This window comes from Rissa tridactyla, chromosome 1 (genome assembly GCF_028500815.1).
Source record: "Rissa tridactyla isolate bRisTri1 chromosome 1, bRisTri1.patW.cur.20221130, whole genome shotgun sequence".
In the NCBI taxonomy this organism is placed as follows: domain Eukaryota; kingdom Metazoa; phylum Chordata; class Aves; order Charadriiformes; family Laridae; genus Rissa; species Rissa tridactyla.
This window is the reverse complement of record NC_071466.1, coordinates 98,326,442-98,457,712: the sequence shown is the minus strand read 5'-3', so window position 1 is coordinate 98,457,712 and position 131,271 is coordinate 98,326,442. Positions and strand designations below refer to the sequence as shown.

The 131,271-nt window shown below is 40.5% G+C and overlaps 4 protein-coding genes and 1 long non-coding RNA gene across 7 annotated transcripts; 3 read left to right on the top strand and 2 right to left on the bottom strand.

Annotated features, from left to right (window-relative positions):
* Positions 1-14,372: 14,372 nt before the first annotated feature.
* On the top strand, positions 14,373-59,903 carry TRAPPC10 (trafficking protein particle complex subunit 10). 2 transcript variants are annotated; one of them, XM_054181420.1, is made up of 23 exons: positions 14,373-14,574; positions 24,301-24,382; positions 25,092-25,227; positions 26,344-26,540; positions 28,113-28,308; positions 29,435-29,546; positions 30,582-30,829; positions 32,911-33,057; positions 34,848-34,962; positions 36,155-36,231; positions 38,901-38,992; positions 40,158-40,298; positions 42,402-42,514; positions 44,725-45,239; positions 48,960-49,101; positions 50,222-50,380; positions 51,493-51,722; positions 52,547-52,647; positions 53,103-53,229; positions 54,782-54,952; positions 56,254-56,431; positions 56,829-57,023; positions 57,833-59,903. In XM_054181420.1, exons 1-23 carry the CDS (start codon positions 14,484-14,486, stop codon positions 58,069-58,071), a joined length of 3,804 nt encoding a protein of 1,267 aa, XP_054037395.1. In that variant the 5' UTR covers positions 14,373-14,483; the 3' UTR covers positions 58,072-59,903. The 2 variants fall into 2 exon arrangements, with proteins under 2 accessions (XP_054037395.1, XP_054037484.1); XM_054181509.1 differs by lacking the exons at positions 56,829-57,023; positions 57,833-59,903 and having other exon boundaries at positions 56,234-56,418.
* Positions 59,904-61,349: 1,446 nt separating this feature from the next.
* Positions 61,350-81,768, top strand: PWP2 (PWP2 small subunit processome component). The gene is made up of 21 exons (XM_054188339.1): positions 61,350-61,456; positions 61,546-61,658; positions 62,472-62,566; positions 62,951-63,050; positions 64,097-64,240; positions 64,633-64,768; positions 65,291-65,511; positions 66,739-66,882; positions 67,625-67,695; positions 68,720-68,856; positions 70,011-70,159; positions 70,556-70,703; positions 72,492-72,642; positions 72,965-73,145; positions 74,125-74,272; positions 75,421-75,529; positions 75,989-76,054; positions 76,417-76,635; positions 78,973-79,123; positions 80,189-80,263; positions 80,435-81,768. Exons 1-21 carry the CDS (start codon positions 61,439-61,441, stop codon positions 80,592-80,594), a joined length of 2,736 nt encoding a protein of 911 aa, XP_054044314.1. The 5' UTR covers positions 61,350-61,438; the 3' UTR covers positions 80,595-81,768.
* LOC128904263 (uncharacterized) lies at positions 80,040-83,370 on the bottom strand. The gene is made up of 4 exons (XR_008464455.1): positions 83,127-83,370; positions 82,618-82,706; positions 81,813-81,923; positions 80,040-80,298 (listed from the first exon to the last, which is right to left on the bottom strand). It is a non-coding gene; the product is annotated as an uncharacterized LOC128904263 (long non-coding RNA).
* A 195-nt stretch (positions 83,371-83,565) lies between these two features.
* Positions 83,566-90,352, top strand: GATD3 (glutamine amidotransferase class 1 domain containing 3). Its single transcript, XM_054188341.1, has 7 exons — positions 83,566-83,720; positions 85,901-85,953; positions 86,715-86,828; positions 87,188-87,307; positions 88,137-88,229; positions 88,557-88,713; positions 89,329-90,352. The coding sequence occupies exons 1-7, from the start codon at positions 83,607-83,609 to the stop codon at positions 89,455-89,457; spliced, it is 780 nt and encodes a 259-aa protein (XP_054044316.1). The 5' UTR covers positions 83,566-83,606; the 3' UTR covers positions 89,458-90,352.
* Positions 90,353-95,359: 5,007 nt separating this feature from the next.
* On the bottom strand, positions 95,360-130,562 carry LOC128904262 (myelin-oligodendrocyte glycoprotein-like). 2 transcript variants are annotated; one of them, XM_054188342.1, is made up of 6 exons: positions 130,402-130,562; positions 106,662-106,745; positions 106,196-106,248; positions 101,084-101,431; positions 99,852-99,887; positions 95,360-97,052 (listed from the first exon to the last, which is right to left on the bottom strand). In XM_054188342.1, the coding sequence occupies exons 2-6, from the start codon at positions 106,667-106,669 to the stop codon at positions 96,949-96,951; spliced, it is 549 nt and encodes a 182-aa protein (XP_054044317.1). In that variant the 5' UTR covers positions 106,670-106,745; positions 130,402-130,562; the 3' UTR covers positions 95,360-96,948. The 2 variants fall into 2 exon arrangements, with proteins under 2 accessions (XP_054044317.1, XP_054044318.1); XM_054188343.1 differs by lacking the exon at positions 130,402-130,562 and adding an exon at positions 109,084-109,145.
* Positions 130,563-131,271: the final 709 nt, after the last annotated feature.

The window sequence follows — 131,271 nt, the reverse complement described above, 5'->3', positions numbered from 1 at the left end:
CTGTGAGGGTGGTGAGGCACTGGAACAGGTTGCCCAGGGAAGCTGTGGATGCCCCATCCCTGGCAGTGTTCAAGGCCAGGCTGGATGGGGCTTTGAGCAGCCTGGTCTGGTGGGAGGTGTCCCTGCCCATGGCAGGGGGGTTGGAACTAGATGATCTTTAAGGTCCTTTCCAAACCAAACAATTCTGTGATACCCTGAGCTTCACAGATGTATCACCCTTGCCCATCTCCACTGAAACGCCTTCCCTTCTAGGGGTTTATTGGTCAGCTGCAATAACATCATCTATGATATCAGTGTATCATGATACATGGTGTGAGATCAATATATTGTATAATAGATAGATAGATCCCCTCTAATGCCAACATCATTATGTTCCTGCTGTGATAAAGGTATGTGCCAAAGGGGCAGGATTGCGGTGGGCTACATGGTGAGCCTGCTGGGGCTCGAGCTGTGCCGCCGGCAGTGGCATGGCTGGTGCAGGCATTCCTGCTCACCACTGGAAAGGCTAATCAGTTGCTTCCCAAGCCAGTTGCTAGAAAGCAGACCACCAAAAGCAGACACCACCTTGCCATCTGTGTGAAATGCCTCTGCAGGGGCACAGGCACGTAACTGACAGGGTATAACGGGCAGGGAGTGATTGTGAACATGGCAAACAGCACGGTTGACTGACAGGTTGTTTGTCTTTTCACTGTGACTTGTGATGTGAACTGCCTTTGTTTTTCATCTTGATGATGTAGGGCAACTTTTGCAAAAGTCAAATTCAGCAGTGGCCTAGTTGCCTCGTGGCATAGAATCACAGAATGTGTTGGGTTGGAAGGGACCTCTAAAGGTCATCTAGTCCAACCCCCCTGCAGTGAGCAGGGACATCTTCAACTAGATCAGGTTGCTTAGAGCCTCATCAAGCCTGGCCTTGAATGTCTCCAGGGATGGGCCCTCCACCATCTCTCTGGGCAACCTGTGCCAGTGTCTCACCACCCTCATTGTAAAGAACTTCTTCCTAATGTCCAATCTAAACCTACCCTGCTCTAGTTTAAAACCATTGCCTCTTGTCCTGTCACTACATGCCCTTGCAAATAGCCCCTCCCCATCTCTCCTGTAGGCCCCCTTCAGGTACTGGAAGGCCGTTATAAGGTCTCCCCGGAGCCTTCTCTTCTCCAGGCTGAACAACCCCAACTGTCTCAGCCTGTCTCCATAGGAGAGGTGCTCCAGCCCTCTCATCATCTTCGTGGCCCTCCTCTGGACCTGCTCCAACAGGTCCATGTCCTTCTTGTGCTGAGGGCTCCAGAGCTGGACACAGTACTCCAGGTGGGGTCTCATCAGAGCAGAGTAGAGGGGCAGAATCACCTCCCTGGACCTGCTGACCACGCTGCTTTTGATGCAGCCCAGGATGCGATTGGCCTTCTGGGCTGCAAGTGCACACTGTTGGCTCATGTCCAGCTTTTCATCTACATCTCTCTTATTTACTTGTCCAATGATGACACAAGCAGCTACATGCTAGTCATTGCTCCCTTTATGAAGAAAATCAGCAGAAGAGAGAAACTAGGCAGGGTTTAAGAATGTGTGTACATCTCTTACCTTAGCTGCAATGAAATACAAACTCTACAAGTATTTTCTGGAAAACACTATTTCTTGTAAGCTTCCCATTAGCCCAAAGCTCCTTGGCAAAGGCAGGGAAGCGGTACACTTTCTTTTTTTCCCCATCTTTTAATTCAGCTGTAGTGAAGTTATATATATGTGAGGGCTGGAAGCTGCATCTTTTAATTGTAGACTTCTACCATGCAGATACAGTGAAAGAAGGCTGCTGCTTCCAGTCTGTGGAGAGAAAGCTCTCATGGCAGTGCTCCGGGCTCTCCCCTGGCATTCGTGTTTCCCCCTCACTCCAGGGAAGCGTGAGCCCTTTTGTGGTGGTTTTCGGAAAGGAGGATAACGCTGCACCCTATTCCATCTGGCCAAAGCTCTCCACTTTCTAATCCAGCCAGGCAGGACTTGTGGAGCGGAATATGGTCTCTGCAGCTTGTTTGGCCATCAGACATTTCCATGGTGTGGTGACATTTAGGACGCTGAGTTTATTAGAGTGAAATCCTGTTCAGACCATGGCGGTGACTGGGGTGTGTGTAATTGTCTCCTTACAGATTTGCAGCCAGTGAAGAGCCCCGTACAGCTGCTACAGCTACTCTTACCTCCTTGTAGGCAAGAGAGGACAGAGGATGGAGAACTTCAGACCTAACAGCCACCCTCTTCTGCGCTTCGCCTCTGTACAGCAAGGCCGGGTTTGCAGGTTGCAGAAGTGGGGTCCACCGAGCTGAGCTGCTCTCCTGAGGCTTCCCAGGGGAAAATCCTTCCCATTGCGGATACTCCACACCACCTCTGCAAGTGTCATGTTTGAGCAAATGAGGCCAACTCGTTTTAGGCCCAAGTGGGCTTTCTTCCAGCTGTAAGGTGTTACTTAAAGCACAACTGCACAAAAATGAGGCATAAGGAAAATGCAATTGATGCTGAATGGGTGAACTAAGCTCTCCCTCTTTGTTAGGTTTTTTTCCCTGTTTTGCTGCTTTCTTCTTCCCATGTTACACCCAGCACATAATCATGTAATTTTCATCGTTTGCAAACCTTTATTCCAAATCTCTGGTATTTCAAAGGTCTATATTTACCTTTTTTTTCCCTTCTTTTCCTTTTTTAGAGAAATCGAAGGTTTTCAGTGCAGAGCATTTATTGGGGTTATAAAGGAGGAATCTGCCTCTTCTGCAGTACAGAAGGAAGGGGAGGCATTGCGCGCTGTCTCTGCCAGCAGGGAAGTTCAGAGCAAGTCTTGCTAACAGAACACTGAGAGAAGAGTTTGCCTGGCAAATCCCATATTTCTTATAGGATTAATTTAATGTTAATGGGTGGAAAAGACCTTATCCAACTGCTGAGAAATGCTTCTATGAAAGGGCTTTTGAATATTCTGCAGCTGTGAGGTGTGGACAAGACACAACCATGTGCTGCGGAGTGGAACCCTGTGTTTTAGGGGAGGGAAACTTGCCCAGAGCGGGGTTAGTTCCCTGTTGGATGGGAACAAACAAATAGCATCCCCACACCATCCCTGGCCCAGAACTGCAGCAAGATGGGAAACCTGCAAACTTGTTGTTTCCTGAGACTATCCACTCTTTTGCTGGCATCCGTACAAGAAGGCAGTTGGCCTAGCTAAATTAAGTACCGCACATAATGGAACATAAATTATTCCTGTTAACTCCAATGCGATAACGTGGTTAGGGAGAACAAATTGCACTGAAGCAATTTTTATTTTTTTTTTTCCCTTACTCTCAGAGGGATCTCTCAGCAAAGCAAACTCTGGAGCTAATATTAGGTCTGGGAATTTCACAGGCACTAATAGGATTAGGCACATGACTTCCTTTTCAGTCTCATGGGAGTCAAGTGTTTTAATCCCTTGGGCTTCTCCGACATTTCAGCACGGATTGAGAAGCAGCACCCAAACCGTCAGCACACCCAGATTTGCCCCTCCGGCTGTCCCCCAGGTGAGGAGAGATTTGCTAATCCACCCATCAGAAGGGTAAATGGCCTTTCCAAGGCAGAGCACTTGGTGTGCAACCAGGGATGGAGCAGTACTCACTCCCACCCAAGATTTAAAACAACAAAATGAGGAAACCTGTTCTCTGTTACCAACAACTGATGTGGCGGGAGGAGGTTCAAGCTCAGTCTTGCTCAGCTTCAGTTTGGTGCTTAGGGCAAGGTTCTCAGTGTCTTTCTGTCTTCAGGTACAGCTGCAAAGGACTAGTGAATGCTTAATATGCAGTGCTACTAGAGGACTCTGGATATAAGTAGCATCATCCATTAGAAATATTCCATAGAATCATAGAATGGTTTGGGTTGGAAAGGACCTTAAAGATCATCTAGTTCCAACCCCCCTGCCCTGGGCAGGGACACCTCCCACTAGACCAGGCTGCTCAAAGCCCCATCCAGCCTGGCCTTGAACTGTCTTATTTACTGTCTTATTATTGCGGGGGGCAGCAGCGGTCAGAACAAGAATCGATGAGAGATCTCATTGTCCTTTCTCGCCTGTCAATGATATATTTTGTTTTACAGCTGTCATAATCGGTTTACTAAGAGCACCAATGTCTAATAGGATCACACCCTGAAATAGAAATCCGTGGCGGAAAAAGCCTGTGCTGCCTGGATGTCTTTGTGATCTCAAAACTTACGGTCCTATTGTGTCTCTGGTTGCTTAGTCCTTCTCCATGAAATCACATATACACTGAAATTAAGAGGTGGCAACTGTCAGTTTAACCCTCTGTGAGGCGTACTGTTATCATGGTAATTAAAGTATCAGGCCTTTTCTTCAAAAGTGAAGGCTAGTGCTAACAGAGCGCCTTACCATTTGATGGTGGTGTAAAAAAAAAAAAAGCTCCTCCTAATGGGACTCACTCCTGTGAATGCTTCAGATACCAAAAGCCACTCTCCATCCCTAGTCCCACGCATGAAAACATCGGACATCTTCATAACTACATTCCAGTGCACCTGTAAAAGCTGTCCTCTCTCCATCCAAACTCAGGATGATGAGTTTCATGTACCTGTCGTGTCACTGCAGAATGCAGTTCTACTCATCCAGAGCAGGCGGAAAAAACAAGGACTCTAAAGTGGAGGATTCTTACCTGAATATTTACTTGTAGGCTTATCATGATGGCTTTCTGGGCCTCTTCTTCAGACTTCGTTATTCTTGTAGTACTTCTATTTTGCCATCCAGGGAGGACCTGCCTAAGGTAAGCTTGCAAGGGAATCTCATTTCTAATTAATATTGCATTTTAATTTAATAACTAATAGCTTTTGGCATGCTAATTTTGAAATGAGCTTTCCCTTGATGAATTGAGTGAAGAGTATTTAAATAATGGTGTAACTCACTTTAAGATTCCCTCCTTCCCTCTTCCCATCATTTTTTAATTATACCTTGGACGTGTGAGCTCTTCTCCAGGCTGGTGAGGTGGACAGAGAGACCTTTATTGCCTAGAAAATGGAATTAGAAATTTTATGGTCTAGCTCTTACCAACTTCACCCGTACTCTTCTGAAGCTAGTCCTAAGCAGGAGGATAGAAGAAGAGAAGTACCACCCCACAGCTACTCGGCTATGATACGTTTGTGCAAAACCCGTAATTAGCTGGTAAAGGTTTATTTTGTTAATGTTTCCTTTAACCTGTTTTCTAAAGTAACTTCTAGAAATGAGCACGCATCTATGTTTCTAATAGTGTATTGAGTGAAAACGAACTGAGTCGTGAATATATATGCTGGAGGAAAGGGTTGTCTTTTGTCCGGTGGGTACAATCCCCAGCTGAGGGTGTAGGGGTGCACGGACCGCGGTGTACAGCTGTTAAAATGACTTCAGCAACTGTGATTTGCCTCCGGAGGTGTGAATAGGGAGCTCTCTGACTGTGACGTGGGCGTTAAATAAATCCTGGTTTCCCTGAGCCTTCATGGCAGGCTGCTCGTATCTGGCAATGCACTCGCTGGCACCGCAGTCATGCTAGCGGTGATACCAAAGCTCCTGTCCTCAAGTTGTGAATGGAAACCTCCCGTGATGGTGTCTCGCCTCCCCCTTCTGCAAAGTACAGCCAGCGCTCACGTTTTTACCTCTCTGCACTTCTAACTCTTTCTCTCAGGATAGTGTAATTTTCCAGATAAATAAGAAATAAGCCCTTTTCTTAAAAGGTCTTCGGTATCAGGAGGAAGTTCCAAACCACCCTGGGGTGTGACTGCCCTGGGACTCTGCCTTGGCCTCTCTCCCACTCACAGTCTTGGCATGAATGAACCTCCTCATACAAGCCGCCTCTCTCTTGAGCGAGGATACTGGCTTTCAGTGTTCATGCAGCAATAGCCGACCATCTCTGTGGCTGCACGCTTGGAAGGGCTGGATAATATGAAAAAGGGGGCTGCTAAGGGAGCAGGTTCAGGGGTGGGTGATACAGAGAAGCAGCACCCGTGAAACGCTGGCGAGCGTGCTGGATGCTGTCGGCTTGGATATCGCCATTTAAAACCCGCTTAGTTTATTAGCCTTAGTGCCTCCCTGCTGGCCATTGAATTGTGCCTGTTTTGCAGCTCAGGTCTGGGATTGACATCCTGAAAGTACTCCAGAGCTACAGGAACTCCTGGGGTTAAAGGGCCTTCTCTGTCTGCTGGCACTTGACCTCAGTTTCTGCCCGTGCTGGCAATGTGCTGGTTGAAAAGTTGTTTGGATTTCAGCAGAGCTGTAAAAGGCTCTACGATCACTGTACTATTACTAGTTAGTTTCTAAATAAGTTTGAGTGACTTAGGAAATGGACCTAAATGACCTACTAGAGGAGAAGAAAAGGAGGCAAGTGGTGTCTCAGCTGCAAACATGACCAGGTTGGATTCCTCTGGTCTTCAGGATTAGCTTGAAGTAAGAGCTGTCATGTCTACTTTTTCCTCTTCTTTCTTTTATTTTGTTCGTGTGGTACAGGGGGAGAAAGCACCGTTGCTTGCACCATTAGACACCTAATGTTATCATCCTGATAACGATGTTCATACTTTCATATTCAAAGTTCATACTCAAAATGTCGTACTTTGAACTTGTTCTTCTTTGCCAAGGTGGATAAATGTACTTGTAACATGCTCAGCGTTCGATCTGTGAGTTCAAAAGCTGTTCTCCTCATGCCTGCACGGTGAAACTGCCTCTGATAACTCAAACGTCCTGCCTTATTGTAGCATCTTCCCTGGATGAGTAGGATTTTTGGGAGCTATTCAAAGCAAGCTGTTTGGGAGAGGCAGAAAGGCTGTCTCAAGGAGTGCTAGAGAGAGAGGCATTTCCAGGAAAGGAGGTTTCTTTGAGTCCCAGAAGATGAAGACTGATGTTGAAAACATTACGAAAATCATGTCGGAGAAATAGCATGCTACTGATCCTCCCTTCCAGGCTAGGTAGCATCTCCCCCAGCTTGCTACAGCTGCTCTGCCCTGGCTTGCTGGCCAGTTTTCCTGTAGATTTCTTCCTTAAATGATTTCTCTTCTCTTTTGTCTCCACTTCAGTCTGTTAGCTTTTCTTGAGCCTTCTTGAAGATCTTTGATCCCACATTTCAACCTTGTCCCTGTTGGTGGTCATTTAGGGGTTTCAGAGCAAGGACACATGCAGCCCTTCAGCAGTGTTGCTGTCATTTCCTCGGCATTCCCCATGTTTTCATAACTCTGGCGATGGGGGGCAGTTCACACAACGCAGCATTTTCTGCTGCAGAAACACAGGCATCTGTGGAGGGAATGAAAATACTCTTGAACAGAGATGGTATGGAAATAGGTTCCCCATACCGTTTTTGTTGCACTTAAATAAATTATTTGAGTCAATGATCCTTTCTCAATGATGTGAAATAAAAGGCCAACATTCTGATTATCATATGTAGGTAATGATTTGTGGCTGACATACTAATTAAAAAAGACAAGGCGGTTTTTAAAGTGTTCATTTCGAAAAAGAATTCACTTTACAATATTGTAAAAGGATTTCCCGAATGTCAGAATCTTAACAGTTTTCTTCTGTGTTTCTGCAGGTGGCTGTGAATTTGTGAAACGAGATAATTCAAAACAGAATTTTCTATGCAAAACTCCTTCAGTTAAAAAAAAAATCAATGGACTGCATGCAGAAATGTTCTACTGGTTATGACCCAGAGATGACAAAAAGTTTAGCATGCCTTCAGCATTCATTTTTACTTGCTTTCACACACAAATTCATTAATCATACAGTGAATCCACCGTATTTTTCTCTTGTAGTACAATAAGGTAAAAAGCCATTGCTAAGCTGATATCAAATATCAATAACTTCTGGTTTCGATGTTAGGATCACCTTAAAATCTCAAAGTCTAGGCAAAGAAATGGAAGTCCTTACAGTGTAGAGGAATGACTTCAATTAATTATTTCATAGGTCAAACACATTGTGTTTCATTTTTACAGTAGTTTGACAAACAGGAATGATCTGAAAACACATTTAAAACCAACGTCTGTTGACAGTGTCTGTCTCTTCGTGTCTGTGCCCCAGCGCTGTTCACTGCTGGGCCACAAGCTGGCGGCACTGGACTGTGCGCTTTGGTGCCAGTTTTGTGACTGCTGTCCACAGATCGAAATGAAAACATCAACTATACATCTGCTTCTCTATCTGGCTCCTCAAGCTAGTCTTCCTTTGGGATGTTTCCTTGAGTACTTGTACAAAATTTAGTTACAGCTAATAAGTAGATTTTTCAATCCCAAACACTGGACACAGTGAATTAGAAGGGCAACTGCAGGCCATCTCGATGGAAGTCACAAACTTCAATAGCCATTTCTTCCAAAATATTAATTACCAACTCTCTCGGAGGAAAAAGCAAGAAATCCCTACAAGCAAGGACTTCTGTTCTAACCTCATCATTAGAAAAAAAATCTTTAAACTTTTTCCATAGGTAGAAGTTGATGCTCATCTTGAAGAAGGAGGCTTTCTATAGAAATTCCTTTTTCTTTCCAAATCTTGCTACTGTCCAGATAATGATAAATTTGGACATTCAAATATTCATTCTGCCTACGAAGTTTCTCTTCTGTAACCATTTTCAGGTCAGACAGGATTTGAACTTTTGGTAAAATACCAGATGTGTAATCTGGTGAAATACCAGCTTTCTCCTACCATCTCACCCAGAACCCATCATCAACAGCGCCTACAAGGCTCTGTTTTAACTAGTGGTGATAACATGTCGAACACTCAGGGTAGTGTTTCCTTAATAGCTCTGGCATAATCCTACACTAAGCTGTCTCAGGGAAACCAACCCAACCTGTTAAATGACTGGTTGTTGTAAAAACAAGAAGAGTTTTAGTGCCAGCACAGTGTAACGCACTAATTTTCGTGCCTCCATTGAAAAACTGCAGGAAGACATCTTCAAGACCCTCCATACAACTGAAAGTTGGCATAATGACGATCTAAGCGATTTGGCTATTGCACTGTGTCTGGCTGGGATGGAGTTAACTTTCTTCACTGTGGCTTATATAGCACTGTGTTTTGAATTTGTGGCTAAAATGGTGTTGCTAACACACTAAAGTTTGGGCTGTTGCTGAACAGAGCTCGCACAGCGTCAGGGCCTTCTCTTTTTCCCACTCTTCTCCTCCAGTGAGTAGGCTGGGGTGGGCAAAAGACTGGGAGGGGACACAGCTGGGACAGCTGAGCCCAGTTGGCCAGAGGGCTTTTCCATACCATATAATACCATAACATCATGCTCGGCAGTAAAAACTGGGATACAGGAAGGGAGATTTTTTGCTTCTGAGGTGGGCTTCGCTGAGGACGCTGCTGGTTTTGTCTTTATCCTGATCAAAACCTGGCATAGGAATTATATTTTCCTCCTATCACGCCCTTGCCTGCTGGGGATCATTCCCCCTCCTCAACACGATTCTCTTTCTGTTTGTCATCTTTTCTTTCTGCCTCCCAAAAAAAGGGTAGTTGGATATTATCTTCAGACTCAGCAGGAAGATTTTCAAACGTAGATTTCCTCCTGTAATGGACTTTCCATCAAAACATAAGGCAACGAGGGATACAATTTGACTCCTTTCCTTCCTTTTTCCTGCTTCTTAAATATTTGGAAGAATTTCAACAACTGTTGTCCCAGTAGGGACCCAAAGACTGACATCATATTTTAGGATTTAGTGTTATAACGATGAGCCAGGGTTTAATTAACCTTCTAACCCTTTGGGAGACCTGAGACAGAGGAGCCAGTTCCTCACAAAACCACTGCTGCTTCTCTTGCAGTTATTGAGCTCATTAATCTCTCCGATATTATTCTTAGAGGACTACAGCTACATTTTATTTTGGTCAAGTTAAAGTGCTATATATTTTACAGAGATAATGAAATTCCTTGTCCTGCCTTGCAGCGAATGTCATTTAAACAAACCAGTAACAGAAGAGCCGAGGGAAAAAGAAGGAAATGGAAATTCAGGGGCAGAAAAAAGGTGTGGGATATGTTGACTTCCCCTGTTTTCCTGACACCTGTGCCATGTGGGTTTGTACTTCAAAATAGATGCAGTATGACAGAAGGGGAGAGTGAGAAATTTAACCCTTTAATTGCTTGCGTTAACTACCATACAATGTACACATATGGCACATCTGAAACCAGTTTCTTTCTGTGAAACAATCCCCACCTTTCAAGTCAGACTTCATTCCTCCTCCAGGAGGGAGAGTCCCCAAAAGCCACAGAAACTACCCATGAAACTCGCCTAACCCGAAACGAGCCATGTCACGTGATTTACGTCATAGTGATGGGATTGCCTGACGGCAGTGACTATTGGGTGTATAAATCTTTAAATCATCGATAAGAACAAATGTTACAGCAGAACAATAACAACGGCAACCGTGCAAAATTTTGACGGATTTTGAATTCTCTATGATACCTTATAAATCCTGTTGCAGAGAGCAGTTGTGAGGTGAGGGGAAAGCGACCTGGTTGCAAGATCAGAGTGCATATACAAAGTAAAAGTCAGAAGAATAAACACCAGCTATTGCTATTGAAACAATAAACGAAGTGCAGTAAAACAAAGTTAGCAGGAAGAACGGAGTCTGCATTTTCAAAAGTAACGAGTGAGTTTGTGTGTCTTGTTTTGGGAGAGAGCGAGTCCATTTTTTTCCACGGTTGTTTACCCTGCTAGCATGTTCTCATGCACCCAGAGCCCTGCTCCTGTGAACATCCACCTCAGGGAGTCAACGGGGTGAGCGACGGCCCCTGTTCAGCCAGAACACCTCCAATGCCTTCGCACAGAAGCCAAACTGTGGAGCAGGGAGGAAAGGAAGGGCTGGTGCGCACTTCTGTCCACACCAACCTGAAATTTGGATGAAGCCGAGGTGCACACCAGCTTGGAAACCAGAACGCTCTTCTTGGTCTAGTAACGTATATGCAGACTTTTCATCCATCATCATACAGATGCCTCCTAGATTAATCTGATCCTTTACCCTGCACCTCAAAGTCAAGATCCGTGCCAATGGTGACCTACCTGAGTACTGAACCTACTGCTGCAATAGCAGGGACACTGCTGATACTCAGGAGAAGCGTTTGCACAAGCTCTGTCCTGCTATAAGCCACCTCAAGTTTGGCTCCTCCTCTCTCACTGATTCATCATTTAAAGCGCAGACATAATTCTGCTATGCTAACGTCACTAGGGAAATGTTTCAGGCACCTGATACCCAGCAAACTGAAAGGGTGAAGAGAATTTGCTAACTGCTTTGCCGAAGAGGATGTTTTGTATGCATGAATGGAATTTTATCTTGCCAAGTATGTAAGGTTGAAAAATTGGAGAGAACCGTCACATCGTGATGGCCATATGATTGGGTTTTGTGGATACAAAATTAATGTTCACTTAAGACAGGTATAATTTCCAGTAGAGATAGTGTTTTAATAATTTTTTATATGAAGGAAAGAGGAAAAGGAAAATTCTAATTGCAATTCAAGTGATCCCTTTCTAACCAAAAGGAAAATTCCATCCAATCATTTCAAAATGCAAAGTAATAGCACACTGTTGTCAAACTCCGAATGCTTTAATTTTTCTGTGTACTTTGCTATAAAAGATCTGCTTTTTCCATCAGAGACCAGTCAACCAACTCATTTTCAAGTATTTTTTTTGGCAATTAAACACCTGAGAACACAGTGAAAAGTTGTTTTCTTCAGTCTTCTAAATCTTGCCTATATTAATGTGTCTGTATCTCTTTTGTCTCTCTTTTTGGTAAGGGAGAAAGAAGGTATCAGAGTAAACCACAAGTGCAGGTGAATTTGCTTCACTTGATATCAAAAGCAGCTAGCGAGGCTAGGACAGGTTTTCTTGTTTAATGGAAACAGCTATACTGCAACTACAAAAACTACAGAGACTGAACATATATGAAATTCTGTGGTGATTAAAACTTTAATCCCAATGAACTACTGACCTTAGCTGTAATCTCTGAGAAATGGGGACAAGCGCCCTGTGCTTAGGAGAGAGGAGGTTGTTGGAAGAGATTCTTGCTTATTTGACCTGGGTTTGCCTGTTTTCCTCCATGCATTGTTTAGGATGGACTATTTGACAGATGCATGAAATTAGTTGTTTTGGAGCCTACTGGAAGGAATTTATAATTTTTTGCACATGCATATAACAGTTTTTTCTTTCTGTTTCAATAAATCACATTTTTGTCATATACTTATTACTGATAAATGATATATGTGCTGTCATTTTTTAAAATACAATTGTGCCATGATACACATTGGCTCTCACAGCACACACACAAAAAAAAAAGCAATGAAAAAACGTTAGTGTCTAGCTGCTCACCTAAACCTGAAAATCAGACATGACGTTTTATCATGCTATGTAGGATTCTTAAAGTTTTGGCCTTATACAAAATTTTGCATTTGACTGTGCCGAGGAAACAAGTCTTGTTATAACTACGTGAAAGAGAAGTTCTGGGGAAATGCTGATAAAAGTATTGAAAGAATTGGAAATTATCATTAACCCCCAGAGCAAAACAACAGAGATAAAATTGGGAACATTCACCTGCCGTATGGGATGAAACACGTTACAAGGATGCTGTAATTATTTTTAGAACAAAATTATAAGCCCAGGAAATAGGGCTAGGATTTTGTTGAAAGAGAATCCTAAACAAACTGACTTCTGGAAACACTTGGACAGAATACCCAAACCACCTCAGCGCAAGATGACTGTGCAGTAAACAGTTATGATTAATACATAGATATTTATAGTCCTACCTTAGATTACATTTGGTTTTACAATGTATGCCGTGTTTTTCATTTTTTACCCATTATGGTAGGCTACTTTGAGTATGCTCTTCTATATTTTAATCTACTTCAGATAGTAAAGCCTAAATCCTCTTAGGATTCTTGATTCTGAAAAAATTGCACATGACCAACGTAAACAGCAGATTTATTAAAAACAAACAAAAAGAATCTCGATCTACAGTAAAACAAGAGCCAATTTTATGAGTACTGAAGTCTAATACAAACTAATTAGACCCAACACAAATGTAGTAGCTTGCTAGTTCTATGCATTTAAAAAGCTACAGCAAAAATCCTTAAATGTTAAAGGCCACATTCACTGTTACACTCCAACAGCTATGCAGTGCTCTGGAACTGAAAAATACTTATGGTTGTACCTCCTTTTTTGTGCTTGCATCTCTTTCTTTCACCTCCACTTACTCACCTCCCCACAACACATGCTCTGTTCTGTTCACTGTAATCCTCCCTCTGAGCTCACACTCCATACACACAAGCCCTAGCCCTTTCTTCTGCATGGTTTGCATGCTCCAAGAATGCAACTAGTGAATTACAAGGCCAGCCATCTGTCGCCTGATTCACTATGATTTGTAAAGCACATCTTCAAGATGCCCTGCAACAAAAATGCTTTAGGTATTTGGGGTCAGTGGAAAATATGATCCCTAATGCACTTACTCTCATTGAACTAGAGCCAAGCTGTAGGCCTTAACGGCCATGGGAATGACCTAGGCTCTGAAGCATGAAGCGTGTGCTACAGAGTCCTGTGACTATTTTCCTTTTTACCACCTGGGCAGAAAAGAAGAAACAGTAGCTCTCCACGCTGGTACAGGGGATTATTTGGAGGTGGTGAGTGGAAGCTTTAAATCCACTTGTGAGAACTGGCAACGCACCTGCCGCACAAAATCCAATTTCTTCTAGGCCCAGAGACACGAACACCACCCCCTCTGCCCTCGGGCGCAGGCACAGCCCTGCCATGGCACCACCTGGCAGGCCCCCTTCCCTGCCCAGCGGCCTTACAGGCCTTAGGCGGCTGCCCACGAGGTCCACCAGAGCCTTACAGAAGTCCTGGAATGCGTTTAAATAAAGATTAACGCCGGGTGTCAGCGAACCGGGCACAGCGAGGGGCTCTTTCCCACAGCCGCCTCGGCGCACCCGGCGGTGGCGGCAGCCCTCCTCCCTCCATGGGGTTCCCGCACAGCGCGGCCTACCCCTGCCCGGCCCGGGGGAGAGTACAGGCAGGCCGGGGATGGCCAGGCAACCCTCCCCTCCGGCCACCTGTACCTTTGGGCACCGCAGGCCGGCCCTAACGACTCCGCCCGCTAAGGGCTGTCCCATGCCCAGAGCGGAGACACAGGAGGTGCCTGCCTCTCCTCCTCCGCTCCGCGCAGGCGCGCCCCGTCGCCCCTTCCCCTTTATTTCACCCGTTTTCCGGCTTAACCCCTGCGCGGCCGCGCTGGGCCCGGGCGGCGTCGCCCCTGGCCGGCTGGGCTGCGGCGCTCCCCGGAAGCGGTAATGCTCCGCCGGTGATCCAGGAAGCGGATGAGCTCGCCCGCCTTCCCCTCTGGAGCGGCGCTGCGGGGACGCGGGGAAGGGGGTGGGGGGAGGCGGGAGGGGGGGGGGCGCCAGCAAGGCCCCGAGGCGGAGCGGAGCGGCCCGTCCCGGCCCAGCCCCCCCGGCGGCGGCGGCGTTTCCATGGCGCCGAGCGGGCGGGGGAGCCGGGGCTGAGGACCCCGCCCGCTCATGGACCCCGCCGCGGCGGCGGCCGCCGAGGAGGAGGGCAGGGAGAAGCCCCCGGTGATCTACACCATGGAGAACAAGCCCATCGTCACCTGTGAGTGCGCGCCGCGACGGGCGTTAATGGTCGTTGCTGGGCTGAGGGGAGCGGGGGGGGGCGGGGCAGCAATGGCCGTCCGGAGCGGTGCTGGGGGGAAGCGGGGAGGCAGGCCGGTTGTCCTGCTCCGAAGGGCGGCCCAGGGCGGGGTCCGGCGGTGGTGGAGGCCGAGGGGCCATGCGGGGCTATGCGGGGTGCTGGCTCGGCGGGGAGGGCGGGAGCGGGGCGAGGCGGAAGGAGGGCGGCCGGTTGGGAGGGGGGCGGCCCTCGGGGCTGAGGGACTGCGAGGGGCTCTGGTGGCGGGTGTTGGCTCTTTACTGGTTCCCCTTCCCCCCTTTTTAACGGCAGTGGGCAAACTTGGGTTTGTTTCTGTATGTTTATAGTAAATAACAATAGAGAATGTCACGCTTACAGGTGCTTAGGGGGAAGAGAGTCCAATATGACAATAAATCTTAAAACCCCAAACTTCTTGCCAGTGAGCTTTGTGTGGCTTTGCTCTGGGTAAGAGAAGTCACGAGAAGTAAGGTGTCCTCTGTGGCGAGGATAGATTCCCACTGACATTATAACTTAAATCTTAAACTACTGTGCTTTGGTTTCATCTCTGAGATGGTTTATTTAACAAACCGGATCATGTGGTTCCAGTGATGAATTAGTTCTTTTAGGTATCAGAGGCAGGCACCTGGGACACGTGTGGTCTGGTCCTGAGCTAAACTGTGAGCTCCTATGCTCTTACAGGTATAGAGGATTGCACCCAAAGTTCCCTTAAAACAAGCATGTGAACTACATCTATAGTACTCTTAATAAAAACATAAGATGAATGTGATGACCATAGAGAATTCTGCTAACAAAAGGTAACCAGTGGCTGTTTGTTCTTAGTCGAGAGTTATCTCTGTTGATGACATAACTAACTACACATTTGCACTTTATCAGGAAAACACCAGGAATGCTATTTCACAGGTGCGTGTTGTCAATTTGTTGAAGTAAGCATCCAGTGATGATTAAAGTCTCAGACTGATACTGGTATTTTAAAAAAATACCCAACTGTAACCTCATAACTATAATTATGGAGCTCTGTGTGTATATATGTTTTCTTCAGACTTTTATAAATGTGCTTTTTTCTTTCTTAAACTTTTTCTTTTTTTTTTTTGATGCAGTTCATAAACTGAAGTCAGTGGTATCTCTATTGAATCTTCTGTACTCACCTACTTCAAGGCTTTTGAAATCCATTTCACTTCAGGTTTAAAGTCAGAAAAATGTATTGATCAGAAACATCTGAAGGATATTGTTGCCTTCCTTGTTGGTGTTGTGCTACTGTTCAGGCTATGATGGATTGTTTTTTTTGATTTACTGGCTTTATCTTGTATTCAGAATCGGAGAGTCTCTCTGTGTGTGAGGGGGGTGGCGGTGGTGCTGATACCTGTCAGTCCTTACTGTTCCTGTGTGATTTCAGTCTGTTGAAGTACATGGAGTTTTACCTCAGGCTTGCTTTTTTGTTGGTAAATGCAGAAAAGGACTCTCTTTGTGCAAGGAAACTTTCAGAATTCCAAATGTTACATTTCATCAGACTTGAGTAAAGCCCAATTATCTGATATTGCAAAGGATATTAATTTCATATAGTGAGTGAATGTAATGCATGGTTGCAAAATGTTTTGGACTTATCACCATACAGAATGGTAGCAGCATACTTACGAAAGAGATATGAGGTGAACGTTATGTATCATTTGTAAGTCTTGCTCCTGGACTAAAGGAATCGTTTCTGGGGCTGTGGACAAGGGTGACAGTAGTATCTTTAGTGGTATGGACTAAAATGGCTTGGTCTGAGGCAACCTAGTTCAGAAAATAAGGCTAATTGAGAAAAAGTGCTCAGAGATGACCTCTCTGGTGAATGTGGTAAGGGTGACTTGCTGCCATTTTTAAACTAAAACATTAACTTTTAATGGTGAATGTGTTTTGCCTTAACTGTTTAGTTTCCTTTTTTCTCTGTTCAAAGAAGTGGAGTACTTAGAGACCATAGTATTTCAAACAAATGCATTCAACAGAAATGATTTACTTGAAGGAAAGCTCTTCTGAGCATTATATTGCTGGTGATTTATGAGGAGGTGAAGCTTGGTCTTCCAGGAAAAGGATTGTTGCCTCGGTATTGGTTTGTTGGAAGGTGCATTCAAAGCCACGATACTTGAAGCTGTTCAACAAATACAGTTTATCCTTTGTTTTGTGGTTCCGATTTCAGGCAATTGGAGTTGTCTGGGATAACTGCCTCACCTAGCAGGCCCACATGAGGAGAAAACAGACCTGCAGGGGGATGGCTAGTTTTTGATAGTATGAAGAAGAGTGAAGGTTAAGTGAAGCTGTGTCTCAGAACATAAGTATTTTCTCTTGCTACAAGATTTAGATTAATCTCTGTTAGGCAAACATTTGTATTATGAAATACTCCTGTTAACTTTTAGGATTTATTCTTAATAAGGGAGAACTGAAGAGAGAGTTTTGTTTGGAATTAAACTTATTTTCGACACTGTGCATATCAGAGATGTTTTGTAAGCAAATGTTTCTATCTACTTGAAATAAACTTGACAGGACTCTGAAAGGAATGCATCTTTGGTAAAGAGAGTTATGCTTTCAAATCTGTTTGTTGGTATTGTAACAGTAGTTATTTGCTATATCGGTACAGTCCTCAACTCGGCGCTCTATGTATGTGCTGGCCTCAGCCTATAGAATAAAAATGGCAATTTCCACATCGCTTATATATTTGATGCCAATTGTAAATGCAGTTATTGTCACTAGTCTTTTCATATTAGTACTGTAACTTAATAGTTTTGTCCTCAGGATTTGTTTGTAGATACATTAGCCTTGTATTTATGGTATTTGTATTATTGGCAAAACCCCACAGTTTTAACAGAGAGTTTAGTGTAATAGACTGCATCTAGGCAAACTGTCTAACCAAGAACTTCTAAAGGCATTTTGCCTAGGCAAACAGACAACCATATTTTTTAAGTGTGGAAAAAGTAGTATGTTCACGGAAAGATGCTGTTCCTTTATGTTTTTTTTTTCCCTTTTCTTAAGATGGCAGCATCCTGTTTAGTATTAAATCATTCTTGTCAGTTAGGACTGAGTGCCGTGATGATTCTTTTCAAAGTTAGTTTGAATCACGTTTTTATACTATCGGTTTTACTAGGTTGTAAACCCACTGGGGAGTTTCACTGTCCAGCTGTGGTTATGCTCACTCTGACACATTACTCTCAATTCCAGTCTGTAGCAATTTATCTTCATTGCTACCAGACCTGGTATGTTTACAAAGCATTTTGAGTCAGCTTCTATCTTTCTTACTGCTGTAGAAATACTATTTTTAGCATAATTAATTGTTTTTTATTTGAAGAGGGAAGTTGAGCGTTGGCATGAGGCATCTTGAACTTGGGTAGTTTCTTTGCAATGTTGACTTGACGTAATCTTTAAAACAATGCAGATTACTTTCCTAGGAAACCTAAACAATGTTGCTTCCTTCTCATGAGTCCTCTTTGAAACTTTGAGAAAGAGTTTGGAACTTTAACATAATGTTCTTGAACGTATATATCAACCGAGTGTTCTGATGAAAGAACTTGTCCTTTTGTAGCTGGTTTGCACTTGAATTTTTAGTGCTGCCTATCCATATGAAGAGGAAGCTGAATACTGAAGACAATCCTTCTAAATGAAGTAATTAATAGGTTTTTCGGAGCTTTCCTACCAAGCTGTTCTTTTGTAATTATCTTCATGCAGTTGTTGAATATTCCTTATCAGTGTGTAGTACCTGTTTATATATTGTATGTGTGCATATTTGTTATCATGGTCAATACTCTGCCTTAGTACAACGAACTTTATATATAATCTTTGGAGAGAACGGGATGTATCGCTTTTATCTGTTCCATATTCAGAATGTGCTGTGATACAGCAAGAGCAAAACCATCAGCAAAATCATTGTAGGCCCGAGAATGGAAAACGTTTGCAAATACCTACAAGAGCAGTGTAAACAGAAAAGGTTCATAAAAGTAAAGGGGGGGTGGGAAGGATGTTACATCTTTTCGGAGTGAAAATAAATGCTTGCAGTTAAGAGTATTGTTCTGGGACTGGGAGAGCTTGATTCAAAAGTTGTTCTGTTACTAATAGGTAGATGTAATAAAAAATGTGCCAACAAGAAGTGGTTTGTCGTCCAAGTGATTAGAACGATTTGCTGCTAGTGAAACCCTTTAAACAACTATATCCTATAAATGCATTTTTCCTGTTCTCAAACAGGACTCCTGTCTGCATTGTAAATCATCACTATCTTGTACTTGATCCAGTATTATTCTGTACTTAAATATCTGATTACATGTTATATAGAAGCAGCAGCATATTCTTGTTAGTGTTAACCCCTATTTTACAAATTTAGTAGTGCAGCAGTAAGTAAGGATTTAAAGCTTTACTAAAAGATTTTATTTTGCAGGCTACTGGTGCATCAGCTAAGATTTTTATATAGCAATTAAGCTGTCTTGTGTTTCAGTTTTTAGACCTCTCTTAAAAATGGATCTGGATTGAGGGGAGAGAACCTTTAAGAGAAACAAATACGAAAATCCATCAACCTTCCAAAACTTCAGGTGGATCCACTTATAATAGGCTAGTGAATTATGAAGAAAGTTTCACAGCAGAACTCTTTGTCAGTGGAAAAATAAGTGGGATCGGAAAGGTTAGCTGTGACTGATATTTGGGCATAAAAGCTAAACAAACCCACACCAAAGCTTAGTCTTGGCACTGAGCTCTTTTATAGGTATTTGAAGCCTTTTATCTCAGTTGTCTGGGTTTGTTGTTGGTATCAAAGAAAAATATTTGTCTGCTTTAGTCATCTGACCTCAGGATTTTTTATTTTACATTGCCTGTGTAGTTAGTGGGTTGGGATAACTTCCTCGAAAAAATTAACTGTGGAATATCCAGATACTGCAGTGACAAAGCCTATAAGCAGCTAAGATATTTGGAAAGTGTTAGACAAAAATAATAGATTATTGGGGATTTTGGTGATTTTTAGGCAGGCATTAAACTAAAAAATGTCAGTATTTTATGGTTCTTTTGTATCAGACAGCTGTCATGAAGAGTGCCGGTTCCTCTTGGGTGTCCTGGTAAGGTGGTCATTCTGGTTCTTGTATCATTCCTGTAGAGATTTGCAGCAGAACAAGCATCCTAGACAGGGGTAGATGGAAGGGAGGATGGTTGCCTTGACTTGATCTACCAAAATGTCAGGGAGAAAGTCAAGGATGAAAGAGTAGAGAAAAGAAAAATCTGGGACCAGTAGCATAAAATTTTAAAAATTAGTACTTTGAGTGTTCATGTTGTCTTGTGGAGATTTATTGACTGGGATACTTGGTCCCCTTTGCATTAAGGTATAACATAAACAAAGGGTGTTTTGGCATTAGGTGCCCATTTCAGTTCTTGGCTAATGCAATTTTTGGAATTTTTACCTAGGATTAGGTTTATGGTTATGAGCTGCTGTATAGAGATACAGGCTGTCCTTGAACAAAAGAGACAGATGTTCTTTACTTAGTTTACATAATGAGTTTTTACAGCCAGGTTCACAATCAAGATTCGTTTGAGTAAGTTTTGTTCCTCTTTTGCCTGACCTGGTGGTCATCTTTACATTTTGGATGTCAATTTTGTGGACGTCAAGTCTTTGAAGGTCATAGAAATGTTTTTAATTTACACTGTCTGTTTCGGTGCTTGATTTATGCTCATCGTAAAACCCTTTTAAGGTTCTGCTGCTTTATTTGCATTTGGTTTCTGGACAGATACCTGTTTGGCTTAATGTGTTAGTGAAGTGTTTAAATAAGTGTCAAAGAGCATGCCTTCTGAACTCTGTAATGTGGGGAAAAAAAGGAAACATGCTTTCTTCTTTCTTCCCTTTCTCCAGAAGTGTTTCTGTTTAGTGTGTATCATTTGAGCATTACTGCTTTCTATTATTTTGTTAGTTAAAATAAGTTTTACCACTTCACGTACAAAACCACCCTATACTTGGAGTGGCATCACTTAAAGAATTTACTGTTTTTTTTTCTGAATTTGGTGTGTGTATTTACATCCATATGGGTAATGGATTAATTCAGACGTACATGGTATAAAAGCTGAGACAGGTGCTCCGGAGGCTATGGATTAGTAATTTTTTCTGTTGTAAAAAATAATGATAATTAAAAAAAAATCAATCAAATATTTAAATAAAACAATCAAAAATATTCACTAGACTTATAATATAAATTAGAGAAGCTGTAGAATGTATTTTTAAAATGCACATAAGTATAAATTTGAAATGTATAATGATTAGATTAATATTATTTATAAATTATTTGTATTAGATAATATAATAAAACACAAGTGGTGCACTACTTACTGTGTTTTGTGTGATAAAGGATGACTCTTTAATGTTACTTCCTAGTTATCTCTATTGGGAGATTTAAGTCTTATTTAATTCTGTGAGATTCTGAAAGAGAAAAACCCTTCTCTGGAAGGCTGCAGAGTTTTAGTAATGATAGGATTCCAAAATTACTTTTCTTTCCCTTTTACACACATCCTTCCTTCTCCTTTTCGCCTGTGTCTGATCATTCTTTACACTTTGGCTAGGAGTGTCTTTCCTCCATTACTGAGCATCCTTTGAGTGAGGGCTTAGTGTTGACATCCATCCACTGAAATGAATTTGTTGTGATACAGTTGTACTTAGGCATCCAGCCACATTAATCTGGTTTTTTTTGCATTGGTTGGTTTTTTGTTTGGTTTTTTTTTTGGTTTGTTTGTTTTGTTTTTTTAACCCACAAAACAAAACCCCCAAATCAACAAACTAAAACAACCCAACCAAAACAAACACACCCTGCCTCTCCCTCCCAGCCTCCCCAAAGAACCACCAAACCAAAAACCAACTACAACAAAATCTTTGAAGCAATTCTCAGACTTTTGTGGAGGCTTTTGGGGTTTGCTCTAAGTTTGAATTCCAGGGTTACTTGTGCTTTTGCAATGTTTCATTCAAAATTCATAGAATTCAGTCAGATAAAAGCAAAAATTCCTCTAGTGATGTGGTTTGGGTTTAGTTGGGTTCTTGTGTTGTTGTTGTGTTCTGTTTTTTTTTTTTTTAATATACTTTGGAAAGTAGATCATGGATGCAGCAACTACTAATGCTTCAGAGGCAGAAGAGTCTGTTCTCCCTTTTCTCCTCATCCTAAAAGATAGTCTTGCCTTGATCATAAATATATTTTTACATGTATTTTATGCTCCCTCAAAACTAATGCAGGAGGAAAAATTAAGTGGGTTTAGAGCAAATATACCTTTCTTAAGCTGGTAACGTGATGTGGTTGTCTGGAATAGCAGGATGCTTAAACATTATAATTTAGTAGTTCCTCTGTATTCTGGAATAATCCTTTTTACTCAAGATGCTGAATTCTGAAACTTTTTTGTGGCATATATTGGATTTTTAGGTGCAGTATAGAAGGAACACTTTGTTATGCTCCAGAGGTAAAATACATAGTTTTTTCTTTCAGTGAGGAGGCTCCAAACTTTGTAGGGTATCGTTTTGACGTGGTCCTTACGCTGTTCCTAAATCACTAAGCCTTACTTCCCTTTCTAGAGGCAGTAATGAGTTGCAAATCAATAGACTGTTCTTCATGACCTCACTCATAGAGATGTAACTTTGTATAAGATAGCATTAACAATGTGACTAACACTTGCTTAGGTATTCGTTTTAGACATTCGTTTATAGTCTTAAATAAGATTATTTTTTTTTATACTACACTTAATGCAGACAGAACAGGATAAAGGTGAAGAGTGAAGTATAAAGTGCTTGTTTAGTAGGTTTCTGAAGACTTAAGGCTAAAGCACTAATAGTAGAGTGGGCTTTTTTTTGTTTGTGTGTTGTTTTTTTTTAACTATTCCAGGAAATTGTATCACTGAATAATACCTATTTTGGTCAGACGTTAGAAGATCTGGTTTTGCTTATTCTGGCACCTAATCAGACTCTTTAGTTTTTATTTTTTTTTAAATTATTATTGTGCAGTGATAGAATTATGCTAGTAGCCTGTAATCAAAATAATAGGTATGAGAAAATTGGGAAAAGGTGAGTGGACTAGAAAAAGGTTTCCAAGATAAACTAAAGCGTGCAAAGCTACTGTGGAGGTAATTCCTGGCTGTGTGCTGGGAGGTGAGATTGCATGGTGGGGCGGAGAAGAAAGGATGTCAGGTACTAGGTACTTCTCCAGCCTTAGCTGCCTGTTCCACAGGAAGGTAAGAAGAAAATCTGTTCAGGTTGGGCTGTACAATGGCAGATGATTATATAAAGGAAACAGGTGTAAAACTACCAGAAAATAGCAGAATTGCCTATAGGCCTCTTAAAATCTTAATCAGAAAATGTAGCTCTTCAGGGGCAAGAGTAAAGTCTCCATAGGAGGAAATAACATTTTTATTTTTTTTTTTTTTTTTAGAATTAAACTGCGATCTCTGGTAGAAGAGAATGCAGTCAGCCAAAGGTGAGGCAGTAAGGAGGAAGTACAGGGAAGGGATAACTCAGGGCAACATGCAGATGAGAGATTTAATAAGTGATACCATTCAACTAGTATGGGCCAACTCATTCTCCCAGATTTAGAGAGTGCACATGACGTAACAGTTTTACATCTATGATCAAATGCAGTGGCAAATATATTTTTGACCTTACTCCCCTCTCAATTGGACATCTCTGTTTGCCAGACATCAAATGCCACGTCTTCTGTTTAAGTATCATGAAAGGCTATTTGGGCATTATGCATTGGCTAGTGTGGTGGATTCGTCAGTCTGGATTCAAGCGTGTCTGACAAAGTGCCCTGTTCCAGAGTTTACCATCTTTTTGTTCAAAGATGTTGATAACCATCAGAAATTAGAATAACTTACTCTAAGCCTGTCTCTTCCTTGTCATGTCCTCCTTGTACCCAAAGGAAAAGAACAGAATTTAAGAATTGATATTCATAGGCTAGTGATAATATTTTTTTTTTTTTGTATAGTGGATCCTACATTTTGTTCCAGCTTGTATACAAGTAGCTATTCCAAAGTTGCATTTAGTGCAGTTTTTCAAAGCCCGAGTGGTTAAAGCCTAATTACAGATCTGCGTGTCAGCGTGGGGCCAGCTCCAGGGGACCTGTACCGTGTTAACAGACCTGAGGTTTCTGAAGGCAGCAAGGAATATGGCAGTGGGCACAGAGCTGCTTTGTATTAACAGCAGCCCCAGAATAACGGGAGAGAGGAATCAAACCCAGTAAAGCACAGAACTTGTGCTAATGCTAGTTTTCTCGTGGTAGGCCTAGCTACAGAAGGGATGTGAACTACCATCTAACCAGACTTCTGGTTTGTGAAAGCTAAATTCTTGAGGCTAAATTAATCTAAATACTTTGTTTAGCCAATGGCTCCGGCTAAGGAGTTGCTTGTTTAGTTTTTAGAGTTGGACCACCTATATGGATGATACTCGCTCTGGTATATGGATTATGTAGCTACCTGGAAAATTGTAATAGGAAGTTATAACAGTATATGTATTATGTGCTTTGTTAAAGTGTTGTAGCAGGTCATGAGAGCATGTGATTTTAAATAGTCAAGTTCAGTGCTAGACTCCAGTTTCCATATAGCAGATAAAATTACACCTTTTTATTGAAACAACCAACCATTAATAGTATACTTATTACTCTCTCTTCTATAATTTGCACATAATAATAGATTAATACCTTTCACTTCTAGGTGCTGGAGATCAGAATTTATTTACTTCCTTATATCCTACACTTTCTCAGCAGCTTCCTAGAGAACCCATGGAATGGAGGAGGTAAACTTACATTTTATTCTGTGATGCTATTTCAATGTGTGTTTTTAGACTTGGGAAAGTGTGTATTATTTGTGGTCTGAGAAGCTGTTATCATAAATTGAGTTGAATGTAGCAACTGAATTGAGGAAAGGAGAACTTAGATAATCAAGGTAAATGTCATTCAGGATGATCATTTGCACTTGGCTATGTTGAACTTCATAACTTCATAAAGAAAAATTATGGTAATGCTGTGTTTCTCTTTTTGGTTTTGTGGTTTGTGGGTTTGTCTTGGTGTGTGCTTTGATGTGCTTTGACAGCCATGTTCTGAAAGTGACATGCTTTCTGTTTAATGAGAATATAGGTAGAATTTATGCGGAATTAGGTGCACTTTCCTGCAAGAAGTTTGGTATGGCACACTGTTTTCTCATTGGAAAAAAATGTTGGGAATTTTCTTATTTAGAATTTTCTATTTTTAGAGGTCCTAGAGATACAGAAAATCTTTTAATGAAAGACGAAAAGCTTTTAGCTCCTGTTCTTGCGAAAAGGAGCATCTATCGCATTTCAAGTGATACCAAATTTTAGTTAACTTTATGCTAACTGCAGCAAGCATAATTTGTGACTTTCCAATACCAGAGTATTTCAGTTTATTCCTCTTCCCCAAAGTACTTGTTCATTTTTATATTCTGCTATGTATGTCTCATCTGCTAATTTGAATTTTTAAACTTTGCAGGTCTTATGGCCGTGCTCCGAAGATGATTCATCTAGAATCTAACTTTGTTCAGTTTAAAGAGGAGCTACTGCCCAAAGAGGGGAATAAGGCTCTCTTGACTTTTCCCTTTCTTCATATTTATTGGACAGAATGTTGTGTGAGTATTAGGAAAACATCATGAAAAACTGACTACTCAGATTTAAAGATGAAATCGTTTTGACTTTCTACTTGTGCTCTCTGGTATTTTTCATTTGCTTTTCATGCTTCTTTGAACAATTAATTCTGCATTACATAAGCACACATACGCAGTATTATTGGGAAAAAAAGTTAGTCAGCCTGAGTACTTTTTACCATAAACAGTATTTCTTTGTAATGTTGCTTGACACTAAGAGGACAGGCTTTTGAATAACCTAGTTTTTCCAGTACTTTGCCATGAGAAAACACAGGATCTAAGTGTGTTACTGCAGTAGCACAGCACACTTGCTTCATAATACACATATGTGGCCAGAGTATTTCAGTTATAATCTATTCATGACGTTAAATCTTAAGATATGTATTTTTTCTTTAGTTCATCTTCTGTATGTGTCAGGTATTAGTACGTGTCAGCAATCTAAACTAGGCAAGATTTGGAATGTCTTAATCCTGTTTATGTACAGTTCACTGCTTTTTGGTTGGCCTCTGTTAGGAATTAATTATCCAGTTGAAGGACAAAGGTGACATCTGATCTGTGACCAATCAAAAAATATCCAGAACAGCCTTAAGAGTTGTCTGAATTGATCTGTTTAAAACCAACCCAAAAGCCAAAAAAGTGTCAAACAACACTTCTGTGGTTTTTTTGATTTTTATGGAAATGCTTTTAAACAGATTAAGATTTGAGCAATGTTAGAAGGCACAAATATCACACTTCTGCTACTATGTGAGAATAATGTTCAGCTTTGTAATTTCAAAGATATTTTTGTTGTAAAGGTCAAGAATGTGTAAAATAAGAGTTTAAATCAAGATTTTTAAATATAATTTCAGTAATTTAAAGAATGATAACATACCAAATACTAAGATATATTTACTGTTAACCAAAATACTAGAAATCAATTAAATTCAAAGACCAAAACCTTACTATACTTTACTTCATTTGATTTCTTTCAGTGAGTGAACTTACTGGTCACTAATTTTCTTTGATGTGTCTTTCTGTTTGTCTTCTGTTGGAACAAAATTTGCCTTTTGAAATTGTTCAGAATATCTGTTTGATTTGATGATTCATCACTTCTCATCCCAGGACACGGAAGTGTACAAAACTACAGTCAAGGATGACATCACCAAGTGGCAGAACGTTCTCAAAGCTCACAACTCAGTGGACTGGCTAATTGTGGTAGTGGAGAGTGATGCCAAGAAAAAGAACAAAACAAATATCCTTCCCCGAACCTCTATAGTAGATAAAATAAGAAATGACTTCTGTAACAAACAAAGTGACAGGTAAGCGTTCTTTTACTTGCAAACATTTTAACCTTACTAGTGTGCTGATTTAAAAACTCAACCCTATGTAACAGGTTCCTTGCTCATTTAAGGACTTACCAGCATTCAAACTGATGGTAACATAACACCTATGCTTTGAAGAAGGCTGACACAAGCAATAAAGGGAGAAGTTTATTTTCAGTTCTTCCTGGATTCCTGGTGGCTTTGAAATGTGTTTCAAAAAGCTCTCAAGTATCTCCTCCTGGCTAAGAGAGGTTTAAGGAGAACAGTGTGGTGGTAATCAGTTTTTAGAACTTCAGGGTTTCTTGCTTGCTTAGGTGCCGGTGAAAATGTTAACAGAATTATAGGTAGTGGGAGTGAGATGAGAGGGGAATATGAAGCCAGTAGGGCATATTTTTTACCATTGTACGTTCTGCCTTTCACTTCATCACCTTTCTGCTATGATATAATTGACTTAAAGCCAGTTTCTTCAGATGTTTTTATTCTAAGGAAAATAATATTGAATGTAAGAAACTGGTTTTGCTTTCATTAAAGTCAGCAAAATACACAAATCTTAATTTCAGACCAACTTTAATAGATACTGTCTTCCTTATTCTGAAACATTGCGCTGAGTCTGTTATATCTACTACATTTTGTTCTTTTAACCTGAAGAGTTAACTTTAAACGGGACAATTTGCCCTGAAGAATGAGTGACAGGATGAACATTTGAAGTTGAAAAGGGTAGATGGAAGCACTCATTGTACCTTGTTGTGAGCTGACAGTGACTGGCAGGTCAGCATGTTGTAACACACTGTACGTGTGCAGCACTTTCTTTGTACCTAACCAGTGTTTGGTATATTATAGGATTATTTGGGCAAATAGTTTGAATGACCAGAGATATCGTTAGTTTTTTGGATGTTAGTAAATTGTGATAGAAAAACTGAGGAAAAAAAATGCTCTAAAAAAGACAGATTTGTCTGTGAATTAATGTGATCTGTTTGTTTATTTATTTTCTGATAGAAGCAGTGGAAGTTTTAGCATATAGGATTGAGATACTGTTAGAATATATTATGAAGGATTATTTTTAAGTGACTTAGGAAAGGCTGACTATATGTGATCTAATGGATCTTGATTTGTATCTTGCATAATCCTTGCCAGGAGTAACTATAATTGCCATTCTGCTGATTTGTATTGCTAAGCAGCCTTTTTTTTCTTGGATAGCTACGGCATTACTTATGTTTAAGTAATTGTAATAATGTATCCATTATTTGCTTAAAAAAAGTAAAGCTTTATAGTATTCATTTTGCAGAAAACGCTTAACTCTTCTCATAAACTGTATCACAGACTTAAAAATACGTGGAAAAGTTTTTTAAAAAGCCACCAAAAACCAAGCAAACAAAAAAACCCACAAAACCCCAACATACCCACCCCAAAACCACCTCAAAAAACCCACCCCAACTTTGTTTTTTTTCCTCTGATTAGTGTAGAATGAAAACATAAATTTTGTTCATTCTGAATCAGTTGGGTATTCACATCTATATGTGAATTTTATGTTTACCTCCTCAAAAATAATTTTTATCAATCTCGTTACAGATGCGTGGTACTTTCTGACCCTTTGAAAGACTCTTCCCGTTCTCAGGAATCTTGGAATGCCTTCCTGACCAAACTCAGGACATTGCTTCTCATGTCTTTTACCAAAAACTTAGGCAAGTTTGAAGATGACATGAGGACCTTGAGAGAGAAAAGAACCGAGCCAGGGTGGAGCTTCTGCGAGTATTTCATGGTCCAGGTAAGCATCTCTTTTTATTGAAGAAAGAACTCAAGTCCTAATTTTAATAATGGGTTTTTTGTTGTTGTTGTAGTTGGCTTTCAGGTACTTCTAATGTTCTGGTCATTCTTTGAGGGCTGGGGCAGGAAATATGAAGACTGGTATAAAAGCAGCATTTCTAGATTTTGTTTGCAGCAGGTTTGTGTTCCATTGTAATACAGTGCTGTTACAGAAGCGAAATCTTTTCAGGCTTGTCAAAGTTTTATAAACCTGAAGCAAACAAATTGCATCTAGAAAGTGTTTTAGTAGTTGCTCTTGAATTTTGGGTGAATGTCCCATTACTGTGCCTGCGCAAAGACACTCAAACTTGTAATTGGTATTTAACATGAAGGTTGCTGTGCTTTCTTTGTTTAGATTATTATCAGTATGTATGGATATGATTTTTAGAAAAGTGTCTATCTTGAAGTAATCCATATAGAGAATGCACTGAATTCCATTTTTTTATATTTCTAAATATGTCTTTATTTTAGCTGGTACAGAGAAAAGCAAGAAACTTCTGTTTGATAGAATGAAAGGTCTTGATTCCTTTGGAATTTTCTAGTCCTTGTACAGTTCTGTTCTCCATACCAATTCCACCTCATCTTCGTATCTCCTTTGACTTCATGTGCTAGCTCTTGCATATGATATATCTCATTTTCAGACTTTTTCTACTTACCATTTTGGCTCTCTTCTCTGTGTACAGCTGAACCTTTATTGATACTGCAATTGGTGCCTTCGCAGTGTAAACAGAGGGGGGAAAATATTACTATTATGGGAGATGAGTTTTTAGCAAATTTTTGGGGTTTTTTTGAAACTTGAACTTTCAATAGATGTATGAACAATACCTTGTAGTGAATGAGGATCGGGATATACAACAGAATTTACTGGCATAGCTGTATGACTTAATCTTCTTTTGTGAATCTCCTTGTATTAGAAAGAAATGGTGCATCTTTTACAATGCAGTTTTTCCTACATGTGTGAATACTGGAAGGGGAAGAATGTTGGAAAAAGTAGTTCCCAGAGCTCTATGTATGGATGGGGGCAGGCTGCAATACCAGACATGACTAATACCAGTTACATGTTCCTTGTATTGTTTGTGTATCAAAAGGAAGAACTGGCCTTTGTCTTTGAGATGCTGCAGCAATTTGAGGATGCGCTAGTGCAGTATGATGAACTGGATGCCTTGTTTTCTCAATACGTTGTCAACTTTGGGGCTGGTGGTAAGTGTCTTAAAATGTTAAGTGTATTAATTTTCTCAACTATGCTTCCGCTGAACAACCCAGTGCTTTGGGTACCATATGTGTGCATGGGAGAAAAAGATGGTACATTGCAGTGGAGATGCATTAGGTGGTTTGTGCTCTTCTTTTATGGTGTATGCAAACACAGTGCACATCAGTTTATTATTTAGTCTATTAAAGTTTTGGTTTTCATCTCTGAGGCTTGGAAGTAATTTTTAATGAAAACCTGCATTTTGCTCTTAATCGATGATCATTACAAACAGAGCCCTGAAACTTTATAATTACCTAAGTATGGATCTGGCTGGCATACAGTTGCTGTTTTCACAGCTCACTGCTAAGTTATTCAGTAAAGAGCTTCCTGGATACATGCATTCAGTTTTGTCTCAAATTACATGAGACATTTAGTAATCAGTACAAAACTGAATAGAAATCTGTGCTTAATCCGCACTACGGAAGATTTAACTTTCTCTTCAAGAAAAATTACCGTGCGAGAAATATCAAATAACTTTAAACTGTTTTAATGAGCTAAAGCATATGTTGTTATGTAACAGCTTTAATCAGGTATATGTTATGAATCTGGTAAAAATATAGTGCAGGAGTAATTGCAGTGAAATTTATTTGTCCTGACTGAGCCTGATGCTATACCTGAAAGTGCGGGCACATCTATCCATGATGGCTGAATAAGAAATACTTAAGTAGATAAAGCTTGTTTGTTTTGAACTTCAGGTAGGCTTCATTGCTAAGAAATACATTACAAACTGATTGCCCCCATACTAATAACAAATATGCAGTTAAGACAAAATGCCTATGGGGTTTGAATGTTCTGAAATTCAGTTATCTACGTAGCTGTGGAAGTTCTGCTGGTTTTTGTTTTGTTTTTGAAGTTAAGACATTAAGTCATTTATCCATATGGTAAACTTTAGAAAGAATATGCTATCTTGAACCTCTGGAGAGAGGAAGAAGAGACTTTGATAGAAAGCAGTGATTGATTCTTGGATATTAACTTTATTTACTTAGATGGTGCAAACTGGCTGACGTTTTTTTGCCAGCCAGTGAGGAGCTGGAATGGTTTAATTCTCCGAAAACCAATAGACATGGAGAAGAGAGAGCTAATTCAAAATCAAGAAGCTACTCTACTGGACTTGCGTAGTTACCTGTTTTCTCGCCAGTGCACGTTATTAATCTTCCTGCAGAGGCCATGGGAAGTTTCCCAGCGAGCATTGGAGCTTCTTCACAACTGTGTGCAAGAACTCAAGCTATTAGAAGTGAGTCAGTGTAATATATTCCATTATGTGAATGATTTTATCCAATGATGATCTAACAAGATTTTTGGAGTTTAGATGTCAGTGACCAGAATACAGTAAGCACTGGCTGTGAGTTATCAAAATGATGCTGTAATAACAGATTGTAACAGTGCTACAGGTGAATGTTTCATCATGAGGATGTCTTTGGAAAGAAATTTGGAGACATCACATCCAAAAACCAAACCTGTATTTAGTTAAAGTATTCTAGTCTTCACCTGGAAAGTTAACTTCTTAAGCTGGTAGGTAATTTATCTGCTTCTTTCCTGGATTTATGACCAGTCTCTTGAACTGTAGTTCCCGTCATTTAAATCTATAACAGTGTTGCATTGAAGAAAATTAGGCACGGTGGTTAATATGCTGATACACAAGCTACTAATGTGTAACAAAAAGTGATTTTTAACTAGAAATGTTATTTGCAGTAAGGCTTTTTAGTGCCTTGCAAGTTGGATGCTGCTTTGATAGCCTTTTGTGGTTCTTATTTGTGATTTCTTTTGGTGCCCAGTAATGCTGTTCTGTGTTATACATGTGTCTCTGGCTATCTCTTCCAATGACGGAAGAAAGAGATAGAAACAAGTGACAGCGCTCAAAGCTTTTTGTGGTGTTGCATGCCTCTATGCATTACCACCCCTTCCTCTATACTTCAGTTTCTGTTGGTGGTTTTTAATTCTTTAAAGAGGCTTTATCAGGGATGTTGTACACTGATCGTCCTCCATGTATGACCATGGATGTCTATTAATTGAAATACATCTTTAAGAACAGCTTAATGTGCATGAGAATATTCCTGAATTTCACCTTCTGACTCATCCATGTCCTTAATCCTGTGGGTGTCTGGTTCTCTATAGTTTTATCTGTGCTATTATAACAGTAGCTGCTAATTTTTGCCTGTCTGACACTGCGGTAGTAAGTTCTATCTGTTCATCTGCATTTAAAGGCAGAAAATCTACTTCAGATGCATTGCCAACACCTTCACGTATTCTAAAACTAACAAGTAATTCCCACAGATAGTATGTTTTGTGTATGTGTTTTGTGGTTGTTTTTTTTTCTTTTCCAAAATAAATACATTCAGCCCTCTAAATCTCTGAAGGTACTTCCTGTGGTTCCCGTTTTGCTCCCCTCCAAGTCTGTCCTGCACCCCCAATGTCTGGGGCTCTTCTCTGCATTGTCTCTTATTTCTGAAAATTCTTTCAGAATTCAGATTGTTTCAAATGCACTGTGGTTGCACGATGATCTTTCCTATCACATTAGTCAATTACCTCGTTTATTATGGGTTTCAAGACTCTTTCAGAGTCTTTCTAAAAGGAATATTTTTGCATTGTTTATGAACAGGATTTTGAGACACCATTACTGTGATTATATTCCAGATCTTTAGTTCTTGAAATGTTCTAGTATCAAACTCTCCTGTCTGTCTTTATCATGTCATGAATTATAATCCCTTCTTGTTTTCTTCCCTCCCCTCCCCTCCCCCCCCGTGTGGTTTTTTGGTTTGTTTTTTTGTTTATTTGGTTGGTTTTACCTCTATTCTTTAATTAGTTGTCCAGTGACAGATATCTTGTCCTTTGATTAACAACCTTATTGTTGTGAAGGAAAGTTAGATTAATTTCTTTTTTTCAGGTTTTTTAATCTACTTCTTAGTATGCTTTTAATTTCAGTCTCAGTTAAATCTGATGTCTCCTTAGGAAAGCAGTAGTATTTACAGAAATTTTTCATAACTCTGCTTTCCTTCGGTTTAGTTTCCAAATTTTTTGAATTTTTCCAACTACTACTAGTACCTATTAGTCCTCTTTTCCTTCTCTTTCATCTTGGTGAATGTATCAAATCTAGTTAATATAGTCACTGTCTAGCTGCTTAGCTGTCCTTGTTTCATAAACTAATATATATAAATTATTCAGGAGGTAGTGAGAGTTGGCCTGGTTTTTGTGTCGTCTCAGAGTAAGCTCTTCCAAGAGGCTCTGCTACGTTGCATCACAAAAAGTATTGTGCTGAAGTATTTTCTCATCTGACTAATGTTTATTTCCCAGTTAATTTTATCTGTTCATCTTTAGGTCTCTGTTCCTCCTGGAGCTTTGGATTGTTGGGTATTTTTGAGTTGTTTAGAAGTCTTACAAAGAATAGAAGGCTGCTGTGATAGGGCTCAAATAGATGCAAATGTTTCCCACACAGTTGGCTTATGGAGCTACGCCACTGAGAAGGTGAGCAAATGATGTGTTGCAGTTGTGGTATTACAGTTTTGAAGTAGACCATTTGTTTCTCTGGAACAGATTTTGCACTTTTTGTTGTGGAATTTAATATGGAGTTTGGTGTATTGTCTTGAGGCTAGTCTAGATGAGACATACAGGTTTATATCCGCTTTTTCCACTGTCAGATGAGGCCTGGGAATAACTCTTTGTCTGTTGTCCACCAACACACTCCCGCTCTCAGTTTGATAATGACTGGCTAATTAAACTCCAGAATGAACTCAGTCCATGCCATGTGAGAGAAGGAGCATGAATTTCAGTTATAGCAGGAGAAGCTGCCCGGATTTGAATGCATTTACCATTATAAATAGAGATTAGAGCAATGCGTTTACATAGTTCGTTATTTCTTCAGTATGTTAGTGTGGTAGTAATAGACCCCTAACTTCACTAAAGATGTTACTGTTGGTGGCTTGTGAGAGAGGCACATAAGTAATAATTTGCAATTTTTCAGTTACCACCCCTTACCATAAAGTAAAAGTTGTAAAGTGGCCTTTTCAGTTGGGTTAAGCCCCTTCTCTAATTACATTTTTGAAGACCAGCGTAAGCTCATCCTCTTGTTTGCATAGCCTGTAGAACACTTTCTATTTATTTTAGTCATAGTTTGTTCCTATTTCAGTAGACTTAGGAATCCTGTAAGTGACCCTGGGAGTTCCTTGTCTTATTACAAAAGCATAGAAAGACAATTTCCCCTTGAAGAATTACTGTTTAAAAAAAAAAAGGGGGGGAGGAGATCAGCATAAAGGAAACAAAGAATTGTTTAAAGTGGTGATGAGTGCATCACATTCTGCCCATGTTCCTTACGTGTTTCTGTGGAAGGTGCGTACCCGAGTTGGAAATGTCTCTCCCATTCATAGCTCTTCCAACACAAAAGGTCAAGGGAAAAATTTTAGGATAATGAGTAGCAGTAAGGTGGAACAGACTGAATGAAAGAAATTTAGCAACTAGTGGCAAAGTAACAAGGAATTAAAAAAAAAAAAAAGTACTAGCCAACTAGCCATCCCCATTTTATATGGTGTAAAGTAATATGACAATCTGAGACCTTTTTTCTTTTGTGGGCTTACCATGGTAGTTGATTGAGTTATTCTAAATGAATTAACTAAATGACCAACAGAACTGAACTTCTTTAAGACATTATCCTCTGCTGACTTGCGAGTATCAAGCATACCAGCTGCTGTCTAGAAGGGGTTTTATGGTAGTTGTGTCGTACTGTTTTAACACTGTTAGCTATGCACATAATCTCTTTTTCAAGAAGGTTTTGACCTGAATACAATACTTTGGGTGAATTTGCAAGCTTGTCTTATCAGTGTACTGGAGACTGCCTGCATTTCTTGATTATATAGTTTTGAAAAATACAGATACAGTTATTAGAAATGATCTTTGGCAATAACTGCCAAACATCTCAAGCTTTGTCCGTGTTTATATGGAAAACCAGAAGGATTTATTCTGATGAGGTGTTATGCATGTAGGGACATGTGTGTCTACGCATCTGTTTCAATATTTTTTGAGTCAGTAACTTATATGCAATTAAATTCTTAATAAAATTAATTTCTACTGTGAGAATAACTGTTACTTTTGAAAGGTTCTCTACTTTCTTCCCATGAAGCAATTTTAATACAGATCTTACAAGCAGTATAATATGACAGCAGCAGAAATGTCTTGTATTGTAGGAATGATGTAATAGAATAGAAGGAGTTTTATATTGATTTTGTATCTTATTGAAAACAAACATCTGGTTTCTCTTATAGTTAAAATCTCTTGGTTATCTGTGTGGACTTGTGTCAGAGAAGGGACCCAATTCAGAAGACCTTAACAGAACTGTCGATCTGTTAGCAGGGTTGGGAGCAGAACGCCCTGAAACAGGTATTACCAGGAATGTATGCATTCTATCTAATAACTGACATTGTCTTAAATACGTAGCATAAAAGTACATCAGTAATAATAATTTCCAAGTATCCCTACATATAAATAAACATTGATACAACTCTCTTATCTCTTATGAGTTCTTTTATTGTGTGTCTAGTACTTTAAATTATCAATGCATCTCCTTACTGTTGCAAGCATATGTTTTTCCACTAATGCGCCACTTATCAGCATTCAGGTAAATAGTCTTGAACAGTACTGTTTTTAGTAAAATTTTTAATACTTTCAGACAAGTATTAAAATTATTTGGAAAATAAATGCAGCATCCTTGATCTGATACAAACAGATAACCTGCAACTGGGACTACAAAGTGATATTGTTTGAGTTGAAGTGATATTATTTATTTGAGTGTCTGAATAATCAAATTTATTTACTCCTTGGGGATTTTATCACTCGCAAAGATATTTCTGAAGGGAAGAAGCTTCCGAAGGGAAGAAGTTAAATATGCTAGAAGAATTAGTATCTGTGAAGCATTAGCTGACAGCCTGATGCTTCACTTGCTCTTGCAGGTCTGATGATGTACACTTCTTAATTCAGTGCTATGGTGCCTGTTGTATTTATTTAAAATGGGGGCTTTTTTCTTCTAGAAATACTGACACATATTCGGTCAGGCAAAGACTTTTAAGTTGAGCAAGTTGCTTCAGAAAAAAACTTGGTCTTGCTCACAATTTTCCTTTGAAGTACATTGTTTAAAGTAGTAAAATGTCTTTAAGTTACAGTATACTTCTGTCACGCTGATTTATAAATCCAGCAGTGGGGTGCTGTGAGAATATTACTCTTGGCACAATATGGTATTTCAGTACAATTGTGTGTGTTTCTAGGTTGAATAAATGTTATGAAATATTTTGTGGAGAAGTTAGTACAGTTAGTATATTGCTGCTTGCCTTTACCCTGCAACCCTGAACATCACTCACGTGCACGCACACATAGAGAGTTGTGAAACACCCTTTCTTGATCTTATTCTAGAGTCCGGGGAAGAAACTCGTGATCCGTCTCTGAGTGTTAGTGTTGTTTCCCACATAAAATTAGTTTTCTCTTCACTTTCTACTAGAAGGAAAAAGGAGGGGGAGAGTGTTATTAAAACAGGAATGTATTTGTAAGTGACACCTCTTGATCTGTTTTTTTTCTAAAGCAAATGCATCACAGAGCCCTTATAAGAAACTTAAAGAGGCCTTATCATCTGTAGAAGCTTTTGAAAAACACTACTTAGTAAGTATGAATTTTGGTTATTTATAATAGTTTTGTATGTTTACGTTATAGGTTGAATAGGGCCAAAGTTTCCAAACCTGCGAAGATAACATCGAGAACGTAAATCTGTATTTCTATATTTTGTTATCAAAGGTTATTGCTTACACACTGAACACAACAAGGCTGATTTGTTTTACAGTTGGAGCCTTGTATGGGCCCCAAGTTTCAAGTATTTGTTTTAACTTTAATATTTACAGTTATGAATTAGAGGTTATTATCTGTAAGTATGTATACTTAGTTATTAAAAAAGCCAATGTCATGGTTATCATATTCTGCTGTCCCAAATTCCGAATTAACTGAATCTTACCCAGAAGAATATTGGTGTGTGAATTCAGCTTCCTTTTGAATGGTTCAGACTTGCATCTTGCCGTGGCTGTTAAGTGGTTTAAGTTATACTGTGGAATTTTTCATATAAGCTGTGGGACATCTGTGGATAATAGTTTCTAATGGGGTTCTAATTCCATTAGAATTCTCGTTGTGCTTTAATATGCATGTTTATTTCCTGACAGCTCCCTTATTGAGGAGCCATTGTAATGATCTTTGGAGTCTTTTTATAAAAGATTGCTAAATAAAACAAAAAACCCCAATCCTGACTGTCAAGAATGTGTTTGGGTTTTGGGGTTTTGGTTTGTTTTTTGGGTTTTTTCCCCCTCAAACAATTTTCCTCTGAAATTTCTTATATTTGCAATACTGCTGTTAAAGTTTTCTGAGGAAAAGTTGGAGGAAAACTGAGCAATTTTTTTTTTAAATCTGAGAACTAGGCAGTACTAGTTTTTATGAAGTTTTATTGAAAGAAAAAGACTCAAAAGATTTTATCTGAAGATACCAGGTTTCATTTTTATACTTTATAAGACTAGTTGGATAGCTGGACCAAAACTAAAATCTTCAGAATTGCTAGCTGCTCTTACATATTCAGTTCCAACTTGCACCTGAAGATCTCTGCTAAATTCAGCAGTATCATCCTAATTTAAGAAACTAAATGGGATCTGCAGAGTTTGCCCATGAAAGAATTGTCATTCCTATTTGTATTTGTGACTGCACTTTTATGCAACAGAAAATCAGATATCAGATACACTATAAAAGATTGTTTTCTATGTACCTGTCACATAAATATATACAATTTATGTATACCCATAATTTATCCATGTATTCAGTGGAGAAGAACATAGAATTAATTAAAATTTCCAGACACAGCTAAGACAAGTTATTTGCATTTAAAATTTTAATGAGTCTGGAAAGTAAAATGCAGCTTTTCAGACATGTTGAAAGCGAGAAGTGATGTGCTTTTATTACGAGAAGAGGCTTTGTTCTCATTCAATGGCTAGTCTCATGCAACAACTTCAGAATCACTGTCAAATCTTCTACAAGCATGTTGGCTTGTACCTTAATTTTGGGAGAATGTAGCTTTTCATTTGTATGTGTAGCTGGTGTCTAAGACTTCTCAGTGGTTATACTGATCTGTTAAGGAGTGGTCACTTAGTCTATGGTAGGGTATTGTTTTGAGTCCTTAAATAAAAACAAGAGTGATTTTTCTAGGCTGTCCGTAAGAAACAGCAAAAATGGCATTTGGGAGCTCATTTTATGTCATTTTCCTGCCCCGTAGGAATAGATGCTTTCTGACAGATACTCTGCAAAATATTTAGGCAATTGGAAGCTCTTAAGCAATTTGTTTTGAAGGACAGAGTAGTTCTTAATACACTAAGTGAAGTAGAATGAGCTTCTGTGGAAGGTTGCTGACAGTCAGAAGAGGCTGCAGGTTTCTAAATGTGATGTGAAAAGTTTTTATGTGTCTGGCCAGAGATTAACATACTTGAGGAAAAAATGTTTGGTGGTGGTATACAGTGTGTGTTGTAACTGCTAATTTTGTGAGAAAGATTTGTAGCTGTTATTACAACTTAGGGCAAGGTGAGGAAGGTGACATGTAGACAGTGTGGCTGCATTGGAAATTAAATTTAAGACTGACAAACTTCAATCTGGGATTGCGTAGCTTCAAGCAAAATTCCTTTAAGGCACTCTTGTGAAAATACTTACACCGATTGTAACTTGGCGTTTTGCATTTAATTGTATGATTACATGCTGCAAACTTTCATATACTTAATGGTATTTTGTGCAGCTTTAGTGAAAGTATCATGTACCACATTCTGCATGTAGTTGATTTGGTTTTGAAGTATTAGTTGTGAGTCTCTGGGGCAAGCTCTAATATTGTTCTAAATATGTTATGCTGTGGTGCATCCACTACACAATCCTGCAATGATAAACTAATGGCATATAGTCACTGAGAAATAGGTGCTCTCAAAAAGACAGGAGGATTCAAGTGTAAAGAAGTGCTTGAAACTGCATCTCATCTATTATTTTGGTGGGTTTGAGTTGCCTTATCTAATTTTTAATGGGCTTTTTTCTTCTGCTATTTATAACACAGATATGGGATAATGACCAACTGTAGAAAAAGGGAAGATGACCTGTTACAAACTGCTCTATATTGTGTGCTGGGGGCAAGGGGAGATCTAAAAAGTGGCTCGTTCTGGTCTTTTTGTGGTAGTGACTTAGTTACTGGCTATGAGTTTGTGCGAAATACCATATAGCTACTAAAAATATATAAAGCTTATGATAGTTTCTTTTCTTTTAAACAGGATCTGTCCCATGCCACCATTGAAATGTACACAAATATTGGAAGAATTCGCTCAGCTAAGCTTGTGGGAAAGGACTTGGCAGAGTTTTATATGTAAATGAATGTTTGAAATGTCTTAAATGCATTTGCTTTGAAAAGTTTGACCATAATCCTTGAGGAAAATATGCTGTATTTAAAAAGGAATTTTAAAAAGTATTTTTTTAAATGTAAACATACCCTAAGTTTCAGGCTGTATTTCAGCAAAAAAAGAAGAATAAGAACACCGGCAATCTCTTTATATCAAACCCTAATTCCCACCTCATGATTTGGTACTCGCACCTTTTAACTGTCCTGTGTTCTTTAGCTTGATCCTTTCTCCTCCTAGGGAGAAAAGGGTAATGGGATGGTGGAGGGAGAAAGAAATAGCTTTGCGTTTATTATGGCTTGCTTTGTAACGTGGCTTCTGACTTGTTTCAAATTTTATAGTTATCTTAACTACAAATCTGTGTGTCTGTATCTCAGAAAAGCCAGAAACCATGTTCTTTGGAGAGCAATGAGTTTGATATTTGAGGTTATGATTGCAAAATATTTGTTTCCCCCACTGTGAAACTTACAGTGATATTATTCCTAATTGCCAAATATATTTTTTGTTTTTATCCCTGCTGTTAAATATCACTAAAGGAACCTCCTGTGTTGGTTTTCCATTTCATTTTATTTTTCTTATTTAGAAGAATTTGGGAGTCCTAAGTGGGTTTTTTTGGGAAAACATGTTTGGGCATGCTTCTCGCCTATCTTCCCTAAAGCAGTCTGATCTTCTAGCTGCAACAGATTCTTCTAAATTAACTTCACTTTTCATCTGAGGTTTAAAGACTACCATGGAAGTGCTGTGCTGTGCTAAAATGATATTTTCATTGAAGCATTTTCCTGCTTTAAAATTGTTGAGTAAGCATATTTTTAGTTAACTGTCAGAAGCTTCAGATAGCTTTTGTCGCATCGTGGGAGGTAACTTCACCTCACTTGCTCTGACTTGGGATAGATCTATATATGAAGCCTTTCATTGACATGGTATATTTACATAAATTGTAGTTCTGCTTGCTTAAGTGAGTCACATAAAGGTAGGCCAATATGTTGATCTGTTACCAGCAAAATAAAGAGCATAATGGTTCACTGCATCTTGTTTTGCATTCATATGCCCATCATCACTTTTTGAAAATGTGTAGAGAGTTTTCATGGCTGCAAAGGTTCTCATAACACTTTACTTATTTGTATATTTTTAAAGGAGGAAGAAAGGTCCACAGAAGGCAGAAGTCTATCTTCAAGGAGCACTGAAAACTTACCTTGCTGAGGGCTGGGCATTGCTCGTCACACATACGAGAAAACAGTTAGCTGAATGTCAGAAACACCTTGGGCAAATAGAAAAGTATCCTCTAAAAGGTGGAGCCAGAAAAATCAAGACTGGAGAAAACGATACTTCTGGTTGTTTTTTCTCTCTAACTTTTATTTAACAGTAGAGACTGCCAAACATCAGACAGCTGAGTTATTTCTTGTTTCCATTGTTGCTGTTCGTTTGGAGAGGGTTGGGTTATTTATTTTTTAATTTTTATTTTTTTACTATCTGGTTCACTTAAAACCTTTTGCATATGGTTGCTGCTCTCCCTTTTAAGTACGTCTAGGCTCTAGAGAGTGCTGCAACATGGATAATGTGAAGTTTGTCATTAGTTCAGCAGATACTATAGAGGGGGTTTTTTTATGATTCTGTTTGTACATCACTATGTAAGTTTTTCTGTGGTACTGTTTTTTCATTTGGGTAAATATGGCATTACAGTGTCTTCCTATATTAAGGAGCTTAATTTCTGGGGTTTCTTTCTATAACTGCTACCACCTTTTTCCTGTATCTGACCTGGCAAGGACTCTTCTGGTATTTGTAATGGTGGCTTTTTCCACAAGTTAAAACTGAGGCTTGGAAGATGAAAATCTTGTGGCTCTGGTGTAGTGTGTTGTGTTTCAATATCTTTTGCTATTATTTATTTTTTATTCCTGGCTTTTATCTCTGCTTCAGAAGGGGAGTGGGAGTTGTTTGCTTTTAAGTTGTGTAAAAGCTCAATCTTCAATGTGTGAATGAAATCTCTGTAAATGCCACATAAATGCTAAGGAATATTTTGAGAGAATGACTTGGCCCAATCCTAACGTTTGACAGGCTTCAAATTCTTCACTTTGATACTCTCTGCATTATTTTCACACACTAGCTCTATCCACTACAACTATATTTGTTTAAATATGAAATCTGTCTGTGTTGCTGTAGTGTTGCTGTTTTCAAGATGAGAGGGGGGTGTGTGTGTGTGTGCGTGAAGTCTACTGACTGGCCTTGGGTGTTTTCTTGTATTCTTTTTGGCTTTAGAAGCAGCGCAATTTGAATTCTGCTTTTCATTTTAGCCTTATATGTTGTTGCCTAAATTTGGTAGCCAAGTTAAGTAAATTGGTTCTAATCCGAATTGTTGTGTTATGTGCAGGATATCATGTTCTGTAGCAAAATGGCAAATCTTATTATTTTCTTGTGTTTTGGCAGAAGAGTACAGCTTTCATTGGTGCCATAGTTAGACATGGAATTCCTCTAGGTGTTCCAAACTGGGATGGTCAACTGAACAGAGTACTTCCTGCAGGACAGTTCTTGTGGAAATGGCAAGGAAAGACAACTTTTTTTGAATGGTCCTTTTAGCTTTTTTTAAAGTTGTGGGGGTTTTTTTTTGGTTGTTTTTTTTTCTTTGCATAAGAAACTCATATTTTAGTCTGTAAGTGACAGTACTAGGAATTTTACTGTAGCTGAAAATCAGTTCAGGTAAATTTGAATTTGTAGTGTATTTTGGGTTTTGTTCTTTTTTGTTTTTTGATTGTTTGTTTAGAACTAGACTTAGACATTGTAAATGTCTGCCTCCTTTGAAAATTCTTACATCACTTTTAAATATTCTCAAATTTTTCTGCTTCAGTGCAAATGCTCTTAAAGAATGAACCAGTAATATTGCAATCTTAGCTAGATACTTAAATGAGCATTTGTATCCTTAGCACTCAAACGTAGAAAGAATGTCTTATGACTTAGTTATGGTAAGTGATGCTGTAACAGCTGGCAGTTTCTCAGCCAAGTAGATTGGAATATAATCAAATACTCAAGTTATTTAGTTCTCAATGTTGGGCAGCGTAATGCAAGACACTGGGTCTTTAACTTGCATGCTGCATTTATCTATTGTCAAATGAATTTTCTATGCTCACTCATCTTTTTAGATGGGGGAAGATTGCACAGGCTAATAATGGATCATATTTTAGTAGGTCTGCAAAAAGTAGAGATTCTGAAACATTCTTAGTTGACAGTAAATCTTCCATTGTTTCTTTTCTAATGGAAGAGTGTGGTGGTGATAAAAGCAGGTCTTGTATTAAAAAAGATCAGAAAAGCAGTACTTGAACTGTCTTGTTTTCAGTCAAATTTCTGAATGTTGTAGGTTTCTATTTCATATTTCCTTAACTTTGTTAGTTATCTTCAAACAAGCAGCCTTTTAGCTGGTGATAAGCACTTAACAGAAGATGAACGCAAAAGCTTTTGCCAAGAAATACTAGATTTTGCCAATCAGCAAGCAGAGAACCAAGGTAAGTCTGGTTCTTAAATACTTAAAACTTAAGCTGCTCTAATCTGATCTTTCCCTAAAAGTAGATTGGAAGGCTTTTTCTGATTGTTTTCATTGCCTTGTGTGTAACTTCTGAACCAACATGGTTCTTCTCTTGTCATCTCCAGAACATTTGTAGAACTTCTGCAATAATTAAGAATAGTCAAAGATGAAAGGGTATTTACCATTTTCATCCTGAATACCACAAAGTCTTTGTTTTCCTTCACTTATCTGTTTCTTTGCTTTGACAGCTCATAATTTATCTTGTGTTGGGTTTTTTCCAAATTCCTAAGTCTGCTCTACACTGCTGGCACATAGATGACAGCTCTGTGATGATACCGTTTTTGGGTTTGATATTAGATCTGTTCCCATCCACTTGCACCTTATTATTTTGACCGTCCTACCTCTTATCTTTATTCTTCCTGCTGCTTCAGTAATACCTTGTCCTCAGATATTAATCATAATTCAAATTCATATAGAATAGTTCCTGTAGATCTGAAGACTGCTATTTTTTATGCACAAGTTTTTCTTGATGAATGGTTGTACCATAAGTAATATATTATTTTAGACTTGTGTGGTGGGTTGACCCTGGCTGGATGCCAGGTGCCCACCAAAGCCACCCTATTGCTCCCCTCCTCAGCTGGACAGGGGAGCGAAGATATAATGAAAGGCTCATGGCTCGAGATAAGGACAGGGGGAGATCACTCGGCAATTACTGTCACAGGCAAAACAGACCTGACTTGAGGGAAATTTAATTTATTTAATTTATTACCAATCAAATCAGAGTAGGATAATGAGAAATAAAAACTAAACTTAAAAACACCTTCCCCCCACCCCTCCCTTCTTCCTAGGCTCAACTTTACTCCCAAATTCTCTATCTCCTCCCCCTAGCAGTGCAGGGGGACAGGGAATGGGGCTTCATGCGTGATTTCTGCCTCTCCTTTCCCCTCAGGGGGAGGACTCCTCACACTCTTCCCCTGCTGCAGCGTGGGGTCCTTCCCACAGGAGACAGTCCTCCACAAACTTCTCCAATGTGGGTCCTTCCCATGGGCTGCAGCTCTTCACAAACGGCTCCAGCATGAGTCCCTTCCACGGGGTGCAGTCCTTCAGGAAAAGACCGCTCCAGCGTGCGTCCCCCATGGGGTCACAAGTCCTGCCAGCTACCTGGTCTAGTGTGGGCTCCTCTCTCCATGGGTCCACGGGTCCTACCAGGAGCCTGCTCCAGTGTGGGCCTTCCACAGAATCACAGCCTCCTTTGGGCATCCACCTGCTCCAGCATGGGGTCCACAATGGGCTGCAGGTGGATAGCTGCATAATCTCCATGGGCTGCAGGGGGACAGCCTGCCTCACCATTGTCTTCTCCACAGGCTGCAGGGGAATGAATCTCTGCTCTGGTGCCTGGAGCACCACCTCCCCCCTCCTTCACTGACCTTGGTGTCTGCAAAGTTGTTTCTCTCACATATTCTTGCTCCTCTCTGGCTGCAATTGTGCAGTTTTGTTTTCCCCTTCTTAAATATGTTACCGCAGAGGCAACACCACCACCACTGATGGGCTTGGGCTTGGGCTTGGCCAGCAGTGAGTCCATCTTGGAGCCAGTGGGCTTTAGCCTTATTGGACATAGGGGAAGCTTCTAGCAGATTCTCACAGAAACCACCCATGTAGACCCCTGCTACTAAAACCTTGCCATACAAACACAATACAACTTGCTTCTTAATTAAGTTTTGGTGCTGTCTCTGTGTTGTTTTTTGGAGTCTAGAAAAGAGAATGAAAAACCCTTGCATGGTAGAGCTGATGGATCAAGGCACTAGTCGGATCATTAGTTTCTTAAACTTGTACTTGCTTTTAATTTATGTACTCTGGGAAATTTGTCACTTTATGCTACTGTGTTCGTCTAGAATGCTTTATGTAGTAGTGAAATGTTAAACTTCTGCTGAGACGCTCTCTTAGTTTGTCTTTAATAGCTTGAGCACTAAAATTGTAGTAATGTAACTTAGAAAAGAAATCTCAGCATCTTTAAGTCTCATTTCTATGCCAGATAAAACTAAAATATGAAAGTACTGATTTATTGTGAAAGGATTCATTGTGAAAAGTTGTTGATCTGTTTAATTCTAGGGGTTAAATTTTTAAGAGAAAAGACTTGCTGGTCTCCAGCAGCACTTCAGAAGAATAAAATCCCTGGTTTTATCTTTCCAGGTCAAAAGGTTATATTGCCTATGCACTCCTTTGCGCAGTTGAAAACTCTACATTTTGACCCTGCAAATGCTGTTGTCCATGTGGGTGGAATGTTGTCTATTGAGTTGACTTTGCTGAGCCAAATGCCCATCCCTGTCCAAGTGGATCAGATTGCCATCCATGTTCACTTCAGCATTGAAAAAAATAGTTACAGAAAAACAGCGGAGTGGCTCACTAAGCACAAAACTTCCAATGGTGTTATCAACTTTCCAAATGAAGTTGCAGGCTTTCCTTTGTCAAGAAACAACTTGCCAGCACTGGAGCTATATGAAATGTATGAACGGAGTCCCTCAGATAACTCTTTGAACACAGCAGGAATTATCTGCAAAAATGTGCACATGCTTCTACGAAGGCAAGAGAGCAGCAGTTCGCTGGATATACCCTCTGGGGTGACTTTAGAAGATGGGGCTCACGTGTTGAAATGCAACAACTTAATACTGGAACCAGGGGTCAATAAAATAACATTCAATACTCAGGTAAGTTTTTATAGTTGAGTGAACATGGCACTCATGAAAGAAGAACTAAAAGCACTGGCTAGGAAGAGCATAGTGCTGGCAAGTGGTACCTCTGTTGCTTCCTGTTATAGCTTGGGTGATGCCATTCCCCTTGTGGCTTTCTTTTTGTTGTTCTAGACCTTAATTTCCCATGAATAAAGGCTGTTGCATTTATGCCAAAATGTACAGGTGACTCTCCTATTTCCAATCATTAGCCACCCTTTCAAAACATGTTTTAAATGTCTTGATTACTGCTGCCAAAAATTAAACTGATAAATTCATACACAAGATAATGTACTGTACTTCGCTGTTGAGCTCATTGAGAGTAATGTTTAAAAATTGTAATGGGAATGGATTTTCTAGTCCTTAGTAAGTGACTGTGTGGTTTGATAGCCTGTTCTTCACTGTGGAGGGCGGTAGAATATTTTTTTCACTTGATGCATGTAGTAAACCTACCTGCAAGAAGTATGACAAAGTTAAGCTCAGCTTCAAATATTTGAATTTAGAAGATGTCAGAATTAAGATTGCCCCCATTATTCATCTTAATCACATAAGGAATGAAAAGACAAGAACATAAGGATTCTCTGCTACAGGAAGACTAAATCTGCATGAGCAAGCTCCTCAAAACACACTGAAAATAAGAGTGTCACGGCTAAATGCCACCCTCAGGAAATGGATTACAGTCCTGCCTCTGCCATAGAGTGTTGTGTATGAACTCCCTCAATTCCCAACTTACACATGCACTCTAAGTCAGCTTAATACATGGAGTAATACTTTTTTCCCTCCCATTCTTCCCCCAGCAAGCTAGCTCCTCTCAGTAATTGCTGAAATATTTAAAGACAGTAGTGCTTATCAGTTCTGTTCACATTGCATTACTACTAGATGCATAGTAACTGGAAATCAGCAGGCCTTGAGTACCAGTCCTGTTGCTTGTGGTGTGTGTTTGGTTTTGGTTTTTTGGTTTGGTTTGGGTTTTTTGGGGGGTTTTTTGTGTGTTTTTTTTTTTTTTTAAACTGGTTAATTTATTCTGCGGCCTCGTACTTTGCTGTTTTGTGGTTTGTTTCCTTGTTTTAATGAAATGGGGAAAGACATTTACCTGCTGACTTAGTTCTAGCAAGTGAAATGCCGAGCATTCTCAAAAGCAAGACTTCACCATCTTTTTGGTGTTCCAGGAGTAGGAGCATCTGGCTTCAAGTATAACGTTGTTCTGTTGTTTGAGTTTTCTTTTAATACTTTCTATCTCCCTCCCCACCTCTGTAACCTTTTCTAGGGAAGTATTTAGCAGAGTTCAATACTACAATTATGAGCATCAATGTAGGGAAAACTTGAGTGAGAAAATGCTGAGAAATTCAGTGCAGCGTCTGAATGATTAACAAGAGATGGGGCAACACAATGAGGAATGCAAAAGGTGTCTCATAACTACTTAATTTTCTGAGCATTATCCAGCCTGTATACTAGAAAGGATATGGATACTATGAAGAGATAAAGTATTTTGCAGTCATACATGGTATATCTGCCTGCTAGCTTTGACATTTTCTAATTGGATTAAATTGGCTTTGGTCACTTTTTTAAAACTGATTTTGAAAAAAGAATCTACATATCTGCTTTCGATGACTGAAGATTGATATGATTCTATGATAGCTTGACAGAGCTGCCCAGGAGGTTTCTTTTAGCATCCTTAGCATATTTGAAGTGCTCCACACCTCAGATTTTAACTTTTTCTTTTTTTTTTCCCTTTTTTTTTTTTAAATTATTTCTGTCTTGTTGTAGAACTTTGTTTAGAGTGAAGCTTGGTACATGTGCACATGCACATTGTGGAACCTGTGTGGATAGCAGTATCTCAAGATGGAAGTTGAGTTCAGGTGCCTGATGATACAATGTGAAATGGCAGTAATGTCATTTGAAGGACCTACTGGCCTGATTCTTTAGGTTTCTTATTCTTTCAAAGGATTGGGGCAAGTTAATGGGATTTGGAGATGTCAGAGGTCTTGGTGTCTGCAAATATGTTTTATGTAAAATAAATTAACATGTATGTAGAAGTGGATTTCAGGTGAAGCAGCCTTACTAGAATAGAGCTGTTCCGAGCAGGCATTTTGGCTTAGTGGGATGAGGACACAATCTGAAACCACTGAAGAAGAGATATGGATGAAAAGCTAGATATAGCTCTGCTTTAAATTTACCTTGTTCTGCATGCTTCTGGTGGCTATTGGAGGATGGACAGCCTTATACTTATAACTTTCCTTTTTTCCCCAACCTTTCTTTCTTGAAAGAACTTTGTATGGGAAGACTGCTCAGTGTGCATCTTACTCAGTTGTTCAAAGCATGACATCTGTCCTTAAAGGGAAAATCTGAATGTATTATGACTTTCAACAGTGTGTAACTAGCTGACATGATGGAAGCTTCTCTAGACTTGAGCTGCAGTATTTAAAAAAATATTTACTAAAAATCCATTACCTCGGTAGCATACGGTGTTGCTTCTACTGGATTACATAGCTGGGCAGAGGATAGAAACTGCTGACAACTTGTTTTCTAAATTTTCTTACAGTAATGCTTAATTGCACTGCTTTCACTGACAGAGGAATGACTGTGCTTCTAAGATGCAGAGGGAGATCTTGGACTGATGATTAGCATTATTTATGTTGAAAGCAATCTTTTAGTATATTTTTTTCAAGCTTTGAGAGATCAGAAAGCATTATCTAAGTGCTTCAGACCTATATTCCCATCTCATGTTGATGTTTAAAGCATGTAATATATTATGAAAGACTTCCCTTGTGCTTTTCTGTTTATAAAGTATTCAAGGGGCAAAATTTAGTTACTTTAATGTCAAAATGCATAATACTGAATTTCAGTCAGGATTTGCTTTGTCAATAACTCTGTAAGCGAGGTTTGAATGTTAAGTCATTAACAGCTTTTCTCTGTAACTTCTAATCTTATTCTTTAGATTTAATTATACCCAGCGTCAATATTTATGTGTTACACTTGGTATGATGGCACACGGAGAAAGAAAACATTTCCCATTCCCTAGCAGTAGTAGCTAAGAGCAAATAGAATCAAGAATAAATATACTAGCAGATGTTACAGAATTGCCTTTTTATAAAGTTATCGAAAAATACCTAGAATCCCATTAGTCAGTGTAAGAGAAGAGTTTGAAATTAAATATGTATGGGTTTTTTTTCTTTTTTTTGCAAGCATTTACACAGGACGTGGGGTGGGGAGTGTGTGAAATTGGTAGCTTGAGATGAAAGCTGTGCCTTATATAAATGTTGTAGGATTTTTATGAATGTTAGCCAAGTAAGCATTTTGTTGCTTGCTAAAAATAATTTCAGTCCTTAATAACTGTAATTATATTTATTATATTTTAATGTATGTGGCACTGGAGGGGGGGGTGGGAGCCAACCAAGTAACAAGACCAAAAGCACCCCAAAATAACCGTTTGACAGCATAGCTACTATAATAATTATTCCGATGATTACTTATGATGTTTTTTCTTGAATCAGCCAGCACTCTAGAGCTTCTATCTTAACGGGGCAAAAGGTGCTCCTTTGTGAAAATCTTGTCACTTAGAGAACAAGTCTTTCATTTTAATTTACAAATGCAAAGAATCTGATAGCAATGAGCTGCGAACATGCTGTTCTTTCGTAGATGTTTTGTTCTAGAAATATTTCCTAAATCGAAAAATCCATTCAAATGTTTTCTTCAAAGGCCAAAGAACCTGGGACGTACACACTCAGGCAACTGTGCACCTCAGTGGGAAAAGTACAGTTTGTCCTTCTTCATATTTACCCAATTGTGCAGTATGATGTATATTCTCAGGAGCCCCAGCTAAAAGTGGAACCAATGACTGGTAGGTACAGTTGCTATGCTGAAGTTGTTTTGATGATTTCTGTTGTATTCTCGTGGGACTAGATAAAGCTTTTTCTGACTTGAATATTGCTCAGAATTTTTTTTGCCTTACTCTTAATTTTGAGTCTAAAATAAATTCTCACTTTTCAAATTATCCATCAAGTACGCTCTGTCGATGACGGCTAGTTTTCAACAACTAATTTTGGTGCTTCGCTCTGAAATATGTAGTGTCACTTTTGAACATGAATTTGAACATGTAGCACTGTCACTTAAATACCAGGTATGATTTGAGCTGGCACACTGATTAGAAGTGAATATTTAGATTTGTAATTGATGGAAGTCCTTACTGGTTAGTTCTGTGACGCTGTGTCTCTTTGGTATTTAAGAGAAATGCGTAAGAACTGGGATTTTTCTACTAGACATGAGAATATAAACTTATTGAAATTTAATACCAAATGCATCCATTGGTTTCATGGACAGCTGAGCATTACTTGTTGTAGAGTTTATTAAAGTTTATAAATGGAAGTTAATAGCCATTTTGTTTTCAGGCTATTAACTGAGGCAGTTGAGGAGTTAATATGCATTTTGTGCTATCATTCCAGTTACAGGGCTTGCAATGTGTGGTGAAGGAAGGACAGGCATATTGGGCATTAATCAAGTTAGCCACTCCCATGGAATTGATGGTTGTGATTCAGATGTTTGAGAGCGTGTGTGCATACTAGTATTCTTGTTATCTTGATTATGTAAATACAGCATGTGGGTGTGACTGGCATCGTACATGCAAAAACATAAAGCTGTCTGCAACCTGGAGAATTTAACAATCATCCCAAAGAACTTACTAAGCTTTTTGTTATTTCACTGAATTCTGTGCTGCCAGAGGTACGCAGTATGTGAACCAGCTGCTCTAAGCCATCCAAGAAACTGTGTGTTGAAGCAGCCAGTTTCTCCATACCGATGTATCTGAGCTAGGTTTAATGTGTTGCATAACATCAAAACTCCACACTTTTAAGTTACCCTAATATGTGTGGCAAATTGTCTGGGAATATTACTTACAAGCCTTAACAGTGCATTGTAACCATCTACTGATGAGTACTGTTAACAATTCCCTCTTTCTTCCTCAGATAGCCTTTTGGCTGGCATTCCCCAGAAGGTAAAATTCACGGTGACTACTGGTCACTACAGCATGAAGAATGGCGATACTTTGCAGCTCAGTAACGCGGATGCCATGCCTATTCTGTACCATCCGGAGAGCAAGGCCGTGATCTATTCCAACACCAGAGGTAAGCAATGAAGTAAAAATTAATAGTCTTTGAATGGCTGAGAATTCAGTAATCCTGAAGTAAACCTGTACTTAGAGCATTAAGAACCCTGACACTGCCTTGTTCATAGTCATTATTAAGAAAAATTCTAGGGACTTCAGTGCAAGAAAGGTCTTAAACTTTCACCCTCGAAGTAGTAGTATGAACTTTTCAGCAAACATAGCTGAACAACTTTTACTTTCATTGATGAAATTCAGTAGGCATGGTGAAGCTGCTGCTGAGGTCAGCATCTGTCATGATTTCCAAGTGAATGATGGTGATCTTTTGTTACTATGTGGGCTCTATTTTAACTGGACCATTTTTATTGAGGTAGTTGTAGGTAGGTTTTTACATAGTACTCTATGTAAATGGAGCACTTTCTTTGGATGGCGTTTCATCTAAACAGATCACATCCTAATTCCTTTTTTTCCAACCAGAAGTACTATATAGTCTCCTCAGTTGCTCAAACTCAAGCAACTTTTATATAAATGGAAAACAGACTTGATAAAATTAAGAAATAGACTATACAGAGGCATCCCATGTGTAGTATTTTAAAGACAGATGGTGAATGATGACCAAGAATACTGATGCGTGTGTGTTCAGTAAGTTGTAAGTTTGCTTGAAGTGAGATTATGAAACTAAAGAAGTGCGGGACGTTGTAAAAACTTCAATAGGTATCATGTGATGGACTAAAGTAGCTCTTCAGCTAGTTTGAAGCTTGTTATCAAATTGCCCTCTCGGTTCTTTCTTGAACATTGGAAGGGACTGTTATACAGAATGAGGCGGTTATCTTCCTGCAGTTTAAGAAGGATAGGGCGCTAGTGTTGGGAAAGTGTGAACAGCGGTGGTATTTAAGATGTGTGGATTATAGCTCATTTGAAGAGGTTACCGTGGAGTTGCAAAACATGGTTTCTTGTTGCTGTTTTTGCAAACATGGAGGTCTTGCTAGGAAATGGTTATGGCACCACGTATTTTTCTGCAACACTTAGCTTTTTAAGCTAGTTGCATTATGTAGTTACAGATTAAAATGAAAATTGGGAAGGGATAAATGGGTTTTAAAGCTACTTTCTTCCCCCCATTCTACGCAACTGTAGAAAAGATCTCAGAATCATCATTAAGGATTCAGTCTTCTGAAAAGATCACAAGCATCAGTTTGCCAGTGGCTCCTGCATATCACGTGATTGAATTTGAACTAGAAGTCATGTATTTGCCATCAGCCACAGAATCTGCAGCAGAGAAAGAAAATGCTACAAATAAAGAAGTTCACAGAAAAAACAAAGAGAAGCAGAAACAAGACAACTGCATGGCTACTGTTGACCAAAAAGTAAGATGCAATTTAACATTTTTATTATGTGATCTATTTGATCACAGGGGCATACGCTTCACAAAATAGAAGCGGGGGTGATGGAACACTGAAATGATCTCAAAACCGTCACCTTTCAAAGTGTTACTCCTTGTTAAAATTGACGAAGTGTGTTGCTGTGTATCCTTGTGTGTGAAGAGTCAGGTAAAAAGGAATGGCTGTAGACTAGCATTGCTAAAATGGGATGTGACAAAAGATTTTTATTTTTTATCTCTGCATATAAAAATATGTTGTTAAATATACATACTTTAAAATTGGAAGAATGGCAGCATTCGCTTCAGGAAAAATTCTTCACTTAAGTGTGCTGCTTCAAGTTAAATCAAATATACCTTAAATACATCCTTTTTTAAATATTTTGAGCTTATGCTTATATATTTAAAGTATTATAAAGACATTTCAGAAATAGATCTTATAGCAATTTATTTGATATTGACCTTCTACCAAATTATTGTATTAAGATGCTATTGGTGTATTATTAGTGTACTCTAATCTTTTCTTTCTTCTATTCCCCTTCTTTTATTTCTAGTCTTCAGGACTGGGTATGTCAGTTTCCACAGGAAAAGCTTCTTTGAGATTTCATATCTCACTCACAGGAAAACAAAAACCTATAGGTTTTGACATACTGATTTTTGGTTTTTAATTTAATTTTTTTTTCGTCTTCATCTTCTGGATGCGTTAGCTGTAGACACTTGCTGAGAAAAGTTTTGCTTAGAAATGAGAAGAAAAGCAAAATTGTTATGCCAAAGACCATTAAGAATAAGAAATTTGTTCCCTTTTTCCTTTAGGTAACCATTGATTGTCCTTGGTCGATTTACTCTACTATTATTGCGTTAACATTCTGCATACCTTTTAATGCCAAGCATTCCTTATTGTCGGCTGGCAAACGGTAATGTACTCATTAATTATTTATTGTTTCTTTCTTCTTACAAAATACGGAGCTGGAGTTTCATAAGTAATGTTTATAGCAGCCTTTTTTTTTTTTTAAATTGGGCTTCTGTTATCGTACACAGCTTCCCATTGGAAGCTTGTGCATTTCCTCTGGTGTTCTTTCATAACAATAAAACAAATATGTGGTTTCAGATATTTTTGAAATAAGACCACAAGATAAACCAAGCTAGCCTATTTCTGTGTAGTTACTTGTTGTCATTTAATATGAAAGAGGATGTTTTACAGCCTTGTTTCTACAGACTCGTAAGTACTGAGGAAAAGACTGAAAGAAACAAATATACCTGCCATTCTGGTTTTGCTTCAGCTGTGCACTTTGAAAACCATTTTATGGATGTGTGCTCTTTCAATGTAACTATTCAACTTCTGTTGAACAAACTGTGTCATGTTTTTCAGGAAATATGTGCAAGTCTGTGTCCAGAATTTGTCAGAACTCTGTTTCCAGCTTTCAGACTACAGCCTAAAAAATTCTGCTGACTGTACAGATTTGCAGCTGGTACCTCTGAACCCTGAATCTCAACAGGTAAAAAGATTCACTTGGCAGTTTATGAGCTCGTTGGCAGTTCTGCTAGATGAAACTTCTTTTAGTGAAATTCTTAGCACTTCTGCACATGGATTTTGTAGTAAGTAAGGCTCATAACTGATAGTCAGACCTTTGTAGTCCTGAGTAACTTTGATTCTTAAAGATTCTTTAGAAGGCATTTACACCTGTAGATCTCCGATTAAATTCTAAAACTTGCAAAGATTATTAGATAAGTTTTTCAAACTTTCCCATTTGCCTTATGTAAAGCAGTATAACATCACTGTTAACATTTAATTTGTTCATCTTACAGCTGCCATTTGTTATTAGGTTTTAGGAAAAAATCAGGTGGAGACCATTTTCCAATTAAATACTGCTGTAAACTAGTTAAGTTGCAAAACAGTCCCCTTGAGACTTCTTTCAGCCTTTTCTGAACGTGATATTAAATTGGTCATTCTTGGTGCCTAGGGAAAGTATATACAAACATTATTGATATAGAATCATAGAATGGTTTGGGTTGGAAGGGACCTTAAAGATCATCCAGTTCCAACACCCCTGCCGTGGGCAGGGACACCTCCCACTAGATCAGGTTGCTCAGAGCCCCGTCCAGCCTGGCCTTAAAAAATTCCAGGGATGGGGGGGCTTCTACCACCTCTCTGGGCAACCTGTTCCAGTGTCTCACCACCCTCACAGTGAAGAACTTCTTCCTAACGTCCAGTCTGAATCGTCCCATCTCTAGTTTTAATCCATTCCCTCTAGTCCTACCACTACCATCCTAAAAAGTCCCTCACCAGCTTTCTTGTAGGCCCCCTTAAGATACTGGTAGGCCGCTATAAGGTCTCCTCGGAGCCTTCTTTTCTGCAGACTGAACAACCCCAACTCCCTCAGTCTGTCCTCATAGGAGAGGTGCTCCAGCCCTCTGATCATCCTCATGGCCCTTCTCTGGACACGTTCCAGCATGTCCATATTTCTCTTGTAGTAGGGGCTCCAGAATTGGACTCAGTACTCCAGGTGGGGTCTCACCAGAGTAGAGGGGGAGAATCACCTCCCTCAACCTGCTGGCCATGCTTCTCCTGATGCAGCCCAGGATACGATTGGCTTTCTGGGCTGCTAGTGCACACTGACGGCACAGGTTGAGCCTCCCGTCTGCCAGCACCCCCAAGTCCTTTTCTTCAGGGCTGCTCTCAAGCCGGTCACTGCCCAGCCTATATTGGTGCTTGGGATTGCCCCGACCCAGATGGAGGACCTTGCACTTAATTTGACATTTGAATAAGATATTTTTCACACATACTTGAATGTGAAGTCTGCTCTCTTGAAGCATTGATTCTGACAGTGAAATGTATCCCTCCTTTTAATTAGATGCGCGTTGTTAAAAAAAAAAAATCACTACTAGTTATTTTGGTTGCGTATTTTCCCTAGTGCTTTATTTAACACTAAACAGGTAATTTGTTTTTATAAACTATATTAATGCCAGAACAGACAAACATATGTATGTGCGTTTCCACTTCTTTTTCAGAGGAAGGAAGGAGCTAATACTATAAACATTCTCTTTCAGGTCATATACAGTAAGCAATCAATATTCTTTGTATGGGAATTGAAGTGGACGAAAGAGCTTCCTCTCTCCTTGCAGTGCCTGTTTTCAGTCAGCTTTTGTCCAGCTACCTCTGAAGAACAGTCTTTTACCCTGAAGCCGTTCACTTATGAATTCCAAGTGGAAAATTTTTTTGTAAGTACTCTTCTAAGTATAGCATGTGTTAACTGAATATGGTTTCCTAATATCTGGAAAGGGAAAGTCAAGAAATATATTAGAAAACTTCTGTTTACCTCATGAGATTGATACCTACTTAGAATCATTGGAAAGCCAGTTTGTTGATCGATAGAACTGAGGCCTGATATGTGGTGGAATCATATACTTGCCACTGGAGTGGGAACTGGGGGGAAACATAACACTTGTGCAAGTATCCTTGATCTCGTTTCATTTTTTTTCTGTGTTTTTGCCTTCCTGGGCTTGTGCCATGGAAACTCTCCTTAGATTACTGAGTGCTTTTTCCCTTCTGGCTTAAGACTGTGCTCTGCAAAGCAAATGGCAATTTCCAAAAAATCTTCGCTATTGAAAGCATTTGAGTTGTTTTTCCTAGTGCTTGAGATGAACTCCTCTAATGAAATATTTAGGGTTTTCTAGGCCATTATCTTAAATGTTTCTTTCCCTTTATGGACAAACTTTTTATTCCTTTGATCAGCTAGGAAGTTTATAGGCTAGATATAACTTCCTATTAAAAGAATTTTATCAACATCATTTAATCTCATCTCTAAATTCAGTCTTGTGTTAACCCTTTTTGATGCTTGGGTAAAAAGTAGCAACATGAGAAGACTCATTTGATTAAATCCTTTTTTCTGTTTTCGGTGTTGCTTTGTTTTCTACCCACTTATTACAGACTGGCATTGAGCAATATTTTAGGTATTTGGTTACCTACTGGCATGTAACTGGCATTTCTTGGCACCTGTATCAGCATATTTCTGGAGTTTTTAAAGAGAAGTAACTGTGTTAAACGGTGGGGGATTTTGGTAGAAATTCAATTTTGTAATAATTAAAAATTAGCTCTTTGATAGTGTGGGGACTATGATGGTAAGAGTGATGAAGTAGTTCTCCTGTGTTACTCAGAATCTGAGTGATGCGTCTGGAAAGTGAGGAGCCAAGAAACTAGTAAAAGTTTGTTTAAATAGTGAGAAGATTTGTGTCCACTTAGGAGCATTGAAAGACTGAGTCAAAGCACAGAAGTGAAGGGAAAAATGGTATGCTCGCTGCTGGTATCAAAAATAGATCGAATCAAATTTGGTTTTGATTATTTTCTCAAACTGAGCAAGATAATGAAGTGAAAATTACTTATAACTGAATCTGGCATTAAAAAGATTTAATGGATGTTAAATGTAAGGTTGAGTTTGTACTGTATCAATTGTCCAGTTCATTCTAAGCACAAGTAAAACACCCCTTTTTTCTTGATAACAGCACTATTTTCTTCCTGACAGACATTGTATCATGTGAAAACTGAAATTTTTCCACCATTGGGGGCAGAGTATTGTAAAACAGGCTCACTCTGCTCTTTAGAGGTGTCAATCACACGACTTGTTGACCTCTCAGAAGTTGACAGAGATGAAGCATTAACAGAATCAGATGGATATTGCACAACAAAACTTATGTATGAAGGTAAGAATATTTTTCTTAAGCATATTGACAAAATTCCCCAGTAGCTTTGTCTTGATAATGACATCTGCCAGATTTTCTATGGCATATATTCTTGTATTGTGAGTACGGCTGCTCAGTAAAGCAGTTTTCATTTTGCTAGACTGAGAATGTTTCATTTTTCCTCATTAATCTGTCTTCAAGTGAAATATAAATGTTGTTCAGACTGGATGGATACTTGCTTGAGGCCCAGCTATGGTCCCTTTTGTGTAGGGCTGTTTTCTTAACTTGAATAACTCTTCACCTATAAAAGCTCTTAGGTGTTGCTAAAATACTGATTTTAAAAGTGCTCTAAAACTATACTGAAGGTTCTCCGTTTTTCAGGAAAGATCTTTATAGTGCTTGCTCTTTATTCTTGCAGTTGTTGACAACAGTAGTAACTGGGCAGTCTGTGGAAAAAGTTCTGGAGTGATATCGATGCCTGTTGCGGCTCGAGCAACTCACAAAGTCCACATGGAAGTGATGCCACTGTTTGCTGGATGTCTACCTTTTCCTGATGTCAGATTGTTTAAATACCTCCCTCACCATTCTGCTCACTCCATGCAACTTGATGCTGGTAAAGCTATCTTGACTACATGGCTACTTGCAGAAGTCTGATTCTGCTTCTCCTGTGTTCTTGTGTAAAGAGAAAAGCAATGCAAGGAAGTGTGCTGATTGAGTGTCTTTGTTACTTACCTTCACTCACAGTTCTGGTTTGGAACTTATAAAACGTTGTTCTAATGGGAACTTTGAATTGGGGTTGCAGTCTTAATCTGTGAGGGGGAATAATAAATGTGTTGTTTTCTTATATTTCCTTTAAAGATTATTGTGCAAATTAGTTGTCACTGGATTTATAATTAAGTGAAAACTACTTGATAAACCCTCTAATCGTGCGGTTTCATTGTCTGTAAACTGCACGTCTGCTGTGTCTTCATTGACTTTGACATTTTTTACCAGTTTTTGAAAGGATTAAGTAAAAAATAAAAGAACTGCTGAAAATTTGTGGTATATAAACCAGATGAGGCGAAGAATTTAAATTACCACAGCGACCTAGTGTGTTTATGTGTACTGTTGAGTAGTCCCAGCACTGTAGTGAGAATTCACCTGTGCGAGCAATTTACCGTTTGTCAGCAGGAGCTGCCAGGGTCCACCTTTCTAGCCTGTGACAAACGTGAGGTAATGCTACTCAAATTTTCCTTAGAAACCAATATAATTCACTGTTACGTCTGCTGCAGGCCAAAAGCGTGCACAGACTGTTAACTTCAGCAGAGATGATCAGTAACTGTTAACATGCGGTAAACTGACTGCGCATCTGAGCTCCGAAATAATTTTTAAGTTGCTTAATCGCTCTGTAGAATAAAACTGTGGGTCTTTTGTTTTAAACAGATAGCTGGATTGAAAACGATAACCTGTCTGTGGACAAGAATATGGATGATCAGGCTGACAGCAGCAGCATAAGGAGCAGAGGTAGCTTGCATTCCACGGCTAGCGGGGAACATAAAGGTTTGCCAATGCCCCGTCTGCAATCCTTTTCATCTGGTCAGGTCTTCAACTGCAGCACGGGTATGCAAATACTTGTCATTCCCAGCAAGGACGACCATGTTCTGGAAGTCAATGTCACGTGACAACGCGGTATGAAAAGAAGGAAAACAAAAACCCCATTAGAAACTGGATATGAAAGCACTTTAAAGGATATTATGACCTGATTAGTCTTTGTTGTAACATTCTAACTCTAAGGAGACCTATGGCACTCAACATGTCCTGGCCATGGAAGCACCAGACAATTGTATCAATTTAAATGTACAGTGAAGCTTGTGTCAGCTAGTTTATATCGCCACTTCAGTATGTTTTGTGTAAGCTATTGGGTTTTCTCCCTTCGGTCACATCCTGCATCACCACACAGGGCAACAAAAACAAAAACTCCAAATACTTGGACCACTTTATTTTTGTCTGGCAGCTGAGAAATTTCACGCTTCGTACATATTTTAGAATTTAGAGTTGGGTGATGATAATTATCCAAATCTTGGATTTTTATGTAATAATTTACAGGCTTTTCCACACACGTGCCAGAAACACAACAAAGCATACAACAGCACATTCACTGGTGTAATAGTTGCTTTTCTGTTTGGTTTTTTTTTTTTTAATCACTGTTAATTCCTGCCGTTGCAATTTTGTATTAAACTTCCATCATTTGCATACTTAGATGCATGGGAGAGCTACCGCTATAAACAATCTTAACTGAACAAAATTCCTTAATTTTTTTGAGGCTTTCTCCTTCACAGAGTAGACACTGTGATGTCACATATTATATGATTTTTTTGGGGTTGGGGGTTGGGTCATCCTCTTGCATAGTTCTTACCAAAGAAAGATATTGATAGAATTTAATAATAAATTATTTGGCTTATTGAGTTCCCAGATTAATTTCTTTTATTACCATTTCTAAGTGGCTTGGTTTGCTGCCCCAATTTTTAAATTGGGGCAAAAATTTCAGTATGATGTGATACTTGAACAGTCAACCTTTCATCATAAAGGCTTATTGTAATTATTACTGATTAGAGGCCAGAATTCCGCATTCATGATGGAAGAAAGAGGTTGGTTGATATAGGAAAGCTTGCAGATGTAGAATAATTGTGAAGCAAAGTTAAAATGTGTAACTTAAAGAATTTCATTATTTATATCTGAAATGTAAATACAAAAATGTAAAAAAAAAAAAGTGTAATTTTTGTGAACGTTGCAAATCCACCTGTGACTGGAAAAATTACAACTCCTTCTGATGTCCTGCTTCTGATATTGGAACTTGTGCATTTAATGTGAGAATGACCTTTTCTACTTGCAGATCTATAATGGTGCGTTGTCAACAGACTCCACAGAGGAAAACTGTCCCATATCAAATACTTGGCAGTAAAGCTAAAGTGAGAAACTGCTCATTAGACAAGTTCATTATTATTTTTTTTCTAAACTCAGGTTCTGCTAAATTGTAAAGGGGAAGAAAAAAAACAAACCCTCTTTCCAAAAAGAATCGCAATTAAGTCGAAAAATGAATAGGCACCCTGCACTGGTCTAAACATTTTTTTAATTATTATTATTTTTTATTTTAAAAAAAGAATATGTCTAAATAGATGTATAAAGTAGACCTGCTAGCTGAAAATGTTCTTGTTATGCATCTTCTTTCTGTGAAGGAATGCCCTTTCTCTGTGGAAATCATACCATTTTATGCTGGATAAAGCCCAAAGCATCATTTAGTGCGAATGACTGCTGGGATTCTTTGACTGGAAAAGGTAACAAGTTAGTGACTTTGACACTGCAGGTATTATAATTAATTCCATTTTCATGGTTTGCTATTAAATCATTTTTCACATTGTTCTGTAATATACTGTTAGATGAAACACATTGTACTAAGATTGTTTAATGAAATTGTAAGCGTTACAGTTCTAAATATACATGTTTTAAAAAGAAATCCCACTTCGCTTCTGTAACTTCTCCTATTTTCTTTGAGGGAGTGATTGTTTCATCTATTTTAGCCAAAGGTACTTTAGCAGAAAAATATTTTTCTAAACTTAAATGAGGGGACGTATTTAGAATACGAGTCTAAAGCGTTCTCTTCCTGTATCTGACGGGGGTTGCCTCTTTCTGGAACAGAGCTGCCCGGCATCCGCAGGGGAGCCACCTCAGGGCTGCTGCTCTTCAGGCTTTGAGTAGCTCCACAGCCACCAGCGCAGCACACGGACCAGCACTTCCAGCTGCCTGGGCCCCAGTCTTTGTTCAGACTCCGGCCGTGTCCCCTCTGGGTCCTGTCATGGCCAGGAACCGTGGCCCAGCGGCGCTGTCCTGGGGAGACACGAGAAGGGTTGAAGAAGCGAGCATGGCCCTGGCTGCAGAGGCCAGGTGATGGCACAGTCCGTGCCAAGGAGCGCATTGCGGAGAAGGGGGGACCAGTAATACCGAAAGTGCTTCATTGTGGGGTCTGTCTTTCTGGCAGCCATTCCCTATCAAGAGGGATGCCATCCAGAGGGACCTGAACAGGCTTGAGAGGTGGGCCCAGGCAAACCTCATGAAACTCAGCAAGGCCAAGTGTGAGGTCCTGCACATGGGTCAGGGTAATCCCAAGCACAAATACAGGCTGGGTGGAGAATGGCTTGAGAGCAGCCCTGAGGAGGAGAAGGACTTGGGGGTGCTGGTGGACGAGAAGCTCAACATGAGCCAGCAATGTGCACTTGCAGCCCAGAAAGCCAACTGCATCCTGGGCTGCATCAAAAGCAGCGTGGCCAGCAGGTCGAGGGAGGTGTTTCTGCCCCTCTACTCTGCTCTGGTGAGACCCTACCTGGAGTACTGCATCCAGCTCTGGAGCGCCCAACATAAGAGGGATACGGACCTGTTGGAGTGAGTCCAGAGGAGGACCATGAAGACGATCAGGCATCTAAGAGCACTTCTCCTCTGAAGACAGGCTGAGAAAGTTGGGGTTGTTCAGCCTGGAGAAGAGAAGGCTCCGGGGAGACTTTATAGCAGCATCCCAGTACCTAAAAAGTCCTCCAGGAGAGATGGGGAGGGACTCTCTATCAGGGATTGTAGTAACAGGATGAGGGGTGATGGTTTTAAACTGAAAGAGGGGAGATTTAGATTTGATACTCTTTACTGTGAGGGTGGTGAGACACTGGAACAAGTTGCCCAGGGAGGTTGTGGATGCCCCATCCCTGGAGGTGTTCAAGGCCAGGCTGGATGGGGCTTTGAGCAGCCTGGTCTAGTGGGAGGTGTCCCTGCCCATGGCAGGGGGGTTGGAACTGGATGGTCTTTAAGGCCCCTTCCACCCCAAGCCATCCTACGACTCCACAATGACCGGCCCGGCCCCGCCCCGCCCCGCCCCTGGCGGGAAGCCTCCGCCTCCTGCCCGGGCGCATGCGCGGGTTCGCGGCGTGCCCGCCCCTGCGCTGCTGCTGCTCCGCGTCTACGCGCGCCGGCATCGGCTCCACGCGTTCCTCACGTGGGGCCGCCGCCATGAAGTTCGCGTACCGGGTGAGTGACCGGGGACCCCGCCGGCGTGGGATGGCGGCCCTCGCCTCCCACTCCCGGCTCCTTTAACCGCCCCCTTCCTCCCCTCGCAGTTCTCCGGCCTGCTGGGCACCGTCTACCGCCGCGGGAACCTCAGCTTTACCCGCGATGGCAGCGCCCTCATCAGCCCCGTCGGGAACAGGATCTCCGTCTTTGACCTGAAAAAGTAAGCCCGCCCCGGCGGCTGCCTCCCCCGCACCCCCGGCTCCCGTCAGGCCCGCCGGCCCCTGCCCGAGCCGCCCGCCGGCGGCGGGGGGAAGGGGGCAGGAGGAAGGGCCTGGTACTGCCAGCGCTGTTTTTTGTGGGGGGTGTAAAGCTCCCAGGGGCTTGTGGAGCCCGGCCCGAGGGCGGCACGGCGGCAGCGTTGTCCGTGGGGTGGTGGCTCGGGGGGGAGCGGTGCTCCCTTCACGCCCGGCTGCTGCAGCCCTACGTGAGGAGGTGTGGGGGTGCAGCTGGCGTGGGCTGGGGGGCTTCCAGAAAGGTTTGTCTGCCCAAAATGACCTGAAAAGTTTCTGGCTTAGCGTTAAAAGGTAGAAGCCAGCCTAGTGGAATAGTTTGTTGAGGTGTTGCATGGTGCGGATTTTATGCACGTAGGTCCCTGGGGAGAACAGCATAAGATGTATATAAAAACGTGTTTTAGAAACAAAGAGGTTTGCAATTGATTCAGCCCTGTGGTTTCTTGGTGTGCTTCTGTCTTGTGCTGTCTCTCATATATGGCAAAGCCTAGACTGTCATCTGCCTCTCCTATAGGCCAGAGTTGTGATTGATGCTTGTCATGCTGGGATTCTGGTCAAGAGCCTCTCTCTTACATAGTTGGTGCCCATGGGATTGTGACAATTAAAGACAGTCATGGGGGTTCTACCTCTAAGCTCTTTCAGTGGCTTTAACATAGGTATCAAACCATATTTCTTTGATTCCAAAGATTACTTTTATTTTTACATCCTTGTACCCAATTTACTGTTTTATCTTTTTCTTGCAGTAATAAGTGCGAGACGTACCCATTGGCTACACGGCTTAATATTGTGTGTGTGGGGCTCTCTCCAGATGGGACTCTTGCCATACTAATTGATGAAGGTACTTTCGTAAAGGAGGCATTTGTTTTATAAAAGAATGAAATAAAAATATAGGCTGAAGAGGAAAGTCTGTATTGCTACGTATTCAGCTTTAACACAAATTAGAAGTACTCTGCTTTAATAATTACATTAGAATTTCTGGGGAAGGTATCTTTATTTACAGTACTTAGAAATTATTTACAGAATGTAGAAAGTGACTTGTAATTTTAATTGTATTTTTCGTCTTAATATTATTCAGTGTACTGTATTGAAAAGTTTCCAAGGAGGTACCTTCCCCCTGCCTTCCCCCTTCCTCCCCTTTAAGGAAAGAAATTGAGCTTGCTAGGATTATGGTTTCTTTGGGAACGGGATTATTTCCATGATCCTTCTTTTTCTGCCGTTACAGAGGGAGCTGCCTTGCTTGTCAGTTTGATTGGTAAATGTGTGATTCATCAGTTTTACTTTCACAAGCCAGTTCACAGTGTCAGCTTTTCACCTGATGGCAAGTAAGTAAAATGTGCATGCTTTAGAACAAAACAAGAGAAATAACCCCATAAACTAGTTGTAGTTAAGGTATTCTGGCCAATCAGGGGACAATACCTATTGATTAATGTAGGGGAGATTTTGAACTGATTGGGGTTACTTTGTAAAGTTGAGAGGAGAAGAAAAGCAAAGCCTTGGAAACTGATAGTGTCAGAAAAGTTGCCTGTCACAGGTATTGTCTGTCTGTGGTGGGACTCTCAGAAACACAGAAAACTTGTTGTGAGTCTTAACTGTTTTTAATGTATTGTAGATAAGGTGAAAGAGGCCATGACAGGGGCAGTCAGGGCTGCAGAGTTGCACGATGGCGCTCATGGTGGTGCAGTTTCACTGCTGACTTGTGTTAGTCTAGTGCAACCGTGCTATTAAAAGAGGCAGTTCTCTGAATTGAGTGCTGCTTTTCACATCCCTTGACTGCACAGTTGCTGAGCCAAAGCGTGGTGACGTGAATGTTAGAGGCCTTAGAAGGGTGAGAGGAGAAAGTGTGGAGTTCCCCTTTTGGTGCCATTCCTCAGTTGGATTGACTTAAAAGTGATCATGAATGAGTGTTTGCTTGAGAGTTGGAGTCACCGTTCTGTGTTAGGGAATTATACTGGCAACAGGACAAGATTAGAGGATATGTGTAACAGGGATGCAGGTGCTCTGTGTTTGTGAAAGTGGCCAATATATGGAGTGAAGAGAAGTTGAAATAGAATATTGTGTTTTGAATGTTTGAACTTTTTCTTCCTTTGTGAGAATTAGGTGACAAGTATTTCACTATTCAATTTAAGTAATTTTTACTGAATGTTTTCTGTTTTACAATGCATAAGGTATACCTTTGTTCACAAAATTGGGGCATAATATTAATCTGCAAATAACTTTTTAATTCAAAAGCAATCCATATTTATTACTTCAGTGATGCAAAAACCTTTTTAACATTGTTTTGTTACGTTCGGTTGCAATCTGTACTGAACAGTTGTTTGCTTTAACAGCTTTGTGTGCAATTACACTTTTTTTTCCCCCCATATGACAGGAAATTTGTGATTACAAAAGACAATGTTGCTCTTATGTATCATGCTCCTGGGAGAAAACGAGAATTTAATGCGTTTGTTCTGGACAAAACTTATTACGGTCCATATGATGAAACAACTTGTATCGACTGGACTGATGATTCCAAGTGAGTCTTTAAATTAATGCACTGTCTACCTGCTCACATTGTTAGTATTTGTATGCGTGTTGCAGTCCCATCTTGAATGAAAAAAAAAGCTATAATTAGGCAGACTAGACAGTATAAAATAAGCATGTATTAGGGATTAACAACACATTTTTTCTTGAAAATGCCTAGTTATCATAAAAGGAACATGTTTTAGGAACGTGAGTGTGATTGACCGTTTTAATGTATTTAATCCCACCTATCTTTGTTAGAGTTGCCAACTTCAGTTTACAACTCTCGTATGTGTAAAATTACTTTTAAAGGGGTGAGTGGTGTCTTGCCATTCAGAACGTTCTCCACCCACTGAAGGGTTTTTCAAACCAGTGTTCTAATGCAAATTGCCTTTTCTTTTGTAGATGTTTTGCAGTGGGGAGCAAGGACATGTCTACATGGGTGTTTGGAGCAGAACGATGGGCAAACTTGATCTACTACTCACTTGGAGGGCATAAGGATATAATAGTAGCCTGCTTTTTTGAAGAGAACAGTCTAGATGTATGTATAATCATGCGACATTCTTGAATTTTAGTATTAAAATAGTTGAAGCAGAATCTTACCTGTAGGTAAGGATGCTGACTATTTTAGTAATATCTCAGAATTTAGAAAATATGTAATATGTCTCTCGACTCCTCTACTATGATTGGGAGCTTAAAATTCCATGATGGTTTGAAGAAGTAAACTTTAGAAGGAGATTAAGTTATTTAAAATTGCTCCCCTCAAAAGTTTTAATTTTAAATAAGAAAAAATCAATTAGCTGTAATGCCAACTGGTAATCAAGTTGCCTTCAGTCTTTTAAAAAATTACATGAGGGCGGGTAAAATAAATCACCAGTTCTCAGGACAAGTGAATTTTCCAGATGAAGGCAACCTGAATTCTAGAGGACAAAGTAATATATTATCCTAATGACAAGAGGGCAGACTTGCTAACCCTGCTGCAATTCTGTATTCATAGCAAGACAGCAAAGTACAAAACATAGGTATTACATGATAATTGTATGTTTGTGTTTTTGTATTCTAGCTGTACACAATTAGCCAGGATGCAGCGCTGTGTGTGTGGCAGTGTGATACAGAGCTGGATGGTTTGAAGCCTAGGCCCCCGAAAGATGCAGCTAGGGAAAAGAATACAGAAGAAAATGATGAAGAGTTTCTCGAGGAGCCAAAGGGTGAAGAAATTCACGGAAAAGCCAACCCAAGTGAACAAGAGACTAGAGATAAGGTTAAATATTCACGTGTTGCAAAGTAAGTGATTTTCAGTTTTCAAAAGACAGTTATTGTTGGGATTTACCATATTGGGCTTTTTTTTCCACCCTTTATCACTTATTCAAAGCAGTATAAAACTCTGCCCAGGATTTAGTAATTTACTGTAAACCCCATTTTAAATCATTTTAGTAAACACGTGTCTGTCATACCTTGACTATATGAAGGGCGATACCCTTCAGCCAGAGAATAACAAGCCAGTATAATTTTAATAAGATAAGAAATACTGACTTACAGTGTATGTTTTAGCGGTTGAAAGTCAAAAAGTGTAGCGAGATCTTCAGTACAGTATCCTCTAGCTAAGTCAAAGCTAAGGCTTTGCGTTCTTGTACAGAGAGATTGGTTGACTTCAAGAGGTGACAGCAACATTTGATAAAGATAGCTCATCAGCCTTTGTGGTAACATACTTGGAGATGTCTTCCTGAAGGATCTCCCTATCTGTCCGCATCAAAGGAGAGGTGGCTTACAAAGAATAATCCAGTTTAAAATAGTCGCAGCATTTAACTTTGCTTGAAGAAGGATAACGTTTGTAGACCAGGATGCATGTAGGGGCCAGGTGGGAAGACCTGACATTAGACTTCTGTTCTCAGTCTCTCTGACTCTAAAGAGAGTATACATACTCTACCCCAGCCCGGGTTGGAATTAGCCTCAGGGAACCTGACTTCCAGACTGAAGGAATTTAGAGAATACAACTATTGTGGATAACTTTTCAGATGCTCTTTTATTTGACGGTCATATGGTGCTTATCTGTTTAGTTCCAGTAAGAGCTATAGCTACAAAGAAACTGAGAAAACCTTCACCAGCCATATAATATCTATGCCTATTGCTTCAATTCCTTCCTCTGTTTAAGAGGACTCACGTATAGAAGGATAACCAGTGAATTCCTGAGGGTCACTCATATTGGCATTAGGTGATCAAAAGAAGATGCACAGTGCAGTTCCTCCGAGATTAACTTTTAGTTGCTTTCATTGCATGTGATCAGGTGTTACTTCTGATAATCAGAGTATAGTAGCAGCTGTAAACGGTGAGGGAAAGAAGAGAGTTAGTTTTCACTAGCTATGCAAAGTACGTATATCTAGCGATTTCTGGAACTACTGCTTTTTAGTTTTATTGTAGGATAGCTTTATCAAAATATTTGACATATCGAAATGCAACTATAGCAGCATACTTTTTCTTTCGCATTCAGTGTGCTTTTTTCTTTGATGCCAGGTATTTTTTCAATAAAGAGGGAGATTTTAATAATCTGACATCTGCAGCTTATCACAAGAAAACACACCTTTTAGTCACTGGTTTTGCCTCTGGAATCTTTCATCTCCATGAGCTTCCAGATTTCAATCTGATCCACTCCTTGAGGTGAGGTATGGGGTTGTGGTTGGGTTTTTTTTTTGGTTTGGTTTTGGAGGGGCGTACGTTTCTGGTTGTCTGAGAACACACTATGTTTAGTACTGAAGGATGAATAATCGGAGCACAAAAATCTTAAACTTGAGTATCTATTCAGTATTGTAATTTCTGGAAAGGCAGAATCATAGTTAGATTGATGTAATAAATACCATACAACTCCATTCCATGTCTAATTATGGAAAAGTGAGGTCTGAATGAGGAACTCCTGAGTTGTTGGCTATACATTTCTCCAATGCTTTGAACTTCATGTTGGCAGTTTCTTTGTAGAAAATAAAGGTAGTGTCTGAAAAAAAAGAGTTCTGCATATGTAAAACTATCTGGAAATTGTCTCTAAGTTGAAAAATAAAACCAATTATTTTCCATTGCTGTATGATGCTAGCAAAATAACGCATAACTTTGTTGTACAAAAAAATTGTTGGTTTTTTTCTGGAATGTGTGGAGTTTTAATCTGTGCTGGCAAGTACATCTTTATTTGGGATGTAGATACTCTGTCTTTATTCCAAATAAGGCAGTATTGTCTATTTGATGTTTTTGAGTATAATAAAGGAAAGAATTTTGATGTTACAGTGGTAGAGAAATTCAGTAAGGTAATCAAAGAACTTGCCTGAACAAAGGAAGTAAACCCTAGATTTGCAGTTTTATCACACAAGGCGTGAAAACGCAATTTGTTTATTGGGTAATTCTCTTCCTTCAGTATTTCAGACCAAAGGATAGCTTCTGTTTCTATCAACTGTACTGGTGACTGGATTGCCTTTGGATGTTCAGGTTTGTAGATTCTTTTGGTCTGTAATCATGGAAAAATAAGGAATGTTGTGGGCGTGCAAGCCCAAATTTCTCTTACTCTTCTTGACTCGAGGTGTTAAAGTTTTGTTAATTTATAGTCTCATCTCTCTAGTGTCTAGATACAGTAAAGCAAGTCCTCACAGAATTCTTACGAGTCAGGGAAATACTTTGCTAACAAATGATAAAAAGGAAAAGGAAGTGATTACTCTTAAACCATATATGAAAACTCTAGCAGAATTAGGATAAAGCCCTTATCCCTTGAATATGACTTATCCTTAGTGTAGTTCATAATATGCTTTCATTCTGGGCTGTCTCTCTTCCTTTGCTGCTTATTGCACAGCCTTTTACGAAGCTACTTGGATGTTGCAGCATTCCCACCCAGTCCATAATGGTTTGCGTGGTAACCAAGATTATATGCAGCCCTGGTTTTCTTTCCAGGTAATTTATTTTAAAAAGTAAGAAGTTACCATCTCCTTTGTATTGGAACGCCTAAGGTTAGCTTGGGTATTCCGTGCGGTGACCAGTAAATAAGGCCAGTTGCCAGTCAGATAGTTATGCTATCAAGATGAAAACACACTGTTCAGGCTTTACATTACTCTTCTGTCACTGTTTTTGAAACACAATTTTGATTTGCGTTACGTACTTTAGATTTAAAAAAAAATAAAAATTTATGAATTGACATAAACATGAAAGTACAGTTTTGCCCTGGAATGCTTCTGATTTGTGTCTGCTTATCAGCATGCATCTATTTGTTACCAAAGCTGGTTTATAGCATTGCTGTTGTAGTACTGAGGGTGTTAAACCAAGTAACAACTCTTGATTGTCGAGGAAAGTTTGAACTTATAAAATGAAAAGGGCTTTTCTTGGGATTGATATGTGCATAGTGCAACCTGTCTGCATAAACTTTTTTTTAATGTTGCATGTAATTATGTGTTTCGTGGCTTGCATTTGCAGGGTCTCATAATTGTATTCATCATTCTGGTTTATTATTTGCATGTGCTTTTAGGTTTGGGTCAGCTCCTGGTGTGGGAATGGCAAAGCGAGTCCTACGTGCTGAAGCAGCAGGGGCATTTCAACAGCATGGTTTCGTTAGCGTATTCTCCAGATGGACAATACATAGTCACTGGAGGGGAGGATGGGAAAGTAAGTGAAGCTGTATTTCTGAAGTATGAACTTAAGTCTGAATAACACAGTTAGCAGATTCAGTTTCCATTTTATGTAGAAAGATCTGTTACTGTAACTGATAAATATTATTCTTAATATAAAATTTTAATTTTTTGTCCTTTCCTTGAATGTTTTGATTTTTCTCTAGAGCATATATAGTTTGATTTATTATTACTGCTATCCTCTGCAAATTGCATCACTTACCCTTTTTAGCGGGTGATTCTTTTAATTGTTATAGACACAGTCACCGTAAATACAAAAAGATCTAATTCATCAAATCTTAACTTATGTATGCTTGTGGTGATTCCATGTTATTTTTAGATGAATGAACTTCAGTCATCCAAATTCATGCCCTTTTAATAATTGGTTTTGATGTTAAATTGATTTCACATTATTTATAAAAGTGCAATTCCTAAACAGATATTTCCAAAATGTACTATTGCAGAAGCTTGTTTTTTTTAAAGAAAAATTAGCTTCTCGTGGATTACTTGTATTGAAATGGTAGGCTGTGTGTACAGGTACTGTTGTTTTGTTGTGTTTTTTGTTTTTTTTTTTTTTTAAAAGATGTTTTATAGATTAATCCCACAATCTCTTGGCATGTAAATGGGACTAAGATAGTATCTTATTTCCTATCAAAACTTCTGAATGTCAGAAAACAGACCTGCTACTTCCTGGTTTCTGCTATTCAGACTCAAAATTGGCCAAATCCCAGAAGTCTCAAATGGCAGATAGCTCAACAAAGACTGAAGGATCATCTCAATTGTAACTTTTGGAATGGCTTCACAGTTGGTTTTGAATTTGACGCTTGTCTTATCTGTGGACGGTACAAAGCTTGGGAGCCTGAGATGCTCACCAAGTGCTGTAGCTTTCCTTGAAAATAAACTTTGTTGCAAAATTTTTTTTTTCTATCTCCATTTAGTTTCATGCTGTATATGTGTCTTTAGGGGCTTAATAAGCTGTGGCCTGTTTGCCTCACTTGGCACAGAATTCCTTACTGATGGTACTGAAAGTCCTTTATGCTACTGCCGAGTTCTAGGACTAACTTTTCTTTACTCTTCTGTTGCCTTACCCTTACTTTCTCTCTGAACGGATGATGGACATTTCTAAGAAGGCTTTTCTTGTCTCCCTTGCAGGTGAAAGTGTGGAACACTTCAAGCAGCTTTTGTTTTGTCACTTTTACAGAACATACTAGTGGTGTAACTGCCGTAACTTTTACTTCCAATGGTTATGTCATTTTGAGTGCTTCCCTAGATGGCACAGTGCGTGCCTTTGATCTACACAGGTAACTCTTATAAAGCTTTTGTGTATCATTTAGTCTTCAGTCTGGGGAGAAGGCACCTGTCTAATAGAATGTTTGCCATAGTTTCAGTGGTTGAGCCATTACAATACAACTCTACAGATTCTAAAGAATGGACATATGCTATGTGATATAAGAAAGCTCTTCTGTTTGAGTATTTTTGGCTGCTATTACTGCAGAGCTGTTAATACCTTTTTTGAATCTTGGAATCATGCTGAGGTGTTGCATCTAATTTTATACAAAGAATATTTTTTCTGTAGATAGTTTGAAAGACTACAGAAAGTAGATAGTAAAATTAAATCCTTTTTATAATATGTTCATAAAACATATGTTTAAGTCTACCTAAAATGTTTTCATAATTTGTTTTCACATTTACAACAGATACCGCAATTTCCGTACCTTTACTTCTCCGCGACCAAGTCAGTTCTCTTGTTTAGCTGTGGACTCCAGTGGCGAGATTGTATCAGCTGGTTCCCAGGATTCCTTTGAAATATTCATCTGGTCAATGCAGAGTGGGAGGCTGCTAGATGTAAGGACTTGAATTTAACACATAATATAGATCGTGATGATACCAAGTAACTTTGGGATTAGTTGGAGGGCTTCAATACAACCTGAAGTGTTTTGTTCTATTTATATTCAACAACTGGAGCTACGCCATAGTACTCTTGGCAACTTTTGATTTATTGCACGGAGGCTCTCCTGGATGCATGTGGGAAGTGGTTTTTGGAATTTTTAAGTAATGAGCTCTTTGTCGTGAGAGTCTGTTATCGTTTGAGAAACCCACAACAATTTATTGTTGTTTAGACAATTATTCTATCACTTGATGACTCCTCCCTACCCAGGAAGGGGAATTGCGGGGGGGGGGGGGGGGGAAACAAGGAAACCTGGGAGTTTAAATATAAATAGATTTAAAAGAATAAGACTAAATGATTAACACTAATAATACTGAAGAACCAATATTGATCCCAATACCAATCTAAAATATACAAGGATTAAACTCAGCCAATTCTATCATCAGGAAACTATGCACTCCTAGCAGTGGACAGGAAATATCGGACACTGTGAGCACTACGGCTCTGGGAGAGAGGGAAGGGCTCAGGGGTCTGGCACCGGGGTAACAAGTTCTCAGGATCGCAGTCATCAAGGAAGAGAGAGAACTCCTCAGCCAGCTTTCTCATTTATATTGAATGTGATGTTCATGGTATGAAATAACCCTGTTGGCCAGCTTGGGTCAAGTGCCTGGGTCTCACTCCTCCTCATCCCCGCACCTGACAAGGCTCGAAAACACAGACCTAGAAACCGGCATACCATAGCTGGCTGTGAAGTAAATATTTTCACAAATTCAGACACTAGAGTCTTCTAAAAGTGCAGTTTTCCCAAGCGTTAGAAGACACCTAACTGCAAAGTAAAATTACTGAAAGAGAAAATAGTTCTGTGTCGGTCAAACCAGGACATTGTCTTTCCTCTGGTAGTTATTCAGAGGTGTTGTTTTCTACAGGTAATGAAGAAATTGTAGGTGCTCTCCTAAGATCAATACAGATTTCATTTGTATAAGGTTCTTATTATGTAGGGCGAGAAGATTATTGAGTTAAATCCCCACTGTCTTGCTGCTAGTTTAAAAAGCATTATCTTCAGAGTAGATTTAATAAAAGAGGGACACGGTACTGAGCAAATCAAACTCCTTTGCTATTTTCAATTCTTCAGCATTATTGTTCATTTTGTACAAGTAGGTGAACTCGGCTATTCATGTATTTAATTTGGCATAGCTGTTGAATACAAATCACCGTAGTAACCCATCATTTTCTCGGCTGAATCTCCAGAGTTTTGAGTTTACTTTCGTTCCTTGATTTCTTCTGAGAGGAGTAGTAGCTCCATGCTATAAAAATCTGTATTACTGTTATTCGATTCACAGTTTTTATTAGTGTGTTTTCTCAAATGTTTTTAGCTGCAGGATGTACTGAATTCTCACAGCAATGACTTGCTTTTTCACGGTTAGTCTGATTGTTCCAATAAGGGGGCGGGGGGGGAGCACACCCTATTTCTAAGTCTTGGTCTCCAAAGAGACTGTATGTATGCATAAGAGTGGCTGTGGATGCCTAAGCCATGCTAGCACTTTTGTGCATTTTTTTTAAAACTTGTGAAAATAAAAACTTGAAAAACACTGGTATGTATCATGCCACATGTCCAGAAGTGACCTCAGGCATGTGTGGACAAGTTAGGCATGGTTTCATTGTTGTATTTAGAGTTTAATGAATGCAGACTACATGTATTTCAGTTTCTTTCACTTACTCTGTCTTATCTTTTCTTCTTTTATTAGGTCTTATCAGGTCATGAGGGCCCCATCAGCAGTTTGTCCTTTAACCCAATGAAGAGTGTTCTAGCTAGTGCCTCTTGGGATAAAACTGTCAAGTTATGGGATATGTTAGACAGCTGGAGAACTAAGGAGACGCTAATATTGAACTCGGATGGTAACCTTTATTTCATCTTATATAAAATATAAAAATATTACCAAAAGTAGTTCAAGAATGAACAACAGAATGCAGAGGTGGTGTTCTTGACGAAACCCAAAGGTTGAGATAGTTCTCTATGGTATTAGTTAACAGTGCAAGAAATCTTTTTTTATTTAATACTAACTCTAGCTTTATAATCAGTGGAGTTGTCCAGAGAAAACATACAATCATACTTGTTACTCTTAAGCTTTTTCTGGTATTTGAGATAAGATCCTAGAAAATGTAGGGTATTAGAAAAAGATCTGACTGTGTTTTTAACTGTTAATTAAATTCTTTGCAGTTCTTGTTGTTGCTTTCCGTCCTGATGGGAAGGAGCTTGCAGTTGCGTCTTTGAATGGACAGATAACATTTTGGGATCATGAAAATGCAGTGCAGACTGGCTCAATTGAGGGAAGGCATGATCTTCAGATGGGAAGGAAGGAGCTTGATAAAATAACTGCCAAACAAGCAGCCAAGGGAAAGTAAGTAAATGAGATTGCAGCGAAGAGAGAGGTGCTTTTGCTTCTGAATTGTTTCTTTCTATTTGGTTTTTACATTAAGATTTCAGAGTGCATCTGCTGTTCAAATATTTTGATTCTGATGATGGATTTTAAAAGATTGCCTGATGACATCTGGATGGATCCTTTTGTTTCTTTTGCTGTGTTCACCTACTGATCAGCATCATTCAGAGTATCTGTTCTCTTTCATCAGTTACAAACTTGGGTTGCCAGCATAATATTATGCTTCTCATGACTAGTTGTTCATTGACTAAATGTGATAAGTTTTTAAGTGGATATCGTGTTATGTAGGTACTAGTATGTAACTACTGGTTTGTGGGAACTGTTAAGTTTTTTAAAAAATGTAAATATACTCTGGGTTTTATTACATGTTAGTATGCATGTGGAGTAATGCTTAAAGGCAAATTGAATTTGTGTGCTGTCAAAAAGTGTAAGAAAGAAGTCAGGTGTTTCATTCTTCTCTTTTTCCTTGAACGCTCTCCCCCCCCTTTTTTTTTCCCCCTACTGTTCCCCTTCAAAACAAAATGAAGAAAGGAAACAATGACTTTTTGGGGAAAAAAATGTTTTGTTTTTTTTTTTTTGGATGATGAGCTTTCAACCATTGTTTAAAACATATCATGACATTGGTTTTTCTGTAGCTCTTGTGACCGTTCTTAGTGTTGTATAGGGCTTAGTTGAGAGCTCATTCATTGAGCTGTGACTCAGAATCAGAAAAATGGAAGTATTTCAAAAGCTGTTGAAGTTCTGAATTGTTTGTGATTCATAGTAAAGCACCGAGTACTTGTTTGTGGTAAACGGTTTTCTGTGTTAAGTACCTATTGTGTGAATGAAGATCTCTACTTTTTCCATGGAATGGCTACTCTTCTTTGCTTTCACACCATACTCATGTCATTTAGCTTGGATGTGGCAGTGAAATTAACTACTTTCTCTTTTTCTTTACTAGATCTTTTACTACTCTGTGTTACTCGGCAGATGGTCAGTCGATTCTGGCAGGTGGATTGTCAAAATTTGTCTGTATATATAATGTCAAGGAACAGATTCTTATGAAAAAATTTGAAATCTCATGCAACTTTTCTTTAGATGCAATGGAGGTATGTGACCGTAGCAGTCAGTTTTTTTTCATTTCCCCTCCCTGCCCCCAAGACTTCGGTTTTGGTACAACATTTCATTTAAGAGGAATTAATGAATGTTTTGTTAAACACGGGTTCATTTTCTTGGGTTTGTGCAGGAAAGTGTTAAGGAAATATTTATCAGAAAACAAAATTAATTCCTGACACTCAGCTAACTAAAGCCTTGCCAGATTGCAGTGTATTGGTATTGAATGAGCAGAACTCTTAAGCATAGTTAAGTCAGTTAGCACTTAACTTAAAACTGAAGAGAAACTATGAAAATTGAAATTATCACTAGTTTTGTACTAAGCTAACTTTCCCTGGGTGTCAGTTGTTTGTGTTAGCAAAGACATGAAGGATTCTAGTGTGGACGCAGAAGAACATCACTGACCTTTACAAACTCAGTTGCTGAATATTGACAAATGCAAAATTAAATCCCCTTGTAAGTAAAGTGAACTATGAAAAGCATCAGAAGGAAAAAATTCCAGTAACCCTTCTTAACGTCCCCTTATGTGGAATAATAATGATTGTTCCAGTGTTTATGTCGGGCTGTGTTTGACTGGTTCTAAATATATTTCTTTGACAACAGTGGTTTATGAAGCAGCCTTCGTTTATCCGCTGCCCTCTGTTGTGCTAGTGTAGCTCAACGTGTGGCTTAAAGGGACACCAGAAGTGAGCCAACAGGAAAAGAATCCTGGAGGGGATGGGTGTTTAAAAATGGGGGGTGGGGAGGTCCCTAAACATCATTTGCATAGCTGTCTGGCTATGCAGCGCTTACATTAGCATAGGGCAGTTATGGAACCTGAAGGGGAGGAAGAGTAGAGCTGCATCTGAGGAAATGGTGCGTCTCAAGTAGAACAACATTATAATAATATGAAACTGCAGTCTAAACTGAGTTGTGCTGTTCTGAGGTGTTAAGACTGAGGCAGCCTGTTTCTCATCTGTGGTCGGACACTGTTGCCCACTGTTGTGAAATTGACAGTTTTCTCCGTAATTTTGGAGAAACTTTTGGAAGAAAGTGCAAAGAAATAGTAACTAGGTAACTCGTGAATGTTATTGAGAATTTTCAGTTAATACGGGTGTTTGATAGGAGATTCGGTGCAGTGAACGGAACTTGCGTGTTTTTCTAGGAGTACTTAGATCGAAGAAAAATGACTGAATTTGGCAGCATGGCTCTGATTGATGAAGGGGGTGGAGGTGATGATGGTGTTGCTATTCCTCTTCCTGGAGTAAAAAGAGGTATGGCTTTGCTGTCTTGTCACCAGTTTCATGTGGATGAAAACCTTTGACCCAGAGTTGATACCAGATAAGAAGGGTTTGAATTGTTCAGCTCAGTTTTAAAGTTAGGATTACGTGAATGTTCTGTAGCTGCAGGGATCTGTTACACAAGTGTTCAGCTGATGTATGGGTCCTTTTGCACAGCAGAAGCAACGGGAAACAGGAGGTACTGTGGTCTCCTGGATATGGAACCCAGCAGTCCTGATTTAATTTTCAAAGAGCAAAATTCAGTCCCACCACTTATTTCACCTGTAAGATCTCTTGGACTTGGACTGTCCCTTACCCTGTCTTTAACTCTGGCCAGGTTTTGGCATGTTTCACATTATTTTTCAGCATCATGATAACAGCATAGTTAGAGTTGATAGCTAGACTGTGAACTTTTGGTGAATATATTAAATCACTTCTAAACTTGTCTTTCAGGTGACATGAGTTATCGACACTTTAAACCAGAAATAAGAGTGACTTGCTTGCGATTCTCTCCCACAGGTGAGTATTGACAACTAATGTAGGATTTTTATATTCTATGTAAAACAAGTAAAAGAATAGAGCATTGGAGGAATAATAATGAAGTACAAATGCCTTGGAGATGGTATCTCCAGATGCTCTGCAACACTGATAGGTTTGTAGTCTAGTTTCTCATGCAGTGGGTAGTTAGGATACTTAAGTGTACATCAGTTTCAGATGGTGTTTTTAACAAACGTCATTGCTGACAGGTCTGTCCATTATGCACGGTTTTCAGTCTTGTCCACTTCTTGTAAGCAATGAAGAGTCATCTGTTTATCATTACTCTTCTGTTTCCATCCTAGAAAACCCAGCTGTGTGCTTAAATATTGTTACTTTTCTTCTAGGACGAAGCTGGGCAGCCACCACCACAGAGGGTCTTCTTATCTATTCACTAGACTCTGGGCTAATTTTTGATCCTTTTGAGCTAGATATTGATATCACACCCAGCAATATACACAAAACACTGCATCAGAAGGAATACACTAAGGCTATCATCATGGCCTTCAAGCTGAATGAAAAGAAATTAATTCAGGAGGTCATAGAGGCTGTACCTAGCAATGAAGGTAAGTGTATCTTCCATAAAATTTGACTGAACTAGCTGGAAACACACATGTGTAAGCCAAATAAGTTGAAGTGTAAAGGGCAGAGCTTAGTTGGGGGGGGAGGTTATAACATTGATATTTAAGGACTTGCTACTGTAGCGGAAGACTAAAGAGGAGGGGTTGTCTTTTGTAAAAAAAAAAAAAAAAAAAAAAGTAGACTTCTTGGATTAAACTTATGTTTAAATTTTACTGTGTGCTTGTCTAGTGATTTTGAACACGGAATTTGATCAGGTCTGGATATGCAGGTAAAGTTTTTGGGTGTCAGTTCTCAGAAGCAGCTGATGTTAGAGTGGCACAGCAAGTTTAACGTGAGTTAGCAGTGTGCCTGTGTGATGAAGGCAGTCAGATGGATACTGGGCTGTACTATCAAGGATGCAGTCAGCAGTTTGGGGAAAGTGATTTGTCTTCTCTATTGAGTGCTTCTGAGACCACATCAGAGTACTGTGCCTAGTTTTGGGCTTGCCAGTACAAGACAGCCATTGATACTCTGAAGCATCTGGTGGAGGGCTTGGAAAAGGATTGGAGGGCCAGAGTGCATAACAGCTGAGGAGAGGCTTAAGAGACCTGGGTTGGTTCAGCTTTTAGAAGAGAAGAGAAATATTTTTATTGTCTTCAAGTCCCTAATGGGATGTTGGAGAAGGCAGAACCAGACTTGGAGTTGCACAAGAGGCAGTAGACTTTCTGCAACATGAGAAATTATGACTAGATATTAAAACCATTAGTATTATGTTGAGGGTAGTCAAATACTACTCAAATATCCACTCAACTGGATAAAGCTCTGGGCCAGCTGCTCTAAATTAGTGTTGCTTTGGACTGCCAAAATTTGGCGCAACTCTGTAACTGTCAGCCCTTAGAAGTTCTGATGATTTTTGTTCCTTTAGTTATAGTGTTTGTTAAATTCATCCCTCTAAACAAACATAAATATGGTCCTTATAGAGGGCTGTGTTCACAGAAACCAAACAGATTATTGGTTAAGTGCCAAGTTCTATCTAATAAAAGACAGATGCTTTCACAATTGTGAAGTCAGAAACAAAAGGAGCAGGTAAGGTGTCACTTAGCTTTGGAGGACATTTACTGAAGTCATTCTTTAGCACCCTTTTCATCATTTTGATAACTTTCATTAGCTATATGTGGTAGACACAATCTTAAAAATAAACTTTCAGTAGCGTATTATGGAGTAATGTAGTTAACTTCATAACTGCATTAACAGTTCCGTCATAGTAACCTCGAAGTATGTTTTCTTAGCCTTACCTCAACTGTTGTTACCCCAGTGAAAGGTATTGATTTCCTTCCAGTGTTTCATGTGTAACAAATAAAAATTCCTTTTATCTAGTTTAAACGTGCTGTAGTCTGAAATCAGATGTGTTGCCAGCCAGCTGCTTTGTAGGATTTTCTTTCTTATTCCCTAGGTAGCAAGCCTGATAATTACACGTCAGGGTAAATCATCTTTTTGCATAACTTTGTTGGCATAATGGCATTTGCCTCTGGCAAAACTTAGCGCTGTTTTACTGAAGTTAACCAAAACTCCATGCACACACGCAAGACTGGGTAGGTAGGCAGGTGGCAAAACCTCAGGAGCAGAGGAGACTTCATGGAAACTTAATCCACTGTTAACAAATGAATGTGTGCCTGTTTCTTTAAAAGCAGAAAACTTTTTTCACAGTTGAATGTTACTTAGGCCAGTTGAAGTGGCTGCAGAGAATAGGAGTTGATTATTTTTGAGAGGACTGTATATAAGGTCATCATAGTTACATGCGAGATTATTTTGAAAGCTTATAAATCATGCCGCTTTGTGGTGCGCAATTGCTAACAGCATTCAGACATTTCCTCTGTGAGCAGGCGACTTTGCTGTCTTTTCAGGTATCCTTTATTGCCTCTGATTATTATGCCTAACAAGTTCCACTGAATACATGAATTTGTATGAAGTCAGAAGCAACAAGACTTCAATAAAGTCTAGTTACACCGAAAGAGGAGGAAAGGGTGGAAGTAGAAGTTCTGAAGGAGGGATGGTGGGGAGGGTATTCTGGTAGGAGGAGGAACTTGCGGGGAGGGGGGAGTTAAGTTCTTGCGTTTAAATACAGGATTGATTGGAAGGTTCAAAGAGGAAGGACTTGTCTCCTGAGAGACTGTGGTACTGTACTCTGAAATACAATATTAAATATCAAATAGTTACCAAGGTGGTGCTTTCTTCTCCATCCCTATATGCTTTCCTGTGGTCTCTTTCATGTTATTCCAAATAGTTATTAAGAGTTATTAAGATACTCTTAATATCTATGGGCTTTTTTTCTTTCTGCACAGTTGATGTTGTCTGTTCATCGCTCCCGGACCTTTATGTGGAGAAAGTATTGGAGTTCCTGGCCTCTGCATTTGAGATATCTTGTCATTTAGAGTTCTATCTTATTTGGGCTCATAAGTTACTCATGCTGCATGGACAGAAACTGAAAACAAGGTGAGATGTTGTGAAAGTCAAAAAGCTGACAAGCATTTTATAATACCTGTCAGTTTGAGGTGTTTAATTAAGTTACTGACATTCTAGATAGATGCATATAGGACAATTAAAAGTACTTAATCTACATTCATTACATGTATGTTTAATAAATATTATTTCAATTCTTACATTTATTTATAAAATTTACATTTTAATTTCATACAGCTTCTTTTCTAACAAGTGTATATCGTAGAATTTGGGAGGATAAATTGCAAAAACATTTTTCAAATATTACAGTTAAAACTGCGTAACTTGCTTACCCTATAAATGCACAGAGATTTCAAGAGTGATAGGATTTTGGCAATTGTGTCTTTAAATAATTATACATACTAAATGTAACTGAAAGATGATGTGGAAGTACTGACTGCATTTTGTAGACTTGGCTTGTGATTACAGCATGTGCCTTCTAGCTTGTTAGTATTCTGCTTTCCTACATAGTTCTTTACAACTACATATGCCTGCTATACAAATTCTATTCAGCCCACCTATAAAGTATTGAGTTTATAGACTTTGGGGAATAAAAAAAGGCAAATTTACAAATTTAAAATAAGCTAAATGAAAGGTAATCTGAGAGGGAGTCCTGCAGGTTGAAGAAACAGTGCGTTGTGTAACTCCTTGTTTCAACATGGGTATTAATGTTTTAGTTACTGAAATGACTGGAACAAATTTTCTCCTTTTTGTTGCTGATGAAGTAGAAGAGGAAGATTTAAAACAAATTCTTCCTTGATCAGAAAGCATTGTAGTACCTGGAAGGAACTGTCATCATTAGAGCAAGCAGAATTAGTTCTTCAAGCTGCAGTTTGACATTGGGAGTGGGGGGAAGATTTCCGGCAGTAATGTTACTTGTTTTGAGGATAATCATTGAGGGCAGAGTCAAAAGCAAAAAGTTTTTGTTTATTTAATATTATCTTAAGACATTCATGCTTAGAAGTTAACATTTGTTAAAATTTGAGAATATAGAAAAGTTCTAGATTTCCGTATGTAAATATAAATGGCACTGCAAGTTGCGTGTTTTCTCCATTCAAGGTCAGTGAAGCTGCTCCCTGTGATTCAGTTCCTTCAGAAAAGCATCCAACGTCATTTTGAAGATGTTTCCAAACTGTATGTATTCTTGTATTTAAGTTTAAATCAAAACCCTGAAAAAAGTGTGGAGTAATTTGGGGGATAATAGCATGGTACTAAAACTTTTGAGACAGTTTTCTTTTAGAGATGTTTTTATTTTAGGAGAGAAAAGGAATCTTGTTTCTAGTATGTTGCTGTTTATTTTTACAGCTGTGAATGGAATATCTACAATATTAAATATGCATTGGCCATTTCAAAACAGCGGGGTATGAAACGCCTGGCAGAAGAAACATCAGTAGATGAAGACGACTTGGATTCTGACAGTGATTATCTTATGCAAGAAGTTCATAAAGACAATCTTACTTCCTAGTTACTCTTTGTGGGAGGGAGAAAACCTAAGAGTAATTTTATGCAGTGGTATTCACTGAGAATGAGCGGCCCTCATAGTGGCATATTTAACTCTTTAACAGTGTGGATGGAGTTACATGTGAGTGATAGAAGTGGGGGAAATGTAGGATAGACAAAGTGCCATCCATGGTGTATTTGGTGTACCCTTTGGCCATAACAGCTTGACAGCATTGATTTCTTGATTGATTGATTTCTTCTTTTATTGATCCTGATTTAAAGTAAGACAAAAATGTATTCTTGTATCAGTGAAGTTAGAACTATGACTGGAAGAAGTGCATTTGTTATTAAAAATGCATTGTACATAAACTAAGTATTGTGAGTTATTTGTAATGCAGTCTGTCATACTTTGTGATGGACCTTTTTTCTTTTTTTTCTTTTTTTTAAAAATCCTTTTTAAAATCATTCTTAATTGGAGGTTGACATACTGCTCTCAACTTGCTTTAAATGTTGTTTTAATTGGTTTTAATACATACATATTACTGCAACACTGTTAGGAATAAGTGGACCCATTTTTCTTAGTTCTATAGCTTCCAAACCTGATGAAGTTTCAGTAATGAGGAGGATATACCCATAACAATGAGTATGGGGGGCGGGGGGATATTACTATGCTATATAACTTCAGCAGAAGTTTAATTTATCTGAGAGACTGTAGTAAAAATTCATTTTCAAACTGTAAGAGGATGTGTTACAAGAGGTTGTTTTTTTTCCTCATGAAAGCCCTTTCTCATCTTTTTTTTTTTTTTAATGTTTTTATTAACATATGAAAACTTTAAAACTCTTGGTTTCCTTCCTTTTGTGAATTGGCATGAGGCTTGGCTAGTAACAACAGTGAGATCCTGAACACATAGAACTATATCCATGCTTGTGATGCTTTCAAGCCACATGTTAAGAGGGCTCTGTTAACGAAGATACTGCGAATATTAATAATAAGCCAGAATTGATTTTTTTTTCAGTGTATTCTGTTCTTTTGGATTTGTTTTCCGGTCTCTTTTCACTCTTGGAAAAGAGGAGAGGTACAAATATTAAAAACTGCTAAAGGAAAAATAAAATCGAAAATATACAGCAGGCACATACAGTCTGTAGAATTTCAGTCTATAAAATGAAGAGGCACTTGCTACTTAAATAAAACATAGCAAAGTGATTTGTTTTGGTTTTTTTACGGTAAAATGTCTAAAAATACCTTGAGTTGCTGGTGTTCCCTTGCCTCCTAACATTTTCATGGTCATGCCAAAGTTTCAGGGTCTCAGGGGTGTGAGGGAGCTGGGCTGGAGCCATGCGTAAGCTTTGTACCCTAGGTAGGAGGGGGAGGCATAGGTTGGTAGGGAAGAAGAAAGGAAAAAAAAAAAAATCCATCTTGGGGTCCTTGTAAAACTGAAGTGCTTAAGCTAATTTGAAAAACATGATTGTGTTACTTGACATGGTGTCAGGTTGTTGTTACTTCTTAATCCGTTTTACTATTTTTCATGCACACATTGTCTTTGCATGCTTTTTTAAAGACCATATATTTTGCCCAGGCTGTAATCATTCCGGGCTTATTGCAGCAATAGCTTTGAGGCCTGTAAAATAGGAGTTGTGCTGTTTTATGAAGTGGGCTAAATTGATCACTAAATTTATATTTATCTCTTGGGTTTACAGTGTTACAAAACACAGAATATGTAGAAAATGTGGCCTTTCAGAACACCAACTTTAAAATATGGTTTGGGGTTATTTTACTCTTCACATTCAAAACATTTCTGAAGATGAAAGATTCACAAAAAGTATGTTTTGGAAAGTGCAAGTACCTTGAGAGGAGGCGAGAAGGGCAGTGAAGCACCTCTTCTGGTACATGAGATAAGGACGTGTTCTACTCATTTTAGTCATTTTGCTTGAGCTATGATAATAAGCTTTTAGGTTACAAGGACACATTTTATGATGTTTATGAAACCTAACAAACTTTTACATTATGCCTTTCTAGATTTGTAGGAAGAATAATGAAAACTAAATACCTGGTTTTATGTTGTACGTCCCAATCTGGGCTGAGGTGTTGGAGCAGGGCTGCGTCCCTGCCTTCCATGTATGCAAACTGGCGTCTGGGCTTAATTAGATCCGATCATAGATACAATAAGGGAATGGTTAGAGTTAAAAGAGGGGACCTTGAAGATCGTCTAATTCCAACCCCCCTGCCCTGGGCAGGGACACCTCCCAGTAGACCAGGCTGCTCAAAGCCCCATCCAGCCTGGCCTTGAACACTGCCAGGGATGGGGCATCCACAGCTTCTCTGGGCAACCTGTTCCAGTGTCTCACCACCCTCACAGTAAAAAATTTCTTCCTGAAATCTCCCCTCTTCCAGTTTGAAGCCATTACCCCTCGTCCCATCACTACATGCTGCTATGAAAAGTCCCTTTTCTATAGATAGCTGTCTGTACGTATTTCAACTGGACTTTCTTAACATGTAGCTTGGTTTCCTTGGTAAAGGAGAGAACAAAATAAGCTTTGTATTGGGAAGGAAATTTACCAGCGGTGAAACATGGCACTGTTTAATGTTTCTTTTGCCCTTCTTTTTTAAAAGCAATACTGTATTTTACAAGATCCTAGAAAGAAAGACATGAATAGTGGGTTGTTATAATTTTACTCGCAGCTCTACTCTCCGCTGCTTCTTGCTGCCCTTGTCCCGGCGCGCCCCTGCCATCCCCGGGCTGCGCACACCTCTGGCCGCCCCCTCTCCCTTGCGGAGGGAACCCGGTGCTGCCGGGCTTGTGTTCAAAACAAGCCCCAAGGGTTTATTTCCATGCGCGTTTTAACTTATTTTGTACTACTACTACTATTATCGCTAAACGCGGTTAGGGAAGGGGCCGAGGCCTGCCCCTCCCCGCCGCCAGGGGGCGCCCCCCGCCGGCGCCGCCAAGGGCGCAGCGGCCTCACGGACCGTCCCGTCCCGTCCCGCCCCGCCCCGCCCCACCCCCAGCGCCTCTTCCCGGCTCCCCGCACCGCCGCCATGCTGGCCTCCCGCGGGCCGGCCCTCTGCACCGCGCTGCGGCGGGCGACGCCCGGCGGCCTCGCCTCCTTCCACTGCTCCGCCGGGCGCCGCCGCCCCGCCCGCGTGGCTGTGGTGAGTAACGGCCGTGCCGCGCCGCACCGCACCGCGCCCCGCCCGGAGGAGGCCGCGGGCTGGGCTGGGCCGGGCTGGGCTGGGCCAGGGGGCGGGGGTAGCCCGGGGCAGCGCTGCAACTCTGAGGAGAAAAAAGGGGGTTTTATTGCCTGGCTGTCCCCATCCGCCCTCGGCCCCTCTGCTGGCGGTGGGGCTGGTGCTGGTGCTGGTGCTGGTGCTGGTGCTGGTGGTGGTGGGAGGGCTCGACGTGGCGTCGGGCCGAGGGAAAGGCTGTCCCGGTGGCGGCGGCGGCAGCTGGAGGGCCGCGGGAGAGGCCGAAATGGAGAAGATAAAGCTGTTTAGAATCGAGTCACTCGCAGGAAGCCAGACCAGGAGTGGGAAACACGTAAAAACTGGCTTCTGTGTAGTTGTTATTGGCCTGGAGTTGAGTTATAAAGAGCGGGACTTGAAATAATTTATAGTGTAATCGGGAGAGGTCCTGGCGGCGTACAGGAAAATATTTAAACTGGGTTCTCTCCTGCAGGAAGGAGGTAGAGCATGTTAAAAATACAAAACAAAGCAAGGAGATGGAGGAGCGACAGGTTGCCAAAGGAAAATTCAGGCTGTAGATAGCGTCCCAAATGGATACACAGTTCTGGAGCTCAGTCTTTGGCGCTCGAGCCGTGCATAGTCTTGGCAGTATAAAATGTAAAGAAACAAGAAGGCCTTACCTCCATGAGGAGATCTGGCTCAGGAATGGGCAGAATGCCAGGCCAGATGCCTAAAAGGTAACTTACCAGGAATGCTGTTATTTTAGCAAATCAGAGTTTTTTAAATAGAGAGTGGAAAACAAATATTACTGTTGATATTAGCGATGGAAGTTTCTGATTATGGTAGAAGACACATTTATGACCAAGCAGCTACTGAGATCACAGAAGAAGATGGTGGTTTAGTACTTTGGTTTTGGTGAGTTTCAAAAACATTTAAAAAGTGTTTCTTACAGAAGATAACTTTAGCACAGTTGCTTGTATTCAGTCTAAATTAAATAGAAGATGAAATTAAAAGTTGGAAAGTAGAAGGCGGCTCTTAAATATCAGAGCAGCAAAATGGTAGTTAGGTTTAGCACAGACGGAGGAACATCCATGTATCTTACTCATTTGGGGAAGTGGTGGTAGGATGTCATGCCTGTGAGAGCAGAGGACTGGCTGGTGTGATCTGAAAGCCCCTTCAAGTCCAGCGTTTCTAACTAAGACAGCTTCAGTTACGAGTTTCTGTTCGTGTGTCTGTGATTAAAAATTTTCAAGCTTCTAAAAACAGATAAAACCAGGAGGGAAGAGAGTGAAGTTAATAAATGAACTCTAACTGGATTTTTTTCTTTCAAAACAACCAACCAAACAAAAAAACCCCACAAGAGTTCATATATGTACTTTCAGGAACTAGATAATCCTTTGGATTTTTTTTGGTTTTGTTTTATTCTTATAGTTGCTTTATTTCTGGAGTTTTAAATATTTTTTTTTTCTCCTTTCTTCTACTTCGTGAAAGACTGTTTCCACCCACACAAGGATAGCTGATTGCTTTGTGCTTTTTATTCTCCAGTGTGTATAAACAAACTGAAAGTATTATTACCGTGGTAATAAGGAAAAGTATGGCTAATATAGCATAATTAAGTTAAAAGTGATTTAGCTATTGATCTCTGATGCGGATTGAAAATACAGCAGCCGGTAAGGTAGTTTATCCTAAGTGTCAGCTCAAGGTGCACTTCTGTCCCATTTCTGTTTGATGTGCATCTGGATGAGAAGGTATTTCACACAGATATAGACACTTCATAAATAGATGTATGACACTCAGAATAACCCATTGTGTGCACAGTATAAACATACTTAAGGATATCATGTCATTTTATTAACTAACCCTGAGGAATAAATGCACAAGTCAATAAATAAATATTAATTATTTCTGAGACCTGTCTGTGATGGGTGGCTATAAATAGGAAATGCCAGTTCTGCAGTATGTCAAATGGCAGCACTGGTGCTAATAGTATGATGTTGACTGGCTTAGTTGCTAAGTTCTTTTTTTGTTTAGAGGGTGGAAGGAGGTTTGTTGTTGTTTGGGTGGGGTTTTTTTAATCTTACAAGGCTTGTGAAAGATCCTGTAGGAAGTTTTGCATCACCTGAAATACTCTCTTGATTTTCTTTCTGCAGGTCCTATCTGGTTGTGGTGTCTATGATGGCACAGAAATTCATGAGGCCTCAGCGTAAGTTGCTTTATGAAACTGTAGGCTCCAAAAAACTGCCCTTTACATTACAGCAGTCTGTTGAATTCAGTTTTGCGCTCTCTGGCCATCAGAATTGCCCTCAAAGATGTATGATAAAGCTTCACAGTTTTCTCACAGCATAATTGGGAGCTCAGGCAATGTTCTTGCAGCACTTTCTGATTTTCCAGAGATGTAGCACAATGCATGCTGTACCAGAGCAGTGAGTTGGAGAGTCTTTCCTTCAGAAACAGAAATTCAGAGTTCCAGAATCAATCTCAAGAGAGTTAAGTAAAGACTTCATTTCATAATCACTTTGAGTTTCTGTTCCTGGGGCTAAGTCTAATACGAGAATTGTTAATGCTCAAGCTGAATTATTAACTCTTAGTGTTAATTGCTAAGAGACATTTCACCTAGACTGAGATTAAATGGACACATAGGTATGTTAATCATGGGACTCTTCCATAACACCTGGGGACTTGCAATGAGAAAGGAAGTTTTTATTGTTTGTGGTTGCCTGCATAAGAGCACTAAAGAAAGAAACTTGTCTCTAGCTTACCTGATCCTACCTCCAAACTGACTTTCTGTTTTGCTTTGCACTTCAGTGTTACGTACAGGGATTTTGCTACTACGTGCTCAGTATGCTTTGGTAGGACGTGCGTTTTTCCTCCTCTTGAAGTGGTGGAGTATTTGTAGCAAGGCTTTGGGGCCAGGTAAAGCCTCTCTTACAAGGTTTTCAGCACGTTTTATCTCCATTTTTGTAGCATACTGGTGCACCTTAGTCGTGGGGGAGCGGAGGTTCAGATGTATGCTCCAGATGTTCCTCAGATGCATGTCATTGACCACAGTAAAGGGCAACCAGCTGAAGCTGAGTCAAGGTAAAGTCTGTGTTTAATGTGTTTTCCATGACTGCTGAGCCTCAGTCTCTTAGGCATTCTTCGGACATAGCGTCCTGTAACTGCATTTGTAGCACTTTGCTGACTGGCTTTGGTAGCTTTATGCTAGCTGGTATTTTGATTGCGAAGAAAATATTAAACTTCTGGACTTGGTTATATACAATCTTTTAATGCCTGTGTTTCTCACTAGTAGCATTTCAGAAGCATTGATAGCTTCAGTTATTGAGTACCACTGGTTTTCTTGCTTCCTCCCCCTCCCCTTCCTCTGCCAAAACTTACTTTATTCTCTTCTGTGCACAAATGCTTAATTCATGTCATTCTTTTATTTCTGGTTCTTCAAGGAACGTTTTAGTGGAATCTGCAAGGATTGCTCGTGGTAAAATTGCAAGCCTGGCTAAGCTTACTACAGCAGACCATGATGCTGTGATATTCCCTGGTGGATTTGGAGCTGCTAAAAACTTGTGAGTGCCAACTAAGCGTTAGACTCCTTGACTAAATATTCACGATCAACTGTTCATACTCAACTGTGATTCCCACAATAAAATCAAGAAGCAATAAATGGCCTTATTTACTACATATGTAGCCACTGCTTAATAAGGAAAACTCCTTTCAAAGTGTTGGAGTTAAGTTGTGCTGTTCATGGTAGTTTCCAGTCACAATTCTTATTGGCGTTGTCACATTTTAAATTTTTCAAAGAATGTTGGGAATTCTGGGGTTTAGATAATGCACAAGAATCCTTTTCCCCCCAACCTTGTGGTGATTTTTTTGGACCTGACTGAGGGAAGTGAAGGTAAAACTTCAATAGTTCAGATGTTCCTAATGTTATTATTGTGTTTCTTGTCTGCCTACCAGAAAGTCCCCTCTTGCATTAGTAATGATAAAACCGACAGCTAGCTCAAAAAAAAAAGCGTTAGCCATGCGGAATACTAATTATCTTGTTATTGACCTGCCATTTTCTTGGCTTTGAGAAACCTGAATGTTATTTCCCTTTTCTTCTTAGGTATTTTTCTTGAAAACGTTGTTCTTCCACTTCTCATTAATCCTAGAAAGCGGATTTGATAATTCATATTTCTAGATGTTTATATCAAGTAAGGAACTTTCTGACATACTAAAGCTTTAGAAGTGAGTCATTTTGGCTAGACCATTCATGATGAACTACAGGCTTTTTCAGCCACCTTTTAGAAGCTATTAAGTTTGTGATGACCCTTGAGAGAGCCAGTCTCAGGCAGATAGGCATCACTGTTTTGTAGGTTTATACTGAGGTATGTATGAAGTTTCTTGTTGTGGCAGATCTACCTTTGCTGTTGATGGGAAAGATTGCAAGGTGAACAGAGAAGTTGAACGTGTCTTGAAAGACTTCCACAAAGCAGGCAAACCTATTGGGTACGTATTTTAGTTGGAGGGACATTTGTTTGGTAGTGCGAGCATGGAGACAACATATGTTTTGTTGAAATGTGCAGCTGTTATTGTTGGAACTAGAAAAAGCATCTTCCGTTTTGTATCAGTTGTAGCTTATTTTTTAAAATGTGTTTTTCAAGATGTGTGTGTGTGTAGGTGTTTGTCAGAGAAGCAGCTAAGAAAATGCTGAGTGGAAGTTGCCTTGTGATATCTTCCAGATTTGTAAGACCATGTCCAATTGAATCTTTTCAATGATGACCAAGTTTTGAGAGTGCCATTGTAGAATTGCTCTTATAATTCCTTTTGTTGCAGTCTTTGCTGCATTTCACCAGTGTTGGCAGCAAAGGTTCTCTCTGGTGCTGAAGTAACTGTGGGCCATGAAGAAGAGGAAGGTGGCAAGTGGCCTTATGCTGGGACTGCAGGAGCCATTAAAGAACTGGGAGGAAAGCACTGTGTGAAAGAAGTAACTATATCCTTTCCTGTTAATTTCCATGTTGAGAGACAGTTTAGTAATGTGTCCTTACAGTAATGAATACATGCAGGACCTATGCTCTTTCACTTACGGTGTAGTGGGAATATACAGTGCAGAGCTGATAGCACGTAATACAGTGCATGATTAGAAACATGGTCTTCTGTACGCAGCTGCGTAGTTAAAAGTCATTCTCAGTCATTGCCATAGAACTCCCTTGGACACCGGGGAATGCAGTAAAACGCTGAGTGAATGTGCACATAAAACTGGCATGGGTTACAGTTGGTCAGTTCTCTTTTCTTTGAGATTTTTTTTTTCTTCTTTTTCTGAAGGATAATGCTGTAATCAAACTGTACTCAGAGACATTTCATATGTTTTCTTGTGTTTCTGAGTGTTCCCACAGATTGCTCTCACGGTGTTTGTATTTTGGGAAATGTAGCTTCTAGTATCTTGGATTATAGGTTGCAGCTGTCTTTACAGCTGGACGGTATGATTTATTTGGAGTTGCTTTTTTTATAGGACGGTGGAGTTGTGAGATTTTGTCAATGATGCGTTGTTTCGCAGACAGTATCTGCAGGTGAGACACAGGCTGTGTTTTCCTTAACTCCCTTTCACGAAGCTCACGTGGATACAAAAAACAAGGTGGTGACTACCCCAGCTTTTATGTGTGAAACAGAATTACATAATATCTTTGATGGCATTGGGGCCATGGTGAAGAATGTGCTAAAATTAACTGGCAAATAAAAAAAAGAATCAGAAATGTTTAAATTTAGGGTGTAGTATCAAATGTAACATGGACCAATGGAAACATTTTCACCTGCTTGTCCTGTTCACACTCGAATGCTGATGTGAAGCTGATTGATTCCCAGCTGCAGGGTTTTCCATGCCCTTTCTGAGAGAGGGGCCTGCAGGAGGGCTTATGGAGTACAAGCAGCCTGGCCTGAGACACGGAGCATTTTCTTGAGCTTTTTCAGCTGGGGAGAGCTGTGCGGAGATATTCTGAAACCAGTCCTTCCGATATACCAGTGTCACATCATTTCTGTGTGGGCCAAAAGAGACTAAAGGCCCCTTCAGAAGCTGAGATGTGTTGTAAGGATATAGGAGATGCAGTGGCAGTATATTCTTCATCCAGTGTATGGATGAAGAATGGGAGTAGAGAGGAATTAGTGCATGGTTCAAGGTTTATGTGCTCAGGCCTGTATCTGTGAACAAAAAGCCAGGATCAGCTGTCAAGGAAATAGACCTCATCCACATCTTAATTTAGTTTGCTATTAATTAAAAGATTATTGTTTTGATTTTCCATTTCAAAGAATCCTGTTTTCACAAAGGACCCATTCTGAATATCAATCAGCAGCAGGATACATCTTAACTGTCACAACATTAGCATTTTGAAAAATTAATCCATTGGCCCATTATCGCTAAAAAGGTCTTGAAATGAAGGAGAAAATACCCGCTGATGTGACGCACAATTTTTAAGGATAATATCCATATTAAAGTAGTTGCATGACTAGTAGTGGATGGAAAAAACAGTCTCAAATTATCCTCACTTTCCCTGCTTTAGGGTAGTAAAGCTTTCTCCAAAGAAATATTATTGAATGTCTGGAATAATGATGTATAAATAAATTAATTTCTGCCTTTATCTCATCATTCTCCCGTCGCTTTTGTTTGACAGCTGCATTTGACAACTTAATGCTGGTTGATACATTCTAGTGGTTTTTCTGCTTTTCAGTTCTCTTCATGTCTTTGGGACATTTTTTCCATATAGAATCCAGCAGAATCTCCTTCCCCCCCCCCTTCCAAGTTATTTGTTACCTTTCTGTTCAGCAGGAAGCAACATTTCTCACATTAAACAAGCAAGCAAAATGACACCCCTTACCTTGTATTAAAGTTCCTTTTACATGACTGAAGAGACATGCTGAAGAGAACTCATACTTCTAAGGGACAATTGTGTGCTTTGTGAATGAAATCTACGAGCCTTAGATTCGGTTGGAGTATGGTAAATAGTGTCTATGGCTGAAGTCTTGCTAGGGATGTGGAATGACACTTTTTTAATTGAGGGGAACAAAGAGGAGGAATGAAGCTTGAGTGCGAGTGGTCAGCATGCTCGGCTTGCTCAATATAGGTGTTCACAGAATAAGCTTTTTTGCTTCTGGAGCCTCTTAGTATGTGATTAATTTTTTGTCACTAAAAAAAAATCATGTTTGGATTTAGAAGATCTGAATTTGTACATCCAAGATGGCACTCTTTTCTTGGGTGATTTCATAGAGCTGCCTTGTGCAGATCACCAGCTCCAGTGTGGTTACAAAGAAATCATACTCAGAAACCAGGTCATCGTGGTACCGAGCATGGTTCATAAAGCGGATGCTGGGCATAATCTGAAACTTTTTTGCTGGTGCATCAGATTCTTCATGAAATTTTCAGTATCGAGTTGGTAAGAAACAGAATTTAGAACAGTGCCTCTATGTAATTCACTGCAGATACTCTCCTCCATAAGCTTTACTTGAATGTAAGTGGACGTTTATAATATCAATTTTATACGCAGAGGCTTAGCAGAGTATGGGAGGTCATTGTTCATATAAAACGTAACAACATTTTAAAATGCATGACTGCCCTACATCTGCAGGAGTTTTAAATTTGGTAATACAAGAAGGTATCACAAAACAGAGATGGTATTGAAATCCCTGGAGCAGAGGGAGAACAGCTGCTGCCTGTGTTAGCGGTACCATCATCTGCTGTAAGGGTGGTCTACATTGAGCTCAGCCCTTCCCATCGGGGACTGAGAGTTAAGTCTTTCCATTAGCTCCCCTCGCCACAGCAGGTTGTGTGTATGTATTTAGGGTTTCTCATATCTGCAGTTCCTACTAAGTGCAGCTGTGGTGGCGTAAAGCTTCCTTAGATTCTGAATCTTAAACTCGTGTGTCCTGAGGAAAAAGATGGTTTTCTGAAGAAGTTGCCATTATCATGCAGTGACCAGCTGTTGCAAGTTGGATGCTAGGTCATCCAGATGTTGCCTCTTTTTATAGCCCTCAGACATTCTTTCTTGAATCCAAGTACCCAAATAACGAAGACTACTAATAATCTACTGTGTACCTTTCTATGCAGATGCAGTTGTCGTCATGTGGATCCCTGACCTGGTGGCTTCCAGGTTGGATTATCGCAGTAGCACATGCTTAGAATCAAGTATGCAAATTGAAAAGCTGACCTAATTTGACATGACATCTCGTCTGCTAAATAACAGCAATACTGTAAAAAGGTGGTCTCAATATCAGTGACTCTTTGAGGGCTAGGGCTGTTAAGCTGTAATGGGAGTAACCAAAGAACCAGCTCCTCCTCAGTGCCGGAAATGTTTTTAAAGGTAGTTGAAAAAGCAAGCTACCCATACAGTGTTGTCAGTGCTGGAAGCTTGGACATTTAGTGGGGATGGGACAAACAGATATGCACTGACAAAAAATTATTTTCAGAAGCAATCACATTTTAGAGCATCTTTTACCCTTTTTTTCCTCATTATTCAGAGATAACATTTTTTTAAGGGAGAAAGAATCATGCACCAGAATTGCCTTTCATTTTTTTTAATTCTCTAATTTCACAGTAATGTGCAAAGTACAAACCTTTGCTACACATTAATAGAAGACCTTTTAACTTTGATGGAAGATACAAGATTGTTATCTTGGCTTTTAGCCAGTGTAAATTTGGAGGGAAATCCCATATGCATGTAGAGATTAATAGAGACATTTGTCTGCCAAGTTGGGTTTTTCCTTTCCTTCCATAGGGCTGTTTGGAGCTGCTGAGTGGTTTGCTAGTTTCAGCCGAGTGGATAGCAGTTTATGATTAACGTTTTGTTAAACGCTATCAGAAATAAAAGGTGAAAGAATGTGCATTCTTCAAGCATCCACAAGGAGGGACGCAGTATTTGGCTTATGGATCCTGCCGTTTTTCATCGTCAGAAAGCATTTAAGAACTTTGTCCTACTGAAAGGGAGTGGTAATAAATGCCCCTCCTGCTTGTGTTGATTTTCCAGTGATGTGGTGGGGTGAACTTGTGGGGTGTGGGGAGGAGTTGTTACCTCTCGCTTGTGTTTACACCTGCCCCGTTTTGCCCTCATTGATGCTTATGCACAAAAACCATTTTACAAAGTGTTTCACTGCAGATTGTTGCAGTGTTCACAAATTTGACAGCGTTTCCTTTTTCTTCTAAAAGCAGAAATGAGAGGGATTGAGATGCGCTTTTCATTTTTAGCCTTGGGTTTGTGTCTACAAGGGACATGTTTTGGATGAATGAGATGCCAGCAGGGGGCACTTGGTGAACAATGTTCCGTGCAGGTTTTCACTTACCCAGGCACAATATTCCAGCTGTTGTTTTCTCTATGACATTGTTATGTTGACTTTTTCTCGCATAGAGGAAATCAAGCAAATACTGCTTCCTACTTGTTTAACAAAAATAAACAGGAACTCCAATTCTATCATAATGAGTGCCTTTGTTCCACTGTCTTGTTAAGACTCATTTCTTCAACACAATGACTTCTTTATACCCCTGAAAGTATAATATCAAATATAGTCACATTAAGCTCTAAAGCCTTCCTGTGATATAGTTATCACTGAAAAATGAGGAAAGGTGTAGTATAAAGTCATAAAAGTACACAGTGGGTGGGGTTCTTTGTTATTTTTTGGGGGTTGGTTTTTGCTTTGTTTTGTTTTGTTTTTGTAAATAAATAATGCTATTACAGCCAAGGTGACCTGAAAACAAGGTTTGTAGGGAGGGACTTTTACTAGGCCAATTAAAATACTCCTGGAAGGAAACACAATGTTTCTTGAAGGGTCTGTATGTTTGCAAGCTAGCAGTATCTTACATATGTGTGGATACATACTTTTTTTTTTTTTTTCCCCGGAGTGTGAGGTTAGATAATCTTCCATCTGCAAATAATTGAGAGTTGCCTGCATTCCAGGGCTTGAGTCTTTTGTTTGAGTTGTTTTTCTTCCTCCTTCCTATGGATTGAAGTGTCTGAGGGGAAACTTGCTTATTGTATGGGTCAGCCTTTGCCCTCAGAAGAATTAAGGAAGTGATATTTGGTTATCTTTTCCAAGGTGATTTCAGTGGTGGTCAGAATTTCTGCGGAAAGAGAGAGAGGGGGAAGAGAAGGGACTAAACTTGGACAATCCCAGACGCTGAAACAGAAGTTGCAAGGAGGATTGTGTTACCCATAGCAATGTGATTTTGTGCTGCATATTTAAAAATAATCACCTTCAGTATTTATTTTCGATATTTTTCAGTACCCTTTGTTCAACTGCTGAGTACCATGCTATGTGAATATTATCCGATATAACAGTGGAAATTCTGAATCAAACGTATTACATTCATTTATTGTTGATAATCTGTATGGGCCATTTCTCCCATATCAGATGGAACTGAAAGGAGCTCAGCAGAAAGCATTAACCAGTTAAACTGGCCTCACTGAAAACATATATAAAAATTACAAGATGAGCAAACTAACTCCTTTTTGTTTCTTACCAGCGTCACTGTCAAATGTGAAAAAGCAAACTTGCTTTCACAGCCATTCGTTTGCAAGAATAATGTACAAGGATCTCTTAAGAATTTCTTTAATGTAGCAGATTATCAGCCTATGCTCTTGCCATATGAAATACGTAGGCGTGGGCCACCAAGGTACTACAAGTGAGAGAAGTCGAGATTCCACCTTCTTAAATGTGTGAATTGTTATTGTGCTCCTTAGTTCTCAAAACTATCCCTCTTGTTCACGCTGGAACTCTGGAAAACACAAGAAGTATGTGCTGCTCATCTTGTGCACATTGAGTGAACTTTAAGACATACGTTTGCTGTGTCGTCACCCAGGCAAGGAAGAACAAATCAAGGTCTGCTAGTCATTCAAACCTTCCCTTGCAGTCTCCCAGGAAAATGGAATGGCGGTCATATATTACTGCTGGGAACGGCATTAACTGCAGCTCTGGGAAAATATAATAAAGAGGGAAGTTTAAACATCCCAAGTGGTGCTGCAAATCTGAGTCATAAAAAAGGAGGATTGTAAGCAACATTTAGAGGTCATCCAGTCATCTTCCCCCCACCCTTCGTTCCTCCTACCTTCATCTGCTCATGTGCTTACTGTGATTCATGCCCGTTGACACAGGCAGGGAGAATCCCTTCTGAGGGTGAAAGAGGCAGATGACGGAAGGAATTGGGCATTCCTCGTAGGCACAAGCCAGCACAGTGCCCGCTCTTAAACGTACAACTGGACTGTCCCCTTTCCACAGCAGTGAGGCTCTGTTCTAGCCCCGCATGCCTGCATAAAGGTATTTATGTAATTTTTCATTTGCTTGCCCAAGAAATTTTTGCAGCTGCATAGTCACACAGCTTGCACTTGTGAGTGGAGGTGCTCACGTTGTGCATGTGCCTCAACACCTTCTGAAAAGTGGAGGGCTGCTTAAGTGGCTATTAGATTTTTCGAAGTCATACAGTCCTTGAGATGACGGCAAGCAGTTCAGACGTTTGGAACTGACAGACCAGTATAAATTCCACCTTTTGGACTTTCTGATTGTGCAGGGAGCCTAGCCTAGTTCCTACTAGCTAGTTCCTACCTAACTGTAGGAACAACTGGAATACAAATAAAGATCTCTTAGAGACCAAGCAATTGCTCTCATCAGGTTTTTTGTTTTTTTTAAAGTTTTTATTTTTAATCAACTTTTGTTTTGAAAAATACATGGCATCTGAAACAAACATTTGGAGGGCAGGATGCAAAAAGACAATCCCAGTATGTACAATTCTTACATTCAAATCTTTCTGTGAAGTGGGACCCCAGCTGTTAGCTAAGCTGCTCTGTACCCAGGGTAGCCGAAGTACCAACTGAGCTTCACTGCAGCAGCAGCACGGGCTGTGCACGGGATTTTGTCTCTCCTCCCCACCGTAGAGAAAGGGTCCTTTGTTAAGAAAGTCAAAGGTAACTATCTCCTTTAACCTCAATGGATACCATTTTAAACTCTATTTTATTCTGTTCCCTTCTTTGCAAAAGCAGTCCTGTCTTCCCTTTGGAAAGAGGGTGGAACTGTTCCAAATCAAGACGACTTTATGGGCGTCCTGATGAGTCACTTCCCTCTGCTTGGGGCTCAGCCAGAAGGAGTGAGTGCGTGTCAGTCACCGCTGTTCCCCAGCCCGGGTAAGGAGTTCTCCAGATGCTTCTCAGTTCTGTAATAGGTTGGTTTGGAGCTGCTCTGGCCTGAAATGAAACTTGGGCACTTTCTTGATACTGTTGGTATACACAGGATCCTTTCAGTCTTAGTTTTACACAGGACATCTATGCTACCTGAACTGAACGTTTCCGGAACTAAACCCATTTAATTTGCATAGGTATCAGTTACAATTATTCTGACCAGTTTTTAATTCTTTTTTCCTCCAAAGCTACCGTTTTTAAAGAAGTAATATTGTCACAGTAACCATTTCTTATTGCGCAGTTGTACCTTAAGAATCCAGCTTTTGCGCAATGACCCCATTTACCTTGCTGTGTTTCATGACAAAAAGAGAAAATAATGAATTCAGCCTTCTAAAGCATTTGGCTTACTTAGAAGTGGATTTTTTAATAATACATCACTTCCTTCCTCTATGTTGAACTTCCATCATCTGTCTCAGTCAGCTTCATCCTTCCGCTGAAGAACTACGGCATTTCTTGTAGAAAAAAACATTGTTACTGATAGCCCATGACACTTAAGAGTGAAAATAGAAGCTAAAAGTTCCACAGGCTCAAGTTTCACAAGGTTTCCATCTTTACATTTCACAAAATGCGAGCGTCTTCCTACTTCCAGTTTTTATCTGACGCAGAGGGTAGTTACCCCTTCACCTCCTTTCAGTTCTCTTCAAGGACAGCAGATGAGATCTTAGGCAAAAGACCTCACTAGGGTCAATTATAATGTGACCTTGTAGTTTTGCGAGTCTTTTATCCTGTCGTTAAAGCAAAACCACAAAACCCAAAATAAAATATTCATACTGGCAGCACTAGAACTTGGCTCCCAGAAACAAATGAAAAAGCAGACCTGCCACCTCTGAGTTTTGCTGCCTTTGGTTTTGTGGAACACCAAAACACGGGACATAAACACCTAGCGCTAGGTCTGTTTTCAGCTATTGATGTTTCTTTCCCGTGGCTCTGGAACGGTTGTCACGCAAATCCTCCCGAGCTCTTCTGCCCAGCGAGGTCCTCTGGTGAGCAAAACTTCCCAAAGAGAAGATTGGTTTCCCTGGTTACAAGTGCCAAACCGCCAGTGCGACCAGGAGGTGGAAAGCGAGGGGAAGCATAGCCAGGCATGGCGCATCAGCAGGGATTCTGGAGGAAATCTGACTGTGTCCTGAAAAATTAAAAAAGAGAAAGGTGGCATCTAACTGGTGGCTTGACAAGAAGTGTATTTGAAGTTTGTGTGATATATTTTACATGAATGCATTGATGGAAGATTGTTTGTAAAATCATGTGGATTTTGGCTCATTTTCAAAATTCTCCTTTGTGTGTGTGTTTTTACCATCCAGAAAAAACAGTCTGTGACAAATAATTTTTCCTCCTTCATAGAAAAGGCACAGACGCTCAGTAACAATGAATACAATTTCCTTTTCTGGATGACTGAGAATACTTGTTTAAAGTCCTCGTAGAACAACAACAACTAAAGGAGTGTAAAATACGTTATCATTCCACCTACTTAGGGCCTGAGGTAGGTGTTGTGATTAAGAGTCCATGAGTAATGGTAATGAGTATTAGAAAGTCTAGGCCACAGACGCTTAGGTGGTAGCAGCACCGTGTACCACTATTGGTACGTAAGCAACAACATGGCCACAGGGCACAGATTAGCCTTGGCACAGATGGTACCTGCAACCCGTGCTGGATGTAGTGCACAAGTCAAAAAAGATTTTGAACCCCTGACTTTAGCAATAGAGAAATTTTTCCTGTAAGTGTTTAGGTCCAAGTCCTTCTCTGGGAAGATCAGGCTGTATATTGTTTTCTCTACCAATTCTTCGGCTGTTCCTATTGCTGTGGTATCAGCTCTCAGTCTGTTGCTGCAGTTTAACTTATTGCTGGTAGGGGTGCTTCCTCCCCCTCTTCCTAGAAGGAATATGCGGTATTAACGTGTAAAGAGCGAGTAAACATCGGGTAGCCCTCAGTAACGCTTTAAAATAAATGTAGGCTTATAGCAAGTCTCCTGCCCCCTTGTGACCACTTCCAGGCCTAGGCCCTTTAATTTTTCACAGAAAAAATTTAAAACAAGTTTTGATCGACACAGAAGCAGTCTTGCAAGAAACCCAGAGTGACAGTAAAATTGGGCTCTTTAAAATAATGAGGAAAAATAATCAATCCAGCAACTAAACAAATAGAAATAAAGCAGAAGTGAAACAGATCAAAACTGGTTCTGTTTTATATAAAAATAATAACTAACTACTGATCTGGTTATGATGACTGCAAAGTGTGGGAACTATTTCTGCATACAGTGTCTTTATTCTCAGCATGTCATTTAACTTTTCTAAGTCCCTTCCAAAATAACGACTAATACAAAATAGATTCTCTTCCTCCCTTTCTTAAGAAATCACTGAAAACAAACAAACGAACAAAAAGGGAGCTGTGGCTGATGATTTTCTCTAAAAGAAGTTGACAACAGAAAATATTTTTTCCTTTTTGAAAAAATTATGTTTCAAAAGTTAGGCTTTGTTCTTTCCTCCATCCCCAAGCCCCTGGAAATCCAGCAGTACAAGAACCTTCAGGTGTCTAAAGTGCATTATTCACTTTGTTCCCCTATAGCAAAGCTGAAACACTCCCCCTTGTCCCAAACACTTTTTTTTTTTTTCAATGACAGTACCTTTTCATGGTAAGAAATAGTTTATATTGAGGAATAGTTGTCAGAAAATTTTTGGCTGAGTCAAACGTATATACAACTATAACTATCTCCTTTAAATACAGCCTACTTACCTTTTGGTTTTGAGAAACTTCCATTGCTACTGCATTAAAAAGTTTGATCCTTGATAATTTCTTATTTCTTGTGAAAGGTAACAGCCAGAGATATTTTAGCTCCTGTTCTGTTTGCTTTTATAACATTATAGTTTGGTGCTGTCTCACTGAAGGCACATGATACCATATTGAATTTAACTTAATGTTTTTTAAAGACCTTTAAGCCAGCTAGAGGAGCTATGTTAGGTCTAAAAAGGATATTTCCTGTAATTTTTCAAGTTGTTTATTGCTCATGAAGTACAGAGCTGATTTTTTCTGTGTGGTCATGAGATAAAACACTTGAACATTTCTCTTCTTTAGTTTCTATTTGAGTTTATTGCTGATTAATCTGTCTGTAATGTTGTATTGTGGCTGAATTTACCATGTAATATAATTATTGTCATGTAATGGATTATATCTTTCATCAACAGTGAGTAAAATACAAATTGCAGCTATTGATCTTTATATGACAAAATGTTACGGGTTTGATACCGATTTAAGATTTAGTAGAGCTCATAGAATAATTTGGCTTACAAGCAGGATTTTCATGGGAGAATTTACTGATGATGGCATGTCAGAGCTGGACAGCCCTTCTCTATTGTATTCACTCCAGAAGTGTTTAAAAATGACCCTAATGTAGTTACTAATCATTACTCTGTAATGATTAAACCTAGACATTAGCATCTGCACTATACTTCAGAATTGCCTTTGGATGAGATCTACTTTAATTTTCCCGGAAGAGCTCATGTGGAGACATTAATCGTGTATTTTTAGAATGTTTATTACCATATTTACCCAAAAGGACCACCCAAATCTCTTGATCTGGTATTTCAGTCATACCAAGGCAATTTACGAAGGCTTTACCTCACAGAACCGAATGGCTTCCATGTTACTTGGTTTTTATTGGTATTTTATGGCGCACATAATGGGGAGTAGCTTTATGGACTAGTGACTGCTGGCATTTCAGTATTCTTCTTTCTGTGCTCTAGGTCTGTCTTAGTGTTGAAGATATTTTTCCCTGTCTAGGACAGCTATATTTTGCTAGACTTAGTAAGAGAGAAAAAGCACCGTAAGTCTATTGGACTTTCTCTATTCAGCATATTTTACCAATCTTGCAAATTCAAATTAAAGCACTGGATAATCACTTAGACGCTTAGCAAGTTAAGGAGTGTTGCCTTACCAGAAGGGAAAGGTGGCTCCTCAATGTTAGGTGGAGCTGGAAGAAAAACCAATAATGAAAGTTATTTGTTTGAGCCTAGAACAGAAAAAGATAATTGATCTAAGTTTTTTTTTTCTGAGAAAGAATACATTTGTCAAACAAATTGACACTTTAAATATGATCACAGAATTAGATCAGAGTAAAAGACACCTTAGTGCTCCCAAAAATTAGATGATGAAAATATTTTGATTCTGCATTTTCAAAACTTTTTTTTCATTCTGAAAACTGCAAAACATTTCACTTTGAAATTTTCTGAAAAAAGTATGTCACTTTACATTTTAAAAACATTTTTCTCTTGAGAACGATGTGCATTAAAAATAAGATATTAAAGGGTTTATATTACTTAAAAGCAAAATTTTTCTATTTTAAGCAGAATTAAATGTATGTTGTTGACCATAATAAAAGTTTCCAGTTGATGTATTCAAGCAAAACACCCTAAAAAAACCTATAATTTGTTTCAACCTGTATCTCCTTTTTTTAATTTGCTTTTTCAGCTGGTCAAACCCAATGCCCCATCATTCTGCTGGCCATGCTTGTAGTAATTCGAACATGTTAGCTCAGTTGTTTGCCATTATTCAAGCATGTGTTATGGTCTCACTCATCTTCCTAAGGAAGAAAAATAATAATTCATGTTGCATGTGTCCAGCCTTGCCACCAGACCAAGATCTTCCAGCTGCAAGGGAAAAGGTAATTAGCAACTGCCTGTCTTTCATCTTAAAGGGTGTGTGGCCTGGACTTTGGATCCAATTGCTAGAGTTGAAACTAATCTTGCTTCACAGACCTAACTGCAAATAATGAAACAAACTCTCCTGTTCCTCCGGGACAAGGTCAGTTCAGGACAGTACAAACTCATAAAGAATCAAATGCTTGAAAGTTGGGGAGATCACATTATGATCACATAATGACAGTAAACACGTTATCATTACTGTCTTCTGTGAGGGGAGGGGGAAGAGGCAGATGGCTTGCCCTCAGGAATCCTGCTACTTCTATGGATGTACTGTGCTGAAGCTTCACAAAGATGCAATTTTTTTCCCCTTCTTACTTATTCTTCCAACAAAAGCAAGGAATAGAGTGAAACTGAGTGAAGATTTGCTTTAAAAATGGAAGTCATCTCAGTCAATGGCCATATATGGCTTGTCAACAAGAAATGCTGCCCTCAACTCCCTCCCTCTGAACAAAAAAAAAAATCTTACCTGATACAATGAGATTAATTTTAGATTTCTGTGTTTGTTTGGGATGATCCCCAGTCTGTTTGTAGATGCACGTGTATACATGCGTGTCCAGTAATTGGACATTGGAAACCTTTAAGGAAAAGTTGCCGTGCTTCATCTGGTCCAAAAAAAGACTAGTTCTGCCATTGTAACGTTCGTCCTGGAGATCCAGTGAATCGTTTCCCTTGTCAAAAAAGTGCACTAAGACAGAGTGCCCTATCTGCCAGTAGAGTATTGAATTGGAAAGAATCAGCTCTCCGGGAGAGGTAGTGGTGCAAGGCAAAATGACAGTGTCTCCAACAAACGCATGGCACGTTGTGTCTGCTTGACCTGGAATAAAAAACAAGACAACTTTCTCAGTGCCCAGCAGAGCTAGGGACACCAGGTTTCCTATAATTTGCCTTCATCGCGCCATTATTGCCCCTGCTCCTCCCCCTTCTCTGCCCCGTGTCCTCCTGCTCCCAGCCAGGCAGGAGGCAGCATGTGCTGTGCCAGGACTGAGGGCCCTGGCTGCTCAGTGCCCAGCCAGCTGTGCAGCAGGACAGATGTTGCTGTCTGCAGGTTGCCTTCACTTTGTCAGCACGGGGGCTGCCTGAACCTGTCTCCTTAGCTGGTGATTTTGCTCCCAGCTTCTGGGGATCTTAGTCTTTGAGATCAGATGTCGGATTTAATTTTAATTAGTCGGTCAGTTCACAAGGGGAGAAGGGGATGCAGGGAAGTGAAGATGGGCAGATGTGATTAAGCAAGTCTTGGTTTTGTAGGAAGTCTGGCTGAAAAAAGGAGAAGCGTGAAAAGGGTATTGTATCGGTAAGAGAACAGTCCTGGATGATTTTGGTCTCCCCCAACTCCCGTTGCTCACCTATCAGATTGTGGCTCCTGATTTGTAAATAACGTGCTAGAGGCCCTGTCTCCCTTCCCCTGTGACATCTTCCAGAGGGTCTGACCAGAACGGAGCCTTTTTCTGCTGGTCTGTCTCTCTGGGTGCACTCAGGGCTCTTGCTAACACCTGTCCCTGGGTTTCTCATACTCTTTGGTATTCATATTCATATTTGGTATTCATATTGGTACTCATAATGTTCTTCCCACTTTAACTAAATGACTTCTCAAAGGGCTCGGGAAGACGGATACTTTATATGGGTGGCCTGGACATGGGGCAGAGATATAACCAACCATACCAACCAATTCCAGCACATGCAAGAATTGGGGTGAGGGTAGCCTGCTGGTGAACAGGCAAGCGGACAGGCAGGGCAGGAAGCCAGATGCATCTCACTTATACACACTGTTCATTTAATAACTTTCATACTAATTATTTTCATAAATTCTTCCAAGATAGTTGAAAGTATGCTGAAACGTGCACAAACGGGGGAGTCTGCCACTATAACGTAGAACAACTTACTAAATTGTGGTGTTGCATTTTCTAGGGGAAGACTGGGGTGTGGGAGAAGGTTTCTATGCATTTATAAAGCATAGACAACTATGTATCTTCAGCACAGAACGGGGGATTAAATTAACACTTTGACCAAACCTGTTTCATAAAATGATTTTATAAATTAAAATGCAGATGAATTAATATGGGTGGAAAACTTTCAGCCCCACCAGGGAGCAGAACAAAAGCAGCGTGAATTTGCGATTGAGCCAGGAAAAAAACCTAAAATTCACTGTGAAACAACTCCATCTGTTTTAATGGCCAAAGATCTGTGAAACATAAGGGGTAAGTAACCAGACTAAATGTGGAAATAAGAGTTCTTGGATGCAGTGTGGTCATTCCAGTGTTCTAGGCCTACACCAGCACTGTGCATACACTGGGCTAAAGACCAAAGAGAGCCCCAGTTCCCCCTTCAAGTCACTGTCATCAGCCAGGGCTCAGCTTGTTTCATGGTCCAGCCTCTCTTTCCATGTTAATCAGTGTCTGTTTTGAGGCTTTTTTGGTGTCACACTGTGTCCATCCAGACAGACATAAAAGCAGAAGGAAAAGTATAATTCAGAGAGCAAAATTGCAGAGCCAAGCAAGTGTCTTGAATTACAACTCTACCACCAAACATCATCTTTCCCTAGGTTTTCAGGTTTTTCACCGGAAAATCCCAGCTCACTTTTTCCCAACAATGTGGACTTTTAGCTGGAAAAACCACATTATCCCCAGTGCTATTTCTGGTTGCCAGTGGAAGGAAACTCCGCTTGCTGTGTTGAGAGCTCAACCATTTTCAGAACGTATCAGTCACTGTCCAGGTTTTGCTTCTCAAGCGGAACCTGAATCACAACAGTATCCCAAAAAGGGTCTTATTTTATTTATAATAAAGCTCAGCCTCTGCTGTACTGTACCCTTACAGCCACAGCACGTATGATCCTGCACTCCCCAAGGAGGTTGCCTCAGCCCTGCAATGAGGCACATACCCAGGCAGGGCCATGAGCTGTACCCAGCACACCTAGAAGGGCCACCACCAGCTGAGGAAGGGCAGGGAGGAGAGGGAGCAGGCTGAGCACCATCTCTGAGCTGTTTGGGCTTGGGGAGCTGAGTAAGGCTGTGCTCAGCAGAGTCTCTCTGAGGTAAGGCCATGTCTGAAAGCAGACTGCAGTTCTGGCTGGCCGTGGTTAGCTAAGCACGGGGGGAAGATGAGTGTGCCTGGGGCTGCTTCAGCAGGTATTTTGTAAGCCCTGGAAGAAGTGAGCCTCCAGAAGAGCTTTCTGGTGGGAAGAGTCCTGTCCACAGGATGCCATTAGGAGCGAGAGTGCTTGCAACGTATGCTGTTGCACATGGATGAAGGAATGATAATATTGAAATCAACAAAACTTGTAGTTCTATTCAGAAAAATGGGCAACATTGGCTTAATGAGCAAAAGAGGGGGAAAGAGTGTCAATCCTATCTCCTGATTGTCACTTCTAAATTTGATAGTGGTTTTAGAGGTGCACCTATTTACTTTTCAGCTCTTTATTCTCTTTCTGAAGCTGGAGGACAGAGCAATGCCTAGCATAACAGTTTCTTTCTTGCATGGTATGGTGGTCAAACCTTGTAACAGTTGTGATGACTCTATAAAGACCCATGGCGTTCAACCCACCCTGCCTACACTGCTTTCAGCTGGTGAAACCAGGGCAGCAGGAGGCAAAAAGGAGGCTTTGCTGAAGTTGTGTGGGACAAAAACAGGTGACTGAAATCTGGCTGTAATGAGTTATTTAGCAGGCTGCAGCTGCATGAGCTCTTTTGCAGAAGGGAAGAAGAGGCTTCTGGGTACAAGTCAAATAAGTGCTGTTATGAAAGCCAACCTCGAGAAGGAGAGTAAAATCATGCTGGAGATTGGTGAAGCTGTGCTCAGTGTCTTGCTGAGACTATTGATGTAGCAGGAGGTGCGGAAGAAGAAAGCTTCCTGGCCAGAAGACTGAAGCAGCCGTGCAGTGAGCAGCGGGGATGTGCGAAGCAGGGCGAGTGGTGCTCATCTGATCTACCTGGTAAGCTTCGCACATGGAAGGTGTGGTTCTCTGCCTTGGGGAAAAAAATGCTTGTTGGCACGTAGCTTTCACTTGTAGTTGTAAGACTCAAATGTAAAGTGAGATGAGTCTATTTTGTGGATTTTTGTTTTGAATTGTGTGTTTTAAATACTGCCCAAATGCTTAAGGCTATCAAGGTGAAGTTGAATGTGCTAATTTGACCAATCTGTAAGATTCCTATAATGAAAAAACACAGCTGTCTTGGTATCCAAAGTGGGGTGTGGGGAAGCTCTTAAAGACTGGGATTTTTTGTTCCTCCCTCCTTTCTTCCCCAAAGATGATCTAAGGTAATCATCTTTGTTTATTAATTATATATTGCTTGTATTGGAGGAATTTGGGGTGCTGGTAGGCAATCTAGAATTTATGCCTTGTGGAAAAGAGCCTGGAAGTGGAAAGCTCTTGCGTGTGCCTCTCAAGTTCACTCTGGTGATACCAGTGCAGTTCTGACAGTAAACAAAGTAGCTTAATAGTAGAAGGTAATGGGTTAAGCAGAAAATATTCTAGTGTTAGAAGCAAGGCAACAGGGAATTTCTTGTGGCTTTGAGTACTTATGAGCTCAAACAGAAATGTGTTACCCTGACGAGGTAACGTTGTGTGGTTCCTTACAGGCTCATGTCTCACCTACATGCAGAAGTATTTGGGGGAAAGTAGGGGGCTGTTTGTAATCCCAGTTGCTTGCTCAGAAACACTGAACTTGAATTATCTTATTTTAGGGAGAGGGCCAGGGGCGGGGGGGGGGAAGAGTCAAAGGGTAGTCACTTAAACTGCTCCACATGTTTGCAGGTGCACTCAGCTACCAAAAGAGCATGCCTTGAGTGGCAATAGACTGTTTGTACTGATCTGTGGAGACACATGAAAAGTTTTCCCTAAAAATGCCAGTTGTGCTTCCAGAAAAGAGAGAGAGACTAATACCAGATGAAGTGTAACCTCCTGAACCACCACAGCGCCTGGTAAAAGCGAGGCACTTCTGGGCAAAGAGAACAGCCTTGACCACAGACAGAGGTCTGAATATTGCAGAATTGAAGCCTCAGATAAGGGAATTACAGGGAGTTGCCCCTTCAGCTTCTGGAAAACTCCCTCACCAGCACATACTGGTGTATCTCTTTCACAGGGAAGATGATATCCAATCTATATTATGTCAGAAACCCAACTCTGCTGGAACCTCGTGGAGCACGTGCAAAGATTCAGGGAGAGAGACTGCTGCTGGGCCCCAGTCCTTTCACTTACCTGGCTATGCCTGTAGCGAGCCCAGCAACTTAAAGAGTTTAAGTACAAAAACAGATGCAAGGCAGTTGGGGGTTGTAAAGGGTGAGATTGGAAGTCATCCTTAACACTGTGGAAATGCTGCGGTATTTTTAAGGATGTGGTCAGGATAAATTTTTTAGGTACATATTTGTGGGCCTGAAACACCTTAACCTTGAAACCATTTTTTTCAGATATAGAGGTTTATCTGAAGGTTATTACCTGTACTTGCAAACCTTGGACTGTGATGAAATACCTTCAAAGCAAAGCATGTATTTATCTTGTTTTCTTCCAGGGTTCTCACTTTGCAGTTTGTGTATTCACATATAAATACTTCCACATGTTCCTAGATGTGTATTATAGTATATTTACCTCTAGGTAGAGATGCAAACAGTAAGCAGGCAACCATCCAGAGAGCAGTCTCCCTAATAAAGTGAGAGAGAGAAATGCTGAATGCTTTGTTAGAATGCTAGAGCAGAGATCAAAGACCTTTTCTCCGGCGTATACAATGTCCTCTTTCACAACTCCCTCTTCTGTGAAGAGAATTTGGATAGCAAGCGGGATGGGTGAGCAACCCTGTCTTGTTTTGGTGTCTAGTCTTGTCGTGGATCATATCCCCTGCCTGTAGATCAGAGCTTTCACAGTGGCTGTAGTGGGATGGAGCTTCAGTTGCAAACACCAGCCACATACTTCCCGCTTGCCTTCTCGTGTGGACAAAGTTAATTGCATATACATAGTCATAGCTTTCTCTTGAGATAATTTTATATTGGTAATGACATAAAATTCCCTCTGCTCCCAAACTTCAGCTGCTTTGCAGCACTAGAAAAGCATTGCTTACCATTTCATTTTTGTGCTTTCCTGACCCTTAGGAATCCTTCCCTGTCGTGAGCTTCACCGGCTGCTTCACCTGCTACTTCTGTCTCTGCAAGAGCAAAAGAGTGAAAGGCTGTTAATTTTTGTTGCCACAAGCATTAAGGGGATAGGTTATTTACTAATACTTGGTTTGCTGTGGTTCAATCTGTTTTCTTTCACTCTGTGTGTATTATTATATACACTCTGTGTATGTATAATAGAGAGGTATACAACAGTGTGTATTTACACTCTGGCAATACACAGAGCATATTTATTTTCTTGTGTAGGCTGGATGTGAGTCACAAGCTGTGCACTGACTAGCCCTGAGCTTTCAACCCGCTGAGGGGATTCTTGTTCTATAGCCAGCCTGAGATCAAAGAAGGTAGTGAAAACTAAAGGTTATTGCATTTATCAAGAGGTGTAGACACCATCCCTCAGACTACCAAATACCACCCAAACTGCATGTCGTGGTGCATAACTACCAATAAAATACGGACACGGCTAATAAGCCTATAAGGAAAATGCTGCTTAAAAGACCTTTTTTGAGGAGGCTGTTAAATCAGGTACTTTCCTGGGGGAGGTGGGAAGAATGTGGGTTTTGGGCTTCCTCTCCCTGTCCTCATAGCATCTTGTAGCTTAGGGTACAAATATCTGAGTAGATCGTTCCTCCCTGCTGTGCTCCAGAGACAATACTGATGGTGGAAGTAGTGGTTTAGCCAAGGTGCTTTTCTCTTCCCGCTGAGGCAGCTCTGTCCGGGGAAGGTGCTGGTGTCATTCTCCTGCCTATTTCTCCTGGTGTAATGGTGCTTCCTGGGGCGAGCGAGGCCCGAGAGCTGGATTTCTGTGTTTGTGCCTCTCTCCTCGTGGCGGAGCCCAGGTTATGCTTCATTTATCAGCCTCTTCCTGATACTCAGTGCAAGCCATCTGCCATCTTTGGCGGCTTTGACATTAAAAGCAGTGTGTCCTATGTGTTTCTGATGAACTTCTCCTGTGGCTGCCTCCCCTCCCCATTGTAATGGTTATTGTTTCAAGCAAGGTTATACATTTATGCAAAGTGAGCTTATTCCGTATGTGTGCATTTCCTGCCTGCCTTTTGTAAATGAAAATGAGACCCTGATGGCCACTCTTATCTACCTGACTAGTTCTCTGTGGTGCCCCACAGTGTTTATCCTCCCTCTCTGCTTTGTACGTTTCTTCCACTCCACATAAGGCTGCTCTGCAAAATTATTGGGAGAAATCCTGTGCTTTGGCCTGGCACTGGGACAAGAACAAGGTGGATCTGGAGGGATCAGGGCTGTCCACCAGCTTGCTGATAGGCAGCAGTGAGATGTGCTGCCAGACAGAAGGAGGGTGGCCTAGCAGCTGGTGCTCTGCAGCCATACTCTGTAGTGGTGCTGTAGCCATGCCCACTCTCCCCATAGGTAAAGGGTGTCCTTATGTCTCCTTATGCAGAGAGAACTCAAAACCTGGTAGCTGTGGCCCGCTAACAGGTCTGAGTAAATGTGCAATAGCAGCAGACAAGAATGACCCAGAAGTCAGAGCTTCAAGAAGTGATGTCATTCTTCTGTAGAGCCAGTCATTTTTCTAACAGTTATGATTCTGACTCAAGAGCTGCACGAAGGTGGTTGTTCCGGTCCAGACAGATTGTTTGTGTCTCTGGCTTTGGCTGGTTTACTCCCACAGAGTCCCTGTGGAGTTTCTGGTTCTCACAAACGCCTGTACAAAAGTCTTGGACTGGGGGGGAAGTGAGATCAGACCTGAAATACAAAATTGCATCTGAATTGCATGTGAATGTTGAGCTCTCTGGCCATCCACGTGCTTTTGTTACTTCCCTGTTGAAGTTTAAGCTTGCATGTAAAGAAAGAACAAGGCAGGTCTTGTTTTAGGAAGCAGTATCTAACCACAGGAGTACTTCAGACTGGTCTTGCTGGAGCACTTGACCCTTAATTTTAGCTTAATCTAGTGCTGTTTAGTTTAAATAATGTTTCTTGCTGGATTGAACTGACTTTGCTTGGAACAGGAATGTTTACACAGAAGGATTGTCCTTGGAACGCGAAAGGGGAGATCTGTCCATGTCTGTGCAGTTGAGCAGGTGTGAGATATTTCAGTCGCCACACGGATTGGCATTTAAAATATTTACTTCGTACTTGATGCTTGACATCTTTCTTTTTTGTGTGTGTGTCTTATTTTTAAGTGCTGGTTTAAATAAAATGCAAGTTTAGGAAACTAACAATTTTTTCAAATTTAAAAATTGTTCAATGTACTAATCACTTTAATATGACAAAGGAATTATTTAGGACTTGGTTTTCAGAGGATAAAACAATTAACTGAGTCAGGCTTTGCAATGAAGAGTCACTTCTTGGAAAAATTAAAATACTAATTCATAACTCTTTAACGCACTAACCTACCTGAAATAACAAAGGCATGTAGCGTGATTAAGGCATATGATTAAATTCCAAAACTCTGAACTTCTTGGCAATGTCTCTGTCACAAAACTTTTGCGTCATGTGTGCAAGGCCATTTGCTGAGTGCGTTAGCTCAGCCTGCAATAAAATTGAATTAATTAAGTAGGCAAGTAACCAAATGTTCCCAGGGCCTGTAGAATGGCAGGACTTTGTCCCAAAGTAAATTGATTCAAGCTGTCCCTTTCCAGTACAGGAGGAATGGGGGTGAGAAAGGGTCTAAATGCTACTATTGAAGGCTTTATGCTCTTGGAGCACTCAAATGCTTCCTTTAAAATAAGTTAAGAAAATGGTACTTTCTATGAGTTAACCCCTGGAAATAGTGTTGGTGTAGTATATTAAGGACTTTCTTCCTTGAACAGCTCTGCCGGTCAGGACAGCTGGGATGGCAGGAGGGGAAAATGTTTTGGGTAGAGGTGCTGTGTGTGAGCCAGAGGACCATGTTGTGTGCAGATGTCTCTTTTTTTTTTATGTTGCCTTAAGTTTTTGCTCTGAATTCTGCAGGCAGCTATTTCATCATCGGCAATGGCGCAACTGGAGTGTGACTCACCTGGGATCATATAGTGGGCAGCAGTTCTGGTGGCTGAGCAGCCAGGTTATGGTACCAAAAAAAGAGCTGGTTTGGGTGATCAGTCCAGCAATGGCTTGTAGCCATGGTGCACCTGTATACTTTCACTGCAAAAAATGATCAGTTTGGGATCTAGACCAGAAAGTACCTGAGAACTGAAAATCTAGAGAAGGATCCTGAGAGGCTGTTATGGGACTAGGAGTTGAAGTAGGGTGCTGGGCAGGGAGGGAGATGCTGAGCTGGAACCCTTTTGACATAAGGAGGTACCTCTGTGTGGTGACCACCAAGAGTGAAACTGATCTAAAAGACATTGTGAACTAAGTGGACATGACTGTTTGGATGTTATATTGAAGGGATTGATTTGCTTGCCAGCTCTTCTGCTTCATTTGCCAACCTCCAGTACTGGCTGAGTAATGCAGGTAATGCAACTGGGCACTAAATGAATGGTGATACAAGTTGGAACAGACACCAGCTGGAGAAGACACCAGTCAACCTGAAAGGATTGTCTAGCAGATGAATGAAGGCCGCTGCCAAGAAGGAAACTGCTTGTTATGCACCTGGCAAAGCTTTGTAGTTTAGTCGCCAATAATTTCTTCAAGTGGTGGTGTGTTTTTGTTTGTTTGTTTTTTCCCTCCCTTGTATGCCTTTGGCTTTTGAGAACAGATTTATGCTAGCTTACTGTTACCGCTGCTTGTAGGAGGACGGGGGGACCTTTCTGTCCAGTTTTGTGAAATTCTGAGAGCACCATGGGCGGAGAAATGTTGCCTAACTATTTCTTATCCACATCAAGGCAACTTTCTGTCATATCTTTAAATGTTCTTCACTCATGTAAACACAGTCCTTTTGCCTCTAGGTAAAAGCTAATAGAAAGTTAATGAGTGAGCTTGCAAGTGCAAATGTCGGTCTGGCTTCTCAGAGAAAGTTCTTATGATGCAACAGTCTGTACCGAAACTGTGTCATTACTTCTGATCTTATCTGAAAGCAGCCTATAAACAAAATGAGGCATCACTTAGAGACCTGTCCTATAATTAGTTCAAGGAAAGGTATTAAGAGATCTCAGTGAGGGACGTGCTGGCATGTATCCAAAAAAAATGATAGTGGCTTTCTCTCTTAGGGTTTTAGCCTTTTGAAATAAATTACCCTAATCTGACAGCAGTCTTCTGGGGATTTGTGAGCGGTAGCAGGTAGTGTTTCTGTAGCTAGCTGTTGTGCGATTCACCCTCTTGGCTCAGGGCAGCAGGAAGAAGTGCCCTTTGCCTCCCTGGGGAATGTCTGGAGCTTCAGGATGCAAAATGTGCTGTGGTCGCAGCCAAGTCTTGGATTGAGATCCTTAACTTCAGGTGCGCTGAGGCAAACTTCACGCACTTGTGAGGGTGTCTGGTCTGGCTTTTATGTTTGTTTGTTTTAGCATAGTTTACAGCTATTTAACGCTCCCTGAACTTGTTCTTATCTGCTGTGCATTGGCGTGTTACGTGCTCTGTCTGTGCTCCCCCCTCTCTTCCCACCGTCACACCACCTATGCTGCGGAGGTGGCGTGTAGTGGGTGGAGTGCTGGCTTTGGGCTTGGTTATGTTTCCCCATGCTGCTGGAATTTTCTGTTGCCTGTTTAAGGCTTATCGTGGGCCGAAGTCAGGCTCTGGGGACTGAAAAACTGTTACCAAATACATATCTAATCTGAAAAGTTACTCCTCCTTGGGGATAAAAAAATGAATGAGGGATGGTGCATGACTTGTTCCCAGTGGAAAGCTGTACCCCATACAGAGTACTGCTACAGGAACTTACACACCTTCCCCTGGCTTTGAATAAATAGTTTTGACAAGGAGGAATTTATGCACGCATATAGAAATAAAACATGGGGGGGAACAGAAATTATGACTTATATCTGATTAGAGTTTCCGGGATTCAGGTACACAAACACCTTCCCAAAGGTTTGGAGGAAACCAGCAAAACTCTGGATGTGTCTGTCTAAAAAGGGAGCGTGTACAAGCTAGTGCACTTAATAAACTGGAATGCTCAGGAAATTGGACTCTATTCATAATTTCAGAATAACCTTTCTAACAGCTCTCAGACTAAACTGAAGTTGTTTGTGGCTTTGCAAAATGGGAAGGGTTTGAGTGGCTCAGGGGACTGATGCTAAATGTGGCATGTTTCATTTCAAGTTTCAGAAGGAAGCACGCTCTTGGTACACAAGCGAGCGGAATTCAACACTGATCAAATGATGCTGTGGTCTTGTGGGTGGTTTCATGTTATGTTTGGCCTGATCAAATTCTCAGGTGATCAAGATCCATGCCATCTATATTTCTAGCTGTCATTTCTGAGGAATTTCCTATCTGTCATCTCCTTGATTCCCTTGGGTAAATGTCAATCCAAGGACTAGAAGGATGTCTGTCCAGAGGGACGTTGTGTCATTGCTGCCTGTGGGGTCTGTGTTAGACAGTTCTGTGCGGCAACTGTCTGTAATTTTCAGTAGTGGACATAACTTTTGTTCTAGTTTAGTGGTCGTGTTTTCAAGAGAATGCTGCTGCTGTGTAGAATGGCAGGACAATGTCTCTCATTTGTTTTCTTTCCTTGAGAAAGACTCTTGATTTAGGGAGTGATTTCTGCTGTCTAAATCCCTAGCAAGTGTTCCCAGCCCCACCTGTCCCTGTCTTGTGTGTCATAAGTCCTCCAGGGTTTGAGTACTGCAGATTTGACACTGTCTGAGTGGAAGCTGAGGAAGCCCAGCCTAAGGAGCATAGGGTGTATCCCACCCTTTGCCCAGCCTTGTGCTTACTGGGTGAGGCTTACTCCCTGTGACTAGTGGTATGTGGTGGTCTCATGCCCTTTTATGAAACTTTTGAAGAGAAACCAGAAAAATCATTGTTCCTTTTTGTAATGTTATTCCGACAGCTCCCCCAAAACTTCCTCTTTTTCTCAATTCCTTTTTGCTCTTCTGAGAGTTTCCGCTGCTCTCTATCTACCAATTCCAAGAAAACATTTTTTATATTTTGATGAATAAATTCTTCTCGAGAATAAAGAGCTGTTCTTTGAGATTGCAGTTACATGAAAAAGGCAGGTGCGTAGCCTTGAAGAAATACATCACAAGTGACAATGCAGAAAGAGGCAAAGTTCCTTCTTCCTTCAGGTGAATCAATATTGTGGTTGTGTGTTGTTTTTTTTTTTTTCCCTGACTTCAGAGGCAGTTCATGTCTGAATATCTTGGTTCTAGTACTCTCTGGGTGACATCTTGTTTTACTGCTTAACCTCTGAAGATAGAGGTATTGTAGAGTAAATGTAACATAGAAATAAGGACTTTAGTTTTTCATTCTTCACTGGGGTTTTTCCTCTGGCATGTGCTCAACCCGACCCTTAAATCAGTAGCATTAGCTGATTCTGGAACACTCTATTCAACAACCAAACAGCGAAGCTGATGCTTAGATTCACTTATGCGAGGTGTCCTGAAGACATTAACTGATGTCAGCAAAAATGTTTGTTGTATTACTACAACACTGACTATCTTGGCTTCAGCTGGGAGAGAGTTAACTTTTCTACTAGCAGCTGATATAGTGCTGTTTTGGATTTGGTATGAGAAATACTTGATAGTGCGCTGCCTTGTTTAGTTGTTGCTAGGCAGTCAAGGACTTTTCTGCTCCTTATATCGCCCCACCAGTGAGTAGGCAGGGGTTGCACAAGAAGCTGGGAGAGGACACATCTGGGACAGCTGACCCCAACTGACTGAAGGGATATTCCATGCTATATGATGTCATGCTTGGTATATAAAGGTGAGCGACATCTGGAGCGATGGCATTTGTCTTCCCAAGTAACCATTACGCATGATGAAGCCCTGCTTGCCTGGAAATGGCTGGACACCTGCCTGCCGATGGAAAGCAGTGAATGAATTCCTTGTTTTGCTTTGCTTGCGTGCGTGGCTTTTGCTCTATCTATTGAACTGTCTGTATCTCAACCCATGAGTTTTTTTATCACTTTTGCTCTTCTGATTCTCCCCTCCATCCAAACTTGGGGGAGTAAGTGAGCAGCTGCATGGTTCTAGCTGCCGGCTGGGCTTAAACGATGGCGCTGACCAATACTAATTTTTCTGAAGTGGATGATCTGAAACTAGTTGTGAAAATGAAACTTGGTTTTGGAGAGAGGTGATCCAGTTTAGGTTACTAGTACTTTAGAGTTGAGAGCTCAACTTCTATGAAGGTGGCTCTCAGCGGGTGCCTACTTAGTGCCATAACCTCTAAAAAGTTTAGTCAGTCCTCTTACTGCCTGTGAGTGTGTGAGGTTTCAAGTTCTTGCTGGCCATAAGCTGAGGAGAAACTTTTGTAGTCTGTTCTGGCATGGGAGAGAAGACGGGTGGAATAAAGTTATCTTGCTGCCATTCCTCTGGTCCTCCCAAGTACCTAAACTCATAAACCAGATACACGCAAGAAGAACCAAAACGGATTGAAATACATGAGAAGCTCTTGCATATTATGAGTGTGGTTGACAGGTGTTTCTCCATGGTCTTCTATGCCTGTCTTGTGGCCTTTCCCTCCCACTGTAGTTACGATTTGCTTTAAAGGGTTTTGTGCAATCTAGATTAGAGGTTCCCTGTGTGAAATAATTCTTTCTCATTGAAGGACTGGATGAATGAACGCTGTTAAATCTGTTAACTTGTATAAATATCCCTATGCTGAAATATCTCCGCCTAGATTAAATTTCTGCAGAGTTTGCAGATCCATCATTGAATGGGCTAAGCACCTCAACTTGCCATCTGTGTTGGAAATTTCATGATTATTTGAACTCTTCCTTTGTTACTAAGCCATTGCAGAGGGACAAGGACTCCCTGGTACATGTACAGAGCTGGTCTGGGCTTCTTGGGAAGGCAGGTAAAAGAGGGTATTGCTAGAAATCATGGAAAGGGCAGAGCAGGGCTAGTGGTTGGCAAAAAGGTGGGTGACGCGGGGTGCCGCCGCCTCCTACAGGTGGAGGGGCATCACAGGAGCAGCAGCTGCCTTGTGCTGCCCATCTCCATCCAGGCACCAGCCCTCTGGCTCAGCAGGGCTCTCGGTGATTTAAGTGAGAGTTTGCCTGTGCCTCAGCTAGGGCCTGCTGTCTGGCACATGCTGAACCAGGCACGTGGTCTGACCTCGGCTCTTTGCACCTAGGTTATCTCAGCAGTCTTTGATTTCTTTAGCTGCTTACAGCTGATAAATCTCTAAAAGCTTGGAATGTGATTTCCTCTTACCTTTGTTCTCTGTTCCGTCTGTACAGTGTCTTGGCAGAGTGCAGCTGAAGGGCCGTAAAACTTAGGGAGGATATAACTTGACAATAATTGAGTTGATGAACACAAAGTAAGAGCAGTATTGAGCTATTTAGATTATAAAGCTTCAATGAAAAAAAACTCTTTTTTTTTTAAACTGACAAACTGTCAGTGTTTAGCATAATAATTTCATGGATGTTTGTGGTGATGGCTTTAGCTGTCTTGCTCAATATAATATCCATTTTAAAAGTGTTTTTTTGTCTTCAGTCAGCAGTTATCTTTCACACCAAGCAAGGATTATAAAACCCCCTCGATAAATGTCATCAATCCAAAGAAAGAAAGAGGAAAACTCCCTCCCTTTTGAACTTTCAAATTTGTGTAGTGGATAAAGCTTGGTCACATGGGAGAGGGAGAAAGGGAAATTCTGGGGGACTTTCCTAGGAAGCAGAAGGGAAACTATTTCAGGCTCAAGAGAGTACTTTGAGCTGGTGGGATAGTCAATAAAATGTCTTTATTACTTTTGTTCAGTGCCTTGTCTAGGAGGAAGTATAACACACTAATGCCAGAGAATTTCCATTTTCCAAAATTACTTTCCATCTTGATACTGTGAGAGCAGGGAAAATCCTGGCCTGCAGATGCTTATTTTTGCTGGCAAATGTTGCCAGCAACAGGCTCAAGGACTACCAGTTGCTTTCCTGGATTGTGAGTCCTCTCTCCTCTTAGCTGTTTTTAACTTACATATTGTAGAAACCACCTTTCTCCAAGACAAGATGATGTTGTGGATGATACGTATACACAATTCCACTAAGATACAACAGCAGTTTATTTTTTCTCTATCAGTCAGACCTGTACTAGACAATACATTTCCTCCCTGTCTTGCAACCCTATAATCACTTGGATCCGTATTTCCTGACAGGTGAGAAAAGAAAGCAAGCCAGATGAAGTTCAGAAAATATTTATTATTGTCCTCTAGGAAGGTGTTAATTATTCATCAACAAAGTGGTGAGCCTCACAGGTAAATAAGGCTAACTAGTAGCCGACGCTGTTGTAGTTGCTGCATTGGACTTGAAAACACTGGGAAAAGTGAGTCTGAAAAGTGAATCTGAAATCTGAAAATGGAAGCTCAGGATTCTCCTCAGGTGAGAGGAGAAAAAGAAACTGAAATTAACCAAGGTCGGTGTAACTTGTCTTGGCTCTTTCCCAGAGAATGATGTTAACTTGAGACTGAACTGTCCGAGCCCTGTGCCAGGCAGCTTGCTGAGGGTTTGGACACCTAGAACACAAACTCTATGGCAACAGCTCCTCTGAGCGAGAGGAACCACCTGAATCACATCCTGGATTTTTCTACTAACCTACAAAATGTAGTCTGAACATGTTTATAAACAACTGTTCATAATAAAGTCTTTATAGTCCTGGAACAAATCCTGGAGCCAAACACCGCTATTCATTAACTCGCTGATGTCAGAGCTACTGAAGCAAAAGGAGCTAGTCTCTGCCTGAGCTGGTCTCTCTAGGAGCATTGCTCTGTTAAAGCAAAAGCGAATGTGTCTGGGTTTTATTTGTGGTTTGTTTTCTCTTAATTGTTGCAAACAGACCTGCAGCTGCAGTTTGTGAGAACTTTTTGAGGTGGGAGGAACTGTTTATAGCACAACTTTCCCTCAGTGTAATCTGCAGCATGTAACCAGTACCAGCTGTGTCCTGACAAAGTATCTCTGATATTCCTGCATGTTCTGGTGGCACCTTTTCTTACACAAGGAAAACCAGATATGTGCAGTGAATGTAAATGACTAAAAAAAAAAAAAAGAAGAGTTGTTCTCTTCTCCAGGAGCCCATCTTTGCCTTCTCCATAGTTACGCAATGAAAAGTACAAAGTACTCACGGAATACTTTGTACTAGTAAAAAGATTAAGTCCTGGTGGTTCAAGGACTCTTGAACCAGTGACAAAAATAAGGCTGACGGTTACCAAATATTGAAGGCTTAAACCTGCCCCCTTCCTCCCAATGGAAAGGCCTTCCCAGCCCCTGCTTTTTGAAAGTAGTTACAAAACTGAAGCCTACACAGTCTTTTAAGAAAACCTAACTCTCTAGTATCAGAGCAGAAAGTTTCTAGTTGTAAGACTGTGTTACAAGCATGAGACAATGTCCAATTAACTTTTGTCCATCAGAGATAGGCACAAATAGGGTCCTAAATAGGGGGCCCTAAAAGTGCCTGTAAGCACTTAATGCTTTTTTTGCTAAGCTGTAAATAATTGTTCCATGTGGAGAACAGTCATACAGAGTTAATGGGATGTACATACAATTTACAACATAGAGTTGTGTTGAGATGCCTAAGTTATTTTTGCCCAGGTGTTGCAGGACTGTGGACTATTGGCTTGATAGCTGAGATGGGTGTATTTGTTGTCTAAAGGAAATATCTTGAACAATCAGTTTGTGTAAGTAGGAAAAGAAGAGTGGGGATCATAGCACTTCCTGCAGGCCCTCTACTCTAGAATGTTTCTCAATCTTCTTAAAGCTTTCAGATTTTGTGGTTAACGCTCGGTTCAGATCAAGTTCAGCCAAATCATTTTACAATCTGAAGCACCCATCTCAAGTAGCGTAAGCATGATCAGATCTCGTCTCATTCTTGTCCCACCAGCAAAAGCGCTTTTTCTGTTAGCAGTGCAGTAACATTGCATTTTTTACCCCCATCTGTAATCATGACCACACAGGGAGGTACTGGTTTCTTTTCAAAGTAGCAAGGTTGGGGTTTGGGAGCAAAGAAAGGAACTCCTCTCCCTCAAAGCACTCTGAAAGACCAGATGTGTTTGCTTCCTATAGATGTTTTTCTATTCAGAACCGTGGCACAAGAAAGAGGTGGCATCCTCCACTTTACCCTTTTCTGACAACAGTATGCTATTCTTCCTATGGCTCTATGTGTACAATTAATTTTCACATGTTGCCTGCTCTCTCCTTTAGTTGTATGTGGGGAACTTGCTGTGAGTTGTTTCATTATCGTTAACTGTGCGTGTGTGTGTGGGGTGTGCGTGCGTGTGTGTTTTCTTTTTTCTGTAGTGGTTCAGTGTCTTGACTTTCCTGTTGGAGACTGTAGGATGTCAAGAGTTTCTTGTGAATGATTTTTAGGTGAGAGCTGTACTTGGCTGAACTGGAAGATGACTCTCAGGTCTGTTTGGGGTATATTTATTTATTTTCTTCTTATTTAGGCAAGAGCTGTGGAGTGTAACTCTCATGTTTGTCTTAAACACAAGGAAAGAGGTAACTAGGACAGAGAGATTAGAAAGTCCCAACTGATGTTACTATAACAGCAATATGGGTGATGTTACAAAGGATGCCCAAACAGCAGAGAGTTACCAGCAGCCAAGTTGGAAATGCTTTGTGTTGGTGGTTGTATTCCCTAGTAGAATGTCTGTGTCAAGGGAAGACCAACTGGTGTTCCATAATTGCTGGAAGAAAACTGCGCAAAAGTGCATGGAACAGGCAAATGAATTCTGGAATGGATTCTCTGATGTTGTCTTCTGCTGTTAATGCTTTTGCTCTCTAACATAAATTCTCTGGACTCTCACAAGAGCTGACTTTACAGGGCTATCTTGGTTTTGTCTTTTCTCTTGCCTTAGAACAGTGCGAATAATCTCTTCTGGGTTGTTTCTTTTTTTTCCTGCTTATTTTTGAAATACGTGGCAAAGGATTACAAGAAACGTTAGGGAGAAAAGGCAGGAATTAGGCAGGTACTTGGCTTGATCACATAAGCCTTACTTTTCTCAAGAAACCAGGTTGTGAACTGTTAATTGCGTCTTCATACAGCTGGCTGATACTGTTCTTTCTGGATTGTGAGAGAGCAGAAAAGATAAGCCAGTCTTCGACACTAATAAATAAAGATGACAACCCAATACACAAAGTGATTATAGCTCCCAAGAACTATGTGGGGGGATATAAGTCCTAAAAGTTGCTGGTTTTCAAGTGGTCTTTAGTTTGTTTTTCTAAGGTGATATAGTTCAGTGATAATGGCACTCTGATAGCAAACTGTCTCACTTCCTCAAAGGGAGCTTACTTCAATTGTAGCTGTGTAACCCTTTCACCAATTACTACGTTTAATACCAGAGAGCATAACGCTTGTCACTTGAAAGTAGGACATAGCTGAGAGTAAGCTGGAGAATTAATGTATAAAAGCAACTAGAGGGTGTCAAGTTTATAAACGCTCCCCAGATGTCTTGTGTTGTAATAGCATCTGATGGTCACTTGGTAGTGAACAATAGGGTCCTCTTGAGGGCTGTGGTGAAGGTCCAAACAAAGTACCTTGGTGAGGAGTCTCTGGATCAACTTTGTGCAACCCTGCTATAAAGGCAACTTGCTGGCTACGTAGGCAGGCTACACCTACACTGGGAAAGCAGTGCATGCGTAGCTGCTGTCATCTCTTTTCTGTAGTTAACAGTCCACCGACCTTAACCTTTCTCAGTGTCAGAGATTCTGAACGGAGCTTTCATGTTTACGCTGTTCTAAGCGCGTTGGTAAGTAATGACTTGAAAAGAAAGAGGAGCAGCTTGTGCAAAACCACAAGCTTTCATGCTGTGAAAGATCAGTCTGACCTCTCTGCGGTTCTGCACTTTCAATATAGGAAAGCCCCTGTGAAAGTTTAGGTAAACTTAGCTTTACAGTATGTTTTCAACTAGCCCCAGACTGGAAGTTGAGGGTGCGAAATGCACATCCCAAATAAGGCTTGCAAATGCAGCAGTGCGTTGCACTGATCTACAGTTTGGTCTCTGGGCCTCACCTTTCCCCACTAAGGAGGTAAGCTTTGTGAACGGATAAGATTATCAGCCTCTCGGGAATGATAGGTACAGTCCAACATCTTTGCAATTGATAAACTGATCTAAAGCAACATCATCTGAAATCTTGTAGGATTCTAGTCCACTGAGCCCCCGGTTCTGCAAATAGCAGCCTCCTTCAGGCACAGGAGGCAGCTGCCAAGGGCACCAGTCTGCAAGGAGCAGTTTGAGTCTGAGGAAGCAGCAGCCACCAAGGTGGAAGGATCGGCAGCTGCTGTTTGGGGAGAGGCTGGTAGAAGATGGAGACACCATCACCACAATCTTTCTTTACCCCTTCCCATCCCTTCCTCTTCCCCTTTGCTCTCTAGTGGCAGGGGTAGCTGAGCCCTCTCCTTTCCAAAAAAGCTACACTTAGCTTCACTAGTGCTGTTGAAAATTCTCGACAGTGTTCTAGCTGAAGCACCTGTTAATGTGACATCTCCCTGCTCCCACCACATGCACTTATCTCCCTTTAATGCCTGCTCTTCCCCTTCCATTGACTATCACCCTGTGAAATACCTTCTGATGGCATATCACATCAGGGTTTTTTTCCCGAGGATGATGCAGGCCCAGCAGCTCCTTCTGCAAGGGCTGAGTGGGCTGCAGCTCAACTAGTTGTGATCTAGCAGCTCTGGGTAGCCGGAGGAGCTGGTTTAGTCTCTACAGTGCCATAACAAAGATACAAGCTCTTCTGCACAGTAGCAGGGGGCAGTGGCACATCTGTTTTGGCACCCTTCAAGCTCTTGGCTAGAGTTGTGCACAAGTGATGAGCCTTTGCGTCAGTTAGATAATAACTGTTCTTTGGAAATCCAGAAATACTTGGGTTGGAGCATTACAGTGTTTAGGTCTGTGCCACTGATCTAGGAAATGCTATTAAGTGTGTGTGGTGCACAGAAGATAACTGCTAGTTGGGCACATGATGTACCTTGGAGTATAAAGGGCAGAAAGATGCACTGTATTGTTCCAGCAACATCAAAAATCAAGATGTGTGTGAGTGGAAATCTGATAATATCACCTCACAACTCTGCATCCTTGGATATCTTCTCCAAGAATGTCAGAGAACTGCTATAACTTGGGAGGCCACCCATAACTGAGCAGATGGTTATGACTATGTAGTTGCAGGGCCAGTCTTCTCAAATGTTTCTCTGTCCACGTATCCTAGAACCATGGCATAAATGGTGAGCATCCTAGTTGTGATAATTCTTTAAAACTGTTTACTCTTGAGTTCTTCTGATAGTCTCTGCTTGAGTGATTTCTTAAGGTGAAAGTGATCTCTTACCCAAATCGTAGACGAGATCTTAGCTTTCTGGTCATATGATACACATTCCAAGAACTGTAAACATCAGTGAATAGTCCTGCTTTCCATAAGTTAGAGCAAGACATGTAAAATACCAGCTGAAAGGATTGTAAGTGTTTCTTTGTGTGAGAGATCATTGTTTGTCTTTGGGTTTCTTTAACTAAAAACAGTTACACGCTTTTTTTTTTTTAAAAAAAAAAAAGACTACTTTCCTTTATTCAGTTCTTGCAGAAGATCCACTTAAAATCATAGGCCAAATACTTTAAAAGAGTATTATCTGTGCACAGAGTATAGACGTAGCACCGTATCTGGATAGGTTCTCTGGCACCTTGTAGTATGCTGTGGATATTTTGTTAGGATTGAAGGGCTGTCCAGTCTCGCATGTCTCAAAGTACTTATGAGTGCTTTTCTGATACAGTCAAACTCTCCTAAAACACAATGTTATCAAATGCACAGCTGTTCCTGCTAAAGTAAACAATTGACTTTCTGCTTTGCCATCACATTCTAGGGAAGTAGACACTTCTAGGGAGATGTCTAATAAAGCTGTAATCAGGAGGATTTTTGTCACTGTAATATACCCCTTCCTTTTAGTCTTGATAGACGTAGCAACTCAGCAAGTCTTCCTATTGCTGCTGGGAAGAGATGTGCTTCCTGAGCCACCCTGGCTTCCTACAGCTGGGCTGCCTGAATCCACATCCTCTCTTGCCGCTAACGCGTCATGAAAACCCCATCTTTTGGAGGTGGCCAAAGCCTGAGTTCTGAGTATTTGTGGTAATGTATGACAAGACTTGGGGCCTCAAAAATGACTAAGCTTGGAGTCAAAACTATACAGAAACTTAGACTTAGAAAGACAGGACTCCTTCTCCTATTTGTATTTGCTTATTAGTAAAAAAGCTGATACATTCACCGGGAACTTAAGTTGATTGGTCTTAGATGATGGGAATGTGGAGATTACCTACTGCTTAACCAAACTGCATCTTGTAATTTCCGTTGGGGAAGCGGGGAGAAGAGTGCTTAACGGGACTTGCTGTGCAACCTACTGCATACCTAACCCTTACAGGGGAAGGGATGTGATATCCTCAGACAGGAAAGTACAAAGAGCCGATTGATTCAATGTGGCATTGTATTTAGTTTACTGGCAGCTGCCAACCATCTTGAGGACTCGTTATAATGCAGGCAAACAGAATATTTTGTTTGGATCTTTAAATCACTATTAAATGGCATTTAAACATTATGGCTGCCCTTTTTGTAGACACAAATGTCTGATTGTGAGAATGCGTAATGGAACAAGCTTTTTTTTTCTTCCTCCCCTTGCTGACATGTTTGTGGAGACTGAACTAGCAATTATTAAGTGTGATTTGTACTGTGCTCTAACTGATAACTGTTAAGCAAAGCAGAAGCTTCTGAGCTGAACACAAGGGAGAAATCCTTCATAGAAAGCACTCAAAGTATGTAAACTTTAAGTGGCCTAGTTTTGAACCACTTCCTCTGACCACTCATGGAAATCTTCTCTAGATGTTAACATGCTGATCTCATGCCTGCAGTTCAAAGCCCTTATATCCCTGTCCTACTTACCAGAAGGGATTTGAAGAGCCTCATTAGTTATGTATCTTACAAGGCCTCAGACTTTGAGGACCTCAGAGCTGACTGCAGCACTCTTTACTTCAGTCATCTAAATAAACAGTCCTAGGAGTGCTACATGTTGGTCTTTCATAATCCTTCATTCACGCTGTAAACAGTCATTTGGGAGATGAAGTTGAGGTGGCTGCTGGAGAGGGACAGCGAACTCCTTAGAGCAGCTCTGAAGTGGAACACAGAGGTTTTCGGGACTGAAGCAACCCTATTTCTAAGCAGATGTTCAGGGTAGGCAAAATGTCTGAGGATTAGCTTTGCAGCCTTGCCACCACCCCCCTCCCCAGGCATTGGGGCCACCAGAGATGAAATACTTGCCCTGGCCGAAGCAGGGTAAGCCACAGGGTGTTTCTGATCTGCACCTTGCTGGCAGTGAGCTGATGGTGATCTTAGCCGTGACTTGTGTTACCTCAGCTGTGCCTTGTTTCTTACAGCTGCTCCACCAAAAAATCTCTGGTACCATGGGCTGCAAATGCAAGGAGGATTGGAGCTGAAATAGCATTTTTACACCCCTTGGAGATGACACAAGGACTATTCCTGGGTAGAAACTTGTTTATTCCTCTCTCAACACAGAAGAAAAGTAAGGGAAAATGGGACCCAAGACAACAAAACTGCATTTTAATAAAGGCTATGCTAACTTAGATCTTTCTCTACCTTACTCTGAAGCATGGAATAGATCTGTAGTTGGGGTGAGGTAGGGACATACTGCCAACCGTGTCAAGTCAGCAGAGTTGCCCTGACATATATCAGATTGTGCATGTCACTTTACATCTGAATCAAGGTGTTCAGCTGCATCTCTGAAAGCAATATGCAGAAGGCTTCATACCATGACCACCATGAAACTTGCAGCTGTAGTGAGGTACTCAAAGGGTGAAACTCATTGTGTGGAGGATAGATAATCTTTGAGGACAGAAGTTTCCCATGAGGAAATTCAAAGATCCCCCAGCCAGACTTCCCATACAACCCTGCTAGCTCTTTAATTAGGTATTTTGATTTGAGGCTATTAAGGCTTCATCTAGACTGTAGTGTAGCCACATCCTGGTGCCATAATAGGACCCCGTGCTCAGCAAGGTGCTGCTTCTCTCTTTGGCCTTAATGGACCTTAACTGTGGACCCAGGAGTTGTTTATCAAGTTGGGTTTCCCCCAAGTATACATATTGGGTGGATGACAGCACTCTAGTATAAATGAACACACTCTTCTGCTTCATTTCTCTGTGAGGAATGAAGAAATGAGGGAGGAGGTACTGAAATGAGTGATATATTATAGGGACTTGTATGAGTTTTAGTCACAGATGAAATGCTGGCCCCTGACTCTCTAGCTTGGCTATTTCCTAGCCTGTCTGGCAGAGGAGATCTTTCCAGGGAAACCTTTTAGCCTCAAAATTTTTAAATTTTTTCTTCTTCCCTCTCTCCAAGCAGAGGACTTGGAAAATACAAGAGGTGCAGCACAACGTGGGTACCCCAGGGACTTTTCAGTCCCATCCTCTCAACTGCATATTGTTGCAATCTTTCTTGTCAGGAAAGATTCCTTCCTCATCTCAAACAAAAAAATCATTCTGTAAAAGAATATAAATTTTGCTATAGGAGATGACAGAAGATCTAATAGCTTATACTCTATAGATCCTAACATGAAGGGGCCTCAAATTCCTATAGTATCACGCTCTGCTTTCAAAAAATCTCTTGGAAGTATTACTCCAATGCAGTTGCTGCAGGATGTGCATATGTCTGAGTCAGCTTTTAAGCCACCGCTGTGTATTTTGCTAACAGATGGGCAGTGTGTGGCAGGGCAGGAGTTGGTGTAGGCAGCGGTCAGAGTGGGGTCAGCCTGTGCCAAACTCTGCAGCACTGCTAACTAGCTGCAATTCTGCCAGCTGCAAGGAAAACTTAGCTTGCAGCCTGAGTAGACAGAAGCATTGCTATGGGTGACTGAGTGAGGAGTGCATGGGAGTGACTTGACCGTGGAACGGCCCTTGCTGGATATGTGGTAGAGCTGGAAAAGTGGTGACACTCCCTGTTGTCATCTGCCTCTTGGATTTCACAAATGCTCCTGGGCATCTTCTCCCTCCCCACCTCTTCTGGAAGTCCTAAATGCGTATTTCTGGTGAGTGGAAGGGAAGAATGTGGCTATTGGGCAGATTTCCTTCGTCATAACTATTTGCGAGCTATGCCCTTCTCTGGGTAGCGCAGTGCATTTGGGTAAGAGGAAATTGTCACCTTCCGGGAAATAAGAGTTCATGGTAACTGCAAGAGACAGTAACTGCAAAATAAGTGTGTTTTGGATGCTATAAGAGGGAAGAAAAAGATAATGCCATCTCCTCCAAAGCCGGGTAGCTGAAACATGCTGAGTCTGCAGATGTACACAATAGTGGCTTTGCACAAATGCAATGTTGCAGAAGGCAAAATGCAGCAACTCCTCATAGGCTGCGTAAACCTACTCTTTAAAAAGAACAACCAAGTTTTAAGCTGGGCTGCCTCAGCAAGGGAAATGTAGGGAGTTCTGGATGCTATTCTCTTCGCTGATGTCAAAATAAAATAATAATCTCTTCAGAAATGATGGCAGGGATCTGCTTGGCTCTAGCTCAGATGGCTCTCTAACTGCGGGTGACAGCTGACCTTGCTCTGGCAAGGCTACTGAGAAAGAAGCTGAAAGCAAGTTTGCTTTTACAAAAACAAAGTTCTGGTTCAGAAATTAAGCACGTGGCAACGTAGAACATAAGGAAACTTGGATGGTAGGAAATGACATCTGGGAAGCCAGAGGTGAAGAGACTATACTTCAAATGCACTTAGTTGAGAAATACATTTGGACTCTACAACTAACTAACTTCATGAATAAACTGAAGGGGGAAAAAAATTAAGCAAATGGCAGTCTCCTTAATCGCATTGCACCTAGTCTTTCCATCACTCTTGCAAGGAAATTGTAAGTGAAATAAAATAATACAGAAAACTGCATAATAATGTAGGCACAAGGAGGTGTGAGAGGAAAATACCTGCATGTAAAACTAGTTGTTTGATTTTTAAAATTATTTCTACAATTTAGTGTTCTCTAGATGAATAATTTGCTAGTTCTCTCATCATCCCCGCTCTTCGTTATAGTTACACTCTTGAACTACGCCAAGCAAAAGCTAAATTACTCCAGTCACCACCATTCTCTTATAGAACAAAAGTCAGTTTGGAGTGAAACTTTGGTAAACTGCGGCAACCAAAGCTAAAATACTTGAAACCAATCCTTGCAAATGACACAGAGTCCTGTGGTTTCAGCCACTGCAGGTGCCCTCTTTTGGGATGCTACTGAGTGCTCTTACTGTTACGCTGCCTTAATGCCTGCTGCTCAGTAGTGGGCTGGCTGCCTGTGTGCGTTGAATAATTCTGCTTTCCAGGGGCAAATTGTTATATGGATCCTGCGGTTGTAGGTTTTGGTGTTAGCTCTTGACACCTTTGTAGATATGTGCAAATGACATTTTACAGCTCTTGAAGTCTTGCTTGGGTGTTGTCCTATCCGCTAACAGAGTGAGCCTCTGTCTGTGAAAGCGCATCATCGAGTCACCTTCACTGACGCTAAGAGTAAAGGGTCCAGAGGATGTGGTAAAGCAAATCATATACAGGCAGCGCTTGCTGGAGTTTATGCGCTAAGCTTAGCAAGGCAGGAGGCTGACAACATGGGTTCAAGGGTGTCCCTCACGCACACCTGCAAGGAAGTGGATGCTCTGAGATGGTGCCTGAACTAAAGCAGTATCTATTGCCAAAGGTGCTGCTATGTTGTAACCAGAAAAGCTGTGGTGAGTTGAGCTTTTCTGCTGTGCCTTGAGGGAATTTTTTTCCTGTGGTTGCTTTAAAAACAAAACCAAACAGTGGTAACCCACAGATGGATGATTAAAAAGAAAAGTACGGCTTTAAGACAGATGGCTCTGGGATGTTAGGAAATCTTAACTGAACTTAGAGTGTGGTCACATCCCTTGTAAGAAGTCACATAGTTTAACATGCACAAAGTCAGTCTTCCATGCCCGGAAACTGTCTAGCTTGGAGTCCTTGGGCTAGCTACGTATTTATGTGCTGGGGAGGCAGACTTGTTCTGAACAGTCTGCATTCCTGGGGGCTGGCAGGGAAATGGAGACCTCTGCATTTAAGGACTTGTATATATTCTAGAATATATTATAATTTCTCTAATTTGTGTTTTTTGTTTCTTAACTTTCTTTACCCCTCCTCCCTTACTCAGCAGGCATCTTGCAACAGATAATGACTAAGGGCTACGCACTTTCTTCCTTCAGTCTTATTGGGTACCTCCTTGAAGAAACTGTCCTAGTACCAGCAATTTATTTTATTCTGTTACAGATGACTTCAGCAACTAGCATAGGATGGACTGGTAGAAAAGTCTGGTGGTTGGAATCAGAGTTTAGAAAAAAGAAAATACAGGGACAATAGAGGAAAAGGCAGCTGAGAGAACAACCAAATCTGGAATTTGCTACTGGCATAAAATGGAGATTCCTTTTAGTGATGCTGAAGACGGCTATAGTTTTATTTGTTCAGTGCTCTAGGTGAGCAGGAAGGAAAAGGAAAACTTAAAAATATATAAACGAAACCAAAAACTCCACCATCAAAACCAACCTCTCGTTTCTACCCCCTGAGCAATAAACACAGTTAAAAACCCGAGCCAGTGTGAGTTCTGCTATGCCTCTCCTATCCACCATAGGTGGTATGGATGCCTCGGGCCAGGGCTGAGCAGCCCAGGGTGCCCACGCAGCCTGATCTGAGCTCCTCTCCTGGGCCAAGAGCAGCACAGCCCTGTGAGCATGATGAGAAGCTGCAACTAGTAACTCCCCATCAACACAGGGAATTCGTGCCAGTGCAACACTACACAGAGGCAGTGGAACTTTTCCAGACCTTGTTAGCACAGGCACCTCTGCACCATGCCTTGCCATACGCTTAAGATGTGCCTGAAGGTGCTGAGGTGCCATTTTAAAGACACATAGGCAGATGTGAACTGAAATCAATGACTGGAACTCCCCAGGGCTTAGGCTGCTCTGAAAAATCTGTCTGCAGGTACATCTGCAACGTATCCCTGCATGCCTCTGAAAATTGTCAGTGTTCAATGAGATATTTCACCGAATAAGTGTGTGTACGTGTATTTAATGGACTACGGCAGAAAAGTATCTCATTGTTCAGAGGCTTTTTCCCTCTCCTCCTTTCTCTCACCTGTTGAAACAAAGCTCTGGCTATTGACATGTTCCTGTGATGTCTTGCCACCTGGACTGGACTGCCACCTTCTGTGTATGTTTAGGAATGCTCAGATTCCACAGGAGTGGTTGGCTCTATAGACTCCTCACCCTGAGTGGGAGGGAAGGCTGTAACACAGTTCAGAAAAGGAATGTAGCTGGGGGTGTGAGAGAGAGAGAAACCAGCTCAATTTTTTCAAAGGATTCTTAAATACTAACCATAAAAGCATAAATGAGTTGTAAGGGACGTTAAAGATCATCTAGTCCAACCCCCCTGCCATGGGCAGGGACACCTTCCAGTAGACCACGTTGCTTAAAGCCCCATCCAACCTGACCTTGAACACTTCCAGGGATGGGGCATCCACAACTTCTCTGGGCAACCTGTTCCACTGTCTCACCACCCTCAGAGTAAAGAATTTCTTTCTTATGTCCAATCTAAATCTACCCTCTTTCAGTTTAAAACCATTGTCCCTTGTCCTGTCACCACAGCCCCTACTAAAAAGTTGTTCCTCATCTTTCTTAAAGCCCCTTTAAGTACTGGAAGGCTGCTAAAAGGTCTCCCTGGAGCCTTCTCTTCTCCAGGCTGAACAGCCCCAACTACCTCAGCCTTTCTTAACAGGAGAGGTGTTCTAGCCCACTGACCATTTTTGTGGACCACCTCCAACAAGTCCACGTCTATTTTGTGCTAGCAGTAAGCTGTAGATGCTACCTACAATGACAAGGTAGGAAAAAGCCAACCACCCCCCTAAAGAGTTCACTGCACTGTTGTGTGTAGTTTTTTCTTCTGTTTTTTTTTTTTTAATAATATACAGGATATTTCTTTTGAAGTGTAAAATGTTCTTCCAGCCTCCCTCACCTGAATGGCTTTTCTGGCAGAAAAAACGTCAAGAAGTGGTGACTTGCACCAAAAGATCAATCTCTTGGATGTAGTATACAGTCAATGCAATCTTATTTTAGGACTTTCATAACTGGAGACTGCAAATTGAAGACTTCTTTTTTGTAGTGCTCATCTTGGTAAATGGTGTGCATTACAAGAGGAGGGCTTGGAGATGAAAACTTTCTACCATCTCTTCTCCCTTTCTAGAAATAACTACTTAATTTCTCTATAAGGAAAAATCTGTGCTCATCTCTACCTTTATGATGCTTACACTTGTATTGTTGAGTTAAACTTAAAACAATAGCAAGCTTTTTGATTTCATGAGAACTGAAATGTATAGCTGTGTAGTTTCACTGCTTACTCAGGATTCAGTTTTAGTCAACTGGTGAAATACTTCTGTCAATTTAGTCTTCAAAAGGCAAAATTGTCTGGTATGAGCTGGCTCTTGAGGGGCCTGAATTCTAAGTTTGCATAGAGGTATGAGAAACTGGGCTTTGTGACATCAGTTGCTTTGTACTTTTTCCAAGGTGACTCTCTTCTACTGTCCTCCCTTCCTGCATTACCTTGGTGGGTACTGTTCCTCCTGAAGAAGGGAAAAGTTATCAAGAATAAAAATAGATTTTAAAATGGAAAAATTGTTTTAAATGGACTGGTATGTACATCTGTTGTTGTGTGTGGTGTTTTTCTTTTTTTCTTCATCTAATATAGACCTGCCATTAAAACTCGAAGGCAACAAGTTTGTCTGAAATGTGCTTGTGCAACAATATCTTGTTATCCTTTTTTTTCAAAATCTGCAAACACTTGTCACAGAAACCACGGTGACTCACAACTTGGGTAAATCCTCCTGTGCGGTTGCTTGCCCTCTTTATTATCTTTTCGCTCTTGCACTTGATTCCTTCTCTAGCTGCAAACTGAGACCTCGAGTTTTGTGCAGCGCTGACTTTGTGATTGTGCGTGCGCTGCTCAGTATAATGGGACTCCTTACCTTCCTCTCATGGGGGCTTTTAGCTGCTGTTACACCCTGTCAGTTTGTAAACAGTGACCATTCAGAACCTGCAGAGTTATGGAGGGTTTCGGTTTTGGTGTGACGAGTGTGCTGAATGTTTTGCCTGAGCCTTTTCTCTTACTCAGCTGAGGCTTCATTTTCAGCCTAGTGTTCATTCTCTGAACTTCACTAAACTGAAACTCCCTGTTCAGTCACTTCTCTCAGTGTGTCAGTTTAATGACTAAAGAAAAGCAAAAGGATAAAGAGCAGGAATAAAGGCAAAACTGTATTTGGTGAGTAAATTAGCTGGAGATACCTTCCAGGGTGTCAGGTGAAAGCTGCCTCTTGTTTTATGGCAGCCTCAGCCTCACTTCTCATTTTGCAGTTTAAGTGCACCCCAGCTGCCAGTCAGCAGTTACAGATCCGAAACGTTTTAACTGGGAAAATCCCTCAATCTGTATTTTTCCTCTCCAGCAAACTGCCACTTATGACAAAGAAAAAAAAAAAAAAACCAAAACCAAACTAAAACAAAGATTGTTTCTTTTTCATTTTTTCCCATGTCCACATCATTTGAAGCAATTGTAAAAGACCTTAGCTAAAAAGACATAGCCCAGATACTGTAGTTTTAGCACTTTCTAGTACAGGACAGAAACCTTAATCATTTACTTACCAATGTGGAATCTCTCAGTATCTTGTCTGAATGTGCTGAGATCCAAGACCTGCTGCTGCGAGGAGCCTCTGCCTTGAATGAGGAAGTGCTGAAGCAGGGCAGGATGTGGAGCAATGACTCGGATGTCAAGGGCTACGTTTCTTGACTAGCTGAGGAATTAGAAAAGGAATTATTGACGGCACTCACTGTAGCATGCTCAGCTGACGTAAGGACTTGCTAGCTACCGCTTTACCAATAGTAAAAGCTCAGGAACATTCAATATTTCACTTTTCAGCTTTTCCCAAGCTTTAGCTGCTTATGCAGTTTAATGCAACGTTCTGGTATTGCAGTGCTTTCTAGGAGAAATAGCTACCTTTTGTCTAATAAAACATATGTCCCTGTCAGGAAGCATTTTTTTTTGCATGAATGTGCCACTTGAAGATGTTCAGAATAAGGATTTTGGTAACGCTTCTGAAACAACTCTTGCCTGTTAGCTCAAACAGGCACTTTAGACTTTGCTTGGTTCTTTCCTTTGGGAAAAGACAATAATTAAAAAACAAACAAACAAAAAACCCAAACAAAAACCAATAAAACAAAAAAAAAAAACCAAAACAAAAAACCAACACACACACAACCCAAAAATATCTCTTCTTACAGTTAGTTTTAACTGACATTCATGTATTTAGCATCCTATTCACCTGAACACAGGAGCTACCACTTGCAGTTTCTAAGCATACCTTTCCAAACTCTACACTGTCAAAAAAGCTCTGTCTCTTGTTTGCTCTGCAGTCAAGCACTGCTGTTTCTCTGACTCTCCGCTTTTGATGCACAGGTACTGAGCAACGTTTTACCCCTTATGTTTTCAGACAGCCGTGGTAGAAGCCTTTCTCT

What these genes read in the sequence shown, in the direction of transcription:
- TRAPPC10 (XM_054181420.1), top strand. Translation starts at nt 14,484, where the DNA reads ATGGACCCCGCCGCGGCGGCGGCCGCCGAGGAGGAGGGCAGGGAGAAG. An exon ending in AAATAACATTCAATACTCAG is followed by an intron (nt 45,240 to 48,959) that starts GTAAGTTTTTAT and finishes TTTTCTTCAAAG; the next exon opens with GCCAAAGAACCTGGGACGTA. An exon ending in AAAAGTGGAACCAATGACTG is followed by an intron (nt 49,102 to 50,221) that starts GTAGGTACAGTT and finishes TTTCTTCCTCAG; the next exon opens with ATAGCCTTTTGGCTGGCATT.
- PWP2 (XM_054188339.1), top strand. An exon ending in TTGAAGAGAACAGTCTAGAT is followed by an intron (nt 64,769 to 65,290) that starts GTATGTATAATC and finishes TTTGTATTCTAG; the next exon opens with CTGTACACAATTAGCCAGGA. An exon ending in TTTGAAGATGTTTCCAAACT is followed by an intron (nt 80,264 to 80,434) that starts GTATGTATTCTT and finishes TTATTTTTACAG; the next exon opens with CTGTGAATGGAATATCTACA.
- GATD3 (XM_054188341.1), top strand. Translation starts at nt 83,607, where the DNA reads ATGCTGGCCTCCCGCGGGCCGGCCCTCTGCACCGCGCTGCGGCGGGCG. An exon ending in GCCCCGCCCGCGTGGCTGTG is followed by an intron (nt 83,721 to 85,900) that starts GTGAGTAACGGC and finishes TTCTTTCTGCAG; the next exon opens with GTCCTATCTGGTTGTGGTGT. An exon ending in ACTGTGTGAAAGAAGTAACT is followed by an intron (nt 88,714 to 89,328) that starts ATATCCTTTCCT and finishes ACTCCCTTTCAC; the next exon opens with GAAGCTCACGTGGATACAAA.
- LOC128904262 (XM_054188342.1), bottom strand. An exon ending in GTTTGCATCTCTACCTAGAG is followed by an intron (nt 101,432 to 106,195) that starts GTAAATATACTA and finishes TTTTTATTCCAG; the next exon opens with GTCAAGCAGACACAACGTGC. An exon ending in GGAGCCACCTTTCCCTTCTG is followed by an intron (nt 97,053 to 99,851) that starts GTAAGGCAACAC and finishes TTAATTTTTCAG; the next exon opens with GACACAGTCAGATTTCCTCC.